This window comes from Natator depressus, chromosome 6, assembly GCF_965152275.1.
Source record: "Natator depressus isolate rNatDep1 chromosome 6, rNatDep2.hap1, whole genome shotgun sequence".
In the NCBI taxonomy this organism is placed as follows: Eukaryota; Metazoa; Chordata; order Testudines; family Cheloniidae; genus Natator; species Natator depressus.
Window position 1 is genome coordinate 19,416,490 of NC_134239.1, and position 106,988 is coordinate 19,523,477.

Sequence of the window (106,988 nt, forward strand, 5' to 3'; positions counted from 1 at the left end):
TGTAAGATGCTGAGGACATCCAGGAAGAGGGAAGGCAACTCCTGCACGAGGGAATTCTGCAAAGTGCACTATCTTCACCCTACCCCTTTCAGTTTGGCCTCCATGCACCTCCTCCAAGGTACAATCCACTCTGACTCCGCTCCAGTTTGAGCTTTCAAATCTGACCCCTACTTAATAGGTCAAGGGGAAACGGGCTAGGAATGAGCTTCCCGAGGGGCAGAGTGGATTCAGGGTGAAGTGATAAGTGATAGTGATAATGCACCCTCCCCTCCAGGACTTTAGAGGAGGTGAGTAAACAAGGTTTAATTCTGGTAAGAAACTTCCTTCTCCTCTCCTAAAAGAGAGAGGGGTGTCTGGGGGAGACCTGTGCTCAATTTTCACTCAGTCTCTCTCTCCAACCTGCTTGACTGGTGGGAGTGGGGTGAAGGTGATAGGGCAGAAAGGGATGCATTCAGTCATTCAACGGTTTTCCCTCTGGTCTATTTAAAGAGCAAATGTGACTCCTCAGAGTGGAAGGAGGCTGCTGGCTGTCCTACGGCAGCTGGAACATGCAGGGGAGAGATCATACTGGGCTCCAAGTCATCAGGACCAGAGTGCAGATATATTTTACCTACATCCAGTCCAGCTGTGATTCTTCCCCTTCCCAGCCCCACACACCAAACTCCTTCCCTTGTATCCTTGGGCTGGTGCAGCTTTTTTTTTTTTTTTTTTAAGAGTCCCATTCTGCTTTGTAGAAGGGCATGGCTACACTTGCAGATGTAGAGCCCTGGGAGTTAAACCAGCCCTCGGAGAGCACAGTAGGGGAAGCGCTGCAGGCTGTCCACACTGTCTGATTCAAGCGCAGTGGCGTGGCCACATTAGCAGATCTTGCAATGGCCACAGAGGGGCAGTGCATTGTGGCAGCTATCCCGGCATGCAAGTGGCTGCAACGTGCTTTTCAAATGGGGGGGGGGAGGGGTGGAGTGTGACAGGGAGTGTTGTGTGTATGTGGGGGGGGGAGAGTGGGTTTTGGGGGGCTGATAGCATGTCAGCATGCGGTCTTGTAAGTTCAGACAGCAGCAGACCTCCCTCCCCCTGCCTCTCAAGCAGCATTCCACAGTAATGGGTTGCTTTGTCCCGGAGCAGATAAGCAGCGGGCTGTCAGAAACGCAGCTTTGAAAGGGGATATCCACATGCCTGCAGCTGATTCCAAACAATGACCAGAGTGGCCACTTCAGGGGATTATGGGATGTTTCCGGAGGCCGATCAGAGCTCAGTAATGCAACACCTCATCCATATGGACACCCGGGATTTCAACCAGGGCGCAGCAAACTTTATGCTTCTTGTGGAGGTGGATTACCAGGAGCCCTCCAGCTGCAGAGTCCAGGTGCTCTAAGTGCCTTGCCAGTGTGGATGGGTCGTGAGTTAGGGCGCCCGGGGCTGCTTTAATGTGCTCTAACTCGCAAGTGTAGCCATGCCCTAAGAGTTGTCATTCCTGTGATCTGCTATTGAATAACTAGGCTTGCTTTTCCCTGTGCTAGCCAAAGCATTTCCTCTGAAGTAGCAGGGCCAAGGCAGATACTTTGCTGCATGTGCCTGCTGGCTAGATCCTACATCTGCCAATTTTTCAAGTGCTCAACATGTCCAGCTGGGCCAGGTCTTCAACACTGCTGAGCATTCAGCGGTTCTCATTGTATGTTGAGAATGGGCTCTGGGCTCCTACAAGCTCTAGTCCACGCCCTTTAAACAAACACTGCCCAGACTCATAGTCTGGTTTCCTTTCTTGTTTGTTTCCCCTGTGATCTGTGTGTCTGGGAGAGGAACAGAACTGACACCTTAGGAGCCCGGAGCTGCTTAAGTAGCCAAAGAACAGTTGCACCAAAGAAACCAACTGTGCAAAATCTGTCCCCCCCCCCTCCCCCAAGAGTGGCCCCGTCTACGTCAAGCTACAGTGGCCACCTTGTAGGGGGAAGCTAATTCTCTGTAGTGTGAGATTAACCAGGGTGCCAGCAGCAGTGGATGGGGTATTTGATGTATAGACATCTGTCCACTGGGAACTGGCCTGAGGCCCCCTAGGCCACTGAGCAGCTATCAGAAGATTAGTTTAATTAACTAGTGACATACTCTGGACGCATTGCCAATCTGCCCGGAAAGCCTCTCCTTGTAACTGTTACAGGCTGAATAGCAGAGTTGACATTTCCTTCATGCTGGGCCCTCTGCAAGACCATAAGTGACCTAAAAGTCAACTCTGGTGCTGTGCTGCCCAAATGTAATTAAAACCACAGGAAATCAAACATTCACTGATGTCTGCATGGGCTGCTTGAGGTTGTCTCTCTGGGTTGAGGGGTTTTGAAGTGTGCATAATACTGAGGTTTCTTTCTAAAATGCTCTGGGCTGGCACCAAGTGTCCATTCAAATAAGGCATGCAGCCTAGTCCCCATTGTCAAGTGCTTTGGGAGCTATGGGTGAAAAGCGCTATGTCAGAGCTTGGGGGTAGCATTAGTAATCAGGCCGCCTTTGTCAGCACCCAAACCTCTTTCCAGATAGAAAAGGAGGACTTGTGGCACCTTAGAGACTAACCAATTTATTTGAGCATGAGCTTTCGTGAGCTACAACTCACTTCATCGGATGCATACTGTGGAAATTGCAGAAGACATTATATACACAGACACCATGAAACAATACCTCCTCCCACCCCACTCTCCTGCTGGTAATAGCTTATCTAAAGTGATCATCAAGTTGGGCCATTTCCAGCACAAATCCAGGTTTTCTCACCCTCCGCCCCCTCACAGACAAACTCACTCTCTTGCTGGTAATAGCCCATCAAAGGTGACCACTGTCTTCACAATGTTATGATAATCAAGGTGGGCCATTTCCTGCAGAAATCCAGGTTCTCTCACCCCCTCACCCCCCTCCAAAAACCACACACACAAACTCACTCTCCTGCTGGTAATAGCCTATCCAAAGTGACCACTCTCCTTACAACCTGCATGTGGTCAGGTCTCCTGTGCTCAGCTGTTAATTTTTCCATTAAATATTTTGCTTAGTTCTGGGAGATAACCATGATGATGAAGCTTCTGGTTGATACAAGGCCTTGCCTAAACCTAGTCTGTGTTCGCAAAAAGAAAAGGAGTACTTGTGGCACCTTGGAGACTAACCAATTTATTTGAGCATAAGCTTTTGTAGCTCATGAAAGCTTATGCTCAAATAAATTGGTTAGTCTCTAAGGTGCCACAAGTACTCCTTTTCTTTTTGCGAACACAGACTAACACGGCTGTTACTCTGAAACTAGTCTGTGTTATAATCCCTAGCTTTTATAGTCCTCTTCAGCAGTTGATCTCAGTGATTTTCAGCATCTTTATCCCCATTTTACAGGTGGGGAAACTGAGATAAAGGGAAAGAAGTGCCTTGCCCAAAGTCACCCAACAGGGAAGAGGCTAAGCCAAGAATAGAATTCTGGTCGCCTGAATTCCAGTCCAGTGCTCTATCCACTAGGAAACACTGCCTCCCTAAGCAGCTTTAAACTAGGGCAAACCCCTTTGTATCAGTTTAAATCTATTCTATTGATTTAATTTGTATCTGTGAATGTACTAACACAAGGTAAACTGCTATAAGCCAGGTTCAAACCCCCTAGAGCAGTGTCTATACAGTGCTCTGATTTAACCAAATCCATTTAAAATAACACCTTTCGTTAAACCAGTGCAACTTTGGGTGTAGACAGGGCCTAACTAAGACACACCTCTTCCCCATACTTACGCAACTTTGGTCGCTGTTTTTAAAGAGACAATCTTCAGCGATACCTTTTGTTCTGTCTGTACAGTACAGTTGGGTCCTGGTCTGTGAGGAGGGCTCCTAAGAATTACAATAATCCAAATAAACATCTGGGGCTCCTGGGTGTTACAATAATACAAATACAGGATACTATCAGAAGAGGAGCAACTGTTAGAAATGCTATTTTTAGGAGTAACTTTTCTAAGAGGCATGGAGGCTATAAAACCATCTTGAAGCAGTGAAAATCTGTCCAGCTGTGGTTGTAGATCAGGGCTCTTCTTAGCCACAAGAGGGTGCTAGCGTAACAGGAGTTAAGAGGCTCTGAGTAGCACAGTAAAGGACCTTTTCAGTAAGTGAGCTGTAGCTCACGAACGCTCATGCTCAAATAAATTGGTTAGTCTCTAAGGTGCCACTAGCCCTCCTTTTCTTTTTGTAAATTAAAAAGCACTCGTGTAAGAGCTGTCCATTGTACAAAGCAGGTTTTGAATCAGTTGTACACAATGAGACCCGTTCTACAGTTTGGCCCATGAGCTACCCTGTAGGTCCTAGGGAGCTTCATTTATTTAGAGCATGGCCTGGGATCTGCTGAAATCCAGAGCCTAAAATCGGCCCTGAAGCCCAGGCTCTGTTAGGAGAACGGAGAGGATAAATTGCTTCAAATAAATTATTAGGTGAATTTAGCCTCCTGCCTGTGCAATGTCCCTGAGCATATTGTGATTCCCTTCCATTTATTAAGATACGCTTCTCTGAACCGCTCCCCCCCACCCGCTCGGGCCATGGATTGGTTGCAAATCATTTGCTGTGACTATGTGAAGCTAAGTCTGATTGGGGTGAGGGATTGGTTGTGATTGGTCACATAGTATCATTTCTGTACCCTCTCCCCGAACTGGCTGCCCAAAACTCCTATAATGGGGAGGATGGATTGACAAAGTCTCCCTGGGGCTCTCTCTGAATCTCTCAGGGAATGAGGCGAGTTAGGGGAAAGGAGCAGAGAAATAGTGGTAGGGAATGTTAGAAATCCTTACACTTCTCTTTCTGGTCACACAGGCCTTGCCCCACAGGCATCCTGCCCAAAACTGGACTAAAGCACACTCAGAACCCCTGTACTAGGCCTTAAACTTAAAGGCAACGCGACCCCCTTCTGACAACAAAAATTACTACACAATCCCAGGAGGGGGGACTGAAGCCTGAGCCCCACCTCTCTGGGTTGGGGGGGAGGGGAAGCTGAAGCCCCAGGTGGGAGGCCAGTCACTTGAGCCACGCCAACCAAGGCTGAAGCACTTGGGCTTCGGCCCCGACCCTGGGCGGTGGGGCTCTGGCTTTGGCCCCAAGCCCCAGCAAGTTTAACACCAGCCCTGATGACCCCATTAAAACAGGGTCATGACCCACTTTGGGGTCCCAACCCGCAGTTTGAGAACAGCTGGCCTAGAGGCACAAACAGGGCTCCTTGAAACCCTGGCCCTGCCCCTCTCCCCCAACTTGGAGTGGTGGTGATGGGGGAGAGGGGGAGGCTACTCCTGCCCAGAGGGGTGGAGAGGGCAGCAAAGGGTCTCTTCTCTCTTTCCTCCCCCATACATTCCAGCTGCTGGAGTACCTAGTGGGGTGGGCCTGCTACACACTTCTTCGGCCGCACACAGAGGCCTCCTCTGGAATGGTGTTGACATCTGCCCCCCTTCTCCCCAAAAGTATGGCTGCCAAGGGTCATGTACCCAGCAGCCCTGTCGCACTGGCCTGCATCTCAGCAGCATCCTTCGCCATCCAGCCCAGGACAGGGTGCCACTGTGCCCTCTGACCTCTAGAGGCTGCTCTGGTGCCTGCTGAGTGCATGGGGGCGGGGAGGGGAGTCTTGGCCTTGGCGGGGAGGGGAAATTGGTGGTAGAATATCTTGCAATCCTGGCCAAAAATCCTAAAAGCAGCCCAGGGGCTGGTCTCGGTGCCGCACTGACAGCTGCAGTGTTTGCTGTAGGGCTGTTATGCAATTGCAGCTGGGATGCGAGGTGGGGCTCAGTGATTGTGAATGGGGAGGCAAATGTCTACCAGAGACACCCAGACAATGTATTCCAATGTGCTTTCTGCTGTAGGCTAGCCTGAGCCCTCCACCACGCCAGGCTGGGGAATGTGATGGTGTAGCCCACAACACTTGGAAATGCCCAGACCAATATTCGGAGGGGCAGTTTCCCCAGTGCTGTATCGGCTGTGATTTTTCCTTCCCTGCCAGAACAATGCAGCTGGGCGCTTGGCGCCGAGGCAAGCTGGCTGCACGGGCAGAAGGGTTTGGGAAAATGAGACCAACAAACAGCCAATGCTGCTAAACCTGTGTCTGCAGGAGGCCCTCAGCTCCAACCATCATGGACTGTCAATCAGCAGGGTGATGTTTACTGCTCCTGCTCCAGTGCCGTGGAGCCTGTCAGATGGGGCAGCTCATATGGCCTGAGAGCTGTGTGGGAGTAATAACTTGGGCCCCCTGGGAAATCAGCGTGTCCCTGTTTGACTGGCTGCTACCCCTAGCCATCTCCCTTTATTGGTGACTGTAAGTGGGAAGCCTGGTTGGTGCATAGAGCAGAATTCTGCCACCCCCGCTGCCCCATTCTCCTAACTCCCTTTGCAGACAGACCCACCAGTTCTGGACTCTCTCTCCCCTGCTCTGGATAACTCAACACAGGAACCTCAGAAACTCCCTGGCAGGAGAAGTTGGGAGAAGACCATGGAGTGAATCGTAGATCTCACTGCCAACTGGGTGGTTCTTCAGGAGGCCCAAATTTGATTGACCTAGCTATGCCATTAAGTGTCTTGCATTCCCTATAGCACTGAGTGTGTGCCTGGCATGTGTGTGTCACCCAGTGAGCACATAGTGGGGCAGCGTTAAAGCTTCTCCAGCACTCCTTTGAGGTGACTTGCGTTTTGGGGGGGACACGGTAAAAATGTTCATTTCCGTTCCCTTTGATCTGAGGGAAATTAAATAGTTTCTGTTTGAATCTGCTCAAAATGATCTTTGGATTCTGTTGAAAAATAGGGAAACGCTGCAAGAAAAAAATCAAATGAAACGCAGCGTTGTGTGTCACTTGGAGACTTTTGTGGGGAAACGATTCCCACACTTCAACCAGCCCCCAGTGAAACTGACAGCAGAGCGAGAGTGGCTTGTTTCAGCTGAACTTAAACCTGTCTCTAACCATGTCATAAATATAAAGGGAAGGGTAAACCCCTTTAAAATCCCTCCTGGCCAGAGGAAATCTCCTCTCACCTGTAAAGGGTTAAGAAGCTAAAGGTAACCTCGCTGGCACCTGACCAAAATGACCAATGAGGAGACAAGATACTTTCAAAAGCTGGGAGGAGGGAGAGAAACAAAGGGTATGTGTGTCTGTCTATATTTTGTCTTTGCCGGGGATAGACCAGGAATGAAGCTTTAGAACTTTTAGTAAGTAATCTAGCTAGGTATGTGTTAGATTATGATTTCTTTAAATGGCTGAGAAAAGAATTGTGCTGAATAGAATAACTATTTCTGTCTGTGTATCTTTTTTGTAACTTAAGGTTTTTGCCTAGAGGGGTTCTCTATGTTTTGAATCTAATTACCCTGTAAGGTATCTACCATCCTGACTTTACAGGGGGGATTTTTTTTTTTATTTCTATTTACTTCTATTTCTATTAAAAGTCTTTTTGTAAGAAAACTGAATGCTTTTTCATTGTTCTCAGATCCAAGGGTTTGGGTCTGTGGTCACCTATGCAAACTGGTGAGGCTTTTTATCCAACATTTCCCTGGAAAGGGGGGGGTGCAAGTGTTGGGAGGATTGTTCATTGTTCTTAAGATCCAAGGGTCTGGTTCTGTAGTCACCTAGGCAAATTGGTGAGGCTTTTTACCAAACCTTGTCCAGGAAGTGGGGTGCAAGGTTTTGGGAAGTATTTTGGGGGGAAAGACGTGTCCAAACAGCTCTTCCCCAGTAACCAGTATTTGTTTGGTGGTGGTAGCGGCCAATCCAAGGACAAAAGGGTGGAATATTTTGTACCCTGGGGAAGTTTTGACCTAAGCTGGTAAAGATAAGCTTAGGAGGTTTTTCATGCAGGTCCCCACATCTGTACCCTAGAGTTCAGAGTGGGGGAGGAACCTTGACAAACCATAAGAGAGTAAGAATGGCCATAGTGGGTCAGAGCTATGCTGCATCCAGTCCAGTGTCCTGTCTCTGACAATGGCCAGTGCCAGAGGCCTCAGAGGGAATGAACAGAACCAGGCAACTCAAGTGACCCACACTCTGTCCTCCAGTCCCAGCTTCCTGCAGTTGAATCAGCTTAAGCTAAGCTGACAGTAGCCGGGTTTGTAGCCGTTTAAGAGGATCCACCCAGCCTTTTGCACTGGTTTAACTAACGCCATTTTAAATCACACCTTGAGTGAAACGGGCGCAACTCGGAGTATGGACCAGCCCTGCATTAAATGATCAGAAAAGTAAAGCTACTCCTCTGTCAGTCACAGGTGAGAGAGGGGACGAAGGGAACTGGCGGGTGGCTCAGGGTGTTACCCCTTCCCACCCAGCAAGAGTGGAGGATGAGCAGCATGGCTGGAGTAATAACAATAACTCATTCTTGTCTAGCACGGTTCATCAGAAGATCTCCTAGCCCTTGACATTTTCCAGATGGGGAAAGAGGTACAGAGCGGTGACTTACCCAAGGTCACCCAGCATGGAATAGAACCCAGCTCTTCTGAGTCGCCGTCTAGGGCTCTGCCCACGAGGCTACACTGCCTCTCAGCTGACGAGGGAGCACTAAGGGAGAGATGGGGAGCCAAAGGGGAAAGCTGGGGGGTAGCAGTTGGTAGCAGAGCTGAGGGAATCAGAAGAAGCTACTGGGGACAAGAGGCAGGTGGGAGCTAGATGGGCTGGGGAGTCTGTGGGTGAGCAGTGAGAGCTGGCGCCAAGCTGGCTGGCTGTGGGAGGGGCTCGGAGAAGGCGCTCTCTGGCTGGAAGCAGCTGAACGCTGCACTGGCGCGAGTGTTTGCACATGTGTGAGGCACCCAAAGAGCCGTGCCCTTCAGCTTGCCAATTCCAGACCCTTTCTGCTCTGGAGAGGGTTTGAAAATGCTGCTGAAGTGAGAGCATGCGGGCTATTTCCATGGAGCTCTTGTGCCCGGAGGAATGTTGCTCTGAAACGTCTTGATTTCTTCTGCCCTGGGAGAGGCTGCATCTTCTGCCGGCCCAAGATTAGAGCTGGTGCCAGAAGCATTCGCACGGAGGCGGTGCAGGGAGTGCTGCCTCTGCAATTAGGTGATCGTTTGGTTTGGTTTTCTTGGGCTGTTTTACCAGGAATCGGTAGGAGAGACGAAGCTTCTCATCCTGGGCAGTTTGATTAGTCAGGGAAACAGAAGCCAAATTCCAAGGGCTGGAGGAAGCTGGGCATGGACGGGGATTAGACACAGCTGTGATAGATTGGCTATCACAGTGTCACGGCAGGTCTGCAGTGTATGAATACCAGTAGCACTGATACTCGGCACTACACACAGTCATGGCATAAGCGGCAGAAGGCAGGAGACCTCTCTGTATTCTTTGATCTCTGCATTTAGCAAGATGCTTGCACTTTTCATGTCCCTGTGTCTCACGGGGCCAGTAGTGGCCAAAAGCCACTTTTATTATAGTGGGCAAACCTGAACATTATTTCCTGGTTTTTGGGTCCTTAACGTGGCAACCTTCAATCTTCCCGTCAAGTAGCTTTTGGATGGAATTTCCTAGTTTCCTAAAAAACAGGAAACATGAATTCCATAATCCTGAAATATTGGTCCAGAGGCCCCCTGAATGCTCTGTGCCACACAGGCTGGGCTGAGAGTACTGGAAGAGCTGCTGAGACTACAAGCTACATTGCGAGACTCCCATTGATTCCAGTGGGGTTTGGATTAAACCCTAGGTCCACCCTTTCACCAAGTTACTCACCATGCATGAACTATGATTTTCAGACCCTCGTGGCCCGGGGGGAAACGGATCAGCGTTGGCTGGAACACACAGACTCTTCTCCTCGCTGAAGGCTATTTTCCTGACTTTCTCTGTGGTCTTGGGTGAGTTCCTTAAGTTTTATGTACCTTGGTTTTTCCTCCTGCTAATCAGGGCTATTGATAATAAAGTTCTTTGATGGCCCTGGAGGAAAGATGACGTGTGCTGTAGAGTGTGGTGGTGTTACAGAACTCTAAAATGTTACCAACACTTAGCACTTCTCAGCTGAAAATTTTGCCCCTTTCAGTGGGACAATGAGAGACCAGTGGTCCATCTAGTACTAGTCCTGTATCTTGTCTCCAACAGTGACCAGTGCTAGATGTATAAAACAGCCAGAATTCATTGATGCAACATGCTAAGTCCAGGGAAAGCATCTTTTTGTTGTTGTTGTTCAACCGTATTGTTCTGGCTGAACCTGGGGATGGTTCACCACGGTCCAATGGTGTCGTAAGGGTCAGCTGTATTCCCCCACATAGGCCTGGGCAAGGGGTGAGAGAAGTCCTGAGACAGAGCCAGACAAATGCAGAATCAAGCAAAAAGAGCTATTCACGAATGTTCTAGGGCTGTGGTCCTCAAACTTTTTTTTTCGCGGACCACTTGAAAATTGCTGAGGGTCCTGGCGAACCACTTAATGATCTTTCCAAATGTTGTTTGTACCGTTAGCTAACTATTGTAAAGCGCTTTGGATAAAAGCACTATATAAAAAAACCCTTTAATAATAATAAAATGTTTTTTTGTTCTAGAAATAAAAGCACACAACTCATCTTTTAATATCAGGAGACTTACCTTTTCTAATGCAATGGATGTGCCTTCTCTCCCACCGAGCTGGGGCTGGGAAGGAGGGGGGTCTCCCCCACTGTGGCAGCCTCCGAGCTGGGGCTGGGAAGGAGTGGGATCTCTCCCCGGCAGCCGCAGCCCTGGAGCTGGGGAAAGTAGTCTCATTCTCTGGCCGCTGCAGCCCTGCATGTCCCAAATTCCCCCCACACCCTCTTCTCATCCCACTGCCCCCTCCCACCTACCCCCTATTCCCCCCAAGGCCACCACCTCACCTGACATGTGCATCTTCTCCAGGGTCCAGGCACCTAATTAGTGGAGCCACGCCTGTGTGTTTCCACTAATTAGGTGGGTCGCCCTTCGTTCTCTTGTGTGCCACTATCCAGGTGTGCACCTTAGAGGGAACTATCCGCGGACCACAGTTTGAGAACCTCTGTTCTAGTGAATAAAACCTGCAGCTTCTTTTTGCTGGGACTTGCAGCCCCACTTCTGTGTAAACAAAGAGGGCCTAATACAAAGCCCACCCCCATCAATGGCAAGACTCCTCTTGGCTTCAGTGAGCTTAGGAGCAGACACCAAGGGAGTTTTTGTTCCCAAGAATACTCACACCAAGCAAAACCTTTGGGACTATGGATGTGGGTATATATTTATGAGAGGGAAGTGTCCCTGGGCCAGTCTTGAAATGCTCTTTATTTTCAGTGCAGTAGATTCATCCAATGATGACAAGCCCACTGTGAATGGATCACAGACAGAAAAGGGCGCACCTCCTGTTTCATGAAGCTCATCCAAGCAGGCATCCCAAACAATCCCATGTGACTAGGCTCAGGGCACAAAGAGCCAGCACTCAGTTGGCAGATAAACCTGTTTTTTCCCAGCCTTTTTGAAAAATGAACAAATTAGTAAAAATAAAATACAACTTCAAAAAATCCAGCCGCAGTGAGTACCATGGGAACAGGGAAAAGGACTCAGTGCTTCAGATTCACTGCAAAGAAAGTGCCCAGCTCTAACCTAGAGGATGGGAGAGGAGAGAGAGGGCTGGGTGTTCCCTGTGGGAGCAGTTTGCCACTGAACAGCGATGACAACATTGATTAGGCTGCCGCATTGTGCCTCTGAGTTAGCTCCATGCCAAGTCTGAATCTTGGATGTATAGAGCTTTAAGAACCTTTGCTCTGATCAGGGTGTTTGTTTCCCCACATACTTTATCCAGGTTAGAAATAACTTCAATGCAGGTTTAAGACCCTATGAGTAAACTTTACAGGCCTTCCTTATCAGCAAGGAAACATTTAATTGGGTGAAATAATGGGCTTTGTGTAAGCAAGGGGATGGAAGTCTTGGGAATGTACTTCTTTATATGTTTTCAGTAGCAGTGGGGCAGAGCAGCAGTTTGGACCCAGATCTCGGAGGAGGAATAGTCCAGCCACTAATTTAGGGTTTGGGAGTCCTGGATTCAAGTCCCTGGGTGACCTTCAGTGAGTCACTACACAAAATGTGGAAATTAGTTAAATAGAAATTAAAAGAAACAGCCACAAGGGTAAAATGCCTGCAAATGACATGGAAACTATTTAAAACCACCATAATAGAGGCTCAAACTATATACGTATCTATCCCAAATAAAGGGGGGAAAGGACCAAAAATGCCACCATGGCTAAACAGCAGATTAAAAGAGGCACTTAGAGGCAAAAAGGCATCCTTTAAAAATTGGAAGTCAAATCCTGCTCAGGAAAATAGAAAGGAGCATGAACTCTGGCAAGTGAAATGCAAAAGTATAAAAAAGGCCAAAAAAGAATTCGAAGAGCAGCTAGCAAAAGACACACAAGCTAACAGCAATTTTTTAAAGTACATTAGAAGCAGGAAACCTTCCACAAAATCACTGGGGTCACTGGATGATCAGGATGCTAAAGGAGCGCTCAAGGAAGACAAGGCTATTGCAGAGAAGCTACATGAATTCTTTGTATTGGTCTTCACTGCAGAAGATGTGAGGGAGATTCCCTACTTGAGTCATTCTTTTTATGTGATAAATCTGAGGAACTGTCCCAGACTGAAGTGTCAGTAGAGGTGGTTTTGGAACAAATTGATAGATTAAACAGTAATAAGTCACCAGGACCAGACGGTATTCACCCCAGAGTTCTGAAGGAACTCAAATATGAAATTGCAGAACTACTAACTATGGTATTCACCTGGTGGCTGAGCTTGGTGACTTTGTTCTGACCCACAACCATTTCAGATTTGGGGACAATTTATACCTTCAAGTCAGTAGGACTGCTATGGATACCTGCATGGCCCCACAGTATGCCAACATTTTTATGGCTGACTTAGAACAACGCTTCCTCAGCTCTCATCCCCTAGCACCCCTCCTCTACTTGCGCTACATTGATGACATCTTCATCATACAGACCCACGGGAAGGAGGCCCTTGAAGAATTCCACCTGGATTTCAACAATTTCCACCCCACCGTCAACCTCAGCCTGGACCAGTCCACACAAGAGATCCACTGCCTGGACACTACAGTGCAAATAAGTGATGATCACATAAACATCACCCTATCCCGGAAACCTACTACCGCTCTACTTACGTACATGCCTCTAACTTCCATCCAGGACACATCACACGATCCATTGTCTACAGCCAAGCCCTAAGATACAACTGAATTTGTTCCAGTCCCTCAGACAGAGACAAACACCTTCAAGATCATAGAATCATAGAATATCAGGGTTGGAAGGGACCTCAGGAGGTCATCTAGTCCAACCCCCTGCTCAAAGCAGGACCAATCCCCAATTAAATCATCCCAGCCAGGGCTTTGTCAAGCCTGACCTTAAAAACTTCTAAGGAAGGAGATTCTACCACCTCCCTAGGTAACGCATTCCAGTGTTTCACCACTCTCCTAGTGAAAAAGTTTTTCCTAATATCCAACCTAAACCTCCCCCACTGCAACTTGAGACCATTACTCCTTGTCCTGTCCTCTTCTACCACTGAGAATAGTCTAGAACCATCCTCTTTGGAACCACCTCTCAGGTAGTTGAAAGCAGCTATCAAATCCCCCCTCATTCTTCTCTTCTGCAGACTAAACAATCCCAGCTCCCTCAGCCTCTCCTCATAAGTCATGTGTTCCAGACCCCTAATCATTTTTGTTGCCCTTCGCTGGACTCTCTCCAATTTATCCACATCCTTCTTGTAGTGTGGGGCGCACAACTGGACACTACTCCAGATGAGGCCTCACCAATGTCGAATAGAGGGGAACGATCACGTCCCTCGATCTGCTCGCTATGCCCCTACTTATACATCCCAAAATGCCATTGGCCTTCTTGGCAACAAGGGCACACTGTTGACTCATATCCAGCTTCTCGTCCACTGTCACCCCTAGGTCCTTTTCCACAGAACTGCTGCCTAGCCATTCGATCCCTAGTCTGTAGCTGTGCATTGGGTTCTTCCGTCCTAAGTGCAGGACCCTGCACTTATCCTTATTGAACCTCATCAGATTTCTTTTGGCCCAATCCTCCAATTTGTCTAGGTCCCTCTGTATCCATCCCTGCCCTCCAGCGTATCTACCACTCCTCCCAGTTTAGTATCATCCGCAAATTTGCTGAGAGTGCAATCCACACCATCCTCCAGATCATTTATGAAGATATTGAACAAAACTGGCCCCAGGACCGACCCCTGGGGCACTCCACTTGACACCGGCTGCCAACTAGACATGGAGCCATTGATCACTACCCATTGAGCCCGACAATCTAGCCAACTTTCTACCCACTTTATAGTGCATTCATCCAGCCCATACTTCTTTAACTTGCTGACAAGAATACTGTGGGAGACCGTGTCAAAAGCTTTGCTAAAGTCAAGAAACAATACATCCACTGCTTTCCCTTCATCCACAGAACCAGTAATCTCATCACAGAAGGCGATTAGATTAGTCAGGCATGACCTACCCTTGGTGAATCCATGCTGACTGTTCCTGATCACTTTCCTCTCATGTAAGTGCTTCAGGATTGATTCTTTGAGGACCTGCTCCATGATTTTTCTGGGGACTGCGGTGAGGCTGACTGGCCTGTAGTTCCCAGGATCCTCCTTCTTCCCTTTTTTAAAGATTGGCATTACATTAGCCTTTTTCCAGTCACCTGGGACTTCCCCCGTTCGCCACAAGTTTTCAAAGATAATGGCCAATGGCTCTGCAATCACAGCCGCCAATTCCTTTAGCACTCTCGGATGCAACGTGTCCGGCCCCATGGACTTGTGCACGTCCAGCTTTTCTAAATAGTCCCTAACCACCTCTTTCTCCACAGAGGGCTGGCCATCTACTCCCCATGTTGTGATGCCCAGCGCAGCAGTCTGGGAGCTGTCCTTGTTAGTGAAGACAGAGGCAAAAAAAGCATTGAGCACATTAGCTTTTTCCACATCCTCTGTCACTAGGTTGCCTCCCTCATTCAGTAAGGGGCCCACACTTTCCTTGGCTTTCTTCTTGTTGCCAACATACCTGAAGAAACCCTTCTTGTTACTCTTGACATCTCTTGCTAGCTGCAGCTCCAGGTGCGATTTGGCCCTCCTGATTTCATTCCTACATGCCCGAGCAATATTTTTATACTCTTCCCTGGTCATATGTCCAACCTTCCACTTCTTGTAAGCTTCTTTTTTATGTTTAAGATCCGCTAGGATTTCACCATTAAGCCAAGCTGGTTGCCTGCCATATTTACTATTCTTTCGACTCATCGGGATGGTTTGTCCCTGTAACCTCTTTATCTTTATCAAGCATTCTTAAAACTACAATACCCATCTGGGGACATGAGGAAACAGATTGACAGAGTGAGAGGTACCCAGAAATCACCTAGTACAGGACAGGCCCAACAAGGAAAATAACAGAACACCACTGGCCATCACGTACAGCCCTCAGCTAAAACCTCTCCAGCACATTATCAACGATCTACAACCTATCCTCACTCTCACAGACCTTGGGAGGCAGGCCAGTCCTCGCTTACAGACAGCCCCCCATCCTGAAGAAAATACCAGCAACTACACACCACAGAAACACTAGCCCAGGAACTAATCCCTGTAGCAAACCTCGTTACCTATTCTGTCCCCATATCTACTCTAGCGACACCATCAGAGGACCCAACCACATCAGCCACACCATCAGGGGCTCATTCACCCGCACGTCTACTAATGTGATATGTGCCAGCAATGCCCCTCTGCCATGTACATTGGCCAAACTGTCCCTACATAAAAGAATAAATGGACACAAATTGGACATCAGGAATGGTAACATACAAAAGCCAGTAGGAGCACACGTCAATCTCCCTGGACATTCTATAACAGAATTGAAAGTAGCTATACTTGAACAAAAAAAACTTCAGAAACAGACTTCAAAGAGAAACAGCAGAACTAAAATTCATTTGCAAATTTAACACCATTAATTTGGGCTTGAGTAGGGACTGGGGGTGGCTGGCTCATTACTGAAGCAGCTTTACCTCTCCTGGAATTGACACCTCTGCATCTATTGTTGGGAGTGGACTACATCCACCCTGATTGAATTGGCCCTGTCAGCACTGGTTCTCCACTTGTGAGGTAATTCCCGTCTCTTTGTGTGTCATTATATAATGCCTGCATCTGTAATTTTCACTCCATGCATCTGAAGAAGTGGGTTTTTTACCCACGAAAGCTTATGCCCAAATAAATCTGTTAGTCTTTAAGGTGCCATCAGACTCCTTGTTGTTTTTGTGGATACAGACTAACACGGTCTGATATTTAACTGTGGTATGTAACCTAAGGCTTAAATCAGCCTCTGTACCAGATAACTGGAGCGTAGCTAATATAACACTGATTTTTTAAAAAAGGCTCTAGAGACGATCCTGGCAATTACAGGCCGGTAAACCTAACTTCAGTACCAGTGGGTGAATTGGTTGAAACTAGAGTAAAGAATGGATTTATCGGACACATAGGTGCACATGATATGTTGCGGAAGACTCAACATGGCTTTTGTAAAGTGAAATCATCCCTCCCCAGTCTATTAGAATTCTTTGAGGGGATCAACTAGCATGTGGACACTTTTGTATGTATAGTTGGTACTATGTTTTCCACTCTTCATTACTTCACACTTACCATGATGAAATTGACAAGGTCCCATACCAAAGGCTCTTAACCAAAGTAAGCAGTCATGAGATAAGAGGGAAAGTCCTCTCATGCATCAATAACTGGTTAAAAGATAGGAAACAAAGGGTAGGAATAAACGGTCAGTTTTCACAGTGCAGAGAGGTAAATAGTGGGTTTCACCAAGGATCTGTACTGGGACCAGTTCTGTTCAACATTAATAAATGAGCTGGAAAAAGGGGTAATCAGTGAGGTGGCAAAATTTGAAGACAATCCAAAACTACTCGAGACAGTTAAGTCCAAAGCTGACTGTGAAGAGTTACAAAAGGATCTCACTAAACTGGGTGACTTAGCAACAATATGGCAGATGAAATTTCATTTTGGTAAGTGTGAAATAATGAACACTGGAAAACATAATCCCAAGTTATACATACAAAAGGATGAGGTTTAAATTAGCTGTTGCCACTGAAGAAAGATCTCTGAGTCATTGTGGATAGTTCTCTGAAAACATCTGCTTAATGTGCAATGGCAGTCAGAAAAGCTAACAACGTTAGGAACCATTAGGAAGGGGACAGATAACACAGAAAATATCATAATGCCACTCTGTAAATCCATGCTATGCCCACATCTTGAATAGTGCGTGCAGCGCTGGTCACCCCATATCAAAAGATATATATTAGCATTGGAAAGAGTACACAGAAGGGCAACCAAAGTGATTAGGGGTATAGAACAGCTTCTGTATGAGGTGAGGCTAAAAACACTGGGACTGTTCAGCTTAGAAAAGAGACGACCAAGGGGGGATATGCTCGAGGTCTATAAACTAAGGACTGGTGATTTGAAATGAATAAGGAAATATTGTTACCCCTTCACCCAACACAAGAATGAGGGGGTTACCCAATGAAATGAATATGGAGCAGGTTTAAAACAAAGATAAGGAAGTACTTCTTCACACAATGCACAGTCAACCTGTGGAACTCATTGCCAGGGGATGTGGTGAAGGCCAAAAGTATAACTGGATTCAACAAAGAATTAGATACATTCATAGAGGATAGGTCTGCAGTGGCTATTAGCCAAGATAGTCAGGGATGCAAAACCTTGCTCTGGGTGTCCCTAAATCTCTGACTGACAAAGTTTCAGAGTAGCAGCCGTGTTAGTCTGTATTCGCAAAAAGAAAAGGAGTACTTGTGGCACCTTAGAGACTAATCAATTTATTTGAGCATGAGCTTTCGTGAGCTACAGCTCACTTCATCGGATGCATCCGATGAAGTGAGCTGTAGCTCACGAAAGCTCATGCTCAAATAAATTGGTTAGTCTCTAAGGTGCCACAAGTACTCCTTTTCTTTTTTTGACTGACAAAGGTGGCCATGGACAACAGGGAATGGATTCTGTTCTGTTCATTCCCTTGGAAGCATCTGGCACTGGCCTCAGGATATTGGGCTAGATGGAGGATTGGTCTGACCCAGCTCGGCTGTTCTTATGATTTTTATTTTGACTTTATATTCCACAGATGGTGGTAAGGTCTGGAGGGCTTTGCCTGAGTAACAGTGTCCAGCCATTAGAGAGAGGCTGGAGAGTGACTGAGCCTGGGCAATGGAGCTTCCCCTGGCTAGGCCAGTGGGGCTAACTCAGCACAGGTCACTAGTGACTGACAGACGTTCTGCTCGCCAGCCTGCACCACTGAGCTGCACCCTGGTGCTGGAGGGCTCCGCCCAGTTCCCAGTCAGTGTCTCCAGCTTGCAAAGACCCAGCAGCACCATTTGGTGCCTGAGCATCTCAGCTGAAAAAGGCCAAGCCTTGAGTAAGCCAAGCCATGGAGGCTGAAGGATCTTGTCAGCCCCAGGCCTGACCCCTCCAGGGTAAGGGGAGCTGCGCTGGGGTGCGCAGCGTGGGAGGGAAGCCTGCCTCGGGTCACACCTGTTCTGTGACTTAAGAGTCCTTCATCTTCCAGGGCTGCCAGTGCAGCTCTGGGTTCACGGGTGGATTTATAGGGGTGAGGGAGCCATGCCCAGGTCAGCTCCAGCCCCACCCGGCTTGGCAAAAGAGGCAGCGCAGGGGCTCCAATGCCCAGCCCCGCATGGAGTTTGGGGCACACGCGTGGATGTGGCCAGGATGCCCCAGGCCGGGCTCGCAGCGGAGGGGGTGACTGCAGGGAAGGCGCGAGAGGCTCGCGCTGCCTCCCCTCCCCGCTGAGCCCTGGCGTGGGCGGGGGCGGTGCTGGGAGCCCGGCGGCCACGCGGGGGCGGGCCCCTGCAGTCCGGGGGCGGGCAGGCGGGCCGGGAGGAGCGCGGGGCTGGAAGCGCCACACACGGAGCGGCGGCGGGCGAGGCTCAGCGGCGCGGCGCGCGTGTGTGGACGGAGCAGGGGGCGCGGCGCCTGCTCAGCCCGGAGCCGAGCTCCCGGACGCTCGCAGCCCGCGCCTCTGGCAGGGGGCGGCGGCGGGGGATGCCGCGGGGTTGGCGGCTGCCCAGGCCGCGGGGGGCGGCTCCGTGAGGCGCCCGAGCCCAGCCGCGGAGTTCGCGGGCGGTCCGCGCTGCGCCGCAGCCCCGGGCGAGGTAAGCGGGCGGCCTCGGAGCAGCGCTGCACGCGGGCTTCTCCCTGCGGCCAGGGGACCCCCCACCTCCTGCCGGGTTCGCCGGCCCAGCGGGTGCCCGCTTCCCGGCTCTGGCTGGCTCGGTGCGTGGGGCTTGGCTGGGGCGGGCTCCCCGGCACGCCTCATGCAGGGAGGCGAGCGGGGCGGGGTGGAGCCCGCGAGCGTCCAGGGGCGAGCAGCCGGGGACGGCGCAAGGAGCTGCGGCGGGAGAGCAGCTCCCGGGGACGGGGCGTGCAGCGAAGGGCTGGTGCAGCGCCCGGCCGCTCCGGCCCCCCGCGCGCTGCCTGCACCGCGCCGAGGCAGGTGCAGTCCCTTGCCCAGCAGCCACGGGCTTTCCCTGCAGACCCAGGGCCGGGCGTGACTAGCCAGAGCCCCCGCTTCTCGCAGCGGTTCAGGCTCCTGCGAAGTTTCAAGCTCCGGCCCGGGGCCAGGGGAGGCGTTTAGGCCAGGCTGCCACGCGGGGGCTCCCCTCCCAGCTGCCCACCCCAGCGCGGATCGGGGAGGGGGTGTGTGCTACGGGGCTGCGGGTGCTGTGTGTCGGTGCACCCCCGAGGTAGCGGGGTGCTGGGTCTCTGGCGAGGAGGAGGAGCAGTGCTAGCTCCAGCGTGGCGCTCCCTGGTTGAACGCGATCAGGGGCTTAGATACTTGCCCTCACAGTTGGCACTGAGCTGCTTCTTCCCCGGGGGAGAGCCGGAGTGCTCCAGTTTCCTGTGTGAAGCCCCGGGGCCCGAGCTGGGACGTGTGAAATGCTGAATGGCCGGTGAACGACCACATCTGTGTGTGGGAATCCAGGGCCCCTGCTGGTGAGTGCTGTAGAGGCTGCTAGGAGAGATGACTTTCTTCCCTATTCAGAAACATTTTAATATCTTAGGGGTTGTTCCTCAGCTGCGTGGAGTCGGGGACGAAGGTGGCTTCACACCACATTTATCCCCCTCCTCTGGGGCAGGTTCAGTCTGTCACGGTTTAGAGTAGCCTTGAGGCTGCAGGAAATTGCCTCTGGCTACAATGACCCTCAAGGGGCTGGTTCACCAGCTGGGGCAGCCACAAAGGAGGTGGAGATAAATCGGATCTACACTGCCAAGATTTCCCTGGTGCTGGGGCAATTTCCAGGAGGTCAGGTAAACCAACTTTATGCCCCTTGTCAGCTGCCAAAGCCTCATGAAGGGGCTGGATCAGGGCTGAGATTTGACCCTCTGAATGTGCTGTGTTTCAATGTGTTCTAGATTAAGGGGGGTTTAGGTACGTAACTAACACATTCTACTAGAACTAGGCTGGGTCTTACACACAGACACCTGGAGGTGTCTCTGCCTTTTACTGCCCTATCAACCTGCAGAAGCTGGGAAAAATGCAGATCCATTTTTCAGAGACTTTCTAATGAAAGAGGCCAGCCTGCACTGTGATGGCTTGGAATCTCTTGGGAATGGCTGCAAGCTCAGAAATTCACAGAGAAGGGCTGGCTGCACCTTTGTAAGAATTTCAGCCCTTGTGCACCTGTGAGAATCCCTCCGGCCTCCTCTTGAACCTGATTGGCTCTTGTGTCTCAGGGTTCCATTTTTAAAGGAGGGAAAATCCTAAATCTCCCCAGATAAATTCTTCCACAGCTTCTCCTGTTAACTCCTCCACATTGCCCTCCCAGACATTGCTGCATTTAACTTCCTTGGTGGGATGCAAATGCACCCAGAGGGCAAGGCCTGCTTTGCATGCATGGAACCCTGGGCACTGTGCAAGAGGGAACACTTGAAACCGCCATCTTGTTTGCGTGCATGTTGGAATGCAGATTTTGGTGTGAACCACTAAGGAAAACATGGGGGTCAGTTCTAGTGGCAGGTGTTTGCCTTAGGGAATTTGGGCAAGGAAACGCCATTTTGGCAGTGGGAAGTATCCCCTCGTTGCTCATAGTAGGGCTAGTGAGCTGGTTAACAGCTGGACTATCCTCAGGGGGTGCTTGCCTGTGCACTTCCAGCCAGTGCTTAATTTGTGCCAGGGCTTGCCAGGGCTCAGCCCCGGCACCTCTGGGGTTGCCATGTCACTTATGAAAGTAAAAAAAAATTGCTTGAGCCCTGGCACCTCTTTCATTATAAATTAAGCACTGCTTCCGGCCACCAGTTTGATGCTCAGTGTCAAGGAGGGACAGCTGTGACATGAACCCTCCTCCAGGTCACTCTCCCTTCTCAAAGCCCTTCCAGACTTGGGCACTTGCCATTCATCTATTCTGCCTCCTCCTCTTCCCCCTTCCGAATGCACGTCCTCCACGTTCACTAGTTTCAGCGCATGGAGGTGCCAGCTGCCCCAGGCACTGGGGAATTTTCACCCCACGTGTGGGCAGGTGGTTTCTGCTGGGGGGCGGGCCACCTTTAATCTGCAGCTGGGGCTTTGCACTGTGAGAACCCAGGCCACAGAGGCAATTGAATTGGTGTGTCCCCCACCATCCTGGCTACATCACTTCCCTGGCTTCAGTGGCCCCCACCCAATCCACATTGCGAGCACTTTGTATAGCAAAGCTTCCCCACTCAGCAAACTCTCCACAGCTGGTGCCTTGTCTGAGACTCAAGGCCTGTGTTATGCTACCATAAACCCATCAGAAAATCTAACGTGGGCTTTTTGCTCCGCCCTCCTCCCCCCCCTCCCCCCCCCCCAGCCTGGCTTCTCTTTCCTAGTTGATCCTGCAGTGAAACCATAGTGCTGAGTTTCAGACAGAATTCGCTGTGTGGAAATGGGGCTGTGACTGCATTGCAGGGAAGGGAGCTGAGCTGGGAAGGAGAAACTTAAAGGGCTGAACTCGTATCAAAGAGGAAGATGGGAAGCAGTGACTTTGGCAGCTGCCCAGAGGGAATTCCTGTTATATAAGGGGGTGGTTGCCTAGTGATTATGGCAGGAGACTAGGATGTTAGGATACCTGGCTCTGACACTGATCCGCTGGGTCACTTGGGCAAGTCACTTGACTGGCGTGTGCCTCAGTTTCCCCATAAGTGAAATGAGGATAATGATGGGCCAGGCTGCAGGAAGGCCTCCTCAAGGAATCATGTGGGAAGTATTTTCAGGACGGCGGTACACAAAAATAGGGTACAGCCATGAAATACTTGCTAGCTTGCAGATACCCCATTATGGGGAAGTCCTCCTTTAGCCAATTCTGCTGCTTTCATTTGCTCTCTTGTCTTTTAACAGCAATTGAGGTATGGGATGAAATCGAGAGGGGAGAGCTGGTGAAAGCAGGACTGTGCTACAGGGAAAGCACCTGTATATAGAACATCATGTGAAGATCTGGAGTGTGGATCCCAGTCAGTGGCACTGGCTGTGGGGGGTGAGCTGGGCAGCTGTTGGGACTATGAACGCAAGGTTGGGGTAGTGTTTGGGAGTTGAATGGCCTTCCCAGAATCGGAGGGTGGGGGCAGGTAATGGGGGGAGCATGCGGCGTTGATGGGGGGAGATGGATGGAAGGAGGAGGGAAGGGATAAGATTAAGTTATTGCTGATCTGTATCTGCAATCCATTGCAGGACCCTTTAAGGAGAGTGGATAGACAAGTGGTCCCCTCCCCTTCAGGCAGGAAGAATCCTCTTTACTGGGGTGAAGGGACGTACAGGTGAGAGTCTGGTTGCTTCTGGGTACCCCCTGCCTCTCACAGGGAGAGGAGGGGGGTTCTGTGCGGGAGCACTACTCAGCCAGTTCAGGGAGCAGAATGAGGTGGGAGCTCTCCTCTGCTTTTAGCAGCTGTATATTCAAGCCCCGTGAGTCCTCAAATCCGGGCTGGAAATCTCCTGAGAAGAGGCTGTCTCATGAGATTCCCTCCAGTGCTTCCAGCTGGGGCAGAGCCCCCAGGAGCAGCCTTGGCTGTGGCATCTCAGCCCTACAGTCTCTGCCTGGAGCCTGAGAGCTTGCTGGCACGTGGGACTGAACCAGCGTTTCTGAAAGCGGGATGCCCCTCAGGAAAGGTGCCATACCTCTTGTGGCTGAAGTTTCAGGTAGGTCCTGAATGCCCCTGAATCAGCCAGCCCCTGGCTCAGCGCCACCTGTCCTCTGGACTCCATAGGTGAGTTATTGTCTCTTGCATGCCAGGCAGTGAGGATGCCAGATATTTCCGGAGATTTAGTGACATCACTGTTATATTACTGTGAGCTCTTTGGCACAGGGCCTCTCTCTCACTCTGTGTTTGTACAGCACAATGGGGATATAATTTCAATACTAACAATCACTCTAAAGAAAATTGGTATCTCAGCTGCCTTTCTGGCTGTCCTGGGCTCCTGAGGCAGTAACGTAAGACTGTACAACACTTTCCAGAGCAACACTAAAAAGAGACCTCTCGCTGGGAGTTCTTACCACTCAGTGTCCTTATCCAGTAGGTGTTTGGCTATTCCTGTAGAGAGCACTGGAACAGTGCTGCCCTCGCGGGTGGATCTCCGTGACTCGCTCTGATAGAATAACTTGGTGTGATACACCCAGAATGGCCGTGGTTTGCTCAGTTGAAATCCATGCCTGGGGCAGAGTGTGGGCACTATTCTGTTGCTCTGAAAGGCAGAGATTTCAGGTGTGTGCTGTTCTGGGCAAAGTCGCCTGCAAGTAGTCTTGTTTCTTTGAAAATTTGGGAGCGAATTTAGCGCATGTGAAAGGAATGGGTGAGTAGTGCTGGGCATGGGGTGCACCACCCAACTCTGCCAGTGCATTTCTGTCCTGACTTACAGTCCCCTTGCTAGTCCAGCCCATGGTCTCACACCCTGCCCTGTTGCTGCACCTCGCTTCTGGCCCATGACGCTCCCTCCTGTTCCATTCCAAGGCTTTGTAACAATGCCGTCCTCTCAGAGGTCATTGTCATCAGCTGGGCTAGAATCTAGACCCTCCGGCTCCAAAAGCCCAGGCCCCCACCACCTCAGCTAAAGGAGAAATCCCAGTTAGGAACAGAAATATTAAGGCTTTTACAGTCTTCATTGGCTGCAGCCGTTAGAGGGTTGCAGAAGTACCAGAGCTGGCTGGAACTTGGGAGTTTTGGCTCACAAGGGGTTGTGGAAGCTGGATGGATTAGGTTAGATTTGCATGGGTTCCCACCCTGGGTGTGGCTTTGGATGTTTCAGGTTCCAAACCAATGAGCCACTGAGTTTTGCCTGGTTTCGTTCAGAAGGTTCTGATCAAGCAGACTGGGTCAGGTCGGACATTCTCCGCTGGGGGAGCGGAAGCTGTCAATGGTGCCAAAGCAGAGTCGCCCTGTGAGGCCTCTGACAATGGGCCTTCCCAGCAGCAAGTGCTCAGAGGGGAAGGATTCTGAAGTGGGCTGTTCTTTCATAGTTTCTTCTCCAACTCTAAATTTCCTTCAGTTCTGCTGTTACATTGCACCTCAGCCTGGCCTCATCTAATCACTTTCTCTCTCGTGCTATTTTCGTCCAGGGGCCATCCCCACTACATCTGAAATCAATAGGAAGCTCCAATCAATTGAGAACTAACAGGCCAGCGCATTGACTACCATTGAATTGTCCATTGCCTAGCCACTCATCCACATGCTGAAACTCCTGCTTCTTTCCCTCTCCGTTATCTTGGAAATCATTGTGGGTATGTCCTGGCATAATGATCATTCTGGGGACAAATACACCATTGCCATGTAACAAACAAATACATTTCCCAGTAAGCTAGCAGTCAGTGCTGACCTGTCCTGCTGTGCTCTGAGGAACTCTGCGGATTTCTTTCCTTGGTCAATTGTTGTGTATATACACTCACAGTTCAAATACACCCACAGCTCTTAGGGTGGACCAAAAATCATCATAGCTCCATTAACTTGATTTACAACAGTTGAGAATCTAACCCTCTCTTCCCAGAGCCTTTATTAGGAGTTTGTACCACACTTGAATAATAACCATGGTTTCTGCAAGTCAAAAACAGGCCTGTCCATATTGAACAGTCAGTAGGCATTGATTGTAGATTCCTTTTTGGGTGAGAATCTCATAGAGCCTCTTATTTATTTACACCATGCACTGGGTATATGGAGTAGCAGGAAATCTCAATATACTCATGGACAAGATTCAGTTACTTCTTAAAAGTGTAAACACAGGTGGGAATCAGCTCACTTATGGCTGCCAGCTTCTTTCTGTCCTGAGCACAATGAAGTGGGATTAGTCAGGGACTCGTTCTCCGCCTGCCTGGCTGTCAGTCAGTGAGGTATACATCCACATTTGTGGCTTTAACGAATGCGCTTGCTGGGAGTCAGTACCTGCTGGGGAAATCAGTGGAGTTACCCTACATTTACATCCTTACAAGCGAGGGCAGAATGGCCCCTTGTATTTAAAGAATCCTTCTGGCAGACTTGAACAAATAGCACGCACGGCCCTGGTTTCCAATACCCTGCCACTGGCTTTCACCTCACTGTTTGTGTACTCAGCTCCCTCGGTGTCAGTAGAAGTTCCCTGCTCTCTAGAGGCTTTCCTGTTCTGCTGTGATTCACTCTGTGCCATGGATTTCCTTCCCACAATTCTCTGTCACCAAAGCCCTCCTGAGGTCACAAACACTAGATGAATGCATGACTGAATGAATCAGGCAGCGGCAGAAAAGGAGAGAGCTTTGTGTGTAAATATTCCCATAAAGGCACAAATTAACCGGCCGCTGGGACTCAGGCCAATATCTCCCCCATAGTCAGGCACAGGGAGGGGGTTTCTGCACACCTGGTGACTGTGACCACTGCTGGAGGCCGGATAATGGACTAGGGGGACCATTATTTTAGTCCAGTCTGGCAATTTCCTGCATTCTGTGTCTCAGTCTGTGGTATTTATCGGGTGCCCATCACCATAGTATCTAAGCACGTCACAGTGTTTAACGTATTTATCCTCACAACACGCCTGTGCCATTATTCCCATTTTACAGGTGGGGAAACTGAGGACGAGCAATAAAGTGACTCACCTAAAACTGCAGAGAGAACCTATGGCAAAGCGGGGATTACAGTGCAGGAGGGCCAGGTTCTTATCCACACGCTCAGGCCACTGGAGCACAGTACTTGGTTGTGTCTGGGGGATGGCAACTGGAGAAAGGTTTAGTAATTGGGAGGTAGATGCAGAGGACTGTTTTGGGGGCCTGTGGGCAAGGTGGCAACTAGGGTGGTAGGTGGGTTGGTGGGATTGATCTGTGGGATAGGGGTGGATTGAATGGTCAGTGAGGGCCCATTACACAGAATCTTTGCTTGTGGGGCAGGGGCTGTCTTTCTGTCCTGTGTTTGTACAGTGCCTAGCACAGTGGGGTCCTGGTCTGTGACTGGCTTCTTGGTGCTACCATAATACAAATAATAATAAGACAATATCCCTGCACAATGTATTAGAGTTTAAACCCCTTCTAATCGGGGGGACAGCACTGAGGGTAAAACGGTTCTCAGGAAGCTGGTCTGGTCAAAGCGTGTTGGTGAGGTCTATGTTCTACATTCCCGAGGGGACATTTAACTGTCCCTTAGTGCCAGGATGTCTCCCAGGGGGCTGTTTTCCTCCTCCTACAAAGCACAAGCTATTTATTTCTCTGTTGCAAGTAGAATGTGATTTCCCTGGCTCCGCTCCCCATGCCTGTCGCTGCTCCCCGGTCTGCAGCTGCTCATAAAGAAAACTAACAAGGATCCGGCTCCAACCGCCTTGTCTTCATTAGATTGTCACCAGCCTCCGCTGGCTCTGCCGGCGCTTTATTGAAACTGCTGGTGACACATACTGTCAGGTTGAAATAATGGGGCTGGTTGAGAGGGATGGAAAGATTTAACAATAACTCCTTCCCCACCAGCAAAGCCACAAGGGAGGTCTTGCACCACAGCACCCAGCTCCAAAGGAAAGTAGGAATTCACACTCAGCTCTGAGAGCCCCAGAACGGGCGTTTCATTGAAATGCCCAAGGGAGAGTCTGAGTTATTCAAATCCGGGGGGTTGGATCTATCGCCACAGTGAATCAATGTAGCTGAAGTTGATGGAGCTATTTATGCTAGCTGGAGGGTTTGGCCCTTAAATCTTCAGGCTGTCTGTTCAGTAAGGACAATCCTGTATTCACTGCAGGGCATGGAAAAGTAGCTGGCCCTGTAGGCTCCTCTCCTCCATAATCCCAGGGCTCAAAGGATGGGATTTGAAGGGGACAGCTGGAAAGCCACAAAGTGACTCAGTGAAGTGCTCAAGGGAAAGGGGTGTAATTAATACAAAATGCTCAAGTTCGCCACAAATTCTCCCCTCTTGCCCATGCCTTGAAGTCCAACATTTATGCAGCCAGGACCACACAAAAATAATCCAGTTCCTATATGAAACTCCAAAGTGAATCTGGAGATGTATTTGAAACCTGCTAAACTTCTAGCCTTAGGCTTACAGCTGGTTGGGTGAGAATTTCAGTGAAAAAGTTCAAAAGAGAGGAAAGACTTTGGGGGTTTTTCAAAAAATGTTGCAGGAATTTCCAAGTTTTTGGATGGAAATTTTCACTGAGAACTCTGATTTTTTCCTTTAAAAACATGGAAAAATTTTGAGGAACACAAAAATCTAGTTTAGGAAAAAAGGCTAAAAAAAAAAAAAAGTGTAATGGAAAATGTTCCACCCCTGCTACGTGTGGCATTAAAATGTTCCCTCTGAATTGTAGCTAAGGGCTGTACTAAGCAGAACAGTATGCCAGCATCCTAGCCTTATGCTATGCTCCGTTCTCAGTAGACTGAGTTTCAAATCAGGTCACAAGTGAAATGAGTTTAGCACAGTCTGACCTAAGTCTCTAGCCCATGTCTGTCCACTGCGCACAGATCAGCCTGCTTTGCCCAGGACAGCATAGGGCCAAGTTCTACCGGACGAGCTCCGGGGTGGGGTATTGGAACAGTGCTACCAGTCTTTCGCCTTCAGGTGTACGCCCGCCAGGCTTGCCTCACTCCCCCTGCTGTTTAGCACTTATGATTCTGTTGCAACGTAAACCCTTTAACAACCAGCCAAGGTTTTAGGGTAGGGGTGGAAAAGACTCTGCCTCATCTTGACTTTTACCAAAGGGAATCTGTCACCTTGGCAGCTTGCCGTTGTAGGAGCCACTTGCTGAGTTGGAAGCTGATTGCCAAGCTGAAATCTTAATTGGAAAGAGGAGCCAGGTGTTTATCCTGCTAGCATGTTTTCTTTGTCAGAGACTCATTCCATGGGGTTTTGTTGAATTTCTGTCTTTCCGATTGGACGTGCAGGTGTAACCCACATACCTGGGTGTGGTGTACTGTCCCATCTAGAGGCACCGAGACCACTTAGAAGAGATAGAGATGAATGAGTTTGCTCTGTGGTCTTATGCAGTAGAGGCTCATGCATTAAGCTCCAGAGGTCCCCGGTTCAATCCTGCTCGCCGGCAACCAGGGTCTGTTGGCGTTACACAGGTATATCCAGCAGGCAGCCTAGGGAGAGGCTTCCAGGCAGCAGCCGCAATGGTTGTACTCACTCCAGCGTGATTGCTGTTACCATAACGTGAGGACAGTCCAGACCCAAAGCATTGATTTTGAGACAGACATGATCTCTCTTGGTCTGAGCACAGCACTGGAAGCCACAAACTCCTGAATTCTGCTCCCCCTTTGACACTGACTCTCTCTGACTTGGGGCCAATCAGTTACCCCTCTCCCTGCTGCAGATTTACCATTCATAAAATGGGGATTACAATACTTAGCTAAATCCCCATTTTACAAATGAAAAAACGGAGGCAGAGTAGTTTGCCCAGGGCCCCAGAAGGAGTCTGTGTCAGTCTTAGTTACTGCACGGGTGCATTGTACTGTGAGTCGTGCTAAGTTTGACTCCTGCTTATCCCATGGATCCAAGGTGCATAGCTTTATGACTTGGCACTGGTGGCAGGGAGATTTGTCAAGTGTTCAAGTGACAGCAGTTTTTTTTCCAGCTCTTAATGTATGTTTTCCCTTTGAGAGGCTGCTTATTCTTCAGAGTAGCTTTGAATTTACAGCCCACCTGTAGACACGGTCCTCTGGGGATGCCAGACAAGTTTTTACTTTAACCCTGGTGCAACTGGAGATTTAATTCCATCCACTTGATATTCTAGCAGTGCTTCCTAGCACTGACATCTGTGCTTGGAAGAGTTTAATGTGCGTATGTGACTCTGTGAAAGCCCCCCGGTCCAGCTGTAGAAGGATGACTATGCAAAGCATCCTGGGATGTGGATAGTGTCTGACAGGCTAATCATTCTGTGAATTTTCCTCATTGTCTAGTTTAATCTTTTCTGATGCAGTGAGACGAATAACACAACAGAACACCAGTGCTGGAAGCCGCAAGCCTTTCCCGAGCACTGTAGCTGAACACTGGCAATGGAAAGAATCTACCTGAGCAACCAAGCACCCATGTAAAATTAACAATTAATTAGCAACCCCAATGCAAGAGGGACTTTACTCTGCCAAGTAGAATGGCATTGTGCAATGGCAGAGGGAACACACCAGGTCAAATCCACCCCTGCTAGCTATCTCAGGAGCCCACAGTCTGCCCTGAGGAGGGTCATGGAGTCGGCATTCTTATGCAGAGGTTTTAAGGGAATGTTCTCCCTGCGTATAAACTAGAAAGTTTGGGGTTTTGTCTATTGGCATCTTCTAATGATCTGCAGTAGGCCTTGTACTGTGAGTGTATTGGCAAGGGTCTTTTTGCATAGCTGTGTTGGATAAAGCACCTTAAAAACATATGGCCTTGCAAAGATTCTACCTAAATGTAGCAGAGGCCATGAATTTAGAGTGTGCCCAGCAAATTAGCCAGGCACCATGTTGGAAAATTCCTCCAGGCCACAGAGGTAATAAACAGCCGCTGCTGCAAGAATCGATTGACTGGGTATGGCAGAATTGATACATTGGAGTGATTTAGGAAAAACACTGATCCTCTATTGAATTGGCAAGCTGTCTATTCTCCAAAACAGAGCCACCTAGACTTAGCAAGGAGCCAAACAATGGTGAAATATGAGATGCAGTGAGAGAGGAAGCTGAACAGTGCAACAGGCATGTATGCTTAAAAACAGAGTGGAAAAGGGGTGGGGGTGGGGTGAAAAGTCTGGGGAAAATAAGCCGCCTGTGGGCTCTGACCTGGAGGAGTCCATCCAAAGAGAGATTTAAAAGAACTAGGGGGTAGGGCTCACTTCACCGGCTGGGTTCAACAAGTCCAAACAATTGCTCTTTCTTCACATGGTGAAAACAGCCCAATGGCTGGCTGTTAGTAGAATTACGGTGGTGCTTAGAGGCCCCACAGAGCAAAGCCTCACCGTGTTAGGTGCTGTACATGTAGTTAGGCAGAGACAGCCCCTGCTCCGAAGAGCTTACAGTCTGAACAGACACAGGCAAAGGAAGTAGTAGTATCCCCACATTACAGATGAGGAACTGAGACCCAGAGATTGTCACTTGTCTGAGGTCACCCAGGGAGTCTGCAGGAGGGCTGGGCTCTTGGGTCCCAGTCCAGTGACTTAAGCACAAGTCCCTCCTTCCTGACTGTCTGTGGAAGAGTGATCTAAATTTTAGGCCTCCCAACGGGAAGAGAACCGTGACAAGCACACCTAGCGCCAGCGGAGTGAATGTACCTGTCCATTTTCCATCAGCCAGAGAGGTGGGGAAAGCGGGGAAGATGATGGAGTGTGGAGATCCCCTGTGAAAGGCAGCAGAGCCATTGCCCTCTCAAAGACATTTGGAGGCCAAATCCTAGAGAAATGGGCCAAATCCTGCCAAAACATCCATCATCTGGAAGGGAGCTGTAATTCTTCTTTCACACAGAAAGGAGACCTCAGCAATGACTGATAAATCAGAGTCCAGTTGGCAGTTTATAGCGCAGTAGTTTAGCAAGGTTGAACCGAGCAATCAATGAACTCTATTGCTGGACTTTGACCAAGACACGAGGCAGGTTTTGATCAAGACTTTCCCCAGGAGACCACCTGCACGTCGTGCAGCGCTGCAGGAGGGGAAGGTCTGGAATGCCCCCTGGGATGCTATTCTCATGGAATTTCCCACCAGGCTAAAACCCATGCTAAGGGTTGGATGCCCTGTGCTCCTGTCGTTTCCAGCCCAATCCTAGCTGTCTTGGGTATTTAGATGGCTCCTGTTATGGTAGTACCTGAGAAATGTCGTACTTTAAGGTATTTATCCTCGCAACACTAGCTCCAGGTGCTTGGAGCAATGCAGGGACTGCATGCCACGTGGGTGGGGAGAGATTGGGCAGAGACTGTGCCCCTGCTATGCATTAGCCAATGGAGTTGGCTGGGCATGGGGGGAGGGGTAATGCTGCACCCCATAAAGGAGTGACCCAAATGACACTCCCTAGTGAAACAGGGGAGCCTCAGGAGGAAGAGTGTCTCTCTATGGCCAGATGCCCCTGGGGTGGTGTCTACCCCTTGGCCCTTACAATAGGCTGTGGCAAATAGCACTATATAGCACTGTGTGCAGACCCCAGTCAGGGTCAGCAGGAGGAGGGGAATGTAGCCTCGTGGTCTGACTAAGAAGGCCTCTTATTCCCAAGATGTGTGGGGCCGTCTGGAGTTGTGTGCATGTGAATGGAGAAGTAATAGGGGTAATACATGAGCTGAGAGGGGCACTGGATGGTACTAGCCCTATATAAATAATCAGAGGTGATTGAAAAAAGGTGAGTATATTTCATAGGAAAATATTGAAAGAAACCATTTTTTAAATTTAATTTAAATTGTTTAATAATATTTTTTTTGGGGGGGGGACCCATCTTCTCCATTTATTCCTTTCTTTTCCTCTCCTCCCCATATTTTTTTCCCCTTCAGTGGTGAAAAAGGGGAAATTATTGTTGTGGGAAGGGAAGGAGAGGAGTCGAAGTGGGATTTTTTTTCTCCCCACCAAAACAGAAGCTACAACTATTTTAATTGGAAAGAAAAAAATGTTGACCAAAATTACATTTGGTTATGGTTGAAAAAAAAATTTTTCATCAGGAAAAAAAACTTTTTTTTTAGCAGGGATGGGGAGGGGCGTGGAAGTGGGGTGAGGCCTATAAATAGTCACAGGCATATTCCCACGTATCTATTGTGCATCACTTATAATGTCAAGTGAAAAGCAGCTCTCTCCAGTCCCTCTCTGGGCTGCGTGACCGAAAGTCAAACCCAGGCCTTGTAGTCCAGCAACGGCCACAGCTACAATTGAGCAGGCTATGACTAAAGAGCCACAGTGCCCAGACCCTTGCTCTGCTAGTGCTCTCTCTCCCCCTTCCTGCATTAAAGAGAAATCAAGGACTGGGGCTGGAGCTCCAGAACATGTAGGTTTCATATACAGAGTTTGGGTTTAGTCCAGTGTTCAGAGTGAGGTCTGGGTTTGGATTCCTACCACCCAGAAAGTTGCGGGGAGAAGGGGATGTCTGACTCCAGGGTTTGGTATGAGCCCATCCCTATGTTGGTCACATATAGAGTGCCATGCCCCTGAAATCAGGTAGTGTCCTTGTTGACAGGGCCAGTCCCTGTGTGCAGGGATCGGCCCTGTTTTTGGTAAAGCCCCTGGCGTGCTGGACATTTGAAGAAAGTGCCAGCCAGCTGAGCTGTGAAACTGACAGCAGTCTGGGGCAGATACCTCCACCACCAGGTCTGTCATGGGCTGACCCTCTGCCTTTCCTCTTAGGCAGGATTCCAGTGTCTCCCTCCTTCCCCTGTCCTCCACCCAGTCTCTGAACCAGCACCTCACATGCAGGGCAGCAGGCCAGGGAGAGTCTGCGTGGCTGAGGAGAGGGAGAAATGGCCAACCTTTTCTCGGTAACCCTTCCAAGCACATCTCTCTGATGCTCACCAAGGCCCTTCCCTGTGCACGCCCTGTGGCAGAAGCCCTGGTTTTCCACTGTGGTCATCTGTCACAGGGCAGAATTTAAATCCAGTGACTGATTGGAAATGCTCTTGTGTGAGAGATCAAATAACTCTCTTCTCTGTGTGCTTCTCCTCTCCTGACTACTTTTGTTTGTATGTTTCAGGCAGTCTCTCTAGCTGAGAGTAATAGAGCTGGACATGGACAGTAATATAGCTGAATACCGCATCAGTGGTGAGTATCTCTAAACAAGCACTAGGGGATGTTGTTTGGGTTTGATTTGAGCTGTAATTCTCCGATCTGGAGAACAGAGAACAGCTGCCTTTCTGGGTGTCAGATGGGACAGGTACAGTGACCAGTTCTGAGAGGTCCGCGTGGAAGTACTCTTAACACAGTGTATACACCTGTAGTACTCACTTTTGCAGGGCATTCCTGGGGCTACTAAATTGGAAACCTTTGCAAAATGCGATTATTCCCCTCTTTCCCCCCCCCCCCCCAGAAAAACATTAAAGTGAAGTTAAGACTGTAGGTGCATACCAGTGGTTTGGAATGTGTTCCCTCCAATGTGAAGTAAGCCAGGAATTGGAGAATTAAAGGTTTACACCTGTCATGTCCTCACAACAGAGAATTAAGGGGTGTTGAGAATAATTCATTGATACCTTGAGATGCTCTAAGTATGGGGGCCATATACAGAATAGAACTTGCAATACTTAGATTGTAATTGGGGCATGGATTGTCTTTGTTCTGTGTTTGTACAGTACCTGTCACAATGGCATCTTGGTCCAGGATTAGGGTTCCCAAGTGCTACACAAGAAATAATAATACATAATACACCCACTAGGATAAAAATCAAAAGGGCACTCCATCTTCATCTAATCCATCTATCAATCCATCTATTTTTGTACTGCAGTAGAATCTAGGCACCCCAAACCGGGATCAGGGTCTCATTGAGCTTGGCACTGTACAAGCAGAACAAAAAGATGGTCCCTGGGAGTCCCAAAGAGTTGACAGTCTAAGTACAAATGAAGAGACAAAGGGAAGTACAAGGTAATGATGAGACAGTATGGGTCAGCGTGAAGAGGAGTGACCACAGCATACCTCATGCTTTACAGCCCAAGTAGATCACCAGCCATGATCAGGAAAAACTCTCCTTCTCTCCCCACTCTATCACAATTAGATCAATTTTATAGGTATTATGGCTTCCTCTGACATATCCGTCACTGACCGTTGTCAGAGACAGGGCGTGGATGTAGGTAGACCGTTGTTCTGCTCAAATATGATATTCACAGTCTAAGACAAAGTCTCGATTGTATAGTTTTTAAGAAATGACGCCAATGGACCAGAATGTTGTCATAAGAACAGGGTCTGCTATTCGAGAGAAGGCCAGCCTTCTATTTTCACTGCTGGAGGCACAGATCTCATGGTGGCCTTGCGTGACAAGGATTTCATGTCTTGTTCCATGCTGAATGATGGGCTGTAGATTTAACTATTTTATGTGATGGATGCTGGCACAATGCAGCAACAATTGTGAAATGTGCCATGCTGGAGCACCTGCATTCTCTTAAGTTGACAGTGAAGAATGCAGATTTTTCTCTGTATAGCCAGATAGGCATAGGAAGCTTTCTCCCAAATTCATTTGGCGTCACCAACCCATTGGGAACTGGCCTTGTAGAAAGGACAATGTATTTCATACACCCAGAGAGTGTGTTCAGTACACTTTAAATATGTATAAAATCATCTATTGAGGTAAATTGTCATAGTTCCATTGACTTTGATGGAGCTCTGACACTTTATACTAGCTGAGGATCTGGCTTACTTTGTGTATATGTGTGGGGGCTGAAATATATGAAAGCAACCACGCACAAATTAGTTCATAGTGAGTGAAATGATGATTGCGATTTCCATCACAGCTCTTCGGTGGGAAACAATTACACAGGAGCTGCCATTTTACAGGAGCAGATGAATGATCCATCTTGTCTGGTGTCCTGTTTCTGACATAGGCCAATGCCACATGCTTCAGAAGAAGACTGAACTCAGTCCCCCTTTTTCCCCATAATTCGGGGATGGGCATTCCTTCCTGGCCCTGGCTGGTGATCAGTCTATGCTGTGAAGCATGAGGATTGAGAGCCCTTGGTTAATGTAACTTCAGATACCCTTGTGATTCACTTAATGATGATACCTAATCCTCTTTATGAGTTTACTTAGCAGCGTTTCCCAGTAAAAGCCTGGCACTATTGCTCTGAAGTTAAATGCTATCACTAGATAGATTGTCCAGGAATTGCCAGACTGGATCAGACCCAAGATCCTTCTGGTCCAGTATCCTGGCTCTGACTGTGGCCAGCACCAGGTGCTGCAGAGGAAGGTGTAAGAAACCCTGCGGCAGGCAGATGCGGGATAATCTGCCACACATTAGTTCTCATCCTCATCACTGAGAGATTGGTTTAAGCTCTGAAGCATGAGGTTTAATATCTCTACCCCTGGACCCCACTCCTGACAATAACTCTCCTCTCTTCTAGTTATAAGGAGTCCGCACGGGTGGGAAATAGGCATCTATGTGACTGGCGCACTTGTTCTGCTGGGAATCGCTGCACTAAACCTGTGGAAACTATGGAAGTCTGGGAATTATCCAGCACCGTCTCCATTTCCCAATTACAACTACCGATACCTGGAACAAAAGTACGGGACTACGTATTCGGACATCAAACACAAGGTAAAAGCCCTTCTGTTCAGTGAGACTAGGTTGCTAAAAGAAAAGGAGTACTTGTGGCGCCTTAGAGACTAACAAATTTATTTGATCATAAGCTTTCGTGGGCTACAGCCCACTTCATCGGATGCATAGAATGGAACATATAGTAAGAAGATATATACGCGTACAGAGAACATGAAAAGGTGGAGTAAGAGGCTAATTAATTAATTAATTAGCACAGCAGTGTCCAGGAAATGGACCGCTTGTGTAGACCAGTCCACACAAGCGGTCCATTTCCTGGGCACTACTATGCTAATAACCGATGGTCACATAAACACCACCCTATATCGGAAACCTACTGACCGCTATATTTACCTACATGCCTCCAGCTTTCATCCAGGACACACCACATGATCCATTATCTACAGCCAAGCTCTAAGATGCAACTGCATTTGCTCCAATCCCTCAGACAGAGACACACCTACAAGATCTCTATAAAGCGTTCTTACAACTACAATACCCCTGCTGAAGTGAAAAAACAGATTGACAGAGCCAGAAGAGTACCCAGAAGTCACCTACTACAGGACAGGCCCAACAAAGAAAATAACAGAACGCCACTAGCCGTCACCTTCAGCCCCCAACTGAAACCTCTCCAGCACATCATCAAAGATCTACAACCTATCCTGAAAAATGATCCCTTACTCTCACAGATCTTCCTCGCTTACAGACAGCACCCCAACCTGAAGCAAATACTCTCCAGCAACGACACAACAAAAACCCTAACCCAGGAACCTATCCTTGCAACAAAGCCCGATGCCAACTCTGTCCACCTATTTATTCAAGTGACACCATCATAGGACCTAATCACATTAGCCACGCCATCAGGGGCTCGTTCACCTGCACATCTACCACTGTGATATTTGCCATCATGTGCCAGTAATGCCCCTCTGCCATGTACGTTGGCCAAACCGGACAGTCTCTATGCAAAAGAATAAATGGACACAAATCTGACATCAGGAATCATAACATTCAAAAACCAGTAGGAGAACACTTCAACCACTCTGGTCATTCAGTAACAGACTTAAAGGTGGCAATTTTGTAACAGAAAAGCTTCAAAAACAGACTCTAATGAGAAACTGCTGAGCTTGAATTAATATGCAAACTACATACCATTAACTTGGGTTTGAATAGAGACTGGGAGTGGCTGGGTCATTACACGTATTGAATCTATTTCCCCATGTTAAGTATCCTCACACCTTCTTGTCAACTGTCTGAAATGGGCCATCTTGATGATCACTACAAAAGTTTTTTTTTCTCCTGCTGATAATAGCTCTTCTTAATTAATTAGCCTCTTACTCCACCTTTTCATGTTCTCTGTATGTGTGTGTGTGTATATATGTATGTATATATATATAATCTTCTTACTATATGTTCCATTCTATGCATCCAATGAAGTGGGCTGTAGCCCACGAAAGCTTATGCTCAAATTTTAGTCTGTAAGGTGCCACAAGTACTCCTGTTCTTTTTGTGGATACAGACTAACACGGCTGCTACTCTGAAATAGGTCGCTAAACATTCCCACCAGCCATCAAGCTTTTATAAAGACAGATCAATATGGAGAACATAATCAGCTCAATCCTTTGATTTCCTCAGCAAGGTCTCAAACAGACGAAGACTTCAGAAACTCCAACCCCAGTGAAGTCACTAGAAAGCAGCATAAACCACAGCAGAAAAATGCAAGAAGAAAATTAGGAAGGCGATGAAGAAATTTGAAGAGCTAATAGCCAAAGATGATAAAACAAATCACACAATGTTGTTTACATCTATTAGAATCAGGAAACCTGCAAGAGAATTGGTGGGGTGGCTGGATCATGTGTGGGGTACAATGAACAGTTACGTGGCAGAGCCACAAAATGATTGCTTTGCATCACCTTTCATACAGACAAGGTTGGGAAGGTACTTGTCCTAGACCTGAGCTAAAGGAAAATATGACCCAGTAGGTCCCTTCCAGTCCCCTGAGATTGCAGGCAATTCTGTCATCTAATCCTGTTAAGGAATTTACCAAGCTTCATCATAGAACCACTTAGGTTGTGTGCCCCTACTACTCCTATGGGGAGGCTGCCCCAGAACCTCACTCCTTTGATGGTTAGAAACCTTCTACTTTCCAGTCTGCATTTATTCATGGCCAGTTTTATACCCATTTGTTCTTGTGCCAATATCAGCCTTTAGTTTAAATAGCTTGTCTCTCTCCCTGCTGTTTACGCCCCCGGATGGATTCATAGCGAGCACTCATATCCCTTCTCAGTCCCACTCTTTTTAGTCTTCTCGGATCATCCTGGTCGCTTTTCTCTGCACCTGTTCCAGTGTGAATTCATCTTTCTTGAACCTGGGTGATCAGAACTGCACACACTATTTCAGATGAGACTCTCTTCGTTACCTATAGGTCCTAATACTACTTTTTCAGTAGTACCTAAGTGACTTAGGAGCCAAAGTCTAATTGAAAGTCAATGGGATTTAGGCTTCTAAGTGCCTAAATCACTTTGAAAATGGAACTTAGGCTCCAAAGCTGCTTAGGCACTTAAGAGATGGTGTAAAATTTCCTTATTTATGGGCTAAATGCTATTGGGTAACATAATCAGACACTTGAGCAAATATAGTTCACCCAGTAGGGGGCAGTGGTACATGTTATGTATTCGAGGTGGCCAAAAAAACAGAAGGGGGACGGATTTGTGGAAAAATTTCAAATTTTTGGTTGGTTTTTTAAATTAATTATTTTTCATTTTTTGTACCTTTTTCATCATCTTTTTTGTTGTTGTTGTTCCAAAATGGAAAGTTTTCAAAAATGATTTGTTTTGAATATTTATATTTACAAATAACTAAGGTGTCACTTAGTTGACTAATGAAAAGTTACCCTGCAGCAAAACGAGAAAGGGAGAAATAAGGGATGGGAAGGGCTTTCATATCATATACCGTATATGTTCTAGTGCGTTATCTAGTCTCTCTTAAATGACCTAAGCACTTGTCCTGGGAGACTGTACCACAGCCTAATGCTGTAGATCTTCTTGTTAAGGAATCACCTTCATATCCCATGGCAATTGCATATTTAGACCCCTTAGCACTTAAGAGCCCCATATGCTTTGTTTCACATGTAGTAAGAAGTAGTTCAGAGGAGAAGGGGTTAATGCAACCTGAGTGCCTCTTCTATTCTTTTCTATGTCTGCAGAGGGGGGGAGCCTCAAACTTCCGAAAGGCAGCGGAAAGGACGTCCCCTGTCCGCAAGCCCCGCCTGAAGATGGATGACACCTTTGAGAACATCAATGAGCTGGGTACCTTAGAGTTGATGAGCAAAGACCTAGATCTGGGTCCATTCGGGCTACTGAAGAGATCTGTATCCACTGACTCCCTCAGCTCCATCTCCTCCATTGGGAATAACTTTGGCCAAGACTTCACTGTGGGCCAGGTGGAAGTCAACATGGAGTACGATGTGTTCTCCAACACCCTGCACGTCACGCTGCTGCAAGGGAAGGACCTCCTGGAGAAGGAGGACGTCAACTTTGAGTCTTGCTTTGTGCGCATCAGCTTGCTCCCAGATGAACAAATCATTGGCATTTCCAGGGTAAGTGTCTGTCACCTTCTCTTGCAGCATTTTTGGAGGGGTGTGTGTGTGTGTGTGTGTGTGTGTGTTAAGTGAAATGTGTATGGGACTAGTCGTTGTTCATGGTATACCGACCTCTGAAAAGCTAGATCTCAACCTCCTTGCAGCAAATTGACTGAGCAGTCAGGGGTCAAATCTGAGGATGCATCTCCTGCTGCTCTTCTTTTCTGACAGGAGGATGATAGGGCAGCATGAGTCAGTAGGGTCCGGGTGGATGGATGGATGGATGAGGAGTGGGCCACAGAAGCAGCACATCTTGGAGCCCTGGGAGGAGTATGATAGCTGGAAGCAGTTGGCGGAGTGATTACTGCAACTTAGGGCCTCCTAGTGCTTGGAATGGCTACAACATTACCGCCAAGCTCACGGTATATAATGCAATGTAATCTCATTTTTCGAAGAATTGGGGTAGGTTCTCAACAGATGGTCACTCCTGCCATAAAACCGATAGGCAAAGGAGTTCACAAATGCAGAATCACACTCTTGTCCCAGTCCTAATTGCCCATGATGGAACACGAATGAATCTAGTTTGAATGAAGAAATGTACATTTTGAGTTGGAGAAGGAGCAGCTTTATCCAGCTGGGAAGGAGGTTGCAGGTCTGCACTGGTGACCTTCACTGGTCGTGCACTGTAGAAAGACTCTTTATTTCAAAATTTGCCAGTAGGGGCAAGTTTGCACCATGTGGGACATTCTGCATCTCCTCTGCTAGAGCAGAAATGGGTGTACGCTTAGTAGCAAGTTATACAATATAGGAGACCCCAAATACCTGCTGTTCAAGGGTCACCCCACATTTTTCAGCGTATCCTTGGGCACAACTAACTCGTCACATGTATGTTTCCATGTCCCTCCAAACGTGAACAACCCTGGAGGTCATGTCTCCATGACATCAAAAACCATAGGTGCTGAAACTAGGGATGCGGCGGGGTGGGGCGTGCAATCTGTGGACTGGGTGTGCTTGACTCAAGGGAACAATCCCCAAGGCTCCTGTTCCTATAATAAATTACACAGCCTCTGATGCTGTCCCAGCCATCTCTCCACCACGTACAGTTCCACCACCCAAACAAGCAGAGGCAGAAATATCACGGCGCTTGCAAATCCAGACTCTGATGCGGAAATTGACAGCCACAGCTTCCAGGACTCCTGCTTGCTTGCGACAAATCAACATCATTTCTGCTGTAGCTTGGCTGCTTCTAGAGCTGGGTGAGTGCCCCAGAACGGCAGCTGTCCAAAGCTAGATTGCACTTCTCTGTGAACTTAGAGTATGATCGGTTTGTTCTGGGGATCGCTTTTATCTAGCAAATGCTGGGCGCACGTTGCATGATTCCTCTAGCATGGGCTTCCTTCCTTCCTATTTAGATACAGGCAAGCACTAGGCATTGGTCAGTTACCGGGGCACTTGTACTAGTGTTTTCCAGCCCCTTCCTCAGATGTGGAGTCTGTCCTTCCAAGCGTGAGGTGCGTCTGTTTACTTCAGGGCTATCATGGGCTGTTGTAGACAATTGATTCGTGTCACACTTGTTTGAGGCATGAGACTGTGTTCATAAGAAAAGTGTGTTATCACTGTTGAGAGATGAAGGATGGTCCTGTGGCTTGAGGCGCTGACCTGGAACAAAGAAAATCTGTGTTCGGTTCGTGATTCTTCCATAGACTTCTGGTGTTACACTGGGTAAGTGGCTTAATCCCTGTGCCTAGTTCCCTATATGTAGCATGGGGTTAATAGTGCTTCCTTTGTCTGTCCTGTCTGTTTAGACTATACACTCATCAGGGCAGGGACTCTCTTACTATGTGTGTTCGCAGTGCCCAGCACAGTGGGGCTCTGATCTCAGCTGGGCCTTTAATGTTACCATAATCTAAACAATAGCCGTCATCTTTAGGAAACAACCCTGCATTGTCGGCTGAGAGGGCCAAGATCCCCTAATAGGAATGAGGGATGGGCATTACCTGCGATTCCCTGTCAGCTCAATGTGGTAAAATGGCTGTTAACTGACAGCAGAGGGAGGAAACCTTTCGAGGGCCTTAATTCAAAAGCCTGCTGAAGGCAAGAACTCTTCCCATGCAGACAGGGTCACTTGCCGCGGATGCTCCTGGGCTGAGCTGACCAGTCCAGCTCTTGCCATCTCCAGCGTGCGTTTGAAGGTGTGTCTGTGCCTGCGGATTTCAGGTCCAGTTCTGGAATTGCTGAGCAGCTGCAGGCAGATCAGCGGCTATTGCCGGGTGCCCCCCGATGAGCATTTTCCTGGGTGTGTGTTCTTGCCAGGCCACTCACACCTTGGGGCGCTCATGCAGTGTGAGTGCGGATTCAGGCTGTAGGGATGCAGCCCAGCTACATCCATGGGCCATATTCAGCCCTGGCATTAGCGGGCAAAACACCATTCGAGTCAGTGGCATCACACTGGCTTCTGCCAGCAAAGAATTTGGCCCCGTGGCTGCAAAGGCAGTGTCAGCAGAATTGTGTGAGGGGAGTGGATGGCCGGGCACTACTCCTCAGTCCAAGTGGCTTGTTCTTTTCCATTCCTTGCTTCGTAGCTGACTCAGCACCTGAGCCAGTGCCCACTGAAGTCAATGGAAAGACTCCCATTGATTTCGCTTGGATAAGGCCCCCGATATACCACAGTGAGCTGGGAGGTAGATGCAGCACCATGCAATGCACTGGGTATGTCTGCTGTGAGCTGCTGGCTGGGACCCAGTGGAATATTATCCTCCCCAATCTGTAGCACTAGCCCTTCCGTTTACTCACCACAGATGCAGCTGGGGAGAATGGGTTAATCCTGAAAGAAACCTCCACTGGGGCATGGGAAGCTCCGGGCAGACCCAGTTATAATTCAGAAGCTTCTTCCTTGGAAGTTGCTTGTGATACCATCTGTCACGTGGGAGCAATTAAGTCTGTTCTATGAGATGGAAAGGACTGTAAAGAGTTTTGTTTCAATCGCTTCCCTAGTCAATGAGCTGCAGGCATGCCCTTCTAGCTCTTGGGAAGCGGATCTGTGAGCAGTGTGCAGAGGACCTGGGAGGTGCTGTCTCCTGGCGAAGGCAATAGAGGGGGGAGTCCGGACTCCTGAGTGCCATTCCCAGCTCTGCTAATGACTTACTCTCTAGCCTTAGGCAAGGCACATATCCTCCCTGTAACTCACTACAGCAGGGGTAGTGATACAGACCCACCTCCCAGGGGCACTGTACTAACTCATGCCTGTAAAGCAGGAGAGAGCCTTGTCTGGACAACTCAAGCATCCTGGATTTTGCAGGACATTCCACTCTGGCTGAATCAGGCTGCATCACAAAGGCAGGCAAGGGGAGGAGGGACAGACTTCCACCAAATGTGCTGTAGCCTGTGGGAAAATGCTTTGAGGAGGAGACCATGGCCTCAGATCTTGTCTCTGTTTCATGTACTTCATAGCCCTTATTACTGAACAAGACCTTGTATCCCACCCCTAGGAACCTGCCGGTGCTCTCCAGCTGGCTCGGAGTACCCAGGGAAAACTGATTGCGACAGGAGCACGCCCACCTCCAAATATTGGGAGACTGACCTGCTCCTCAGCACAAGCAGCTGCTTTGATTTGCTGCCCTTTCCAGGAGGCAGGCAAGGGAATAGGGCAGGGCAGTGAATCGGGTGCAGACTTCCCCAAAGGAGGTCTATAAGCGTATAGTCTGTGGGGCAAACCCATAGCGTTGGCTGGTCTGATTTTGGTCATCCCTCTGCTCATTGCTGGTTGTATTTCTATGCCCAGAATGGAGGGGGAGATGGCTAATGGTGGGGAGGAAGGCAAGTGAAAGGAAGAATATTAAAGGGAAAGGGAGATAGTGGGAGACAGGTCAGATCAGAAAAGAAAACTAAGAGGGGTGATTAGGTTGGGACCCAGCATGTAGCCTGAAGCATATGAGTCTTCCTGTTGAAAGTCAGTGGAATTGCTCACATGCTTAAAGTTAACCACCTACCTAAGTGCTTTGCTATGTCCAGGCATTTCAGAAGGGAAAAGCCAAACTGAAACACGAACCAATGATACCAAAGGATAGAGAAACGTGGGTGGGGAAAATCCAGAATGTGGAAAAGACTTGAAAAAAAGAGGCATTGAAGATGGAGAATAGGGAGAGAAGAGAGAGTCATTATTTGATCATGTATAAAGTTTTAGTTTCTATAAGATTTTTGTATGTGCGATTTGTTGTTGCTATATTTGTGTGTGTTACCCCCGAGTCCCAGTCCTTAACCAGGACCTCATTGTGCTGGGCGCTGTACAAACAGAACAAAAAAAAAAGGGTCCATGCCCCAAGGAGCTTACAACAGAAGTGTAAGACGAGATGACAGGTGGGGAAGCACGAGGAGACAATGAGATAATACAGATAATAAGCATGTTAGACAATTGTCTCAGCACACCAACTACCTAACTGTTGTCAAGGTATGGAGGGGTTGGTCTGTGTTTTATTACTAGTGGCTTATTTCTAGCAAATCTAACACGTTTCCCAGTTTTGTACTCAGAGGGCCACCCTCCCGCCTAAATCCACTGGCCTGGGGCACTCTGTGGATCATCAGTGATAGGGGATGATGGGGCAGCTGCCTGGTAGCTCAGAGAGTAAAGGCTAAACATTGGTGCCAACCACCATCCATTCTGTTCCTCCTCCTGTTGCATGTGGCTTGCTCTTGCCTGTCCTGTCCACTTCCGTCCTCTTGGAAATGGCTGTCCGCTTCCAGCAGCATTGTGTGGTGTTTGTGCTTGGTTTCTGGACAAGCTAATTTGAGTGTGGCCAGGGAGGGGGAAGCCCCTGGGAGGCTAGATATGGAAAACGTGAAGACAATTAAAAGTTTGAGGAAACTGGGCTGGAAGTTGCGTGTAGTTTCTGTAAATGGGACGTTCCTCCAGCCGGTGATCCCGACGGGCTGTGTGTGTGTCATGTAGGAGGCAAGTCTCTCTGAGCAGCTCAAAGGAACATGCAGGCATGTTTCACATTTGCACTTGCTCCAGGGAAATCATGCCCTTCTGCTCAGGTCCCTCTGCCTTGACATGTATCAATTTATATATGTCGACATCCCAATTTAACTCCATGTGCAGGAGCCAGGGCCAAAAGATTCAGACTGTTTCAACAAATGACGAAATAAAATGATGTCCCACACTTCACAAACTTTTAAATCGCCCCTGTGAGCTAACAAGGGGCTATTGTACAGATGGGAAACTGAGGTACAGAGAGACTAAGTGACTTGCCCAAGGTCACAGAAATATCTGTGTCACAGCAGGGAATTGAACCCAGGTCTTCCAAGTCTTAGGCCAGGGCCCAAACCACACTACTATCCTTTCACTATGGTGGTGGGTTCCTGATAATCTTGCCCATAAAGTCTCTTGTTCCTTTTAATTTTTTGAGGGGGCAATTTTTAAATAAATCCATTTCTGGTAAATGATGCTAGGTGGCCAGCTTGAGACACTCCAGTCTTGTTCTGCCATGGAGCAGGGAAAGCTGTGCTTGCTTGCTTGCTTCTCCCCCAGTCCCATCCCAACATGCCTTGGCTTTTACCTGGAGACACACCCTGGAGACACACCAGGATCATTCAATTCCTGGCCTCTCTGCTGAGGCAACCTACAAGGGTGCCATTTAATACCAGTTGAGATGGTGGCTTTTGTGCCATGGATTCCTGCCCAGCAGAGACCAAACTGAAATCACTAATTCATACAGCAAAGGCTACATAGGACAATGGTCAGAAGTTAATGACTGATCACTGCCATTCTGGGCTGGATTTGAACCAGTCACCAAGGCCCTGATCCCCCAAAGGTTTCCATGCAAGTGAACCCCTGTGGCCCTGCCGATGAAGTCAGCGGGGCTCCATACGGGTGCAGGACACCACCCACATGGAGTCATTTGCAGGTTTCCAGCTATTGCAGGATTAGGGCCCTACAATGGAACAGCTTCCTATCCCATTGTTCTGAGAATTTCAGCCCCACATTGCAAAGCCACTTGTTAAGGTGGCAAAGAGCTTTCCATTATAAACCTGATTTTTGACCATATCCTCGAAGTTCCTCAATAAAAGAAGTCCGTAATACCCAGCATGTCTCATGATTCTTCTCTAGCCAGCTCGGTTTCTTTGGTTGGGGGTTGTGTTTTGCTGCTTTCTGTTGCAAAGTTTGAGGTTAGTTGGGCCGGGCATCTTGGAGGCAGTGAAGTTGGAGAGAGTTTGTTCATTTTTTGGAAAAGGCATGTGATGCTTTTGTCTCTGGCCTAGACACCCCAGCTTTGCCTTATTCAGTTGTCCTCAGTGAGGAGAGTTTGAGCACTTCAGAATTAACCATGCAACTTGCCTTGAGTTATTCGCCATCCAAGTTGGACGCCCTGAATGTCCTGTCCAGTCCTGCCATATGTTGATGACTGACCCTGTAGACGGTCATGCCCCGCTAAGCTTTGGCTTAAAAAAGAAGTCTTCTTATCATTGAAACTAGCTTAAAGATATGAACTGATTCCAAGAGGTGAAAGTTTGTCCAGCTCATGGCAAAACACCCCAACCTGTCTCCTTTAAGCCAGATATAAGGTCACCGGGAACCTGTCCGCTCCTGTCAATGAGCTTTGGATCAGGCCTATAAAACAAACCCCCTCACAGCCTGAGCTGGAGAACTCAATCTATGTCTACACAGACCTAGAACCCCCATGTATCTCCTGCACCTCAGCCCTCCTTCCCGTCGGACACCATTTTCCTGTCTTCTCTTTACAAACTGGCGGCAGATGCCCGAGCACCACACCAGGACACACTGAAGCCTGGTTTGTAGCAGGCAGAGATGCAGGAAACCAAACTTTACTGAACGTGAGAGACCAGTGTCCCATGCTGAATCTCTACATTTGTCCCGCTGCAACTTGTCTCCCCCCTTGGCCTTCCAGAGCCCCTGGTCCTTCACCACCCTCATCCCTTTAGAAACGGGATCCTCTTTCTCAAGTTCCACTTATTCCGCCGCAAGGTCCACATGCAGAATGTTACATTTTCAGTTTGTAGGCCCAGCTACTTATGATTGGAGAGGCTCAGAACCAGTGGGGAGGGAAGGGAGGAATGCAAACATTGTCACAAATTATTGTTTTTGCTGACATTTTGTTTTCACCAACACTTACTCACCAGCTTCATTTACAATGTACCAGTATCCACATTGGGGGGGCAGGGTTACAGTAGGGTTGCCAATTTTGAGTGGGCATATTCCTGGAAGTTTCATCACATCACATAATCTTTAATTAAAGATTAATTTTTAATTCCTGGAGACTCCAGAACAATCCTGAAGGGTTGGCAACCCTAAATTACAGAGTCAGAGTTAAGGTTGTCTTTGTGGAACCTTATCTCCAAATTTCCAAGCTCTCAAACATTTGGTGGTTTTGGGAGGTTTTTTTAACTACAGTGGCATAAATATAATGTTGTTTGCAACTAGCTGCCGCATATTTACGACTCTAGCTCTGGCCTCACCAAATTGTTTATCTGGAAATTCAATGAACAAAAGAAGAAGGGAAAAATCATCTTAGTAGGTAGTAAATTTTGGCTTCCAAAGATATCTATGTCAAATATTCCAGCAAGTATAAAATATTATCTTTAAAATATTTTGGCAGTGCCCTTTTAAGAATAATTTTCAGCACAAAGACCAGACTCTCTGAATTTATGCTCTGTAGTTATTATTTATTGACTCTATTTACAATTCACTAACACTATTTATAGACGCATACTGGCCTGAGACAAGTAATGAAGACACATTAGTCTCTTTCCTGTAGTGTTCTGTAGTCACTTGAAAAAAATTAACTAATATTTATATAGCATCTTTCAATTCATAGATCCCCCAAAACTGTAGATATTTATACAGGGATCACTCCACCACTGATGTAGTAGAGCCATTTTGAGAGCCTATCTTTCCCCCAGAGAATGCCCGGATCTCCCATTGACCTCAGTGGGAGTTGCTCACAACCCATGGGGAAGCATAGGGCCATTTGGTGGCAGGCAGCAGCTGTCTAAGACCCAAATGTTGCAATAGGCTTTGCAGAAGCAGACCCAGTGTTCTCAACTCAAGATAAGTCTCTCAATATCTGGTGTTTTTCTTTGAGCTCCAGTTCCCGGATTCAAGTGGTTAGAGGAGAACCTGAGCTTTCGTTTAAAGGAAACAGGAAGTTTCTAGCCCTCACAATTGCAGAGAAAAGCTGGAAAATGTGAGTCTAGAGCATCCTAAAGGCTCAGAATCTGGACAAAGAACAAGAACCTCAAATTAATTATTTGTAATGATCTCATGAGTTTTGAATGCTTGGGGTTGGCAATACCACAGAGCCCCATCGAAATCCATGTGTTCTCTGTCTGTGTGCAAGGGTGTGTCCGTGCCACTGACTCAGGCTCGCAGGGCTCCGGCTCAAGGGCTGTTTAATTGCAGTGTAGGCGTTTGAGCTCAGGCTGGAGATGGGAGTTCCCAGAGCCCAGGCTGCAGCCTGAGCTGGAACATCTATACCGCATAGCCCAAGTCAGCTGGCACAGGCCAGCCATGGGCTTGTAGTTGCAGTGTAGATATACCCCCAGAGTCTACCCATGCTTAGGGGATCAGAGCCCAGCAGTGCCCTGTGATGCTACAGGACGATCAGTGGAGCATGCTGTACATCAGCTAAATGAAGCAACAGGGAGGATTTTACAAGAGGCGGATGTCCGGTGGTAGGTATCATGGTGTGCAGGATCTCAGCTTCCCGGACTGACTGTGGGAACTGGAAGGGTGCAGAGCGGGGAGACATGCAAACAAAGGCGATTTATTACCACCTGATCACAGAGCTCCAAATGGTAGAACTCAGACAGGAATGTTCAGGCCTTAAGGGTGCATCTACACTGCAAAACCAGCCCTGTGGCCGTGAGTCTCACTGGCCAGGGCAACTGACTCAGGCTTGCAGGGCTTGCGCTACGGGGCTAACGTAGCAGTGCAGACGTTCCTGCTTAGGCTGGAGCCGGGACTCTGAGCATACGTCTACACTGAGATTAAAAACACATGGAGTCTCAGACGCTGGGATCCAGGCTGAGGCTGAACATTTACACTGCAGCTTTATAGCTCTCTGAGCCCGAGCCCCGTCAGCCTGAGTCAGCTGACCTGGGCTAGCTGCGGCCATGCCATGCTGCTTTTATCACAGTATAGACATACCCTGAGGACCCACCCCTCTTGCCAGGTCTCAGATCCTAGGCTCCAGCCCGAGCAGGAATGTCTACACTGCTACTTTTAGCCCCAGTGTACAAGCCCCATGAGCCTGAGTCAGTTGATCCAGGCTCTGAGACTCACTGCTGTGGGATTTGTTTTTTTTACTGTGTAGACGTATCCTAACACTCCTCTCATATGATACTGGAGACATGTAGCCTCTGTGGTTCCGCCCTTCCCCTGATTACAGCAGGCAGTGTGGTGGTTTTTCACCCAGAGCTTGCCTCTGGCCCCATTCATCCTCTGTTCCACACAATCAGTGTGCCATCAACGTGTCATTGGTCACCTTTCCCTTTGTCCTTGTGGGAGGGGAAGGCAGGGTCATTAACGAGCCTTTGGCCACTTGTCCCTTTCTGTGACAATAATCGGCGTGGAAGCCTTATCCACTGGACTGCACTGTGTGTGAGGTGATTTCCCCTCACCCCAATGGCAGGGTTCTCCCATGGCACTTTTTTGGCATCCGGTGCCATGTCGTATCAGTGTTGTCAGCTCACGCAGCCCTGATGGATATCCCTGGTCACCAGCTGTGACACCGCCTGTCTCTCTGGCAGCCCTGGGCATACTTAGTGCCTGAGAAATCTATCCAGAAGCTCAAGGGTGGCGAAAACAGCGCAGCCTGCAACGTGTTTGTTTCTTTCCACAGTCCGGAAACAGCATCATTTATTTGCAGAGTGACAGTCACCCCATTGTGTTGAGTAATGATCAGTAAGAGGCCGATGCTCCTTTAGCGTTGTGTTTATCTACGGCAAAAGCAGAGTATTATGGTTACTGTGGGAACCAGCGTTTTCACAGTGTTTGTGTGTGCAAAATTTCAGCCATGAGGACTGCATTCAGTTTAGCTATTTGTAGTGAGTAGATTACACTCCACAGTGGCACAAGATCAGTGTCTCTCCTCTTAAAGGTCACTTGCCATTTCTCACTGGAAACTCCAGAGGGTCCGTAGTGACCAGCTGTGTAATCTGGAAGTCATTTGCACTGCACAATAACAACTTTATGGGTTTTACAAACTTATGAACAACTTCATGTATTCTTATGCGCCTGTAGATGGCACTCTTTATATTAACGGTCTACCTATACTCACATATAGTCAGCTATATCTCGTTTATATGTAACACCTGTAATGCTTAGGGCAGGAGCATCAAATGTGTGGCCCACAGAATAGTTTCATCTGGCCCACAGACTTCCCATGAATCTTTGGGATTGTTTCATGACCCCAGAGTCTGCACTACAGGGGGTGTGATTTGTAGGGTGCACCAATGTGTTGTGTTCTAACTCCACCATGTAGACCCTGCTAGTGTGCATTGATGTGGTCCTGGACTAAAAACAGGACTACATCAATGCGCACTAAGGACATTTAGTGCACGCCAGTAGATCCACATGGTGCGTCCTACAAATCACACCCCTGTCGTCCGGACTTTGGAGCAGCGAAAGCTTGCATACAAGTGTAGAACCACATGGTCACATTGAAGAGGCTCTGGAGAGGAATAAGTCGGGCAGAAGGTGGTACAAGGCTGAGTGAGGGGAAAATGGCACAGAAAAGCGCTTACCTGCCAACTGGAGAATAGATACCCCAACCTGGCAAGTCGAAGAAAAGGACATTTAAAATCTGTCAGAGGGTGAATGTAAGTAATCACCACCATGGTTTATCTTTAGCTATTTCTATTTGAATAGCTTTTGCTGAATGTGGCCCCTGCTAAGTGGCAGGTATCAGGTCAGGCCCGCCATATGAAATGAGTTTGACTTGGGGCTTATCTACATAGTAGGGTAATGTGCTTTAGAGGGGTGTGACTTCTGCACATGAGGGAACCTTTAGTGCAAATCATCAGGGTCTCCATGGCCCAGTTAACTTGCAGCATGTTAATATGGTTTAGAAATCACACCCCCGCAGAGCACATTACCCGACAGCATAGACAAACCCTTAGTCTTTCTGATCTATAAAGCACCACACACATCAAAACTCTTTCTGCTCCTCTGGGGAAAACATGTTAGGAGGAGAGTCTTGAAATCCGAAGTCTTTACATCAAGACTGGTTGGCTTTCTAAACACTATCCTCTGCTCTAGTTCTACCCAAGTTAATGGGACTGATGCAGGAATCACTGGGTGAGATTCTATGGCCCAGGTTATACATGAAGTCAAACTCGATGATTGTAATGGTCCCTTCTGACTTTAAAAGTTATCAGTGTGTCACCATGTTTCCCCATCTCAAGCCCAATAATGTCAGTAGGGCAGAGGCTAGGCAGGTGATGAGCTGAGATTAGAGCTACTGAGAGGCTATGAATCAGTCTGTGCTAAAACAGCCTATATTTGTTACCCTGGGTCATTCCCTCCCCTTACTGGTTTCCTCCACCTCCGATATCTTGGCTTTTACATTGTAAGCTCTTTGGAGCAGCGACTGTCATTTCCTATTTGCAGACCAAAAAAACTGCATTCAGATGGCGTTAAGGTTGAGAATACGGATCAGTAACCTCTGGGTTAAAAAAAAAATATCATAAGGTAGTTATAATTTTCCCAAAATCAAACATTACAGGCACAGTTCAGGCGCTCGAACCACCTTAACTCTGCCCTGAAGTGATATCCTGCAATAACTGTACAATTAAGGCATTTTAGTGTTTGTGGTCTCAGACTAGATAAAACTGATTTTTAAGGACACATTACATTGTTTTTGGTTTTTTTTTCTCCTGATGCAGCTGAGGTCTCTAGACACTATGGCAAGATAATGGTAAATAATAATAAAGCCTCTATCCATGCTGGCTGGCACTGTGTGACAGGAACAGTTCCATTATGCAATAAAACACAATGGTGTGAGTGTTACAGTCTAATGATGATGCCTTAGTGTTGGTAAAGCTTGAAGCTATCGACTAAGTCCTACCGCCAAGAGATGTAATTATGGTTTTCACAATTATAAATCCAATTATGAAATGAAAAGATTTCACATGTAATAATCAGGCCCAGAATTTCAAGGGTATGTGTGCTTGGCATAAGCCAGCAAGCCAGTGCTCCCAGAGATGGTGTCCCTAGCCTCGGTTTTGCGAGAAGCTGGAAATGGGCGACAGGGGATGGAACACTCGATGACTACCTGTTCTGTTCGTTCCCTTTGGGGCACCAGGCATTGGCCACTGTGGGAAGACAGGATACTGGGCTAGATGGACCTTTGGTCTGACCCAGTATGGCCGTTCTTACATTCGCTACATGAAATCCCCAGCCCTCCTGCACATGGGAGAAGTCTGTGTGCCCACAAAACGCTAGGCCTCTCTTTTTAAAAAGTCTGGTGGCTGAGTGGGTAAGACGCTCCGCTACAATCCTGATAGTCATGGCTTCGAGTCTCACTTGATCTCACGTTGAAAGGCCACCTCCAGTTCACCCAGCTGCAAAATGCGTACCTGATCCATCAGGTTAGGGCAGTCAGATGTGATGCTGGCCATGTCGCTCCCTTTTGTACCATTGGCTATGAAACTGACGTGCCTGGTCTGCATCCATGAGATGAGCCACTGGCTTGGGGGAACTTTGACTTTAACTCTTTTTAAACCCAAACTGAAGATGGCAATGAAAAGTACAATCTGAAGAAAGAGCCGAGGCTGGTTTTGCCTTGCTGGATGGCTGGTGGGGCTGGATTCCAGTTGCTGCGTTTACTGCTTAAGTGTTCTCGACACAGAAGTAGTGTTACATTATTCAGGTAATTAACACCCTTGGACTGCACACTGTGACAAATAGTGTTGTTATTAAGCAGGCCATGGGAGAGTTCCATGTGCATAAAAGGGGCAGGGCTAGATGCCAGCAGGTTTGGTAGATGCTGTTCAGTTTGTTCTGTGCCCTCCATCACGGCTAAGTTAGCGGGGGTAGGACATTCAGTTGGCCCAGCTGGGCAATTTTAAAGCCCTCTCCATAGAGAATAGGCAGCTGCACATTCTCTTAACAATAAAATCTTAACAAGCCCACAGGGAGGAGGAAAAGCCTGAAAATCAGCTTTTAAGAACCCCAAAGTTTTGTCTGTGGGTTCAAGTTTCTAAGACGGCTAAACCTGAACCAAAGCAGAGAAATCCCCCTGAACATATTTCTCAGTCTCACTTTCAGGCCGTGTTCCTTTCAAGCACAGCTAGGAAGGTGGAAGGAAAGCAGATGTGATGAGGCCTGTTTTGTCACGTAGGTATGACTGGTAAGCCCAAAAAATGATAAGCTCTCTGCTTCCACTGAAGTCAACAAGAGCTATGGGTGCTTGCAGTAGAAGGGGGATGTGTTTGGTTATGGTCAATAACCACACTGCTGTGCTACATGGAATCACAGTCTTTGATGTGTTTAGTTAGAAAACAACTGCAAATATAAGTGTTGCCCACTGTTGTGATTTTATCATGAATCTGATGATGTTTGATATTTTTCTTAAAGCCCCAGCTTCCGGAGTCTTGTAACTACCTTAGAATCTCTGCTTTTTTTTTAAGTAAATTTCTTCCACTCATAGTTGCAGAGAAAAAAACTGAAAACGTGGCTAGAGTTGCACCTTAAAGCTTAGAAACCAGAAGGCAAAGAAAAACTATTAGTTTTCAGCAAGTCTCATTATTTATTTTGGGTGGGCCTGACCATGATTTTTGAATGTTTGAGGTTGGCAGTACTGAGACTCAAACAGGCTTCCACTCAACTCGAGTTACAGCTCTGTCTCTCTTGTTTACCAGGGGCCGTTCCTTGTTTGGAACTCTATAAAGTGAATAGAGACTTCTAGTGGCTGAACTTGAAGTGCACTTGAAGTAAACATATCATTTCACGCATAGTCCATCAGTGTGTTAGAAAGTGTCTTTCCTGACAGTGCCAGCCCCAGTACAGTTGGGACCCAACAGCTCCATTAAAAACAATTATAATGAGGGAGAGCGTCATTAACTCTGCATGTAGACACTGCTACTATAACTCAGCCTCTTTGTGCACTTCCAGCTGATGCTAGGAAACTGTTGGCTTTGTAGAATTGGGCTGGGTATCTTGGGGTTGAGAGGAAAGTTTCCTCCATTCACCTCTGACTTTTTACTCAACACAGCTATGGGTCTCATGCATTCTCCAGTTCTCCCCAATTTCCATATCCCTGTTCTGATCCTGCCTCTCTCTGGGTGAGCTTTCTTGGTATGAAAGCAGCTTTCTTGGTATTCCTGTGCTCTTAATGTGTCCCAAATGAAGAAATACAGAACAGCAGGAGGGGAGGAGGAAGTTAATGTCAATACTTTCTGCCCCTCCAGACAGGTTCAAAATCAGCTGGAAGGTGAGGTGAAGATTTGCATCCATTATGCTCCTCACTGAACCCACTGTCCCTACTCCACCACCACGGTACTGCTGGGACCGGCACTACGCAATTCCTCTTGGTGTCTCTCCAAATGCAGCCTGCTGCTGAGATGAATTTTTAATCCCCACTTCAGTTCAGACTGTTGCCATGTTCTCAGCCTAATTCTGTCTTTTCGGCGTGCCCAGGGGGGTTGTGTCACACCATCAAAAGAACTGGAATAGGGAGAGATGTGATAGTATTTCAGTGACAGCTTGAACCCTAGAGCCCTCATTAGGGGCGCTCCTTGGAGGAGAGAGGGCAGGAAAGCAGGGGGAAGGAGGCGTCTCTGTCTCGAGAACGTCAGAGCGAGGGTGCTGAGTGTGAGCCCTGCAGTGAGCAGGGGGATTGCGTGCAATCCCTGGGGAATAGCTGGTCTGCTGGAGCGTGGGGAGGAGACTGATTCCTTTCGAAGCACCAGTTCATTTAAAAGCTACTGGGCTCTGCTGTCCCATTGGCCAGTCCGCTGCATGCTCGCCCTGAATCCCTGCAAGGATAGCTTTGTGGTCAAGGCTTGGCAATGGGACACAAAAGAGCTGGTTCAGTTCCTGCCACAGACTCCATGTGTGACCCTGGACAAGTCCCTTAGGGTACATCATTGCTGCGGTAAAAAACCCATGGCCGCGAGCGTCAGGCCCAGGTCATGGGCTCGTGGGGGCTTGTGCTAGACAGCTAAAAATAGCAGTGCAGGTGTCCCATGTGGACGGGAGCCCAGAGTCTGAAACCCGGGGAGTGGGGAGCCCAAACATCTGTGCTGCTATTTTTCTCCCGAGTCAGTAGATTAACAGCAGTGGGGCATGTGAGTACTGAGAACTGGGTGAGCAGGCAAGGCCCGTTCACTGCAGTAGGGCATGTCGAATGCTTACAGGATTCATCTCAAAGCACTTACGCACTTTGGAATTTAGCCAGGACACCAGGGTTTATGCATTGGTTGTGAAAAAGGCAGGGTTTCTTTAACAACCATGAGTGATCTGGACATTACATTTCTGTTGCATGCAGGCCCTCACACCATGACACAAGGGCAGCCCAATGGGCCTGGCTCCTACTGCTTTTCTAACTGGGGCTGAGCAAATGTAGGAGTCAGCTGGGGAAAGTTAATGTAACTGTTGGTGATGACATTGCGAACCCCAAAGACAGAGCAGGGAGCATTTCCCCGCACGGCTCCAGTTGCATGCGTTGTTACTAAGGGCATGGCTACACTTGCAGATGTAGAGCACTTTGAGTTAAACCAGCCCTCGTAGATCACAGTAGGGAAAGCGCTGCAGTCTGTCCACACTGACAGCTCAAGCGCCCTGGCGTGGCCACATTTGCGGCACTTGCAGCAGCATTGGGAGTGGTGCATTATGGGCAGCTATCCCAGCATGCAAGTGGTTGCAACGTGCTTTTCAAATGGGGGGGAGGGGTGGAGTGTGACAGGGAGTGTGTTGTGTGTATGTGGGGGGAGAGAGAGTGGGTTTTGGGGGGGCTGAGAGCATGACAGCATGCTGTCTTGTAAGTTCGGACAGCAGCAGACCCCCCCCCCACCTCTCTCTCTCTCAAACAGCATTCCACACTAAGGGTTGCTTTGTCTCGGAGCAGATAAGCAGCGGGCTGTCAGAAACGGAGCTTTCAAGGGCATTTCTGCATTCCTACAGCCGATTCCAAACAATGACAAGAGTGGCCACTTGACTTAAGGGGATTATGGGACGTTTCCGGAGGCCGATCAGAGTGCAGTAAAGCAACACCTCGTTCACACTGGCGCCGCAGCGCTCCAGCGAGGGCACAGCAAACGTTATTCCACTCGCCGAAGTGGAGTACCAGCAGTGCTGTAGCCGCGGAGTCAGAGCGCTCTACGTGCCTTGCCAGTGTGGCCGGGTAGTGAGCTAGGGCACCCGGGGCTCCTTTATTGTGCTGTAACTCACAAGTGTAGCCAAGCCCTAACTCTTGCAGGCCCCTGCGCTCCAGATGTGATGGGAGAGTGAAGAGGGAGGAATAGCCTTTCAAATGTCCCGTGGCAAGACATGACAGCCCATTATGATAACTAGCTGGCAGATGCAGCACGTCTGGGGTGTGCCACGGTGGGATTGCTGTGTTTAGGGTCTGCCAGAGAAGTCGCTAGAGAACAATACAGAGTGCTCCCTTCCCTAGGACCTTGCTTTGCTGCTGATTATAGAAAAGCACTCAGGGTCTCACACAGCGGTGCACTGAACTACCTGGAGGGTCACTGGTGTCAACCCTTTCCATTACGGATGGGGGACTGGATCAGACAGGAGCAGGAGCCCCTCGAGCTTTGGCTGAACCTTGAACTGAACCATCTTGAGGGTTCAAAAAATCTTGTTTCACTTTAAAAAAAAAATGTAATTTATGGGTTTTGTGCCTGTTGGTGCTTCCAGGGCAGGAAGCGGGAGCAGCCGAGCCTCTGGCCCTGAGCAGATACAAAAAGCCTATGATTGGATAAGTCCTTTCCCCCTGGATTTCCAGATCCATTTTTCAGATCCAAGGTGTTTGCCCAGCTCCGCTTGTGGGAGCTTAGCCAGATCTCACCTGAACCTTCAGGTTCACCCATCTGTTCAATGGAGTTTCTGTGCATTACTACACTGGAGACCCCACGGGCTGCTGGAACCTAACGCCCGCAGCTGCTGGTAGGAGCACCCCAACTTTCCTAGCTGTGTGTCTGTCTGTGCAGAGCCTATGAAACCAGCATTCTGGCCCCCGCCGCTGTCAGGGAAACATGCACGTTGAATCAGCAACAAGGGTCAGATGGCTTGAAACTTGTCAGTGTTTATTAAGAGAGCCGCTTTCATCCCTCTCTTCCCTCAGGACTTCCTCACCCTCCTTTGGAATGGGGTCAGTGGGAGAATATGGGACAGGGAGGGAGATGGCTAAGAAGCTCCCCCGCCGCCCTGTGCTGTATCAACTCTCTGCAGAACTGGGACCCAGTCAGGAAATGAGTCCTCCTTTTATAAGCTGTGTTTCAACCAGCCATTCGGTTCTAGTTCCTGTCTCAGAATGAATACAGCAAAGCATCTAAGCTGCCAGGTTTGGGAAAACCAGACCCTGTGACTGTTGACAAATCTAACTGACACCTCAGGAGGAAAGTGACCTCATTTCCAGAAATTGTTGTAACGCAACTCCGTGGGATGGGGCTGGTACCTGGGATCTTTGGCGCTAAAAGCCTCAGCATCTGCTGTATTACAGACCTGGTTTCTATTCCAAGCTCTGTCTGGTGAGATCTTATGCAGCCTTATGTAACTGATTTGTAAAATGCAGGGATGCTATTTGGCTGCCTTCTGGAAGGTAACGAGGCCTTGCTCTATACTGCATGAAGTGTAAACAGCAGGTAGAGGGGAGACCAGAACTCACAGGCCTGGTCTACACTTTAAAATTAGACTGACCTAGCTACATCGCTCAGGTCTGTGAAAAATTTTGTGCCCCAAGCACCAGTTAGGTCAACCTAACTCCCAGCATAGACACGGCTAGATTGATAGAAGAATTCTTCTGTCGACCTAGCTACTGCTTCTCAGAGAGGTAGGTTAACTACATTGATGGGAAACCCCCTTCTGTCTATGTGGGAAGTGTCCACGCTACAGCGCTACATCAGCACAGCCCCACGGCCATAGCCATGCCGCTGTAGGGGAGACATGGCCTCGGTTTCCAGGCTCCCGGCTTAGTACACTTTCCCCTAGCTGACAGGCTATTAACAGAGGAGTCTGTCTCACCTGTGAAGCATGGAACAGGCAGCCAGATTGAGCTGAAAGGCAGATCACCTGGCAAAATCCCATGCGTGCGAGAGCTCTGCTGCTAACAAATGATGCTGTTGCACCAACGACCTTGCTGCTGGGTCCAGAACTGCATCTTTTGCCTCTGTTAAGTAGAAGCCAATGAAACACAAATCCAGCTCAGCTGAGTTCCTCCCCACCAGTGGGGGAGGGGATTTCACAGAGTGGACAACAGTTGCCTTTCAGGGACAGTGCACCCGTCCTTGACTTAGCACTGCAGGCTTTCTCCTCTATGCCGCAAACCTCCCACGCACCCTGGAACTGAGCGAACGCAGGCAGGGATGGAGGAGGAAGGGCTTGCTTTATGGCTTCATGTTCTCACAGAAAGCTCTAACTGTCCTGATTCAAACGAGACGCTTTCTCAGTGCAGCTGCTGCAGCGATCAGTTAGAAACAGCTTGTCCTGTTGGGAATGAAGCGCTGTTTTCCTGCTGGGTGGCAGATTGGTCATTCATTGCTGTGATGCGTGCGTCAATGGCAGCCCAGAGCCGTCCAGACTCAACAGCCGGGAGCAGGGAAGAACTTTTCTGTTCGGTTGCTGGACGACCTCCTTTCAGCTAAGTTTGGGTGCCGAATCCGATCCGAGCCCAACCTTCCACAGTCTGGGGGCGGCCAGGGTTCAGATCTGCCTCTCTTCTTATTTATGCTAGTGTAAAATCAGAGATGGTTTCATTGGACTCAATGGAGTGTAAACCTAATGTGAGAGCAGAACCAGGCCTTTAGCACTGCAGATTGGCCCACTTACAGAGAGCGAGAGATAAGTCACAAAGTTCTGAGCGGGCACTGATCCAGGTCCGAACATCCACAAAGCTGGGGGCAGGGAGGTTAGACCCCATGAACTCGGTCAGGGCCAGCTCTAGTTTATAAGAGCTGGAGTGACCTGTGAGTCAGGCGTCTGCTGGAGGTAATACCACTCTGCCTCCGGCCATCAACTCCTCCGGGCCATTAGCAATTTGGAGGCTGTTACTCCTTCAGTAGCTGGCTTGTAAGGGAGTCAGCGCAGAGCTCTGGGGAGTAAATGTGCAGAGAGCACTCCAGGCAGCACACTGAGCCCAGTGCTTTATTCTGAAGGGAGTAGCCAATTGTATGGATTTTACCCAGAGGGCAGGTGTAAGGTCCCTGTAAACCTGCCCTGTGGGGACGGGGAGGAATTCTCTCTGGAGCATGTGGCAGGGAATCAGAGTGCTCTCAGGGGCATGCAGGCTGCAGCTGGGGAGCCACCCCGTGGCACTGCAGATCTGAGGAGCAATATCCAGGCAGTCAGAAAATAAACAGTATAAGGAGAGACAGGAAACCCAGAGGCATCGCCAGAGAAATCATGGGAGAGGCTCACAGGGACACAGGCTTTCAGGGGCCAGATCCTCAGCTGGTGAAAATAACTCCCTTGTCTTCACCAGAGAGAGAGGCTGGCTTGCATCAGCTGAAGAGCTGGCTGCCAGTTTGCTTCCTCTTCTAATGACTTTTTCTTTTCAGTTTAACGTGTGATATTAAAATCCATTAGCCAAGCAGATACTGAAGCGAGAGAATACAGCACTGGGTACAACTCAACTTCTCGTGTAATAAATAATTTTATACATCATCATAGATCTTCTGTTCTACAGCAGATTTTTTCCAGAAGGATCCCAGACAGCCAACCCCAGGCATCCAGGATCGGGTGACCAGATGTCCGGTTTTTGACTGGAACACCCAGTCGAACAGGGACCCTGGCAGCTCCAGTCAGCACCGCCGACCCGGCCATTAGAAGTCTGGTCGGCGGTGCTACGGAGCTAAGGCAGGCTAGTCCCTACCTGTCCTGGTTCCGCGCTGTGCTCCGAAAGCAGCCAGCAGGTTGCTGGCAGGCGCAGCAGGCAGCTCTGCGCCCTGCCCCCATCCCAAGCACTGGCTCTGCATCCCATTGGCTGGGAACCGTGGCCAATGGGAGCTGCGGGGCGGCACCTGCAGGTGAGAGCAGCGCGCACCGCCACCTGCCGCACCTCCACCTAGGAGCCGGACCTGCTGGTCGCTTCCAGGGCGCAGCACGGAGTCTGGACTGGCAGGAAGCCTGCCTTAGGACCCCTGCTGCGCCACTGACAGGGAGCCGCCAGAGGTAAGCCTGTGCCCCAATCCCCTGTTCCAGCCCTGAGCCCCCCCTCCTGCACCCCAAACCCCTCATCCCTGGCCCCACCCAGAGCCTGAAACCCCCAGCTGGAGCCCTCACCCCCTCCCAACCTCCTGCCCCAGTCTGGAGCCCCGTCCCGTAACCTGAACCCCTCATTTCTGGCCCCACCCCAGAGCCTGCACCCCCAGTTAGAACCCGCACCCCAACGCCCTGCCCCATCCCAGTGAAAGTGAGTGAGCATGGGGGAAAGCGAGCCACAGAGGGAGAGGGAATGTAGTGAGCAGGAGGAGGGGCCTCGGGGAAGAGGTGGGGCTATGGTGTTTGGTTTTGTGCAATTAGAAAGTTGGCAACCCTAATCCAGGAATTTCTCTCCCTTCCACTGAAATGCAGCCACCTCTGGGCTGGAGGGTGGCTGGTGCTAAATAGTGCACAGCACTGCTACACAACAGGGGCCTGAACCTGCAAACTCACATGGGTGGTCTCTCAAGCCAACTCTCATGAGTGAAGGATTATGGGTGGGGATAAGGGTGTGTCGGCTCAGGCCTTGCTTTAGGACAGGAAGCAGAGAAAAGGGAAAAAATTAAAAGGTCAAATTTTTGACCACTGAATCCCCCCTGGAATGGCTTACCTGGGTAATTAGAGGAGTGGGGGGAACCCCATGAGACAGGATCACGTCTCCTGCAGCCCAAGGAATGGAAGTGGACGCAGGAAACACCGGCCAAGGTTTTGTTTTGTCAGGCAGGTTTCACTGGTGCTAGCCCAGTGCAGCAGCCTCGGGCGAACACCACATGCTCCCACAGGCACAGCCATCGCTCAGCCCTAAGTGTCCCTGGGAGCACTGGGGAGGCAGAGGGAGCTCTCGCCACAGGACCCATTCTTCCGCTCCCCAAGTAGCACTGAGAGTCTCTGAGGAGCCGCGTCCGACCCTCTGCAGCTGGTACGACAGGTTATCCCATTATGGCACTTTCGTGGGGAGGGGCCCATTTCTCCCCTCCCATTCCCCCTCCATTTATCCTCCCTCCTGCCCCTACAGCCCCACATTTCCTTGCACACACATGCATCCTGCCCGCTTCTGAGCACCCACAACCCACCCAGGTTTCAGCAGAAGATGCTCAGCACCTCACAAGACGATGTCCTAGTAAGTCAGCAAATTCTCTTCCACTCTGTTCTCTGGCTGGTCGGGGGCAGCTAGCAGGTGCATGCCGTGGTGTCACATGGAGAGGGAACCAGCAACGAGGGGAGGGATCCAACAGACTCCTTCCCTCCCCCCACCCCAGAGGCCCCACTGCTTGTGGGGGGGTCACTTGTTAATACCACAGCTGGTGGCGTTCTCTGACTGCCCTTCCCAGGGTTCCTTTAAGCCTCAGTGTCTCTAGAGCTTCCACATAACACACACACGCAGGGAGGGAGAAGGCTGGTGCAGAGCCTGCCTGTGCTCCTCACACCGCATTCCCCCCTGCCTCATTTCAGGAGTTGTGTAATAGTGATAGCTCAGCAATCCCGAACCTTCCCTGTGTCAGCAGCTCTCCCCTGGAGTGCTTCCTTCAGCCCTATTTTGGAATTTCTGCACTGATGTGGGGACAGCTATTGCTATGGAACAGGCTGGTGATTTTGCTCTCTCCCTGTGGAACCATAGTATGCTTATACATGAGGAATTTAGGGATGACCTAGTGCTCATTAATGTAACAAACTCACCGCAGCCGCATGTCACAGAAGAAAAAAGCTATGTCCCAAGAGTCTCAGCCATCTCCTCTTTCCCCTAAGGCAGTGGTTCTCAACCAGGGGTACACATACCCTTGGGGGTATGCAGAGGTCTTCCAGGGGGTACATCAACTCATCTAGATATTTGTCTACTTTTACACAGGCTACATAAAAAGCACTAGCGAAGTCTGTACAAACTAAGACTTCATATAATGACTTGGTTGTACTGCTCTATATACTATACGCTACAATGTAAGTACAGTGTTTATATTCCAGTTGACTTATTTTATAATTCTATGGTAAAAATGAGAAAGGAAGTAATTGTTCAGCACTAGTGTGCTGTGACATTTTTTAATTTTTATGCCTGATTTTGTAAGTAAGTCGTTTTTAAGTTAGGTGAAACTTGGGGGTTCGCAAGACAAATCTGAAAGGGGTAGAGTGGTCTGGAAAGGTTGAGAGCCACTGCCCTAATGTACCTTGATTTGCTTATTTAGCTGTGTCATAACCATAAGGGTAGCCTAAAATTCCTCCTTACCTGCAAGGGGTTAAGAAGCTCAAGTAACCTGGTTGGCACCTGACCAAAGGAACCAATGGGGACAAAAGATACTTTCAAATGGGGTGGGGGGGCAGAAGAGGAGAGAGAGGTTTTGTTTTGGGTTCTTTGTTTCTGTGGGCATTCGCTCTTGGGACTAAGAGGGACCGGACATCAATCCATGTCCTCCAAACCATTCTGAATCAGTCTCTCATATTATAGAAATTGTAAGTAACAGTCAGGCAAGGCATATTAGTTTATCTTTGTTTTCTCAACTTGTGAATTTTCCCTTTGCTAGAGGGAGGTTTATCCCTGTTTTGTTGTAACTTTGAAACTAAGGCTAGAGGGAGTTCCTCTGTGCTCTTTGAATTTTCTGATACTCTGTAAGGTTAAGTACCAGCCTTAAGTTTACAGAGGTGATTCTTTTACCTTTTTCTCTTTAAATAAAATCCTTCTTTTTAAGAACCTGAGTGATTTTTCCATTGTTCTAAGACCCAGGGATTTGGGTCTGTACTCCCTTTGTAACCAGTTGGTGAGGATATATGCTCAAGCCTTCCTGAGGAAAGGGGGTGTAGGCTTGGGGGAATATTTCGGGGGGGGAATAGGACTCCAAGTGGTCCTTTCCCTGATTGTTTGTTAAATCACTTGGTGGTTGCAGCGATCTCAAGGCAAGAAAGAAATCTGTGCCTTGTGGAAGTTTTAACCTAAGCTGGTAAGAATAAGCTTAGGGGGTCTTTCATGCGGGTCCCCACATCTGTACCCCAGAGTTCAGAGTGGGGAAGGAACCCTGACAAGCTGCCTTACAAGTCCAGCTCAATTTTTTCATAGAAATGTAGGGCTGGAAGGGATCTCAAGAGGTCATCTAGTCCAGCCCCCTGTGCTGAGGAGGGACCAAGTAAACCTAGACCATCCCTGACAGGTGTTTGTCTAACCTGTTCTTAAAAATTTCCAATGACAGGGATTCCACAAGCTCCCTCACTAACCTGTTCCAGTACATAACTATCCTTATAGTTAGAAAGCTTTTTCTAATATCTAACCTAAATCTCCCTTGCTGCACATTAAGCCCATTCCTTCTTGTCCTACCTTCAGCAGACATGGACAACAATTGATCACCAGTCTCTTTATAACAGGCCCTAATGTATTTGAAGACTGTTACCGGGTTCTCCCCTCAGCCTTCTCTTCTCAGGGCTACATGCTCAGGTTTTTTAACCTTTCCTCATAGATCACATTTTCTAAATCTTTTATCATTTTTGTTGCTCTCCTCTGGATCCTTTCCAATTTGTTCACATCTCTCTCAAAGTGTAGTACCCAAAACTGGACACAGTACTCCAGCTGAGGTCCTACCAGTGCCGAGTAGAGCAGGACAATTACCTCCTGTGTCTTACATACAACACTCCTGTTAATACACCCCAGAATGATATTAGTCTTTTTTGCAACTGCATCACGCTGTTGACTCATAATCAATTTGTGAGTCACCATAACTCCGACATCCTTTTCTGCAGGTCTGTCATCTGGCCAGTTATTCCCCATTTTGTAGCTGTGCGTTTGATTTTTCCTTCCTAAGTGTAGTACTTTGCACTTGTCTTTATTGACTTTCATCTTGTCGATTTCAGACCAATTCTCCAATTTATCAAGATTATTTTGAATTCTAATCCTGCCCTCTGAAGTGCTAGCAACCCCTCCTTCAGCGTGGTGTCATCTGCACATTTTATAAGCATGCTCTTCACTCCATTGTCCAAGTCATTAATGAAAACATTGAATAGTACTGGCTCCAGAATAGACCCATGTGTGACCCCACGAGATACATCCTCCCAGTTTGACTGCAATCCATTGAAAACTACTCTTTGAATATGGTTTTCCAACCAGTCATGCAAATTTATAGTAATTTCATCTAGACCACATTTCTCCAGATAAATCGTGTCTGTGGCTTTCCCCCTATCCACTAGGCCAGTAACCCATCAAAGAAGGAAACTAGGTTGGGTTGGCATGATTTATTCCTGACAAATCCATGTTGGTTATTACTTATCACCCTATTGTCCTCTAGGTGTGTACAAATTGACTCTTCAATAATTAGTTCCAGAATCTTTCCAAGTAACAAAGTTCAACTGGCTGGTCTATAATTCCCTGAATCCTTTTTGTTCCCCTTTTTAAAGACAGGTACTATGTTTGCCCTTCATCCATCCTCCATCTGGAGCAAGGAGCCATCCTTTAGGTGCAGTAACTTGCTTTGATTCTGCACCTCCCACAAGGACTTTCCTACCTTCTGTAGCCCCTTTTATCGAAGCACTTTACACACAGGAACTTCCTGAACCTCATGGCTCCCTGTGAAGTAGGGCACAGATATGTCTGGTATGGCAGTGTAATCACATAGCTAGCATGTTGTGGGGGGATAGCTGTGGGGCTGGCAGAACAAGCATCAGTGGACAGTCCTTTTGTAAATTTTGCCCTGACCTTCTGTCAACAGCTAGGAGAACCTTGGTTCTTAAGGTCTTGTGTGGGCAGATCCTCCCACTCGGTAAACTGCATGAAGCTCTATCTGTCTCTACCCTGGAAGCAAAAAGGGTTGGGTCAATCCCGGTGGGATTTGAACCTGTGGTTCCGGCCACTTAGAGATCTACTAAACTGCTAACTTACTGCCTTTGAAGGGAATCTTTTTCAGAGCTTTCCAGGTGGTCTCAGCAGCTCTTTAAAGGAAAACACTCTTCCCTAAGTAACTCCCCATAGTAGCACGTTCGTCTCCTGCAGCCATAGCGTCGAACCTTCCTTTCTCTCGGCAGATTCAAAGGAGTGCCTTTTCTGTCTTCTTTGATGAGAAGTTTTCCATCCCCTTGGACCCGTCTGCGCTGGAGGAAAACAGCTTAAGATTTTCTGTCTTTGGCATTGATGAGGACGAGAGGAACATCAGCACCGGGGTAGCAGAGCTGAAGCTGTTGGACCTGGATCTGGCCAGCCGCCCATTCAGTGCTTGGCTCTATCTGCAGGACATGAACAAGGTGAGCTCTTATCATCTGCATGCTGGGGTGCCAGCTGGGCTCCCTGAAAATGAGTTAGTGGGGCATGAAAGATAAGCGCTGGGTCGGCCACAGGCAGTGCTGGGTCTGATTACCTCCCCAGCGGGAGCCGTCCAGTGCATGAAGTGTGAGGGAATTTCATCTTTACTGCTGGGTTTGGAACCAGAGCTGATGCTGAAGCACAGTGGGGGAAACGGGATACGATGTCACCCCAGATCTGGTCATCCTGTGCAGTGGCATGGCACTGGCCAACATTTCCTGCTGTGGAGTGAGGTGAACCCGGCCCCTTGCCCCCATTATGCACCTCACCAATTGTGTGATGATCCACCGGGGAGGAGCAATTCCCTCCTCCTCCCTGCAGGCCATCAGCTGACACCCCGAAGCATGCGCTTCACTTCTCTCAGCTTGCAGAGCTCAGATGGCTGTTCTGGCTATTTGGAGCCAGAGCACCAAAGCTGAGGTCCAGAACCAAATTTTCCAAGTGTTCAGGTGTTTGATTCTGCTGTTGGCTCAGGCCCAGCTCAATTCATTAAGAGTCCTTGACTTCTTAAAAGCAGTGAAAATATTTGTCTCATTGACCTCTACAGGCTGAAATAGTGTTTCCCCTTCTGCGTTTAGATTCACTGGCAGACCCTCAGCTGGTGTGGGTCAGCATTTACACCAGTGAGAATCCAGCCCTCTGCCTTTTGGTTTAATCAATGTGACCCCTGTTTCTCCCAGTATGGGGCAAGGTAGCAAGGAGAATAGGGGGAAGTGATCAGGATTTCCCTCTGCTTCTGCTACCATTGATGACAGTTGGATGTCACACATGAAGATGACACCTATCTTTCTGAGGTACTTATGTGGACCTCCGCACTGTATTATCTGAGCCCCTCATAACCTTCCATGTAGTTATCCATGCCACACCCCTGTGAGGTAGAGAAGTGATATTTTCCCCATCTGCAAGAATTGCGACACAGAGACTAAGACCTTGTCTACACTTACAGCTTAGGTCGACATACCTAAGGCTCTCAGCGAGGTGAAAAGTCCACCCCCTTGAGCACTGTAGCTCTGCCACCCTAAGTCCCCAGTGTAGGTCGATAGAAGACTGCTTCTGTCAACCTAGCTACTGTCACTTGGGAGGTAAAGTTACTACAGCTTTTCCCCATTGTCACGCACATCTATACTGGGGGCTACAGTGACCCAGCCACCCCATAGCATGGACAAACCCTCTGTGAGTTTCCCATGGTCACACAGGCAGTTTGAAGCAGAGCAGAGAATTGAACCCAGGTCTCCTGAGTCCCAATGCTGGCCTCTAACCACTAGGCCAGCCTCTGTAGGCTATAACTACTCTGCCTAGTTTCTGCCCTCATTGAGGGAAAAACTTTCCCTGCCAGAGAGTTATTTCTCCTTCCCCTCTTGTCTGTGAATGAGTCATTTCTGCCGACGTTTGCTGTTGGGTGACGGTGCCTTACGTGCCCTGCAGGCAGTTGACTCGGTGGGAGAGATCCTGCTGTCTCTTAGTTACCTACCCACAGCGGAGCGGCTGACGGTCATTGTGGTTAAAGCCAAAAACCTCGTGTGGACCAACAGCAAAACGACAGCAGGTGAGTGCGAGGCCATGAAAGAGCAGCTCCCGCCAGAGGCCAGCTCCGTGCAGCTCCGCCCTGCCTGCGGCTTCCCCTGCTAGAACTGCTGCCCAGGGTGCATCTCCGCTGCATTAGTGCTGGAAGTGCTGCCGTGAGTTCAGGCACTTCCCGCCTGTTAAATCAGGTGTAGCTCTGGGGAGCTCAGACGAGAAGCCCAGAACTTGAGCTCCAAAACCTCAGGCCTCTTGCCCTTGAGCCCAGGAGATCATGTAGAGCTGCTAGCGATGGCAGTTGTTATTTACTGTTTGTAGTATGATAGTCCCGAATAGAGACAGGTCCCATTGCACTAGGCACTGCACTTAATCTCTGTACTGCTCAGCCACTAGGAGGCAGCATTGCTCACAGGCACTGTTTTTCTGTTGCCTCATTATAGTCACCGAGGGTCCTGTAGTTAAATGGGAGGGGCCTGTTCTGCCACTGGTGAATGGGGATGGTAGTGCCTGGTAGCCCCAGTCACAGACCAGGACCCCCCTGTGCTAGGTGCTGTACAACCACAGAGCAAACAGATGGTCCCTGTCCCAAAGAGCTAATGCAGAGGTAACTTGTTGGGGGGGGGGGTCACGTTCTTGCCCTCCCCCCGCCCCGATATCTGCCTTTCATTTAGCAACAGCTTCTAATCAGAGATTTTCAAAATGTGGGGTGTCCCCCCAGGGATGAACGTTCAGGGAGGCGAGCAGCGATGCCAGCCCTGCACGATAGGGCTCCATCCCCTGACTCACCTCAGCCAGAAGCCCCGCTTGTCAGCTTATCCCAAGTCCGGCAACCCCCACGCTTCGAGAGCTGGGCTCCATCCTTGTCAGTAGTGGCCAACGCTGTCACCTGCTCTGTGGCGCCCCATGCCCCTCGCTCCAGCCCCTGCCCACCTCACCTCACCTCACCGGGAGAGGGGCGGCACCTCCAGGCAGGGGCCAGCAGCGCCTGCACTGAAATGCCGCCCACTGGCCCGGGGCAGGCTTTTGCAATGTCAACGCTTTCCTAAGCTCGGTCGCGGTTTCTCCGCTTGAGGCAGCGTGTGGTCGGCGCTGGGGTGGGGTTCAGGATGCAGTGCGCTAGCCGCTGCGGGGCTGGCTGGGAGCAGTGGGGCCACGGGGCACAAAGGTGGGGGGAGAGAGAGGGGCTCGCCAAGGGTGCCAGAGAGAGGGGGCAGGGCAAATGAGCAGGAACATGTCGTTCCTCCCCGTTCCCTCCCATGCCCCTCAGTCACTCCCTCCCCCCACCCTGCAGAGGCAATGCATGCAGAAGTCATGTGTTCCCCCATAACCTTTAAATTGTGGGCCCCCCCCATCACCAGTTACACGTCATCTCTGAGCTACTGTGCGTATACCCCTTTTCCCTGAGGTCCAGTGCTCCCTGCGCTCTCTCAGCATTGTCTCTGCTTATGGGTGGAGGACAGTTGGCGAATGGTGGTCCTTTGCTTCCCATTGTCCAAACAGATCCTTTCGTCAAAGTGTACTTGCTTCAGGACGGGAGGAAGATCAGCAAGAAGAAGACAGCTGTGAAGAGAGACGAGACAAATCCGGTGTTTAACGAGGCCATGATTTTCTCAGTGCCCGCAATTGTCCTACAGGTGAGAACTTCTCAGTCAAGGGCAGACTGAAGAGTTATGACTTTTTTTTTTTTTTTTTAAGCCAGAAAACTTTATACTGTTCATGAGATCCACCCCAACCTGCCTCTTGGGTCTACCCAACAGGGGGCATTCAAGACTGTACCTTCCCTCCTCCCCCACATCAAGGAAATGACAGTACACCAGGGCCTGGGTATGTAACTAGAACTGCAGACTGAGCTGTAAATCTTCACTCCTCCCTAGCCTGACAATTACAGCTTTTCTGAAATCTCCCGGAGTTTGACTGCTGCTTATATCAGGGAAGAGATTCGGGCAGTGAGTTCCCTGGTGCAAATCAGAGACATTAAAATTAAATCCTGCAGCTGAAACAGGAGGGCCGATGGCTGAGATCTAACCAGGATCACTGCACGGCATGGAAGCAGAGAGTAATTTCATTTAGCAAGTCAGAGGCTCTGGAGTTAGCGGCTAATAAATGTGTCTGAAGGAGACACCTTCAAAGGGCAGATAATAAGGTGGAAGGTTTCTTCAGTGGCATGGAAACAAGAAAGAGCCTATTAAGGGATGGTTGCCATAACAATATCTCCAGGGGTCTCCTCCTGTTCCTCCCACCGTGAGGGTGATAGCACTGAGATCAGGGAGAACTGGACAAAGAGAAGGGAAATGAATGTGTCAGTGATAACAGCTAGAGTGGCAGTGAGTGAAAGCTAGATCTGTAGAGTATCAATCTGCAGGTGCGGATGAAACACACTTGAGCCTTTTCAAAGCAGCCAGGAGAGGAAATCTCAGAAAATCACCTTCAATAAGTCCAAGGACTCAGGAGACAGGAAGGGTGGATTAGTGGTTAGGGGGCTAGGCTGCCGCTCAGGAAATCCAGGTGCAGTTCCTTGCTCCGCCACAGACTTTCTATGTGACCTTGGGCAAGTCGCTTAGTCTCGCTGTGCAATCTCAGTGCCCCATCTGTAAAATGGCAATAATAGCACTTCCCACCACCCAGTGGTGCTGTAAGGTTAAGTACATGAAAGATTGGGAGGTACTGCAGTGATGGGGCTATATAAGTACCTAAGATGGATGGGTAGAGATGCAGTCCCTGGGAAGAAGCAAACCTGGGACTGGAGCTCTGTGTAGGGAAGGGAATGCAGGGAAATTGCCCTCTGCTTAGTCTGACGTCCATCCATGTAAACGATTCCAGCCTGTAACAAGGGAATTTGTGGTTGAACATTTAGGAGAGATGGGCTTTTTGAATGAACGTAGGCCATGCCAAACAAACAGAATAGCTGGGTCTATAGCTCACTGACTGAGGGGACAATTGTTTTCAGCGGGCCATGGCTCTGGAGCAAAGGCAGCAGGCGGAAGCCTCGGCAAGCAAAGGGAATGCCGCCTCTCTGAGTGTCATGCCCGTGAAACATCAGGGACCTGGCTAAATACCAAGGCATGAATCAGAAATGTGCTGATTAGAACTGGATGGAAATCTCACACCAAAACTTTTTTTCATTGGAAAATGCTTTTTTCAACCAAAGTGGAAGTTCTCATGAAAAACTTACATTTTGATCTAAAGGTTTTGTTTATTGACCTTCCCCCCCCCCAACATTTCCAGTGGGGGAGGAACCCACTTGCTCCCACTTTTTCCTCCCCTTTTTTTCCCCAAGGGGTAAAAGACTTTTAAAAAAGTGAAAGCAAGTTATATTTTTCCTACCAAAATGACGTGTTGTTTAAAACTTCACAACCAGGGGAAAATAAAACTCAGTTTACAGAAAGTTTCAAGCAAAAGATGCTTCTTCTTTTGAAATGTTCGTATAATACACACCATCGTTTTCTGACCCGCTCTGTCCAGTGCTGATGGACAGAGCCTAACTTTGCATGGTAAGTAGAGATAGGCCCAAGCCATACACCATAGTTCCAGATCTAAACTGCTCCAGAACTCAATATCCAGGCTGTTTCATTCACACACATCTCTAACGACAAGGCTTTCAAAGACAGGAACTGCAGGGGCCATTTCTAGGGCCCCCGTTAAAGTCAACGAGCGCTGAGGATGCTCAGCACCTCCCAGCAGGATCGGGCTCCTTTTGGGTGAAAGTCTCTCGGCTGTATCCTGAAGGGTGCTGAGTGCCTGCTACCCTGTGTGACATCAGCCGGCGTGATGCACTATGAGCTGGTCCTTGGCTGCTCTCAGGGTTTGGCCGGGTTGAAAAGCAGTCATAGCTCTAGAGGAGGATTTCTACAAAGGGGAATTTAATAGACAGCCAGCACTGACAGGTATCATTCAGCTGGATCTCTCTTCCATCCAGCCCCCTACATGAACAGAACTGCACTGGCTTCGTGCTGGAGCTCCCTAAGTAGGAAGAAGAAGAACTGGGCTTGCTGTTTCCATCTTGAGTTTAAGGGGAGGGTCATTTCTCTCCAAGCCCCACTCAGCAAGGGACTCTGTGGGAAGAATCATGTTGACTTCAGGTCCCCTGTATGTTCCCGGCAGCTGGCTGGGGTGTGAGAGAACGTGCCGTGCACTTGTCTCTGCAATTCATTTGTAATCAGTGACTGTTTTGGAAGTAGCGTGGGACGTAATGAAAAGCAGGGCTGGGTCACTAAACTAACCAGAGTAATCTCCACTTTGCATGCAGGCTCACACGGAGCCGGTTGCGTTGCTCAGCTCATGTGAGAAAGGGGCTGCTGTGTACTTGGTACACAAGGCAAATATTCCTTGGGCTGAGGTCTCAGTTACACTCTCCAGTGCTAATTGTTCATAATGCTGACCCCTTAGGCATTAACCAAAGCTATCCTAGCTGCTAGTATTAAAGTGGGCTTTCACTCTGCAACGGCTCTGTGTATACATGGTTCCCAGTCCCGCAGCAGATCAGCTTCCTCTGTGTGTCCAGACTCTGATCTGCTGACTTGAGTGGCAACAATAAGGCTTATGGGTTTTTACACAGCGCCAGCACTCCCATGGGAGACTATTCCACCTTGTGTGTTGTTGGCAGGATTATTTACTGTATTCCAGAGACAAGGTGGGGGAGGTAATATCCTTTATTGGACCAACTTCTACTGGTGAGAGAGACAAGCTTTCAAGCTTCCACAGAGCCCTTCTTCAGGTCTGGGCTGAAGTGGGAAGTGAGTGTGAGTCTAATTGATGGCACAGACACCCCAGCTTGTACTCCCCTAGAATCCAATAGACTTTTCTACCAGTTTGGCCCCTTAAGTCTCATAAGAACCTACTCTCAGGAGATTTTGGAGACTCTGTGCTTTCAGGGATACCTCAAGGACCACCTCCCTCGTGATACTTGACCCTTGCCTTTCGCTGCCATTGGGCACCAAATTGTGCTTAGATTGCAGTAGGCTTTTTGGGGCAGGGACTCTATTTTTGTTCTGTGTTTGTACAGTGCCTCGCACACTAGGTCCTGTGACGGGGGCTCCGAGGCGCTACCTCAGTACAAATAAATAAATAAATGCAATGGGACATTGGTAATGTTTCCTGTGCCCCTCCAGGATCTGTCTCTCCGGGTGACGGTGGCAGAGTGTTGTGAAGATGGGAGAGCTGAAAACATTGGCCATGTCATCATTGGCCCATCGGCCAGCGGCATGGGCATCACGCACTGGAACCAGATGTTGGCAACCTTAAGGAAGCCGGTGTCCATGTGGCACCCAGTTCTACGAAACTAAGGGCAAAGTTGCACTCTGCGGGTATCTTGCATGGTGCCTAGATTTCCCATAAGCAAATATTCTTGGCAAATGGACAGTGGTACGTGAGACATAAACTGTTTTTCCAAATGTTCTTCACAAGTTCCATTTAGTAAGAAGGAGCAGCAGGGGAAGTCACTGAATCAGATCCTTGAGGAAACTTCAGTGGACTAAAACCTGAGAGAAGAAGCAACTCGTGTGATTATGCGCAGAAGTAGTTTCCGGGCAAACACTTCCTTCCTAGCACTTCCTTTCCAGTGATACCGGCTTGGGAGTCCCATTGTCCCTAATTGTGATTTTATTTTCCAGTGAATGTTACACAGTAGAGCATGGTCTGTTCACTGGCTTAAGGAGGTTAGGGGTAAATTTGTGATCTCGTACCCACGGTGGGCTTAGCCCCACTGATTGTCAACACAGTGCCTGGGGGGAGTTTAGCCACATGGATTTTCATCTACATGATGGCCAGGCTGGCATTTAACCACTGGGTGTTTTCAGTGCAGGGTCCAAAGAGAAATTTATGGTTTTAATACAGTACTGCCCTGACAATAGTGCCCTCTCCAAAAGGGGTCCTTTGGTTCCTCCTCTGGATGGCTCACCGTTTAAAAACTTGAGTTCAGGCAGAGTGAGCAGCTTCATAAATAGTGGGTGCTTATCTTCCCCGTCCGATTACTGGACATTCTGAGCTAAACTGTGAGCAGAGGGAATACAAATGCTGACATTTTTAATAAAGGAGAAGCCTTTTTTTAAAAAGAGAGCTATTTCCCAGTGCATAATATGAATGTAAAGGAGAGTTCCTTTAGGAAGAACTCATACTGCACTTTACCATTTCAATTAAACCAGCCTTTTCCACAGCCCATTCTCTCAAAGGCTCGATTCTGCAGTCAGTAGAAGTTGAGGGCCCTCAGCACCTTGGACGCTTGGATTTTGGGGGCCTCCATGTTTGAGATTGGCTGAAATTCTTCAAATTTCAATTAAAATGTCATCAGAATCTGACAGGGGAAAAATGGGGATGGTGGTGGAATTTGATAACATTGGTGGCTCCTGTTTTTTTGACCAACTATGGAAGAGGGTGAAATGTTTTGAATTTCAAATGCCAACCAGAAAAGGGGGGAAGTGTCTACTCACAAAACTGCTGATTTCTTTTCTCCCCCTCCTGTTTTCCAGCCAATTCTAGAGCCCAACTTGAGACACATTGGTGCCAATTTCCAGCGCTCCTGAGGTTCTGCAGACCTTCAGCTGGGATTGTGGGTGCTCAGCACCTCTGGAAGCCAGGCCCACAGGGTCTCGTACTTGGCACCCAACAGGGTAGGCCTCAGTGTTTACTCAGTTGCCACTTAAAGATCAAGTTGCAATCAAGTTTAGCACGTGCCAGCTAATCCCAGCCTCAACTCAGCCACTCTTCCTAGTCAAAATAAACCCAGTGTTTCCCGCTATCACCGTTGTGTCGCAAATCTCGTGATTGTTGGTGTTTTCTGTAAAGCCCCAGCTCTTGGAATCAAGTAGTTACTTGCTAACCTCACTTAAAACAAAAACAACAAACAATGAAGTGTCTAGCCCTCGTGATATTGGAGAAAAGCTTGAAAACACGAGCACTCAGGGCTCAAACGCCACAAGCAAATGTAAAGAGCCCCAATTTTTTTTATTTGTATAAAATGTCATGGTATTTCAGCCAATCTTGTGACTTTTGGGGTGGGCGCTTGATTCTCAGTGTTGAATATAGGGACTGACGAAAGTTCGGTCTCTTTGGGGACAATGGGTGTTTGTTTCAGGGCAGTGTGAAAACTGAGGGAGACTCTTCAGAAGAACCAGCTGCCGCTGAAAGCTGTGAAGGAGGAATGCAAACCCATTGTAGGAGACGTTTCCTGCCATCTTTGAACTTGGAAAAGCCGTCAAGAACCAAACTGTGTTGCTCATTGAAGCCTAAGGGGGTCTGAAATCAGTGCTCTGTTGTGATGGGCTTTCCAGGAAACGAAGGGAGAGATTACTTAATAGAGGGGAAATAAAACCAGTCAGCTGTTTAATTCTACCTCTGTCCAACCAAATGGCATGGGGTGGGGGGTGTTGGCTTCAGCATCTGGGCAGAACCATCAAAAGCAGGCACAGCTGAATGCAGCCAGGGATGGTTTCTTTAAAACGGTTGTGGTCAGGCTGCACCCTGTACTCTGCTGGGGAGGGACACCCAAGCTAGTAGAAGGAGAGGTGAGCAAAGAAATGGCATGTAGTTTCTTTGCTGCCTTGAAGACTTGTAGTCAGTGAGGATTCAGACAAGACGGTGGGGGGGCTCTCAGACTGCCGCTCTGCTGGGTGCTGCCGTGTCTTGGTAGGTATGAAGCTATTAGCAGGGCTCCCCCTGGTTAGCCTCTGGGGCTGGAGCATGCTCATTGCTTATGGGAGGGGAGACCCAAATATCGGTGGGCTCTGGGGAACCCCCATTTCCCCTCATCTTACCTGTGTAGGAGCAAGGCAACTTATGGACCCCACTGAAATGCCCTGCAGGGTTCCCGGGTTCTACTGCAGCAGCATCTACTTGCTTGAGGGCAAGCCCAAGCTTCCTGGGCACACAGTGCCATTGGGCAGCAGGCACTGGGCGAGAGCATACTGCATACCCAGTGCCACTTCCCCAGCAGGGGGGCTTCCCCTTTGCTAGAGAAACGTGCTTGTTTTCAGTGTGACTCACCCTTGTCAAACGCCTCAATCAAACGGTGAGGCAGTCTGTCAATCCAACAGTTGCAGCTTTGGGAACATGAGACTAACTAACTTTTCAGCTCCAGCAGCTTCCCACATCGCTAGTCAAAGGGCATGTGGGGAGGGGAGGCCTGTTCCTTAGCACTGGGTTCTGGGCTTGGCCCTGTATCAAACTCCTCCCTCCTGCTCACAAATGTTCTTCACAAATGGTTAGGATAAAATTGACGTTGGCTTTGAACTTTGTTGGCTATCTGGGCCTGATTAAAGGCCGACTTCAGTGGGCTTTGGCTCAGGTGTAATATTCCCCCTGTCTTGATTCAGACAAAGGTTAGAAGCCTTTTTATTTACACGACCTAGTGTCCCAGTTGTAGCTCCCTTTATGATGGAAGCAGAGCAAGGATGGTCTTATGATTAAGGTTCTGGCCCAAGACACAGGAGAAGGGGCTTTAGCCCTGGCTCTGATACAGATGTATATACGGTATTGGGCTATCACTCAGACTGCACCATTACTGGATGTCTTTTTAAGAGCTATGCTGGAGTCCAACCACCAAGTTATTAATGCAGAACTCGCTGGGTGAGATTCCCTGGGCTGTGTGATACAGGAGGCCAGAAAAGATGATCACAATGCTCCCTTCTGGCCTTAAAGTGTGTCTGTTGCAAATGTCCTTCCCGTAGCATCAGATCCCTTTGGGAGCACAAGGCCAGGGCCGAAACGCTTTTGGCTGCAGGCTGTGGTAATGCTCGGCCAAAGAAGAATGAAAACGTTAATGGTATTTATGGGACCGACCAAAAAATAAAAAAGCAACAACGGCTGTAGTTAAAATTGGTACGTGGAATGCTCAGTATTCCGCTCTCTCCCCGCCATTGTTTTGTCAGCATTCCATCATAGCAGAGTAGAGCAATATGCCAGCGGTGAGGGGGGCGTTCTATGAAAAGTCTATCTAGCATCATGCCATAGCTGTGCTATGTATTTAAATGGTTATGTTATCACATTAAAGACCTGTCAGCCTCGGTGTATCGCACCTGCCCTTCATTCCAGCTGAAAGATAAATAAACAGCGAGGAGACTTGGCAAATGACTTCATGCAGAGTTGTTTTCTTTGGCGCTCTGGAGCGAAAAACTGACCACGACTGTTAAGTGTGCGGGGTTGTGTGAGAGGATGAACATAGGCAGGGGACCTCAGTTTCTCCATCCTTAAAAGGGGGACAATCCTTCCCACGAGGGGTTGTGAGGCCAACTTCATTAGTGTCTGTAACACGCTGTGGATAAAAGGCATTGCAGATGAGCAGAGTCTTAATTGTTGTTTTCGTCTTGGTTTGAATGTCCCCCTTTAAAACCATTCTGAATGTAGGATTCATCAGCATGGGAAGAACCTGTGAAATGACCACCTGACGGGAGGGACACAGAGACAATGCACTGAGCAGTGTTTCAATGACACACACTTGTTTGAGACCCCTTCCCCCCCAAAAAAAAACTCTTTACGTGGGCCACCAAAGAGCCGCAAGTTGTTCAAGGATTTCACCTCCAAGGCAGTTACAGAGCAATGCCGAAGACGCGAAGGCTCCATATCTCTCCCCAGCCACTCCCTGAGCCACCGGTGCTATTTAGTGGGAATTGGAAGGCAAGGTTCCAAACCCCTGGCTGGCAACATGTGGAATTCGGGTGCGCGGGTGGGGTGACTTCCAGGTGAGAATACAAAATTAGCAATCCCTGTCGATTAAAAACCAGCTAGACGTGAGTTAGGAGCAAATAGAAAGGCCGCTGCGCGTCTGTTACACTCACCTTAGTGCTGGGTGCGGAGGCAGGTGAGGCCGTGGGGGCTGTCTGGAGGCCCAAGGACCATGCCCTGCAGCCACAGAAGATGGGCCACAGTCTGATCTCTGCACGGCCTCTCTAAACCCAGAACGATTCAGCTAGAGACAGTGGGGTGTCTCTGGATTTGCACCGGGGTTAGTGACAGCAGAATCTGTCCCAGTAAGTATAGCTGCTCTAGTCCTCCCTTGGCCTTTCCTCTGCCCATCTGGTGGGACCTCTGTTTCCGAAGCCCTTCTTTATCTGCCTCTCTTCTCTCCTTCCCTACCCCCTCCTTCTCTCTTTCCATCAGCCCCCTTTCTTCATTCTCTCTGTTCTCCATTTCCCCTTCCCTTCTTTCTTTTTATCTGTCACATATCCCCTCTCTTTCTTCTGACCCCCTCCTCCTTCCCTGCTCTCTCCCACTCAGCTACGCAGCCCGGTCTAGTTAACTGGCCAGCAGCAGCACCTCTCACCGCTAATGCAAACACCCTAGGCCCTTCCCTCATTTGCTCTCTGTGGCCCTGAGGAGACACCGCATTGCCAGGTGGACTGGGCCCTGTACCAATATCCTTGGGAGAGTTCAGCAGCCCTGGAGCCTCCAGACACTGCAGTCAGCTGAGCCATGGCAGCGTTCTGAGGGAGGGCTATAAACCCCTTCCATATAATCAGCAAATAATTTTTCCAGCTTTGCTGGTTCCTCTGCTGCTGGGAATTGCGTCCCATTGCCTCCCCCTCTCTGCCCTTAGGCTTTGGCTAGTGTGAGTCCAAAGGGTTACAATGACGTGCTGTGACAGGCAGCGATGGTACCAGCCTTCCCAAACTGGCATTGCCCTGACATACAAGCACAACAGCTGAGGAAGATGCCACAGAAGGGACATGGGCAAATAGGGCACCAGTGAGATTTAGTCCTGCTTTCTGACTGGATGCTGAGAACAGATGGCTTGATCCCGTGAGAGGCCAATGAAAGATTCAGCAGGAGCTCCGAACACATCCATGCAAATGTACACACACAGATCAGATTTTGACAACCCATTAAGCAGGCACGTCTTCTGCCTCTCTGTATTTCTGTCCCCATTACTCCTGAACTGGCCTGTCTCAGCACAGACACCATCTTGTGTAAAACCTGGTCTGTAGGGAAGTAGCGTGGTCTAGTGGCTAGAGCACCGAACTGGGCCTTAGGAGACCTGGTTTCTAACCCTGGCTCTGCCGCTTAGGTACTTACATGCCTGGCCACCAATGGAATTTAGCTGTTGTTCCCCCAAAATCACCTCACACTCTTTAATGCAGTGCACAGCACCCCTGTGAGGTAGGGCCAGTATCCCCGTTGAACAGCTGGAGAGCGGCAGTACAGAAAGGTATTTAGGTTCCCAACTGCCTCTTCAAGCACCAGGAATGGGCTCAAAATGACTGCTTAGCTGCCACCTAACCCCATAGGAGCCTAAGTCTCCATAGTGCCTATGTTTCGGGGTGGGCATGCACACTGCCACCGAAGCACGGACACCACCTGACAGGGAATAGCTGCTCAGAGCCCTAGCACAAGTCAAAGCCCCAGCAGATACAAAGCAGGGGTCTCGAACCATGTGGTCGCCTGCCTACCTCGCCAATGGGGCTGGCTTTTGCAGGTGTGCTTAGCGTGCATTCTGAATACTTGTCCTCAGGTTTTTCATGAAAAACAGTTGGCCTAGCTCAAGCAGCTAACTCCAGGTTCACAGCTGAGCATCCCAACTGTGGTAGGCATCTCCCTCTGGCCTGGCAGGCACCTAAAGGCCAGATCAACAGGTGTTAGGCACCGTAATAACTTTGAGAATACCCCACCCACATTTCCTCTGCACACCTGGCTAGCTTAGGCAGCTGGCTGGCGTCTGAGACTCCCTTCCTTAGGTGCCTCACACTAACACATTATATAGGGAGCCCGAGCACCTAATGCAGAGCGAGGCTGCTACCGGGCTGGAGGCGTTAGGCATTGCAATGCCTCAGGGCCTGTGTGAATCTAGCCCTAAGTGACTTACCCAAGGCCACACACAAAGTCTGTGGCAGAGCAGGCCCTAACCACTGACCCACCTCTCCTCCCGTGTGCGCTGCCTGACCCTGGGAAGGTCACTGCCACACCATGCCAGCTGTTTCCTCTCAGCCATTGTCAGGCTCCTCTATTTAGACTGTGAGTAATAGGCCCTGCTCTCAAAGTTTGACAGTGTGTTTGTACAGCACCTAGCACAATGGGGCCCGAAGCTCAGTTGTTACACAAATACTAATAATTACTTCAGTTGGGCCAATGCCCCGCTCAGGAGTCCAGAGGGCTCTTTCAAAGACATTGCAGCAACTGCTCTGGAAAGTGGCTGTAAGAGGCCTTCCTGGATCACTGAAAACAGACACCTTAAAGTTCATCTTAATTAAAAAGCATGGTTAATGCAAAGTTATGGTTTCCCAGCAGCAGCCTGTGTCTTTCCAGATTGTCAAGTTCAGCCAAACTAAAATGTCAGGGGGAAAAAACAAACAGGAATCACAGAGTTTAATTTACACACCCATGTAACTTTAACTACAACCCCCCCCCTCCCAGCCCCCCAAGCTGGCAATAGCCACTGGGAATTATTCACAGGCACCGCAGCAGCATTCAGCGTGATTGTAACTGTATTGAACAGTTTTAGGGAGGAGGCAGTAGATGGGGTAGGCAGGGCGCGAGGTGTTTGAGACCTGAGGTGGGGGTTAGTTTCAGGGGTGTCACAGAGCTGTGCCATCAGGCGATGAGGGCTTGTGCCTACCCTGCAGGTGAGGAAAGGAAAGGGCCACATGTGTACCTGAGAAGCTCGTCCGCAGCATTTTAGTGCAAAATTGTGCGGGTTGGCTCAGCCATCAGGCACCCGGGGCAGTAATGAGGGGGCGACCGAAGCCACTTGTGGGGTTACTGGTGGGTAAGGGCAACTATAGTTTAGATGGTAGATTGTAAGTGTGTCGTGGCTGTTACATTTCACAACTGTGGTATTCTGTCAGGAGAGTAGGCTTAGGCCTGGTCCACACTACAAAGTTAGGTTGACATAAGCCGCCTTGTGTCCGCTTATTTGGGCATGTGTCAATATTCCTATTTGTCGCCTGCTTGACGTAAGTGCTCCATTACGGTGCTGCAGTAACTCCCCCTTCCCAACTGGCACTGAGCCCCGGTCAACGTTATGTGTTCGACGCAATGCGAGTGTAGCCACCCCATGACCTACGTCACGCCTAATAGTTCTCCAGCATCTGTCCCACAATGCTGGACAGTGACCGCTCTGGTCACAATTGTGAACTCCACTGCCCAGGGTCATGGAAACCAGAAGCCGTACCCTTCCCCCCACCACTTTAAAAGCCCTGGGTAGTTTTGAAATGCCTTTTCCTGGTTGCCCAGCTTGGTCAGCACACCTAGCAGCTCTCCTTTGTTGTGTGCAACGCACTGTTGCCAGGCGTGGCCAGGAGATCCAGGAGGCCAGGCACAGCTACGGAGATGTCTCAGCACCCGCGACAAGATTGCACTGAGGATGCAGGCAAAGAGGTAGGACAGGGATCAGCAGCAGTGCGGCAGACACACCACAATGCCAGGAAGGCCAACAGTTGCTCTGGTGCCAAGCCGCAGACCTGATGCTTTTGCAATAAGCTGCATGCCATATTTGATGGATGCCTAACCGCCACGTAGCAGGGCAGGTGGATACCTCTGAGGAGCCTGCGACACAGACACAGACCCCCGCCATGAACAGCGTGGAGGAGGAGGGTCACGTGTCCAGCTGAGCCACGAGCCAGGAATCTCTCTGAGATGCCACCGCTGTCTACCCCATCCCACCAGGATGAGCCTGAGCCAGGAGATGGAACGTCAGCTAAGTGTGCACATGCATTCTCCCTTGCCAGGTTTGAATGAGCAGAAGGTGCCTGCCCCAGCCATAGCTCATAGTTTGAGCATTGGCCTGCTGAACTCAGGGTTCTGAGTTCAATCCTTGAGGGGGCCGTTTAGGGATCTGGGGCAAAAATTGGGGATTGGCTCTGCTTTGAGCAGGGGGTTGGACTAGAAGACCTCCTGAGGTCCCTTCCAACCCTGAGATTCTAGGATTCTAAGTTGGCAGACCCACAGGGAGCGACTTTTCCTTGATTTACGAGGAGAGGTGGAGAGGCACAACACGCACGGGTAAAGTTGTCATCTGCTTGTCGTTCCCCTCTAGGGTGAGGTGGGATCCCAGAGCTCAGGCTCCAGCCCCAGTCTGAACAGCTACACAGCAGTTTTACAGCCCCCCAGCCTGAGCCCCGGGAAGCTGACTGGGGCCAGCCCCGGGTGTTTAACTGCTGTGTGGACATACCCGTAGGGCCTAGTGTCCCCGTAGGGAGTGCAGGCAACTCCCTTTGTCACTCTGACTGCAAGAGCTGCCTGTCCTCTCTGTCAGGGAGAGGCGCCCTGCTCTGAGAATCGAGGGTCTCCCACTTCCTTGCTTGTATAATTGCCCAGGTCAGCGACAACCACAACTTCAGCTGTAGGTTTGTAACCAGCGAGATGCCCATATCATACTCTGGAGAAGGAGCTGCCCCCCTCAACATGTAAGGAGGTTTTAACACTTGTACCCGCCCCCTTGGGAACAGAGCAGGTTCACTCTGCTGCCAATGGGCTCACAGGGCCAGATCCTCAGCTGGAGTAAATGGGAACAACTCCACAGAAGTCAGTGGCGCTGTGTCCGTCGACACCAGCTGAGGCTCTGGCCCACTATGGCATCGGAATGAAGCCAGGGTGCCGCCATGCTAGGCGTCCTGCCCCCCAGCCAGCATAGGCTGTGATGGTAGCAGAGAGGACGAAGGAAAGCAGCGGGGTTTGGCGGGAGGGAAAGCGTTCACTGCACGGAGATGGCCAAGCACCACTGAGGACTTCTCAGCCTGGCCACAGCCAGCAGAACCTGTCCTGTGCTGAGTCAATGCAGGTGTTATACCAATAAAATAAAAACCAGCAAGGTCTTATTAAAGGGAATAAAGCAAACTGCCACATTTATTGTGAATACAGAAAGAATCATAGTAAGCAGTTCGTTATAGTTATAACATTTCATTCAATTTCATATTTATTCACATGTTCATTCATACACACACACACACAGGTTCTGCAAGGTTGTTATCATAGTTACCAGCCTTACAGTTGCTCGTGCCAAGCCACTGGCCAGGTGGCCTGGACATGAGGAGGGAGCAGGGCCTTGTCAGATGCTCATCTGATTCTTCTGGAAGTTGGTTTGCAGAATCAGACCCCAAAGTTCTAGTTTCTAGCATCCATTTTTATAGGAATTTATTCCTATGCCAGTCTATGGGAATTGCTTCATCATGCTGTTGCTGAATCAATTAGCAGATGGCACATTCCTGACGCCTCCGTGCTGCCAGATGTTATCTTGTTCTTTGGTTCTCCCGTCCTTGAGGCTGTTGGGTGGATTTCAGTCTGCCCTCCGGGGGTCTTCTGGTTGTTTCCACTTGACTCCTTCTTCAGCCAATGGACACTGGATTCTTAGGCTGGCACCTCCCTGATCATTCAGTTATTATCCACACCAAGCATCCATCCATATACATCCTCTATCTCTATTTTAATCACCATTATTAGCAAAGCGAGATGAATACAACAGAAGGGTGGGGAGTCTCTGTGTGCGGTTTCTGTTTCTGTTGTTACAAAGTATCGCTTTGAGTCTCTCTGTGTGTGAGTAGTCACCAGCTTCCATTGCTGACTGTGCAGCAGCATCTAAGTCCCAGCGATAGGTTGGTGGTATTTTAGGGTCCATCCCACTCCCTCTATTAGTCTGAAGTGACATTTCCTCCCTTCCCATTGGCAGCCTCTGCACAGATGGCCATGAATAATCAGGGACCTTGCCTTGCGCTATTTTGAGCCATGTGTGGATCCTCCACAAACCCAGGCCCGTGTTCAGTGAAACGTTCCTACTCAGCGCAGGGAACGCCATCCAAGTCAGCCCCCCCCCCCCCCCCCACACACACACACACCTCTTCCCTCTGGTTGTCAGAAGCTGCTGACTGTATCCTCCCCAGCAGAGCAGCTGCCAGCCAAGCTTGTAGCATACCACCCGGGGCTGTCAGCCGGCATGCAGCTGCGCTATCACTGGCCCCGGCTCCAAAACTGGATCTCGGGAGTTGAAAAAGTGACTGTAAAATGTCACTATGAGGATTTCATAGCAATTCTCCCTTAGTGACAAATTTGCTCACTGATGGGCCAGATCCTCCACAGGAGCATATCACCAGCCCTGCATTGACTTCAGTTCCACCAGCCCTGGGCATTTGGCCTGCTTTCCTAACTGGCATTGCTGCAAACAGCCTGGTTTCAGAGACTCAAAGTGGGTTCTTTCTGCCCCTCGTATCTGTAGTATTGGGTCTACTGTGCAAAAGGAGTAACTCACACTGTGCCGGGCTCCCTGCCATCTCTCCATGTGACAGGTCTTGTCCTAGCAAACTTCCCGCATAGCGATTTGCATGCTCAGCTTTTACTGTTGCTCAGAGTCACGCCCATGGAGTGTAAACTCTTCATGGCAGGCCCAGTGGGACCTGATTCTGTTCTTACTCATGCAAAGATCATTCTCCTAGCCTGCTGCTTTACTATGTTACCTCGCTCTTTGACTTCCTCCACTGGCTCTCCATTCTCTATTGCATTAAACATAAGCTGCTTGTACATACTTTCAAGGCCCTTCATGGTCATATCCCACCCTACCTATCATCTCTCCTTCGCTGTTCCCTGCTGAGGCTCACCTCCACTCAGCCATGGTGGCAGCCTCCATTTCCCACTTACTACATTTTCAAAGAAGCACCTTTGTTCTTCCTCCCATGCTGTATCAATGAGCGAGGAGAAAACATAAAATAATTACGTGTAGAGTTTGCAGATGACACAAAAATTAGTTGTGTGGTAAATGATATAAGGGCAAATCAATTCTGCAAGGTGATTTGGCTCTCATGATCAACTGGGCTCACTCGAACAACATTTTAATGCAGACATATGTAAGGTCATATGTTGAGGAAACAAGAATGTAGGTCATACTTATAGGTTGGGGGGCTATTTTGGAGCACGCTTCAGAAGTGCTCCCCATAACATCTGCACAGCTAGCTCATCACCCTCTTCCCAAACCATTCTTTGCCAGGAGGCTCACAGACAGCTTGAGAATGATTAACAGCTAGGCTGTTGGTAGGCAGAGACCACTGCCTATCATGTCTCACTGGTTCCTTGTATTCCCTCATCTGTCTGTATCCATTGCCTGGCTCTTGTTTTACACTTTGATTGTAAGTCCCTTGGAGCTGGGGCGGGGGGGGGGGGTGTTCACCCCATACCAGCCTCTGAAGGAGTTAAGGTGGTTAGGTGGGCCCGTTAACCACCTAGGCTGCACCTGGAGGAGGAGCCAGGAGCAATGGGGACCAATTAAAGGATGATGCTTACCTGGACAAGAACGGAGGGGAGGGTGGTTGTATAAAGCCAGGTAGCTGAGGGCAGAAAAGGGCTGCAAGGGAGGAAGTCTACAGTCTCTCTCTTTGAGGCCTAGAGGACAGTGGAGAAGCCTGATAAAGGCAATGTAGGAAGCAATCCAGGGAAACAGCAGCAAGTGGGAGAGCAGTGCAGCCTTTAGCTGGTGGTTGTAGGGTCCCTGGGCTGGAACCCAGGGTAGAAGGCAAGTCTGGGTTCCCCTACCAACCACTGGGGAAGTGGCACCAGGGAGGGGCAGTGACTAGCTGAGTAGAGCACCCTGTGACAGGCAGGGACTGTCTTTTTGTTCGGTGTTTGTCCAGTGCCTCGCACAATGGGGCCTTGGGCTATGACTAGGGCTCCCAAGCGGTACAATAATACAAACAATTAATAATAAAAAAATCTGGAGCAACTCTGCTGAAGTTAATGGAATTACACAGGTGTAAAACCGGTGTGAGAGCAGAATCAGGTCCCTGGGGCTCAGTTCACCACACCCCTGCACGCCATGCATTCGTTCGCCCCAGGGCCAAGTGAATGCCATGGCCTTTAAACAGGGAGGATGGTGGGGCTGCCCAGAGGGGAAGAAATCTTTTCTGCTATATAAATGATCAGGGTCAGTTTTACATTTGTAGGAGATGGTCAGTGATGAAGTGTCTCTCTCTTAATGAAGCTCTTTTGAACATTTATCTCAGACAGCGAGCAGGCTGCGGGGTTTTTTCGATTTGTTTTTGTCTGCAAAATATTCTGGGAAGCCTGACAGGACAGCGTGGGGGTGGATTTGGTATATTTACTAGAAAGCAAGTGACACTTGGGAAGCTAGATGATGAATTTAATGGCTGCGGTATTGAATCGTTTGAATGAATTGAGCAAAGAGTGTGAATGATCAATTTATCCTTGATTACAGATAATGCCAAAATAATTATGGACATGGATACTTAATGGATGGCGTTTTCCTTTCTGCTTGGGTCCGTTTGTTTTAAATATGAGTCTCATTTAAGGATTAAATCTTCATTTTTCATGGTTTCCTCTCTCATTTCTTCCACACGCACCCTCTCTCTCTCTATCTCCCCCCCCCCCAAAAAAAATCACACCCCCAAATCCTTCCTCCATTCCAGTCTTTCATACTCAGGAGGGCTGGTTGCCCCTCTGTTACCTGCCATGCACGTGACTAAAAAGGCTGCATCAGCTCCCAGAAAAAGAGAGATGAACTACATCCGAAGAGCACCGCTGCCAGGGCCTCCCTCGGCGGAACGAGCTGAGGGCAGCACTAAGACCAAAAGTGAGACCAAATGCAAAGCAGGAGCGGCCAGAGAGAGAAAACACCACAGTATGCTCCCCCCCGCCCCCCCCCCAACACACTACCACACACACACACGGCTCTAAAGTACAGTGAATGGAAAGGCTGAGGCACGGGGGATCAGATTCTGCTGCGTGCCTCGGTGAGAGGAAGGATTGCCCAGTGGTTTAGGGCACTACCCTAGGATTCAGGAGACAGGCTTAATTTCCTTGCTGTGCCAGAGGCTGTCTGGGTGGCCACGTAGTTGCTCTGTTCCTCAGTTTCCCCATCAGTAAAATGGGAATAAATGAACTCCCCTACTTCGCAGGGGTGTTGTGAAAATAAATACAGGACAGACTGTGAGGCACTCAGTTACTACCGGTATGGGGGCCATAGCTGTACCTTGATAGACACATCCACGAGGGCTAGAAACTTCTTTCACTTCAATGGAGTCAGTAGTTATTCTGGATTAACCCAATCGTCTGAAGAGTCAAGTCTGGCCTAGGGGTTCTCCCAGAGTGGGATGCTATTGGGGGCCAGTGTCCCCACTGAAAGCAATTAGGAGACTCGCACACCCTAGAGGCTGCCTCTAAATAAGAAAGCCAAAGAAAATGTTAATGTACCATGGATGGCTTGTCAGCAATGGGCACTGAACTCAGGACCCAAAAGTATGAGCTTCTGTTGTTAATAATTTGTGTAGAGGTAGCACCTATGAGTCCCAGTCACGGACCAGAACCCTATTCTGCTCGGTACTGTACAGAGAACAAAAGTATCTGCCCCAAAGCGTGTACAATCTCCATAAACTAAAGGAGAATATGTCTTGGCTGGCGCTGAACAATCAGTTGCTACACACATAGCCACTAGAGGGGGACAGAGAGCCATGCTGGGTTAGCTTGGGTTCTGTCGCCAGGGGATACCTCGCACGGATTGAAAAAATGTAGTATCCATTGTAGGATTCATAAAGGTTTATGCGCTTGGCAACATTCAGGGCACACCCGGAGTGTTGTGTAGGAGTAGTGCACACACAGCTCCTTTCAAGGGCATCAACCTTGGAATCTCGCCAAGATGATATGAACCATGGGAAGCCTCCCAGGACTGGGCTCAAGGCCCGAGAGCAAGGAATGCGGTAGATAGAAATTGGTAAATAAGAATGTTAAACAAAGCCAATGTATTCCTTTTATCTGTTGGAGAATGTAATGCGCGGGGGGAGAGAGAGAGAATAAAGGGGAAGCTGACAGGGAGAAGCCCGTTAGCAGAGACCAGCCTGCTTGCTTGCTAAAAGCTGTGTTCTGTCTTGTCATTGAACCGCCACAACTGGCGCCCAACGTGGGGCACTCAGCACTCACCTCGCCCGGCAAGGGTTTCAGACATGTCACTCATCCGCTTCGTGGATCCCGGTGAGTATTTTTCGTTGTGGTAAGTATGGGAAGCTCCCTCTCTGCTTTGCAAGTGCAACACCGCAATGAGCTACAGTATCTGCTGCGTAAGGCTCAGCATGACTGCCCCACTCGAGAACTCACTCTCCTGCTACAGGAGGTGAGTGCCCAATGCCCGTGGTACCCTGAAGCCGGAACCCTTAAGCTAGCGGACTTGGAGCGGTTGGGCCAGACATTGCACAAAGAGCCTCGGGCGTCCGTGCAGGCTTTACATGCCTGGCACCTCTGCCGCGACGCGATACAGCGTGTCGCCCCGGACAGGCCCTCCCTCGCGAGGCTGGTGATCTCGCCACGCCCGTCCGCTCCTGCAGCCACCCCCCCTCCTACCGATGCAACACGGTGTGTCACCTCAGAAAGACCCTCTCCCGCGCCAACAGAGGGGCTGCCGATCCCGCCACCCCCGTCCGCTCCTGCAACCATCCCTCCCCCTGCTTCGCCCCCAGTGCCTCTATTACCACCGCCTCCCTGGCCTTCCCCACCGGAGCCGGTGTGTGATCGCCCTCCACCCGTGGGGCCCCATGCTCCGGGGCCCCCCGGGGGGTCGTCTGCGTCTGCTCAGAGGCTTTCGCTGGTGCAACAAATGGTTCACGCAGCGAAGACTCGCTCAGATCTTACAGCAGAGGAGCTGGCTGAACTGGTCTCAGTTTGTCCTGTGACCTGGCAGGATGATGGCCAGGGCAACCAGGTTGCAGACTGGGTCAGTTTGCCTTTCTCGGTGATCAGAGAGGTAAAGAAAGCAATTCGCGAGTTCGGCCTGACTAGCACATATGTGCGTGGTCTCATTGAAGGGCTCGGTACTGGGTACACCCTGATCCCTGAAGATTGGAAGGCGCTGTTGCGCATGATGCTGACACCCAGTCAGTATGTTATTTGGCTTAGTGAGTATCGGCAGATGGCAGAACGCCAAGCCCAGGTATATAGAGAGCAAGGTATCATTTATGAGCAGTTGGCAGGGGAGGGCCAGTTTGCTACCGTTCAGCTGCAGTCTCAACTCCCTCAGGCCGTCTTCCCCATTATTTCCACCTGCGCCCAGCATGCTTTCCGGAAGGTCCCGGATTCGGGCAGGCCTACCAAAAGCTTTGCCAGTATCCGTCAGGGTGCATCAGAGTCCTTTATGGATTTTACCAACAGATTGCAGGAGGCTATCCTCCGACAGGTGGATAACCCTGCGGCAGCTCAGAAGATCCTGTTAAAAATGGCGGTTGAAAATGCGAACGAGGATTGCCGCCGTGCTCTCCAGGCTGCACAAGCCTCTGGAATTCTAGAGCTGTCGGACATGCTGCGGGCGTGCCAAAACATCGGAACTCAAGCACATGAGGCTGGAGTTCTGGCCGCCGCCCTGAGGAAAACCGGGAAGGAGGGGAAGCGTTGTTACCGCTGTGGTAAGGAGGGTCACTTTCAGCGGGAGTGCCGCTCATCGACGGCGCCCGCCCGCCCCTCAAAGAAGTGCCCCAAGTGTCAGAAGGGCTATCACTGGGCTAATCAGTGTCGTAGCGGGTCGGGAAACCGCACGACGGGTCCCCCCCGAACCCAGGGCCAAACGGGGGTGTTTCCCACTCAGACAACTGTTCCTCTGCCTTACAATCCATAGATTCCATGAGGGCGGCGACTGCCGGAAGTGCAGGGCTTGATTTGATTATGCAGGAGGACGCTGATTTTCAGTTGCCGGGGGAGGTTTGCGCCATACCTACACAGGTGACGGGACCTCTCCCTGCCGGATTTGTGGGTCTCGTTCTCCCTCGCTCACACGCTGGGAAACAGGGTTTTTTTGTCATCCCAGGGGTCATTGACGCCGATTACACCAGCGTTATTAAGGTTCAGGTATAGACCCATCTTCCACAGTTGCTCCCGCGTGGACGGTCAATTGCACAATTGATTTTAGTCCCCTATCAGGTGCCAGCCGCAGAGGATCGAACCCGGGGCGGGAACGGCTTTGGATCGACGCTGTCTCAGTCACCGTCTCACAATACGTCCTCTCCACTTGTTGCTCTGACAATGTCAGTCTGCCCCTCAAAACCTCAGTTAACACTTCTCTTAAATGATGTTCCTTTTACAGGGTTGGTGGACACTGGAGCTGACGTTACGGTGATTCGTGATCCGGAGTGGCCAGTCGGTTGGCCAACAGTTCCTTCTAAAGAGTTGTGGGGGATCGGGGGTAGCAAACCCGGGCGCCAAAGTTTGTCTTGGGTCACGGTCTCTAAACCAGGAGGCTGTGCCCTTGCTACAATCCGCCCTTTTGTACTCCCTGTCCACCTCAATATTTGGGGCCGTGATTTACTTACAAAGCTGGACACCACCCTCGATATTAATATATAATGGCCCCAAATCCTCCCTCACCCACCTTGCCATCCGCATTACCATTGGTATGGCAATCCTTAGAGCCCGTATGGATTGACCAGTGGCCCCTCCCTCTAGAAAGCTGAAAGCGCTTCATTCACTTGTACAACAATATTTGCATGCACAGCGCTTGGAGAGCTTTACTAGTCCTTGGAACTAGCTGCTGTTATTTTGGCCTTTCAACTTTTTGCTGATTGTCCCTTTAAATTGATCGTGGACACGCATTATGTTTATCAGGTAATTGATCATTTACCCCTTGCCCTCATTACCCCTCAGGTCGATGTGGACCTCCTTCGCCTGTTTTTGTCCTTACAGTATCTCCTCACCACTCGTAATTTCCCATATTTTGTTGCTCATATTCGCAGTCATACCCCTCTGCCTGGGCTACTCATTGAAGGCAATGCGCGCGCCGATCGCGCGTTACGTGGTCAGGTAAATTCCCTTTTTTCTGACCCCATTGAAAGCCATTCCTTTTTTCATCAGTCTGCCTCTGTTTTGGCCCGACAGTTTCATATTCCTGCTGATCATGCACGTTCTATTGTTCATTCCTGCCCCCACTGCGCCGCTGCTGCCCCTACCTTTTCTTATGCCGTTAACCCCAGAGGTACCGCAGCGAATCAGCTGTGGCAAATGGACGTCACTCACGTGCCACAATTCCACCCCTATTCGTTTTTACATGTTTTCATTGATACCTATTTGGGATTCCTTTGGGCGACCCCACAGCATGGGGAAGCCACTCCCAAAGTTATTCACCATTTGCTAGCCTGTTTTGCTGTTATGGGTCACCCGAGCCAGATAAAAATGGATAATGCCCCAGCCTATTGCTCCACAGCCCTCTCCACCTTTTGTGCCCAATGGGACGTCCGTCTCAAACATGGGATCCCTTATAATTCCACAGGCCAAGCTATTATCGAACGTGCAAATCGCACGCTAAAAACCTTGCTCGACAAACAATTAAAACAAGGGGAGCTGCGTCTCCGAATTTTAGGAGACATTCAGCAACAACTGCATATCCTTTTGTTTACTTTAAATAATTTAACGCTGAACGCAGATCAGCAGACCCCCACGGATCGGCATTTTCACAAATGGAAAGACCGCGTGTCTATTACCATCAGCTGCCCGATCCGCAGTGGCTGGGCCCAGTACCTCTAATCACTTGGGGTTGGGGATATGCTGCTGTGTTTCTCTCTGCAGGACCGTTGTAGGTTCCAGCCCGGTGTGTTCGACCGGCACTGAAACAGCATGGCGTGGCACCAGGGGCTGTCGAACCCCATACCAGAGTTTCAGCTGACCTTGGAGGAAAACGCGGTGCCTCCCGGGTCGACAACGGCGGGACGGAGACGGAAGAGACGTAGCGTCCCAAGCCAGCCCGTGACATGCGGAGCAGTAAAAGCATTGGTCGCCGCGGCTCAACGAAGACTGGCAGCAAACCAACAGCCAGAGACTCTTGAGACTTTGTTTGTGGCAATTCTCGCCCAAATTACTGCTAATTCTGTACTGATTGTATGCCTTTTGTGCCTGCTATTTCCTGGAGGGGTTGATTCGGGAGCGCTTTCTTCATTACGGGCCCGAATGACATATAACCTATGGGAAAGATTGGCTTTAATAGCAAATGTTACCCACTTTTGTTTATCTGATTCTGTAGCAGCCGGAGAACTGTTAGGTACATGCCTTATTTCAGTATGTCATCACCCTGAGGAAATTGGGAATGAGATGATGCTCACCGTTTACTCGAACCTCTCTTCCCAGTACTCTAGCATGGCTAATTGGGGCCCGGCCAATCACACTTTACCTTCTTAAGCTTATTTTTTGCTGCTGCTGTGTATAATGTATTCCTTTTTGTTAAGGCTTTGTCGAGACCCGCCCTGGCAGGCTCCACGAGTTATGACCTTGCCTGTCCGGGAGTTAATTGGCTTGCAAATGCAAATTGATGGCTACCATGAGATGGCCGAGCACAAACAAACAAAAAAGGAGGGGATGTAGGATTCATAAAGGTTTATGCGCTTGGCAACATTCAGGGCACACCCGGAGTGTTGTGTAGGAGTAGTGCACACACAGCTCCTTTCAAGGGCATCAACCTTGGAATCTCGCCAAGATGATATGAACCATGGGAAGCCTCCCAGGACTGGGCTCAAGGCCCGAGAGCAAGGAATGCGGTAGATAGAAATTGGTAAATAAGAATGTTAAACAAAGCCAATGTATTCCTTTTATCTGTTGGAGAATGTAATGCGCGGGGGGAGAGAGAGAGAATAAAGGGGAAGCTGACAGGGACCAGCCTGCTTGCTTGCTAAAAGCTGTTTTCTGTCTTGTCATTGAACTGCCACAATCCATCTTACATGGGGGAGGGGGGACAGATAGCTCAGTGGTTTGAGCCTTGGCCTGCTAAACCCAGGGCTGTGAGTTCAATCCTTGAGGGGGGCATTTAGGGATCCGGGGCAAAAATTGGGGATTGGTCCTGCTTTGAGCAGGGGGTTGGACTAGATGACCTCCTGAGGTCCCTTCCAACCCTGATATTCTATGATCACCTTTCTTTTTACCTGCAAAATAAACTGTTCAATATGAACAGTGCCCCCAGTGCCTGTGAAAATACTTCTTGACCTGTCCCCCCAGTCCTTTGTCAAAGTGCTGGTTGAAATGCCACCCTTGATCATCTATGTGGTTGACGTTAGCTAGAACCGAGTGTGGCAGACCAAATTTCTGAAGCTATGCTAGGGAACAAGACTTACTCACCAGGGTACTTATAAAAAGCTCTTTCGGATCTCAGCCACTGAACTATTCTGGAAAGCAAAGCTGAAGTGCCATCACCTCCCGACCACCATGTGGATGTCAGTTTTACACTCAAACATGCCATTCCCAATTGATGTTGATGGCGGTTGGTTCCATGAGTTGTCCAGTCAGAGAAAAGAAACTTAGCTACATGCTTTATGTGACTAATTGACAGAGAGTGAATGCTGAATGGCTCATCAATGACTGCAGGCCAAGAGTTACGCACTGCGGCTTTTGTAGTGTGTTGGTGGACAGTTCCCAAATAGAAAAAGAGGTGAAATAAACAGATTGAAATGATTTGTTCTGAGTTATTTACCTAGCTCTGATCTTAGTGTATGGGCTTCCAAGACACTTGATAATTAGTCTTGCTTCTGGGCCACGTGGTCTTGGATTCAAGCACCATGTTCGGTCTTGGGTTTCTCCCCCCTGCTGCGATTGCAGTATTGTGCTGGCCTTTGGATGAGCCATTAAACTAAGCTCGGGTCCCTGGTGCTTGTCCAGATGGACATTGAAGCTGCCTTGGCACATTCTGAAAAACAAAGGTCCCAAGGTCTGATCCAATCTCTCTCTCAATAAGGGCCGGCTCCAAAGCCCACTGAAGTCAATGGGAGCCTTGCCAACTAACCTGGCTCTGGTGCTCAAGGGTGTGCACGAGCTGCTGCATCTGCTTCTTTTGCTTGCACAGTCCTTGCCCTGCCAGGACCTAACTTATTGCTTTGTGAAGCACTCTGAGTATTAAAACTGCTGCCAAAAACATTCTGTTCCATGCAATGCATAATTTGATTTGGGTCAGTTGAGCCCAATGCTTCCCCTCAGAGAGACTCTGACAATACACAGATTCCAATCTCTCTGCCGGGGTGCAGGCCATGTACTGAGGTCCTCAGTAATTCTGAACACAACCTTAAGGACTGTATGTGATCCATGACCCACAGAGCAATCTTTGCCCTAAACTGTGGGTTGCAAACCCAAATGGGGTTGCGCCCTCAGCAGATGGGGCCATGGCGATCCCTAGTGTGCAGAGAATGCCGTTTTGCTCAGCCCAGTGCGACCTCGCATGTACGGTGCATGTGAGGTCACAATGCATAGAGGACAGGGTTTTGCTCTACAAAATGGCATTCTCCACTCAGCGAGACCTGACATGCACCCAGTGTATGAGATCACCCTGTGGAGGATGGCATTTCGTGGAGCAAAATGGTGTCTTTCGTGTGGCATGACTTCGCAAGCATGGTGCATGGGAGGTCATGCTGTGTGGAGGATGCTATTTTGCTCTACAAAATGGCGTCCTCTATGGTGTCTGGGGTCCTGGCAGGAAATACCTTATTACAATGGGGACAGGCTGGCAAAGAGTTTGGGAACCCCTGCCCTACAATCTTAGGAAGATTCAGCTGATACGTTTATGGCAACACCATTTGTAACAACATACAGTAAAAAGGCTGTTTTATTTCATAACTTACTAATGGGAGTACCTGGTGCTAACTTCTGCACAGGAAGACTGAGCTCATCATAAAACATTTCTATGCCCATCTATCACCGACACCTAAATGCTAGTTCAGTGCTCTGATAAGGGCAAGATCGGGCCCTTAGTATGTATTCTAGTGCTTTGTCCACGCACATTTAAAATGGTTCAAGCAACAAAATTTCCACCTCTCCCCTTGGGAGCCTAATTTCATAGTTAGGCAGAGCTCTCCAGCAGGAAATGGTCCTTTGCTCAATTTTCCATCCCATCCCTTCCAGTTATTTCTCCTTGGACTAGTCTGTACAAATCTTCTCTCTCCTCAGGCCATGGCTGTACGAACAGCACTGCAGTGGTCTGGTGGAGAAGCTCTGTGCTGACGGGCTCTCCCGTTGACATAAAAATACCACCTCCGTGAGCGGCACAAGCCATGTCGGTGGGAGCAACTCTCCCGCCAACATAGCACTGCACACACCTGCACCTAGATCAGTGTAACTTAGGTCACTCCGGGGGGGTGGAATATTTAACCCCCTCAGCAACATAAATTTTGCCAATGTAAGCTGTAGTGTAGACATGGTGTTTACACCATTCAGACACTTTCGGACAGGTACAACCTTTTACCATAGTTTAGACAAACCGCGCCTGATTCTCCTCTACACTAAGGCCTTGTCATCTCGCCCAGATGGTGCAAAATGGCCATAGAGAATTTGTACCCACGTTAAGGAGTGTAAAGCAGCCTGAGCGTAAATGAGAATTGAGCCCATTAGACCAAATTCATTCCTGGTGTAACTCCATTGCCCTCAGTGATTAACATGGGTCAGTTTTTCTCCCCCTAAATTAATCACTCCAATTCCTTAAGTTTTGCTGCTCTCCTTTGAATTTCTTCCAGTCATTAGCAGCTTTTGGATCCAGACATGCCCCGAAGCATTCATGGCATTTTACATGTGGCCTTTCTAGTATTGTACCAATCCTCTCTGGACTGACTGGATCGCATTGACACTCCTGCGCCCAACTGGTGGCATGAATGGAAGGACACCCAAGGCGGCTTAGAACTGAAGAGAAACTGAATCCCTGGCTGGAAGGCAGCATTTCTGGGGCAGGAGGAAAGGACCCCACTATGTTAATGCGGAGAAGGGATAAGAGCGATGTTTTCAGTGTCAGTGTGCAAGGAAAACAAGACATACAGTAGAAGCTCAGAGTTATGAAGCCCTCGGGGATGGAGGTTGTTTGTAACATTGATATGTTCATAACTCTGAACAAAACATGACGACAGTTCTTCCAAAAGTTTTCATGTGAACATTGACTTAATATAAAACAGCTTTGAAACTTCACTATGCAGAAGAAAAATGCTGCTTTTAACCAGCTTAACTTCAATGAAACAAGCACAGAAAGAGTTTCCTTCCCTTGTCAAATCTTTTTTTAAAAAACTTTCCCTTTATTTTTTTTAGTAGTTTACGTTTACCACAGTACTGTGCTGTACTGTATTTGCTTTTTTTGGTCTCTGCTGCCTGATTGCATACTTTCAGTTCCAAATGAGGTGTGGGGTTGACGGGTCAGTTCGTAACACTGGTGTTCGTAACTCTGAGGTGCTACTTTATGACAATACTGGAGATAAATAAGTTAGAGATCTAGGAGCAGAGATCTTTATCAATGGAGCCAAAAGGGAAAGGAAGGGAAAATCGCCATGGGGTGATGTTGAAGGCTAGAGGCTATGTGCTGATTAAAATGATGGACATAATCCAGCAGGCATTCTCACAGGCTGGCGTATGGATGGACTCTACACTCCATGAATAAGCAGTGTGAAAAAGCCCAGGGCAGTGTGCCTCCATAGGCAACAGGAACAATTTCAATACCCTTTAAACCAGCACACATTGTGCAATCAAATGGTTACACTGATTCCACAATAGCATCTGACATTTGCACAGCATCTTAGACCCCAAAGCATTTGACAACCACTTTTCAGATGGAAGGCAGTAGCCTTTAAACAGCACATGGCAGCATTGCACATGTGTTCAGGACAGAAAGTGAATAAGAGTAAGTCCAAGTCAAAGGCCCAGGGAACTTCATCAGATGCAATGTAATTACCTGAAGTGGAATTTGGCCAGGACACCTGGGTGTTCCTATGCTTACTCTTGCAAAAAGTGACATCAGATCTTCAGTGAACTACAAAGGGGCAGTGCCTGGGTTTTATGTATCATGAGAATGTGCTACGGTAGCTCGCTCTGTTCACTGGTGTCACGCTGGGGCTAATGAGGAATCAAAGAGAGGAGCACCAGCTACTGAGTCACCAGCTTCATATCTGTGGAGCTCTCATAGCGAGGTACTGACTACATCTGTAGGTTATGTGATTGGGAAAGATCAGTGCTTGAAGTAGGACGGTTTCACAGCCACTGCAAATGCCATGGGCAGGCAATAGGGCAACAGAAATGGCTGCTGTTGTTTTGTTTTGGAGTTGGTGTTCATAATGTCTCCATCATCTGCTCTGCAGGATTTTGGACTCCGCATCTGAAGCTGCCTCATATGAACCTGTTTCTGAAGCCCATTATCTCAGAGTCTGTTTACTTCCTGGATTTGAAAGGTAACATTGGCTTTGTATTTTATGCAAAGCCAGCTCTTCATTTCCTGGCAGAATTGGTGATTTCATTCCATTTGCTCCAAACGGTACTGGTTTAATGAAGGGTGCTGCCCTGGAGCAGTGGAGCCTAATCAATACGGGTTTCTCAGTGAGAGAGAAATGAAGGCAATCACAGCCAAGTTTGGTGTATCACTGTCAACCACTGGCAAGAGAAGGCAGCAATAAACTGCCTGTTACTGAGGATTGGATCCAACTGATGTGTTTAGGAGATCATTTGTGTAGCTCCTCCTTTGTCTCTGCTGCGATGATCCACCAGGCTGTCTCCCGACTAGGTGAAATGCCATCTGGTAAACGTGATGGATGCACCAGTTCCATAGTGCTGTAACATCCTTGCACAGTTGTGGGGAATGAGCTGTTTGTTCACACAGAACATCGCTGTCGAAATGTCAGTCAGTACTTTGCCTTGTGAGGTGAAAAGGATAGGAGAACAGGAGGAGAAATCTAAGAAATGACAGTGTGAGAAGTGGCTTTCATTTTTGCTTAGGCCCTGCTTTTTTGGCTAGAGTAAAATGGTTAATCAGCAACGAAACCCGCAGTACAGTGTTGTCGCCATGGGCTTTTGGCTCCACAGCACCATTACCTCCAGCCTTCTTCTGGAGGAGGATATGAGGGGGGCAGGAAAAGGAACCTCTTGAGAATGGCTGTGACTCCCATTGACTTCAGAGGGCGCGAGAGGCACCCAAGCATCTCTCACGATTGTCCATTTGATAGACCAGATCCACCCATCAGTCATCTGGCTCAGTAGTGTGATATCCTGCCTCCAGCAGTGCTCAATCTCTGATGACCCAGAAGAAGACAGCCTCTTCCACAGAGCAAGCCAACTGCATGTTTCTGTCCATGAGGCAGGTGGATTCCTTGCTGTCCCATCAGTGGTCAGGTTCAGCCTTCCTGCATGTGGTTTGATTACCATTATCTCAGGCTTGTCTGCACTCCAGAGTTAGGTCGACATAAGTTGCCTAACGTCAGTGTCTATGTCACTGTGTCAGTGTCTACACTATAGCCTTGTAGTAAGTGCCCTACTACACCGAGAGAATAACTCCACCTCCGTGAGAGGTGTCGGGCTTATGTTGCTGTAGTTAGGGCGTCGCAGCGTCTGTGTCAGTGGTTCTCAATCTATCCACCATTGTGGGCTGCATCCAACACTACCTGTATGGCCCTGAGGATGTCACATGGGCTGATTGTGCCGCAAGCCGCCCGCAGATCGCAGGCTGAGAACCACTGGTCTGTGTGGATGCGGTGTTCCTTACAGTGGAAGCATGTGACTAAGAGAACCAGGCAGAGGAAAAGACGGGCTAGTGAAGGAGAAATGGAGCTCAAGAACAGGCTTGCAGAGTTGGAAAATGAAGAAGGGGCTCAGCAGGTGGTCACTGAAGATGGAAGGGCAGGGAAGAAGAGAAGAGCGGCTAGTCCTATAGGAAAAGGGGAAGAGTCAATGGAGACTACACCAAATATGAGCCCCAGGAGGATACAGGATGGGTTGAAGAAGATTACAAGGGAGAAAAGGAATGGAAAGAACTTGCAGCTAGAGGGAACAGGGGATAGACTGGAGAATAGCACCGTCACCAGGAAAAGGCAGGTCTATGTGATCGGGGACTCCTTACTGGGAAGAATAGACAGGCCTGTAACCAGAGCTGATCCAGAGAATAGAAGGGTGTGCTGTCTTCCAGGTGCTAAGATACAGGATGTAGACCTGAGGTTGAAAAGGATCCTAAAGGGAGCGGGAAAGAATCCACTGGTTATCCTTTATGTGGGAACAAATGATACCGGTAGATTCTCTCTGGAACGTATCAAGGGAGACTATGCCAGGCTGGGGAAGACGCTTAAGGAAATCGAGGCTCAGGTGATCTTCAGTGGGATTCTGCCTGTTCCTAGAGAAGGCAACAAAGGTGTGACAAGATTATGACGATCAACAGATGGCTTAGGCAGTGGTGCTATCAGGAGGGCTTTGGGATGTATGGCCACTGGGAGGCATTCAGGGACAGAGGACAGTTCTCTCAGGATGGACTTCATCTGAGATGGGAAGGAAATAGACTTCTAGGATGGAGGCTGGCACAACTGATTAAGAGAGCTTTAAACTAGGAATTTGGGGGAGATGGTTGGGAGATGTCCAGGTAATCTCCACACCGGATTTTAGCATTGAGAGGGAAGAAAACAAAATAAGAAAGGATACCGCCATGGGTAGGAGAATGGACATAAGGAGGAAGGGCAGTGTGGATACCAGTCTAATAGGTCATACTGGCTGTAGAATGTCCATACCTAATCGGGTAAAGAATGTGAGCGAGGCCAAACAGCAAAAATTCAGATGTTTGTACACCAATGTGAGGAGCCTAGGTAACAAAATGGAGGAACTAGAGCTACTGGTGCAGGAAGTGAAACCAGATATTATAGGGATAACAGAAACATGGTGGAATAGTAGTCATGACTGGACTACAGGTATTGAAGGGCATATGCTGTTTAGGAAAGACCGAAATAAAGGTAAAGGTGGTGGAGTAGCATTGTATATCAATGATGACGTAGAATGTAAAGAAATAAGAAGCGATGGAATGGATAAGACAGAGTCCGTCTGGGCAAAAATCACATTGGGGAAGAAAACTAGTAGAGCCTCCCCTGGGATAGTGCTTGGGGTGTGCTATAGACCACCGGGATCTAATTTGGATATGGATAGAGCCCTTTTTAATGTTTTTAATGAAGTAAATACTAATGGAAACTGCGTGATCATGGGAGACTTTAACTTCCCAGATATAGACTGGAGGACAAGTGCTAGTAAAAATAAAAGGGCTCAGATTTTCCTAGATGCGATAGCTGATGGATTCCTTCATCAAATAGTTGCTGAACCAACTAGAGGGGATGCCATTTTAGATTTGGTTTTGGTGAATAGTGAGGACCTCATAGAAGAAATGGTTGTAGGGGACAATCTTGGTTCAAGTGATCATGAGCTAATTCAGTTCAAACTGAACGGAAGTATAAAGAAAAATAAATCTGCGACTACGGTATTTGATTTCAAAAGGGCTGACTTTCAAAAATTAAGGAAATTAGTTAGGGAAGTGGATTGGACTGAAGAACTTATGGATCTAAAGGCAAAGGAGGCCTGGGATTATTTCAAGTCAAAGCTGCAGAAGCTATCGGAAGCCTGCATCCCAGGAAAGGGGAAAAAATTCATCGGCAGGAGTTGTAGACCAAGCTGGATGAGCAAGCATCTCAGAGAGGTGATGAAGAAAAAGCAGAAAGCATACAGGGAGCAGAAGATGGGAGGGATCAGCAAGGAAAGCTGCCTTATTGAGGTCAGAACATGTAGGGATAAAGTGAGACAGTCAAAGTCAAGTAGAGTTGGACCTTGAAAAGGGAATTAAAATCAATAGTAAAAGGTTCTATAGCCATATAAATAAGAAGAAAACAAAGAAAGAAGAAGTGGGACCGCTAAACACTGAGGATGGAGTGGAGGTTAAGGATAATCTAGGCATGGCCCAATATCTAAACAAATACTTTGCCTCAGTTTTTAATAAGGCTAATGAGGATCTTAGGGATAATGGTAGCATGACAAATGGAAATGAGGATATGGAGGTAGATATTACCATATCTGCGGTAGAAGCAAAACTCGAACAGCTTAATGGGACTAAATCGGGGGGCCCAGATAATCTTCATCCAAGAATATTAAAGGAATTGGCACATGAAATTGCAAGCCCATCAGCAAGAATTTTTAATGAATCTGTAAACTCAGGGGTTGTACCGTATGACTGAAGAATTGCTAACATAGTTCCTATTTTTAAGAAAGGAAAAAAAAGTGACCTGGGTAACTACAGGCCTGTTAGTTTGACATCTGTAGTATGCAAGGTCTTGGGAAAATATTTGAAGGAGAAAGTAGTTAAGGACATTGAGGTCAATGGTAAATGGGACAAAATACAACATGGTTTTACAAAAGGTAGATCATGCCAAACCAACCTGATCTCCTTCTTTGAGAAAGTAACAGAATTTTTAGACAAAAGAAACGCAGTGGATCTAATTTACCTAGATTTCAGTAAGGCGTCTGATACGGTGCCACATGGAGAATTATTAGTTAAATTGGAAAAGATGGGGATCAATATGGAAATTGAAAGGTGGATAAGGAATTGGTTAAAGGGGAGACTACAGCAGGTCCTACTGAAAGGTGAACTGTCAGGCTGGAGGGAGGTTACCAGTGGAGTTCCTCAGGGATTGGTTTTGGGACCAATCTTATTTCATCTTTTTATTACTGACCTCGGCACAAAAAGTGGGAGTGTGCTAATAAAGTTTGCGGATGATACAAAGCTGGGAGGTATTGCCAATTTAGAGAAGGACTGGGATATCATACAGGAGGATCTGGATGACTTTGTAAACTGGAGTAATAGTAACAGGATGAAATTTAATAGTGAGAAGTGTAAGGTCATGCATTTAGGGATTAATAACAAGAATTTTAGTTATAAGCTGGGGACGCATCAATTAGAAGTAACGGAGTAGGAGAAGGCCCTTGGAGTATTGGTTGATCACGGGATGACTATGAGCTGCCAATGTGATATGGCCTTGAAAAAAGCTAATGCAGTCTCGGGATGCATCAGGAGAGGTATTTCCAGTAGAGATAAGGAGGTGTTAGTACCGTTCTACAAGGCACTGGTGAGACCTCACCTGGAATACTGTGTGCAGTTCTGGTCTCCTATGTTTAAGAAGGATGAATTCAAACTGGAACAGGCACAGAGAAGGGCTACTAGGATGATCCGAGGAATGGAAAACCTGTCTTATGAAAGGAGACTCAAGGAGCTTCGCTTGTTTAGCCTAACCAAAAGAAGGTTGAGGGGAGATATGATTGCTCTCTATAAATATATCAGAGGAATAAATACCAGAGAGGGAGAGGAATTATTTAAGCTCAGTACCAATGTGGACACAAGAACAAATGGGTATAAACTGGCCATTGGGAAGTTTAGACTTGAAATTAGACGAAGGTTTCTAACCATCAGAGGAGTGAACTTCTGGAATAGCCTTCCAAGGGAAGCAGTGGGGGCAAAAGACCTATCTGGCTTCAAGATTAAACTGATAAGTTTATGGAGGAGAAGGTATGATGGGATAACATGATTTTGGCAATTAATTGATCTTTAAATATTCATGGTAAATAGGCCCAATGCCTGTGATGGGATGTTAGATGGGGTGGGATCTGAGTTAGTACAGAGAATTCTTTCCTGGGTATCTGGCTGGTGAATCTTGCCCATATGCTCAGGGTTCAGCTGATCGCCATATTTGGGGTCAGGAAGGAATTTTCCTCCAGGGCAGATTGGAAGAGGCCCTGGAGGTTTTTCGTCTTCCTCTGTAGCATGGGGCACGGGTCACTTGCTGGAGGATTCTCTGCACCTTGAAGTCTTTAAACCATGATCTGAGGACTTCAATAGCTCAGACATAGGTGAGAGGTTTATCGCAGGAGTGGGTGGGTGAGATTCTGTGGCCTGCATTGTGCAGGAGGTCAGACTAGATGATCATAATGGTCCCTTCTGACCTTAATATCTATGAATCAGCTGTTGGCTGTCTTAAGAAAGCCAGCTCCTGGCTCCCCAGCCAGGCTGCTGCCACATCTCCGCTCCAAGCCAGTCTGCCACTCAGGCTCCCAACTTGGGCTGCCTCCCAGATTCCCGGCTGGAAGCCCTGTTGCCCCCTGGGGTCCTGACTCCCCACTCCCTGCCACGGCAGCCCAGAGGACTCTGGGAATGGATCTCCCTGCCAGAGGCAAGAAGCCCCAGGCAACTGCCCTACCACTCCTGACTGGGAATGGGGAGGATAGAAGCCCTGGAGAGCAGCTGGGCTCCTGGTGGGGAGCTGCATGGAGCTGACAGCCCTGGCTCTCAGCCCCCTATGCTGCCCCTCTTCAGTCAGTGGGATGCGCTCCTGGTGAGGACACGCACCACCAACAGGAGGAGGGCAGTGTGGAGAGGCGGTGGCTGTAGATTGCAGTGTAGACATGTCCATAGTCTCTACTGGTGTTCAATAATGGTCATACATTTATCCAGTGATCTTTCAAATCCATCCAGGCCTTTCTTTGCAATACAAAGAGTGGTTAAAGGCTCCTCAGGACCGAAACACCCACAAAAAAGAGAGAGGGTCTGACTGGACCCGGGAAAATGCCACAAATCGTTTCCCAGGAATAGTCACAAGTTTAAACCAGTTCACGTCCATGGGTTTCGCACCCTGGCTCTGTGTGGGGGTGTGAATGTTCTAACCAACCCGTTTCCTGGCAGAAGCAGTGGCCATTGCAGTATATTCATGGAATACATGTTTCAAATGCACAATGGTGAGTGAAATCTGACTCAGAGAGTTATGTTCATCCAATCAGAGAACAGAAACACATCACATGGCCCACACCCAACTAACATATATGCAGCTCACCAAAAAGTTCCAGATCAAGAATTCTTAGTGGGAATAATTTTGAATTTCAAGTACATTTTGAGAAAATTGCTACCTTGGGGGTGGCCAACCTGAGCCTGAGAAGGAGCCAGAATTTACCAGTGTACATTGCCAGAGAGCCACAGTAATAAGTCAGCAGCCCCCCATCAGCTCCCTGCCCCCAGCTCCCAGTGCCTCCAGCCCACCAGCAGCCCCGCCGATCAGCACCTCCCCCTCCCTCCCCGCACCTCCAGATCAGCTGTTTTGTGGCATGCAGGAGGCTCGGGGGGGGCAGAGGGAGGGAGAGGAGCAAGGGCATGGCAGGCTCAGGGGAGGGGGCGGGAAAAGGTGGAATGAGGGCAGGGCCCATGGCGGAGCCAGGGGTTGAGCAGTGAGCACCCCCCGGCACATTGGAAAGTTGGCGCCTGGAGCTCCAGCCCTGGAGTCGGTGCCTGTACAGGGAGCCGCATATTAACTTCTGAAGAGCCGCACGTGGCTCTGGAGCCACAGGTTGGCCACCCCTGTGCTATCTGCTCAGAGAGACAAAAGAAAGCAAGCTGAAATTAGTCCTATAAATTAGCTGTTGTGAATTATTTACCCAGCTCCAATCCTGGTATTTTGTTCCCTGTCACTGGGCAGAGACTTGGACATTGGCATGGTTTGTGCTGTCTCACTAATAAATGCTGTGCATGACAGCAGAGGCTAATGTGCCATTACAATCCGAGACCAAGGTTGTGCGATTCCATTTTTAACCCTCTTTTAGTTACCTCCGTGGTACATTTGGTCTATTTGTTAAAACAGGAGTCTCCTGACTGCCCGCCCTGCAAACTCATCCTAGATCTGAAAATCCAGCTTCTGTCATTAATTGGGGTTCTGCAGCTGGAGTCTCACTGACAAAATTACTGACGATGCACGAGGCAGAAGAGCACCCGCCTTGTTCTCCTCTGGCTGGACTGCAATTACAGCATGAACAGGAATAAACTTGTGTCTGTCAGTTAAAAAAGAAAAAGATACTTTAAGAGGATGCGGTAAGGAGAAGACAAGATTATACCATAACTAAGATCAACTGTAACTCCTGTTTTAACTCATTGACTTCTGCCATTTTGAGGAGTTCATTGCTGCTAAGTGATATCCCAGAGGAAATCAGCGCGCACACACACCCCTCTCCTGAGGTGACTGTCTCTCAGAGTTCTGAAAATCTAGGGAGAGCAGAATATAGGAGATGAGATTTCCCCATGCAGATCTGAGAGGAAAATTTGTCTCCAGATGAATGAGTCACCCAGTCATTAGCACATGGATCATATCACCTGAAGAGAAGATCTTGACACCTGGTAACACCCCTTTAACAGCAGGAGGGCTGGAACCTGCCAATCAGAAAGTTCCAGGGAAGTTGGACTCATGGAATCCTTGTCCCTTGGAGTAGTCGGAATCTGTTTGGATGGGTTAACAAGAGATCCTCTTGGAATTAGGGAGGTGAACATTCTGTGCCAAGAGGAATGATTGAGGGGCTCTGCATTGTGGGGAATGGTAGAGGTGAACTCAAAAGGAGACATGAACGTGTTAGCAGTAACGTGATGGGACACCTGAACTACACTCCGTTTACACACAAATCCAGCCCTTTTGAGAATTGATCCTCCCCCTCCAGAAAAGTACACAAATCTGAGATAGTCACCTGCCAGTCTCCTATTGCCATGATGAGCCATCCATTAGCTGTGTGCTATGATTGGTTGGTTGAAACATGGACTGCCCAATCTCCTGCAATTGGGTGTGTACCTTCCATTATGAATCTCTGGTGTACGGAAGAAGTGGGTGTTTCTGCCAGAGAGTCAGAGGAACCCTGCTCAACTGAGTGGTGTAGGACTGACCATCTCAAAGGAATGCTCAGTCTGGCTTACAGCTCCATTGAAAACAGGATCGTAGAATAATAGAATCTCAGGGTTGGAAGAGACATCAGGAGGTCATCTAGTCCAACCCCCTGCTCAAAGCAGGACCAATCCCCAACTAAATCATCCTAGCCAGGGCTTTGTCAAGCCTGACCTTAAAAACTTCTAGGGAAGGAGATTCCACCACCTCCCTAGGTAATGCATTCAAGTGCTTCACCACCCTCCTAGTGAAAAAGTTTTTCCTAATATCCCACCTAAACCTCCCCCACTGCAACTTGAGACCATTACTCCTCGTTCTGTCATCTGCTACCACTGAGAACAGTCTAGATTCATCCTCTTTGGAACCCCCTTTCAGGTAGTTGAAAGCAGCTATCAAATCCCCCCCTCATTCTTCTCTTCCACAGACTAAACAATCCCAGCTCCTTCAGCCTCTCCTCATAAGTCATGTGTTCCAGTCCCCTAATCATTTTTGTTGCCCTCCGCTGGACGTTTTCCAATTTTTCCACATCCTTCTTGTAGTGTGGGGCCCCAAACTGGACACAGTACTCCAGATGAGGCCTCACCAATGTCGAATAGAGGGGAACGATCACGTCCCTCGATCTGCTGGCAATGGCCCTACTTAAACATCCCAAAATGCCGTTGGCCTTCTTGGCAACCACGGCACACTGGTTGACTCATATCCAGCTTCTCATCCACTGTAACCCCTAGGTCCTTTTCTGCAGAACTGCTGCTGAGCCATTCGGTCCCTAGTCTGTAGCGGTGCATGGGATTCTTCTGTCCTAAGTGCAGGACTCTGCACTTGTCCTTGTTGAACCTCATTAGATTTCTTTTGGCCCAATCCTCTAATTTATCTAGGTCCCTCTGTATCCTATCCCTACCCTCCAGCGTATCTACCTCTCCTCCCAGTTTAGTGTCATCTGCAAACTTGCTGAGGGTGCAGTCCACGCCATCCTTCAGATCATTAATGCAGATATTGAACAAAACCGGCCCGAGGACTGACCTCTGGGGCACTCCACTTGATACCGGCTGCCAACTAGACATGGAGCCATTGATCACTACCCATTGAGCCAGAAGACCTATCCAGCTTTCTATCCACCTTATAGTCCATTCATCCAGCCCATACTTCTTTAACTTGCTGGCAAGAATACTGTGGGAGACTGTGTCAAAAGCTTTGCTAAAGTCAAGGAACAACACGTCCACTGCTTTCCCCTCATCCACAGAGCCAGTTATCTCGTCATAGAAGGCAATTAGATTAGTCAGGATGAACTAGTAGAGGTCAGATCTGGCTGGGAAATGCAGAAAGTCTTGTCTTTTTTGGAGCTGTTATTAGTCCATACATGGATAGTCCTCCAGGACCTTAAGTTACGAGTTAGAACTCTTCAGCAGCCTTCTCACATTTTAAAAAGGTGGTTCCGCTCTGAAAGGTGACTGGGCACCAATAGCCCTTTCTCATGCAGCTGACGTTCTCCCAGTTTGTGTTCAGAATCAGATCAGCTGGCTTTCATGATAAAAAAAGCCCTCATTACTTTTTACTCCCGCTAGCCCTGCAGAGCCAAAACTAAGAGGGAGGGAACTGGATTCTATGCCTTTTTGAGCAGTGCAGACCAAGGAGGAGACACCAGTGGTAAGGTTTTCAAAAGCACCTATGTGACTTGGGTGCCCCAGTCCCATTTCAAAAATGACTTCAGCATTTAGGAGCCTAAATTCCATGGGATTTAGGTTCCTAAGTGCCTGCCACTTCTGAAAAAGGTACTTAGGTGCTTTTGAAAATTGTACCCAACGCTTTTAGGGAAAGATGGGTAAACACCCCAGAGAAACTAAAAGGCAAGTATTTGCTTCCTGCCAATACAGTGAAAACCAGGAACTGTTCCAGGCTGAGAAAACAGCTTCCACTGTTTGCTGTACTGGAGCCTCCATCTCTATGGTGGCTTCAAGTTGTTGCTGACCCCACAATTCCTTTAATGGAGAGGACAGCATGGCACAATAGGTGCCACTATGCATGAGAGATAAGAACTGGCTGCAGATTTGGAAGGAGAGAGGCCCTTGGCTCAGACGTAGGAATCTGAAAGGACTCCCTCTGCCTAGGCAGTGACTGCAGAGAGTTGACATGTTTTAGTGGGGCAGCTGGTGACTTTTTCAGATCCGCCTTCTCTGTCTATTTGTTAGGGAAATGTAAATGACAGAATTAAGAGCAACTGGCTGCTGGGCAGGAGGCCCAGAGGAAACCTTAGCCACTTCGCTGCAAGTCTGTCCATTTCCTGGTGCTGGCATATTTTATCTTTACAGAGTAACTGTGTAGAAGGAATTAATGTTCTCCTGGGATTTATTGTGTGGCATTGTAGTCACACGGCTCGCTTCTGTTCTTTTGTACTCAGAGAACGGAGCAGGGCTGGTGATATCGCATCCTTCACTCTTGAAGCATTCCAGAGTGCTTTATTAACTAATAGACAGCAGTGCAGGAGGGAAAGAGAAGCCAGCATGTGCTCAGCATGACCTCAGACAGAGCCTGGGATATAAGGTCTGATATAAAGAGAGGAGGAATGTTGGTCTGAACATTGGGGCTATCCCCTAAAGTGTTATGGGATCTTTAACCCTCACCTGGACAACCAGCAGGGCATTGGAAAGGTCTCACCTGAGGATTCAGAGACTTTAAGGCCAGAAGTGACTATCAGATCACCTAGTGTGACCTCCTCTATGTCACAAGCCCAGTTACTCCTCCTCTCCTAGCACCATCTTCCCTAGCAAGGCACTGCAATGTCAGCGTTTGCTATCTAAGCCCCATGCCCTTGGTTTGGCTGAACCTTCATGGGCCAGAACCTCCGCCGGCGTAAATTGCTGTAGCGTCATTGACTTCAATGGCGCTGAGCCACTTCATACCAGCTGAGATCCTGGCCCAGGATTTTCAGGCCTAGAGACAAGGGGCTTGGTAACGTTTCCCACCCACCTTGCACAGGTACGCACCACGACAGGCAGCCGCGAATCAAGCCAGAACGGTAGCATTTTACTCCCACGTGGCCCGGGGTAAATGGCGACCCATGGTGCCCAAGAAACAGGTGCAAGAGTGAGCTCATCCAAGCCAAACTCTACCCATACATTGTTCACGTGCTGAAACATCTTCCTAATCCCAGGGCAGCAGACTCTAGCATCTAGGACAAGTTTACTTGGCATCCATGGTCCACTGGGTCATCTGTCAACACCTTACCGGTTGGGCCAAAACCCATGTGCTGCATCCTCACCTGTGTTAACTCTGCAGGTTATAAAGAGACCCTGGATGCCAGGGTAAAACCAGAACACAGTCA

General features: G+C 48.9%; 1 protein-coding gene across 2 annotated transcripts; it reads left to right on the forward strand.

Annotated features, from left to right (window-relative positions):
* The first annotated feature begins 19,052 nt into the window (after positions 1–19,052).
* On the forward strand, positions 19,053–75,367 carry SYT12 (synaptotagmin 12). 2 transcript variants are annotated; one of them, XM_074954705.1, is made up of 8 exons: positions 19,053–19,117; positions 33,030–33,097; positions 35,380–35,573; positions 38,773–39,165; positions 64,520–64,735; positions 66,219–66,339; positions 67,815–67,948; positions 71,423–75,367. In XM_074954705.1, the coding sequence occupies exons 2-8, from the start codon at positions 33,064–33,066 to the stop codon at positions 71,594–71,596; spliced, it is 1,266 nt and encodes a 421-aa protein (XP_074810806.1). In that variant the 5' UTR covers positions 19,053–19,117; positions 33,030–33,063; the 3' UTR covers positions 71,597–75,367. The 2 variants fall into 2 exon arrangements, with proteins under 2 accessions (XP_074810806.1, XP_074810807.1); XM_074954706.1 differs by lacking the exon at positions 19,053–19,117 and adding an exon at positions 24,655–24,691.
* The last annotated feature ends 31,621 nt before the right edge of the window (positions 75,368–106,988 follow it).

What these genes read in the sequence shown, in the direction of transcription:
- SYT12 (XM_074954705.1), top strand. Translation starts at nt 33,064, where the DNA reads ATGGACAGTAATATAGCTGAATACCGCATCAGTG. An exon ending in ATTCGGACATCAAACACAAG is followed by an intron (nt 35,574 to 38,772) that starts GTAAAAGCCCTT and finishes CTATGTCTGCAG; the next exon opens with AGGGGGGGAGCCTCAAACTT. An exon ending in AAATCATTGGCATTTCCAGG is followed by an intron (nt 39,166 to 64,519) that starts GTAAGTGTCTGT and finishes TTCTCTCGGCAG; the next exon opens with ATTCAAAGGAGTGCCTTTTC.